The sequence below is a fragment of the Gambusia affinis genome, linkage group LG12, assembly GCF_019740435.1.
Source record: "Gambusia affinis linkage group LG12, SWU_Gaff_1.0, whole genome shotgun sequence".
In the NCBI taxonomy this organism is placed as follows: Eukaryota; Metazoa; Chordata; class Actinopteri; order Cyprinodontiformes; family Poeciliidae; genus Gambusia; species Gambusia affinis.
In genome coordinates, this window is record NC_057879.1 from 3,067,300 (window position 1) to 3,205,064 (window position 137,765).

The following is a 137,765-nucleotide window of genomic DNA, read 5'->3' on the forward strand; positions in this document are numbered from 1 at the left end:
TTCCCGGTATTTTGTCAATGAAAGTCAGCTTGAATTGCGTTTTCCAGCTCAATGGGTGTAGAGGTCGTGTGGAAGAACAAAAAGGAGACGTTTTGTACGAATTACTCCCCGTCTCAGAGGAGGCGGCTTCTCTGCGGTGACACACAAATAAAGGTGTCTTCATTGGCACACAGTGGGGGCGCTCAGGGAGAGGACACAACAAAAAACAACAAAAAAAACCACCTCCACAATAACATGGAGGAAACACAATCGCTCTCCTCACAGGCCTTTAATGCTCCTGGTTTTTGTCCTGGCTGATGGGAGGTTTTGATTCTTCTGGGTCTTTGTGGTGCTTCGAGTTTCAGACCGGTCCTTTGGGACGCGATGGGAAAATGTGAAATATCACATTTGAGTTCTTCAAAATCAAAAGTTCATGATATCAGGATTTACTCGTTAGCTCAGGCTCATTCTGTTACATTGCAGCCGCCAAATCTGATGTATTTCAGAGTGTCAGTGTTGTGTAAAACTAGCCATTTCTCAGCCTTGTTTAGCTGAAGTCGACTCCTTCTTTAATTTCCACACCTACAATACGCCATGGTAATTTTCCACCCTGTACCGGATGTACTCAAATTTCTGTGACATTCAGTCCAAGTACCTGCTTAGCTTTGTGTGTGTCGGGTCTGTGTGTTTGTTTTACTTTTTTTTTTTTTTCTTTCTGCCGTTTGAAAGGAAGAAAACAAAAACCTACCAAACAGGTTTTTGCCATTTCAACGTGCGAAACAGCCGACTGTTGGGGAAACAGGAGAAAAAGGGGAAATGGCAATCGAGACGAGAAACTCTCTTTTCAGCTGGTGGACAAAACTACAGCGATTTCTTCTCAGTCCGAATAAGAAGGCGTGTGTTCAAATGCACTTAGGAGGGAATAGTTTCTTATTTATTGAGCAGCAGATACTGACTGGTGTTAGCAGCAAAGCATGACAAGAAACAAGCCAATAAACAGGCAGTTCCACTAAACATTGCCTGTGCAAAATCATTTTGGTAATTCAGACAATAGCAGTTGAAACCTGCCCATCTCTTTCAGCCCCGCCATGCGATTAGCTAACCCTCCCTTCGTCAGACAGGTGCTGCTTCAGGTGAGAGCAGGTCCACATTCTCCCAGCAGCCCTTTTAGCCCGGGTAACTTTCCGACAGCGAAACCACCTGGGATCACATAAAAAAGAAAAACTGCGCCTCATCCTCTCACATGCACATATGCAAGCAAACGCATAAAACACACACAAACAACACAACCCCCCCTCCCACCCCCATCTATCTCCTTCCCTTAGGCCCTGCTGTGAAACAACAGGGGAATCCGCCGCAGCGACACCACGCTCCCTCTGGTACTTTTCCACAGATAACAAAGGCTGAGGAGAGTCGTGTTGCAATACTTGTTGATGTTGACTTTGCTGGTTTATGACACACATTCCATATAGGCAAGGTAGACCCACAATAAAAGTTGCTTTAGTGAAGCTGATTTGTTCTTTTACAGGAGCGGCGAGCTGGCTACTGATCAACGCCTGAAGTTTTCCACTGTCCTCTATCAAAGGCATCCATCTTCATTAACAGGCAGCAGATGCGGAGGGTTGTGAAAGGCTCCGGGAACGAAACGGAGCAACAGCAAGAATCCGATTTCAGAGATTAAAACCAGAAATGCGCCGGAGACGAGCAGAGAAAGTTAACGGTGGAAGATGTTTGACTAATTGTGTTTGCGGCTGCAGATTTTACAATGTTCCGGGGAAATTTTTATACGACTTAATGTACAGACAGCAAAAGGTCACATTTGACCACTTACAACTGAAGAAGTATGTTTTTTTTTTCCCCGCGTTTTGGATTCAACAAAGCCCTCATTCATCCATTCATTTATTCCCCCTTAAGCACATTAAATAAGGTCTGACCGCAGGAACATGAGTCCCAGTCCTCAGAAGATCCCAAAGGAACAAAATGAACCCAATAATGGGATCTATATTTGGTCAGCACAAAACTGGCCTGTTGTTTTGTTTGGACAAACTGTGCTGTGATGCATCCAAAAGGACTATGAGGTTAATTTGTAGCGATTGATGTAATTAGTTGATTCAGTCGTGGAGCGGGATTAATAGAGCGTCTATGAGAAGTGGTGGGATCGGAGATTCACATCATGGATGCAACTGTGTGATGCTATCGCTGCGATATGGAGCCAGAATTACTGAGGGTTTGTTTCAGATGCCGTGTTAAAGCTCTGCTGCGAAGAATAAAGGGAGTTCTGAACATGAGACAAGACGAAACTAAAAAAGTGGGTGAAGAGTGCAGGTTCTCCAAGTTGAAGGCCGTTATAATTTGATACTCGTTTTTGGTTTGTATCGACCAGATTTTCGATATCAATATCGGATCGGGACAACCCTGTGTGCCTTTAAACAATCATCCTCCACTGCAGAGAGAGAAGTGCCGAGCCGAACGAGGCGGCTGTTAATGTTCATTCAATATTTTTATGAATTAACATTAACAGAGACTGAACGACTTTGTTCACTTCCTCCGCTGCTTCAATTAAAACTACAATTCTAAAACAGCGCAGAGAATCGCCGTCGTCGTTCACAACTTCTGAACATCGTTCACAACTTCTGAACATCGTTCACAACTTCTCCATCTGTTCACTGATTTGTCTGGCTGAAAGTCAACCAGAGGAATCCACTTCAATGGGAGAAATCCCATATGAAGCACTGAAGGGAGATGAGAATCAGGGTAGGGCTAACACAAATGGAGTCGGTGCTAAGGTTCACCAACGGATGCATTTGTTATTAGAAATTGAGAAGTTTTGTTTCATCTGGTCAGTTTTTTCTTAGTGTGTTTAACCAACACACTAAAAAAAACTGACCAGATGAAACAAAACTTCTCAAATTTGTGGCTCACCCTGAAATATAAGCACAGGTCAAACAGTTTAGTGAGGAGGAGAAGCAGAGTGACAGAGATAAGTCAGTTATATTGTTAATATTGATTAATATTGAAAGTTGCTACAGCTCTACAGAACCACCAGAGTCACAAGGAAGGCTAAAGCTGGTCTTGTTGACCCAAACCACCCTGTCCAGCACCATTACATACAATGCAACACAACAGGATATAGATGTTCAATTATACTATTGGGATGATAAGCTCTAACAGAGACTGTTGTGATTGTATTTTGTTTTTGCTGATATTCTGGATGTTACTATTGCTGTTCTTTAAATGTGTTTTTGTGCTTCTACCTGCGATTGTGTTTAGAGACAACAAATTTTATGTTGTGTTAGCTTTCTTGAGGAACCTGTTTATTGAGTATTTGAATGCATATCGATGCATCACTGTAGCTTCTCTGAAGTTGTGACGTCACTCTCAGATCCAGCTTCTCACTTTTGGAGACAAAGTGAGCGCGGCCTAAGTGTGTGTCGTCGTGGGACTGGTTGTGTGTTCATAAGGAGGTGTTGTGTTTGCAGGTGTACAGCATTGCTGAAAGACGAAACAGTGGACCCCTGGTATTTGGTGAAGAGGGGACCCATTCAATAAATGACTGAAAAGCCCATCAGGAACTTTATCACTAAATGAATGCTTGAAAGCATTTTAATCGTGATAATTTTCCACTTACAAACAATGAAAATACAACATTTAAAATTAGAATTTTACACCAGAACATAAAAAAAACATGGAATTATTTAAGACAGAAATGTGGGCTTAATGAAAAGTATGTTTAATACTTGCTTAAAGGTTGTTACTTCCAAAAAGGAATTAACAACAAAAGTGGTTGTTATTTTATGCTCATTTGGACAAATGAGTTTAATCTGAACTCATATTTAAATTTATTAAAAATAAATTTATTAAAAAATAAAGATAGATAGACACCATCTGAAGAAATGCACCAAAAACCACAAATCAGAAACAGGAGGAGGGTCTTACCGCTGTCAATCACCCTCATGTACTCGTAGCTAAATATGCTAATGTCAGAGAGACAACTCAACCATCATTACAGAAAAACAATTAATCCATTGTCATTGGTGGCCATGCTAATTAGCTTTAGCATTCACAACAGACTGTGCTAGCTGTATCATAGCAAAGAGTAAGGAGATGGAGATTGATTGACAGCAGTAAGACCCGCCTCCTGGCTGTGATTGGTTGTTTCTAGTTAGCACTGGAATGAAGTAGAGGAGCTCAATTTTTTCAGATTATTTGTCTCACACCAAACTGTCATGACATAGTGACAGTTTCAACAAATATATATAAAAAAATATATGTTTCTGAAAAAGTTACATGCTGCAGCTTTAAGATAAGATCTGTAGAAAAACCTACGAATGGATGGATTTTGCTGCGAATAATTTGGAGCCACGTTCTGCAGGAAAATCTGTGAATACTGAATGACGAACAGGCGGGAGGCCCACTGTATATAAAGATCCACAGAGAAGATGGAGAAAACAGCAGGGTAGGAAAAATTTATGTCTTCCATGAGCCTCCAGCCGGAGTCAGATCTGGATAACCGAACACCGACTGAAAGCTTTATCGAAAAGGAAAGAATGTGTAAAAGTCTCAGCAACTGAAACGTCCCCAGATGGCTTGTGGGGTTTCGTCAGCTGATTTCTCTTTGTCCTTTGGGTAAATTACCCAGCAATAAGTTCGCAAGTGAGCTGCGTTCGAGGAGACAAACAGGAATGGAAGGAAGTTTGTTTTTTCCACACATTTGTGGAAATTCTTGTTCAAACATTGTCAGGGAATTCATAGAAAGAAATGAGGCCCAGATGCAAGAAAGACACTGCTGCTGTTCGACTGGTTGCGTGTGTGTGTGTGTGTGTGTGTGTGTGTGTGTGCAACGCATTCTCCGAGTGGGACTTTGAGCTGAGTGCAGAGTACAACAGAGACCTCCCTTTGTATGCCTGTAATATTTAGTCTCAGTGCGATAGCCTCATGCCAGCCAGTATGAACAAAAACAAGTGTATTCCAGGCACATTTGGGCATGTTCTTCACGCTTCTCAGGCTTTTGTTGAGCCAGAACAAAGTTTTGTCTTGTCACAATAAAAAGAGTGGAATTGTACAAAATGCTAGAATGTGGTGTTCTAATATCCCACATCATTACATGGCTGTTGCACTATTTTATTAGGCCTGGCAACAGCGTGGGGTAATGGTACATGGCATGACTTTGATTGTTTATTTAATATGTTACTTTATGAGAGCAGGTTGTTCTGGCCTGGCTAGAAGCGTGTTCTCCGCTCCGGCTTGCCTGGTGCTGAGCCAGCGGCCTGCAAGCCACAGATACACGAGTAACAAAGAGCAGGGTTAATGTTTGATGCTGAAAGCAGAGAACTCTGCTTCTATTTATTTTAATACGAAACCTTAACTGCGGCGGACCACATCGAAGGCAATACAGCTAGTAGTTCATCTTTTATAGCTTTGTAAATGTTTCAGGTCCAATGAGTCTGCTTAGTATCCAGTTCTGGCTGGTATAAACAACTGAGGGTGGAAAAATATCTGTCAGCACACACATATTGGATCGACTGTGTATGACAACATGTCAGCGCCATTATAGATAGAAGAAAAGACAGGAAAAAAATACAAAAAAATGAAATTTGGTCTCAGTCTTTAGATGTAATCTCAGAAAATGTCCAGGAAAAAAAAAACAAGAACATTAATGAGTTTGAGAAGTCTAAAATTTGCTAGGAAAAAACATCTTAAAATCTTAGATTAATTTCAGACATTTCTGAGGAAAAAAAACAAAAACATGAGCTTCAAAAGTTGAAGTTTTTATCTAGACAGCATATTGGCAGAAAAAAGTAAAGAATAAATTTCCATCAAAAACACTATGAAATTTCTGAGAAGAAAACAGAAATTTCTGAGTTTATAAAGTGAAAATTTGTTAGAAAATACTCCAAAGATGTGTAATTAATATCAGAATTTTTCTAGAAAAAAATTGGGAGATTTCTGAGTTTGAAAAGTCCAAAATTTTGCTACAGATAAAAACAAACTTTTCAAACTCAGAAACTTACTTTTTTTTTATTTTTATTTTTTTTTTAATTTCTGAAATATTCTTGGGAGAGATTTACTCCTCCATTTTCTTGCTATAAACAATGACCTTTATAGGCCATAGTCAATATGTCATGGTTGAACATATTGCCCTTATCAGAGCAAAGCAAAATATTCTTATAAGGGATTCCTGGGAGTCTGACTCAGTGTTGTCCGTATGTTAAAGTAACCTCAAGTTCAGTAGTTATCAGACGTAACGCCTGCGGGTTAAATATATACCTGTGAGTGAGTCGCACAGAGACTGGAAGTTCACTGTAAATGTCACATGGATCATGTAAAGAGCTTTTTATTGGCTCTCTGCAGAGCACACATTGACCGCAGCTAAAAGCAACACAAACAACGTTGAACTTTGTGTCATTCATGAATAATGGCCATCGATTCTTTTCCATTTCCACATGCTACCAAATCGGTTTGTTTTGCAAAACAACTAGCGAACATTTGCTTCAAACACAGATGACTGGATGACTTTTTCAGGAATGCACCAATACAAAAATTTGGCATGATTATCTGACATTGACACTGTGGCCAATAACCAATATTTAGCGATATAATTTACACACATACATTTCCCTACACTTTTGATGCTTTGTAAAGGTGATTCTACAACGCTTCTCTGCAAACAAAATAAAACTAAACTATTATCAATAAAACAAAACTGTTATAACCCTGAACCACACAAATCCCACCGACCAACATCCCCCTCCTGAAGCACAATCGGCAACAAGATGGAGATAAATATTGTCGTCAATATTGACCCAGCTTTACTTAGAGGACCGACATGACATCAGCAGATACTGACACTTCTCTACCTGACTGCTGCAGTTCATGAAGGTTTTCAGACACCTGGTCCTGCGTGGATCTCTTAAGTTCCAACCAGTGCTTTAACTAGGCCAGTGGTTTAGATGTTGACTAGGTCGTTGTAATCCCTTCCAGTCGTTGAGCCAATAAATAATCATTAGCAATGCAAAATAATAGATATTGGATTGATGGGAAATGGCTTCATAACCCTTCTATGGGTATTACTGATGTCTTTCAACCTTATCAAGGTGGTTGCCAGAGCAACAAACTGCTCAAGCTCCTGCTTAACGGGTGGAGGGGATTTATCTGTAAAACTTTTTGAGGTCTACAGTACAGACCAAACGTTTGGACACAACTGTGTGTCAAAAGGATTAAAAGATTCAATTAACTTCTAATTGAATTCAATTAGAAGGTGTGTCCAAACTTTTGGTCTGTGCTGTACGTCATGCTATAATGTTACTCCATCATCAGACACGCATCTGGAGTGTTCCCGTGGCAACCATTCAGCTGTGCAAAGCACCTGGTTGGACCTAGCTCTGCCTTTGAGGCGCAGCTCCTCCTCAGAGCTGCAGTTTCTATGTTTCCGCCTCACAGAGCAGTCCAACCCCACAACTCCCACATTCTGCTCCTTCAGACTAGCCAGCAGCAATTAGCAAACATTTGGTGTAACTGGTTAACTACAGAGCTCTTTATACAAGCTACTTCCCAATGAAACAATGTTAAAGGATTAATAGGGAAGTAACGATGTGATAACTTCCTGAAAGCAGAGTTTCAGAAATGGCAGGAGTTTTTAAAGGGACAGAGACCCAATTTTAAGGTGTTAAATTGGAAAGTCAATTATTTTTCAAGTCACATTTGATCCCCACAGGTCAGCAGCTAAAATTTTTATAACAACTTGAGGAAACATAGTTACTTGATTGTGCTGTAAAATGCCCGAAAACACATAATACTGTCCCTTTAACAGAGGTAATCACACCTGGAAGCAGCTATTGTTTACTTTTTTTTTCCACACAAAACTTTTCCATACTTAGAAATAATTACAGTTGTGTGTTTCTGTTCACTTGAGGTTAAATTTAACCAGAACAGATCGTTTATGTTCCCCTGACATGTTTAATAGCGGAAATTAAAACAGCGCGCACCTTCCTTTTTTTTTTTTTGTCACCATGCATACTGTTCCCCAAATTCAAGCACACGCTGTCACTTCAGCCGTCATGAACACACTCCCCCCTCTTGGTCCTCCCCCGACAACCCCTTTCCTCCTCAGAAGGGAAAAGGGGGAAGAAGGCAAAGAGTCGTATTTTACTGACACGACCTTTGGTCCTAGTCAGGCAACCATGTGCCTGGATCATGTTTTGGGAGAGGCGCTTTGCTATCCGTCTGCATCTAGCCCCCACAGGTCAGCAGAGTTCATCAGAGAGTATGTGGGGGCTGGGGGGCGACACTTGTTAACACATAGGACAGATTTATTTAACCGGCTGAGCAGGAGAGAGAAAACCGCTGCCGATTTGTCCCAGGGTCGGCTGGAAAAAAAGCAGCGAGGGCTGTTTGTTTGTGAAAGCAGCTGCATTGTTTTAATGAGCCCTGCGGACAAACAACGTCTGTCTGATGAAGGGGAAGCGCATCACATGATCTGTCAAGGCTTAGTTTGTTTCATATTGTTAACTAAGGGGAAAACGATCTCCAAGCGCACCTGGCCCAATATCTGGTTGTGTCACGATTAGAATCAAAAAACTAGCGTGGCCTATTCTTTGAATATTCAGCCATATTGAAAGGTTGTTGTTTTTTATGTAGACCTGTTTGAAGTCATATTAAAGCATCCCAGACTTTGAATAGGTTCCTTTAAAATCCTCACTTTATCTTTTGAGGCATTCAGAGGGGAACCTGCTGGGGTGGTTTTGGATCATTGTCCTGCTGCTTCATCAAAGTGTGATTGAGAATAAACTCAACCAATGTTATCCAGACATTGTCCTTCCAGATTTTCTAGTCGAGAGCAGAACTCACGATTCTATCAAGAACCACTAGTCGTCCAGGTTCTAAAGCAGCCGAGCCCTCCCAGACTATCAAAACACCACCATCATGTTTGATGCTCTTATATTAGTTTCATACCAAAGATAACAAGACAACTTTCAACTTGTTCTATGCTTAACTTCATACAGAGTGTCTGGACCCTGAGCCATTGAGAAATGGTTGAAGTTAGAATTGATTGGATCTGATTTTAGACAATCTCTAACGTTTGACTGTGACGTATGCAACACGCCGGCTAAATGAAGTTTACCAAAAATTGTGGGCGCTGTAAAAAAAACAAAAACATGGAGAATAGGGCCACAACACTTTTACTAGCAATAAAGCATCTTAAATATTTCTGTTGCTCCGACTTTAATTGTTCAATATTTGGAGGCGTGGCCAACAAGAACCTATTGGCTTCGTTACCTTCCTCTACTCCCATTGTGAAAACTATAAACACAAGCACACTACAATTCTAGCACATCACAGAAAATTGATGTCAACATTCACAACTTCTCCTTCTGTTCCGGTTGAAATTCAACTGGAGAAATTAAGCTCAATAGAAGAAATCCCAGATGGAGCACTGAAGGGAGATGAGAATCAAGTGAATAAGAAGATAATGGCCAGACTGTCAAATTGTCAAATGTGTCAATTTGTGGTTTTTCTGGTTTGTTTAGATTTTTTTTTGTTTTGTTTTTTGTTTTTTAAGTCAGAGTTGGTTTTACCTTAGGGGCCATTTTTGTCTCTTACCGTTGAATTATGCACTCTGACCTTAACTAAGGCAAGAGAGTGATTTCCCGGATGAGTTTGTAATCTGAAGTAATCTCAGTGAAGTGGGAAGGTTCCCCACTGTTCCATGGCTCTTACTGTGAGTCACTGGAGTCCTAAAGCCTTAAAAAATTCCTTTGTCACCCTTTCCAGACTCATCTCAATGACTTTATTCCACTCATTCGCTTGAAAATCATATAATTTGAGGAATCTTTTAGCCTACATCATGTAGTCAGACAGGTTCTGTTTAAGCCGACAGCAGTCAGATCCTGGCGTGACTAGAGAAACATATCGAAAGGTTTGGCAAATCACAGTTAAATCATGACTTATCTAGAGCGGTGATGAAGCTTTTTACACAGAAAACTGTTAATTGGGATAGTTTGTTTCCCTTGATTAACAAAGTTCACTTCAAAATAACTTTCTATGTTTACAAAGACTTTAGTTTGCAAATTAAAAATTTGTCCTGAAGCATTTAAGTGTGATGGAAAACAAACGCCAGAAGAAATCTGAAAGGCAGAAAATACCTTTTTTGTCTTACCCAAAACTGCAGAACACAGTTTATATGTACTTTTATATGTTTTTATATGCTTTTTTTTCTTTATTTTTGTGTGTTTACAAAAGCCATACACATTACTTTGCTAAATAATCAAAGAGTGGCATGTTTTTGAGATCCAGCTGATACCTTCTTGAGGAGATTATCTACCGCATGCAGAATTCTGTCTCTTATTTCCTATCTGCAGCGAAGTGAGAAGCCGAAGATGTCTCACTGATGCACGCGAGCAAAAGGCTGGCTAATCTGAAACCCGCGCATCCTCTCGCCTGCGAACAAAACACCAAGAACCGGACCGAGCTCTCTGCTGCACCTGACTGAGCAACTTTTGTTTTGTCTCCTGTAATTCATTGCAGAAAAGGATGTGGAGACGTCGCACCCGCAGAAACGTGGGCCACCAAAGGTAACCACAAGGGGAAAAACATCAGCGATGCAAAAACAATTCTCTATGCTGCTTTGTTGCCATAGCCACCTAAACTGCTGCAATTTAGACCTGTGGAGCTCCACGGCACGCTATCTATTCTGCAGGTTGAAAATCATGATGGCTGCAAAACCTTCATGTTTTTGCTGCTGTTTGTTTTATTTAATTTTGCATATTTGAGAAGGGAAAAAAAACTGCCATTGCTCCACATTTTCAGCGACTTGTGTGCAGCTGTAGGATGGATGTTTATCACTGTCTTTGTTGCAAGATCTCAAGTGCCAGGGAGATTTATTAGAAGCCCATTTATTATTATAATAATAATAATAATAAGAAGAAGAAGAAACCAAAGATCTTTGCACTGTAGATAGGAACATTTGGACATGATTATGATGATGCGATAAACATGATTGATGTCATTATCAAGAGCAAATGTTTTATGTTTCTGGTGAACGAGGTTCTCCAAAATGCTGGAGGTAATAAAACATTTCAAAATAGTTCTGAACTTTTTTTTACTTTTTGCATTTTTACAAAACAGTTGTCCCAAGGACGCCTGCATGGAACTGACTATTTCAATGGCTCAAACAGCAAATATGCCTTAATATGCATTTATATGCACAGTGGAAAGTGGCTCAGCACACACTTACTACAGACAAACACCAGCCAATGGCGTGCCAAGTTGCATCCAGAGATGCGTTTTATTTTAAATATTTCCAAAGAAATCAGTGAGTAAACATGACTTCTATAAGCACCTCGTCACACTAGATTTTATTCAGGGATATCAGAGTAAATTTGAATCAGTACATATGCATGCCACACTTTTCAGAGTTGTTTTTGTAAAAACAAAAAAAAAATAAAAAAACGATGCATCATTTTCACTTGTACATCTCACTTATGCATTACTTTGTGTCAAGCTATCGCTGAATATTCTAAAGAAAACAAAAAAAAAACAATACATAAAAGCTTGTGGTTGTAAGAAGGCAAGAAGTGAATGAATTACCTTCTGGCAAAACGCAGCTAGTCCTTGTATTTATGCAAGAAAAACACACTGAACATCTTTAAAAGAAACCCAGCAGAAATATGCACAATGTCGCTTACACACAAAGTAAAATTCACTTACAATTTACAGAGCAACGGCCTTGGCTTTATAATAAGTGTCAGGCGCTATGAGCCCACAGCTACTGAAAGCTTCTCTGTATCACATTCTCTGTATAGCGTTTCAATGGCCCACTTGTTTATTTGTACACCACAATTTATGTAACAGATTAAAATTCACTGTAAATTCAATAAACGATCTGCTTTTATTAAAAGGGAGACGGCAAAACAGAAGAAGATATAACGCACGAGGAGGAGATGAATCACCTGTTGTGGATTTAGGAGAGTCCAGCTAATAAGGAACCGGCCCAGACATCTAGGAATATTTCATATCTTATCTCCTTATCTATGAAGCAGCCTGTTCCCAATGACTATTGCAACATATTTATATCTGCCAAAAACAAACAACATGAAACTCATCAAGGACTTAGTCACAAAAATCCAGTTTCTTATAGATTATAAACTATATATTACTATTATCATTATTTGTAGTAGTGACTATTATTATTTTTATGTAACTATGTCATTATATTACTATTATTAATATTATTTGTAGTGGTAGTTATTATTATTATTATTATTATTATTATTATTATTATTATTATTATTATTATTATTATTATTATTAGACAAAACATTTCATGATTTGGGTGAATGGTTATTTTTCCTGGGTGTCTTTGTGTTGTGGAAGGAAACTAGTAGATAAAAGTATTTAGTTTCCCGGCATGCATTATGATGTACTCATATTTTCGGTTTGGTTAGGGCAATAAGAAATTACACACAAGTAATAGATCATTTTCCAGAACATGTCTGATGACACTCAATGCGCATAAACATATGTGAGACGTGAAAATAAGTTTTGACCCATAAACATGGTTGGTCTGAAGGGTAGAGTTTCTCTGCTCCGGCGGAGACATTAGTCCGCTTACACGTGTGAAGTTGTGACAGATGAAGCTATCGTGTCCCCCTTTGGGGAAACGAGGACATAAATGTTTCAGCTTGAATTAGCAGCGTGTGGCTGGGAAAAAGTGAAAAACAGACCAACAAATAAACACGCCGACATCACATTACTCATTTTGGGAACATAAGCGGCTGACTTTCCAACAATTTTCATAGGACCCTGGGCGAGCTTTGATAGACAACGCACAGTCCTGTTCCCCACAGTATTTATAACTTGGTCAGCTGACCTTGCACTTGGACGCAACCACTACGCGGGGAGAGTTGGAAATATTAAAAACCTATTCATTTAAGTTTATAGAGCTGCCATATCTCACAGTAAACACTATAAAACACCTCAAAGAAAGCGTGTCTGTGACATACACATGTAATGTGTGGATAAAGTGCTATTAATGCAGTTTTGGGGGATGTACGGCGAAGAGAGCCTCCCCCGCCCCGCAAATAATGGCACAGCCTTCTGTTGAAATTCCGAGAATTGAGCCGCTGTGTTTCTTAGAACTGGATTCTCAGAACTGGTGATGCTCAGAGTTTCGAGGAAACTTTTATAAGGTGACTTTTTTTCTCTCTCTTCCTATTTTCTCAGAAATGTAGGGAAGTTGCACAGGCTTGTGCAGCCACTCCAGCTGCTGTCAAGCTGGAGATTTTGATTTATTTAGTGTATTTTGTGAACATTTAAGTTGGGAGTGAACTGACATATGTGATCTGTGTTGGTTATTTTTGACAGCCGGAGTCATGTTGCGCTGTTTTAAACGGAAGCGCGGTGTTGGGACTGTGTTTTTGTTCATTAGACAGACTTATTCTGGTTCCGCTCAGTGTTTAGTAACCGCTGTGTTTAGTAAACCTGTAACGCTGGATAATTTTCTAACTTGTAGCTTAATGTTCGCAAATATTATTTAACTTTTTTTCAGTTTGTTATTTCACAAGTTTAATGTCATGTTGTGTTTAGCTGTGGCGCAACAGTACCGGTCTGTCTGGTTCAGTCACTTCCAATTTCCTTTGCGCAGTTTCTTTTTTCGACGGCGAAAGTATGTTTTTATTCGACCCACTTTTGCTAAAGCGTTGTTTTCGCCATTTGTTTTGATAGTAGAACCAGCTGTAAAACACTTAACAGGACCCTGGATACGTTCCAGGACAGCTTTAACACTTCTATTAGCAAACTTGACAGGACTTGTGCTGGCCTGCTCTCAAGCAGCCCGAAGTTACGCTGTAACAACTAAACCACTCCTTGAACTCGACAATCTTTTTCACATCGTGACGTATGGGATTCAGTGTAGCAATTTCAAGGAGTTTAGAAACACGGTGGGTGATTGGTTAGCTGGGGGGCGTGTGAGTGAATGTAAACTGGTTAAATTAGACGAGTTCCCCTGATGTGGGGGAACAGAAAACCTCTCCGTCCGCGCGCTGGCAGCTCCAATCTGAGCAGGAAGGACGGAATGTGCTCACACACAGCAGGCTGCCAGCGCGCGCTCTGCGCCAGTTTGTCTGCGAGTATTAGAGAAACATGAGAAAGGTGTCCCGTAATAATCCGGGAACATTGTAACAATCTTAAAAAAAAAATCTAAAATTAATTAGAATTCATTTTTACCCACCCTTAAAAACGAAAAATGTATTTAAAAACTATGTAGGGTGTGTAAATACAACCCTATTGATTAAGCCTGCAGGCGTTTAAAAAAAAAAAAAAAAAAAAAAAAAAAAAAAAGAAGAAGAAGAAGAAGCACATGTATGCAGTAGGTAGATATATCGTGTTTACTATCCTGTCGTTAAGACCCAGTTGACGGGAAGCAGAGTTTCACATAGTTTAGTAAACATGTTTTTTTCCGTTTACAATGGCGTCATCTGGTGTTGAAACGCAAGTACAACACCTTCTAAATTGTGTCTCCTTGTGAATGGCGGATTGTCAGTGGGAATGTGAAAGGAGTGCCACGGTGACAGCCACTCATACAAATGTGCTAGCTCCTTTTTATTACAATATTTTCCATGCATACATTTCAGAAAGCTTGGAGTTGCAGTACTTAAATTGTTGCTAAATGTATCTTTTTTTTATGTTTTCCATTTTTGTCCTACTTAGTGCCTTTTTTTAAATTTCCACCACTTACTAGCCCATTACCCCCATACATTAATACTCATAAATAATTTTATGCAATAATTTATGAGTGAAAATGACTAGCTGTAATGAGTTGCAGCATTGTTTTTAGTTTTTCTTTTATATCAATATATTTGTGTGCTTCGCAGTGCCTCTTTTAACTGACCCCACCCTCAAATATTACAACTCCCCTCACCTCCACTGCATGACTAAACTAACAAGTCTTGCATAACACACTTTTATGTTGTCCAACATGATTAATAAACATTTCATCATATCTGGATTTGTATAATTATTTCCTGGTTTCTATGACTTTTATATGTGTTGGATCTTGACCTGAATTTATTTGCAAAAAATACAAAGACCTTACATTCAGTATTCACCGAGCTCGCTTTGAATATTTTTTGTTTTTTTGCACCTCTGCACAGATTGCGACAGCATGGCCACGACTGCAGATGGCTGCATTCAATTCACACGTCATGCAGGCGACGTCCTGCTCAACTTCAACCGCCTCCGCAGCAGGAACCTCCTGACCGATGTCACGGTGCAGGTGGACGGACAGATCTTTCATGCGCACAAGGCCATCTTGGTAGCCTGCAGGTAAGTGTTGGAGATGAAAGAGAGCACTTCACACCTCGTTGCTACTATTACCTGACAACTAATTGTTTTCCATCCTCCAGCGGCTTCTTCTACTCTGTGTTCATGAAACCTGAGAACGCGAGCCTTAGTGCCATCAGCCTGGACCCCAAAGTGGACCCCAAAGGTTTCTCCCTCCTGCTGGACTTCATGTACACCTCCTTTCTGAACCTGAATGACTCTGTGGCCTTGACCACCCTGAACACAGCCATCTATCTGCAGATGGAGCACGTTGCTGACACCTGCCACAGGTTTATCAGGTCCAGGTAATGCAGACTATCAAACTCAAAAATGGCGTCCTGTTGTTTCTGTGAAAGCTGCAGGGATCAGATTTTAATTTCGATTTGCTTCTGCAGACATCAGGCACTGAATATGCAAATGGAAGAGGCACAGGACAACTCCTCGAATCTGGCAGAGGAAATCTCTGCTAAAAAGCTCGCTGAGGAGAAGGATCCAGACTTTAGAAATAACCTCTTACTGAGGTTGTCCCCTCAGGAGTGTGGGGGGTATGTCCCCAATGTTTTCAGGGGGATCAACACCACTGGTTCCTACCATGTGTACGGCGATGTGCACATCCCTGCTACAGTACTAGAAGGTTCTAATAAGATCGTCAACACCAGCATGGCCCAGCCCTCCATTATCCGACCAGCGGCGGCTCACCGTAACCTCCAGTGTCCTGCCTCTCCCGTGGAGGGCCACAACACCCAGCACCCACAGACCGACTGTCTGAGACCCACCCTAAGCTTCACCAAGGGGGTCATCTGCAGCCCACAGAGCCCCCACAGATCCGACTGCCAGCCAAACTCGCCCACCGAGTCCAGCAGCAGCATAAACGCCAGAATGAGCCTGAAGCAGGCCTGCGATTCCCCCAGAGACACCAAGGCCCGCAACTGGAAGAAGTACAAGTTCATTGTCCAGAACCAAACCCCTGACGAGAGCGGGAGGGAAACCCAGAGCAACAAAGTGGAATCCGCGACACCCTCTCTCAGCCCATCCAGTAGTGAAGCAGCTGGCGGACATGACAAGATCCAACAAGAAGAGGGAGCCAGCAATCCCAGAGAGAAAATGAGTGAACTCAGCTGCAGCAGCAGGTACAACTGGCAGAACTCATGATGAATCAGCACTAATTGGGGATCTCTTAAGGATAACTAACCGAAACGCACTCTTTGGTTTCAGATTCTCCTCCTCTAGCTGCGATAGCCCTCAGCGCATGGAGACCAGCCACCTCACTCCAGCCTCTTACAGCAGCGACGAGGCCACAAAAATGTGCTCAGATTATTCGCCCTCTAGCTGTGGTGAGAACCACACCACCAACCATCAGACTGTGATACTATTTTGCTGACTGAAAGTCATTAAATAGAAGCTGTTTTCTCTTTCTTTTTCTTTCAAATTGGCAGAAAACAACTTCTTCTGCAACGGGTGCGACTCCAAGTTCTCGGAGGAAGACTCGCTGAAAGATCACATGGGTCAGGTCCACAGCGACAAGCCATACAAGTGCGACTGCTGCCAGGCCGCCTTCCGCTACAAAGGCAACCTGGCCAGCCATAAGACAGTTCACACCGGTGAGTGCTTTTTACGGTCAGCTGTAGCTCTTTGATGCAGCCACTCTTGTTCCTCGCTCAACCTGTCCGCATGTACTTCCAGGTGCAAAGCCGTACCACTGCAACATCTGCGGGGCTCAGTTCAACCGTCCGGCCAATCTCAAGACTCACACGAGGATTCACTCTGGAGAAAAGCCATACAAGTGCGAGACGTGCGGTTCTAGGTTTGTGCAGGTGAGAAAAATCAAGAAGCGCCGACCTTTGAAATCGTTTTAAGACGGCCGCCCACGTTTCAGTCCGGTCACCGTTTCTGTTTCTTGCCTAAACAGGTCGCCCACCTCCGCGCCCACGTGTTGATCCACACGGGAGAGAAACCGTACCCCTGTGAGATCTGCGGAACGCACTTCCGCCACCTTCAGACGCTCAAGAGCCACATGCGCATCCACACGGGAGAGAAGCCTTATCATGTAAGCTTCCTGTCCCATTATCCACCACTTGTTCTCAATGACAGAACTATCAGTTCACCCTGCGTGATCCTTGAGTAGTTCTAAAAACATAAAAGAAAAAAATAAAAGCCCAACAGGAAGTCACAATTACGAGCTTTAATGTTATAATTATGGTAACTAAAGCAATAATTTTGAGAATAAAAGTAATAATTTCGAGAGTCAGTCATTATTATGGGAAAGAAAGTCATAATTTTGACATTCAAAATCAATCTTAAGATCGAAAGTCAGTCTCAATTTTGGTAGTCATTATTTCAACTTTCAGGTACTTAGGAGAGTCAAAATTATAGTTTTGACTTTCAAAGTCATGATTGTGAGAATAAAAGTCATAAATATGGGACATTGAATCTCATGATTATGACTTTGAAAGACAAAATCTTGACTATGAATCCCATAATTATAACATTATATCTCATAAGTATGACTTTAAATCTTAAAACTTTCTATTGGGCTTTTATTTTGGTTTGTTTTTTTCATGGTTAAAAGGTTCTTCCGTAGTTTAATGCACCAATGACAATGTATTTTTTTTTTATTGTGTTCTTTCTGCAGTGTGAAAAATGTGACCTCCACTTCAGACACAAGAGTCAGCTCAGGCTTCATCTCCGACAGAAACACGGCGCCGTTACAAACACCAAGGCTCAGTACCGCAGGTCTCCCGGCAACATGGGCGCCGGCCCGGTGAACTCCTCCTGAGTTAACCGCCAGCCACCTCTTATAGACTAAGTTAAATAAAAATACAGTGCGGACGCTCAAGTGTAATATTTGCCTTCTATTTTTTTCCGGGCTTACACACGTTGCACGTATCCATGTGTGAGAGACGCAAGTCTGCGCTTTTATTTTGAATGTCCCAACAACAGAATGTACGTCTTGAATGTGAATCTGAGTGGGTATTTCTCCGTTTTGCAAATACCTCGACAGAATGTCAGCCCTCTTTGTTGCTCGATTAGAGAGTCACTGTTATACTTTGGTTTTAGATGAGGTATAAACCTGCCCAGTAATTGGTCTGATGCAGTCATGATGCCGATTTTAACTTTTCTTTCATAAAGCTCTTCATGTAAATAAGATATATATATATATTATATATTTTCAGATAGCTACTATTTGCTGGCAGAGTGTGAATATATTAACATTTGGTACATTTTTTTCCTCATGGAGTGGCTTGACTGTCAGTCATGCTGTGGGCTTTTTATTTTTGCTGTGTCATAGTTTGTGGAACATGCTGTAATATTTACAGACTGTCATCTGTTTTTTTGTACATATTGAATTTTTTTTCACAGAATTTTTTTTATTTTTATTTTTTTTGGAGCTTGGTGTCTTGCACATGCCCAAGATGTCATACTATATCTGTGTTCATACATTAGCTTGATTATTTCTACTTTAAATGTTCTCAACAGCTCGTTAAGCCCTGTTCCCGGCACTTTTATATTCTTGTTTATTTTTGTAAATGTGATATTTGATATTTGGTGCTGCAGCAATCCAATTCCCCCTAAGGGATTTTTCTCCCCCTTCTTAACCGTGTGTTTCGTAAAACACTCGTCATATTTGGCAGATTTTCTGTGCCTTGCATTTACATTTTTCTGTTGGCTTTTCCCACAGACTGACAATTATTTGTATTTTAATTGTGACCATCTGAAAGCTCTGGTACTTAACTGCTTTTTTTTATGTGTTTGCCTTGGTACTCGAGCTCATTAATGCATATGCATGTTAAGGTACCGTTGGTTAGGAAGCACCTCACCTGAAAGGTGAAGCTCTTTAATGTGCAGACACCAGGCCTCAAGCTAAAACACTCAGGAATATCAGTACTATGTAAACAAATGTGTTTCTAATGGCAATTGAATATACATATGAAATATATTTATAAATATATTTATATATGACAATAAAATGTGTATTGTGAAGCATATATGTGTCACTCCTTCATTTTTGGGTGTTAAATTACCACCATGAGACTTAGTGGCATATTTATAATGTCAAAACCTGACTACATTAGAATATGACTAAATGATGAAGTAAAGATGAGTAGACTTGTAAGACAAAACAAAACACATCACAACACATTTTCAGGGATGCAGACTGCTTCAAAACGTGTTAAACAGGACGTGTTAGTTAAAAGTGAGATGGTGAGCCAACCGTTCTCGTCCAACATCAGTGTCTGACCTCACAAATATGTTTTCTGGACACCGGTCTGATATTCCCATTAAAAGCACTCCTAAACATTGTGGGATAATCATTAGCGCGTTCTTGCAAACATGCAGTATTTGATCACTTCACATCAGGAGGAATTCTGGTTCTCACAGACCTGTTAGTCTGTATTTAAGAAGCAATTCTATTCTACACTAAGGACCAGTATTTATTGCACCTGTACAGTAACATTTCTATAATTTAAAAACATGTTTTTATTTTTCTATTTTTACATAATCACAACTATTACATGTATTTTTATCCAGTTTAATGGTGTGTAAGAACAAACTTCCAACAAGGACGTTTTGAGCCCTCGGCATGTGTAAAGTTGGCATCATTAAGTTTTATAGTTTTCTTAAAATGCCCTGACATGACAGGTCACAAATACAGTTTGGTCAAGTTAATGTACATTCAAAGAAAACTTTTGGTCTCCTACAAGGTAGGCCTCTGTCTTTGTACACATGTGTGCATGTACAGATATGAATGAATGACATATAGAAAAACGTCCATACAGACCTTCTGAATGCTACATGGATGCTTCCCAGGTGGATTTCAGACTATTCATCCTGACATGGCTTGGGTTAGCTCTGCTCACTGACAGTGATAAGGCCCACAAATGAATTCAGGATTTGCTGCAGCAGGAGACCATGTCAGAAAACAGGTGAAATACATTTCAGCTTGCTGCAAATTGCTGTTTTATTAATACATATTATAACTATATGGTTAGTATTAGGATCATCAAATCATTGCTTAGTTCACGTTTTCATATGACAGCTTTAATTGACTGTATAATTAGGCCTATTGAGTGAATTTTGAACCTGGTTATGAAGTTGTGTTTTCAGTACGCCTTTGACTGAAATGACTTGTTGAACTTGTTCCTCAGAGTCTGGATTAGTTTGAGGCGTTTTCATGTTAAATGTCTGTCTTCTGATCTATCAATGACTAAAACAATGATATACATTTAAATAAAAACAATAAGATCTTAAAAAGACCTTCAGAAACAGTAAAAGTATTTTCACAAGCAACGTTTTGTCTGGTTTATGCATTGAAATATGGGATATTACGCCCCCTGCTGGTTGATGTGACGTTTGTAAAATATTGATTAAAACAGATCTTTGCTGTCAATTTGAACAAGTATTTACCCATTCCAGGTCTCTTCAGTCTGTGGTTTATTTTCCTCTCATCTAAAGGTTTCAGATCATTAAGCAAATTTTTGGATCAAACAAAGATAACGTGAAAAACAAACAAACAAATGGAACCATAAAGTCAAGTCAATTCAAAAATACTTTATTGATTCAAAAGGGAAATTAAATGTAACTCATATCACTCAAGGTCGTTATAGATGGCAATTGCTGTGGGCAGGAAGGGTCTGTTGTAACGGTTCCACTTTTTTTCCTCATCAATCCACACATCATTTTTCAGGCAACAATATCATTGCTCTAATCTATTATGACATTTCTTTAGATCGGAATGTTTGAAACAATTTGAGCACTTCATGGTTTTCTACTATTTGAGCGATTTCTTGATTCTGCAAATGGGTTTGGTTTTTTTTGTAAACATTTTCTGCATAACCATCAAGTAAAACGTCTTCTGTTCCACACGTTGAGTTCAAACATCTGTTTAAACATCTGAGTATAGAACGAGTTAAACTTCTTGGACGTCTGGAGTTCTAGAACTTTCCCCATTAAAATTGTACTGCAGGACGTCCGTTTAGCAGGAAGTACATTGGGTGAAAATTTATTTGATAAAATGTAAAACTTTGTCAATATTAACGTTTCGTCCAATGTCGAAAAAACAAAATTTTTTCGACATTGGACGAAAAAAAATTGTCCAATGTCGCTTCCATTCAAATAAAAAAGTGATTAAAATGACATAAAAAGTTTGTGATAGGTCATTAAAAAATGCTTACGGTCACCTTCGAGCTACTTCCTATCATCTTCTTCTTCGTGGTTTGCACCAGTGGCTACATACGGATGTTGATCATGTGACTCGTGACAAGATTTTTTTTTCCTTTTCAGTTTGGTGAAATAAAACAAATTTCTATAAAGCAAAAAAAAAAAAAAAAAAAAAGAAAACATCTTATCCAAGTGAAAAATGTGTTTTTAGTCTAATTTCTTTTCAACATATGCATGTTTTTATTGAGCCAATTTATTTCCAAAAAGCCAAATTGCATAAATTTGCTCAATGGAAACAGCTGTATACACATTGTGTTGGATCTCGACTCTGTTTGTGTTGATATTAACATATGTAGTAATGTGTACAGGGTGTGGCTAATGAAACAGGATTCAATGTTCACAATTTCACACAGTTCACAGTTGACTTTGAGAGGTGTTCTCAATACAATAAATTTAATAACTCGAAATTTTGATAAACAGTAAACTATATATTGGTTATGATATTTGGTTTAACCAAAAAAAAACAAACAAACTCCATATTTTGTTTTCACTTTCCATCTTTATGAATCCTCCTCAAACACATCATACAAAAAAAATAATAATTTTCATCTACATATTTACTTCAACTTGTCCCAGGTGTTATTTCTTCAAAGAAGTGCATCAAAATGTTCTGCTAAAGACACGTCTCACTCTTCCCACCTTCCCCCCCCAACCAGACGCTGGATGCTTCCACGTGGAGCAGCCGCTGTCCAAACATGACACAGATGTAGAATTGAATTCAAGGAGATGTCTGAAAGGTTATTGGCAGATCGATGGAAGAGTCTACTCGGTCCTTGTCGCCAGGTCACATGACAGTTTGGTCTGAAGCATCACAGCTCCTTCTCACGACATGATACTGTGAAGACATTAGTGCTAAATACCATGTTGATGATAGAGCTCAGCGTCTTTGATAAAATTAGAAGCGTCTCGAGAGGCGAGGCACTGAACGGGTCGATGGCAAGTAGCTATCGACCTACCGACACCCGGCCCCCCAACTCCATCACTTCTGCCACCGCGCGGCGTGTTCGCACGAACAGCGTCGCGTTTACAAAAAGACATGGAAATCAAAAGGAAAACAAACATAAAAACTAATCTGGAAAGGACATAGAAATGCATCAAAGTAGAACCGCAGTGGATAAAAAGAAACTTAAAAAGTTAAATGAATGTTGCCGACGGCTGGGAGAAACTCAAGCTTCTTTGTCCAGGATGGCTTTCACATCAGCAAACACCTGGAGGGACAGCAAACAAAAGGGCGGGGCTTAGTTTCACTCTGTGGTTCAAAAAAAAAAAAAAAAGACAAACAAACATTGTCTCCATTCACTCTCACTCAGCATTTCCACTTTTTTGTCACGTTGCAGCAGAAAACTTGGAAGATTAATGATGCGTGATTTTCAAATTTGGTTTACTGTACATGTGAAAATCTGAAAAGTGTGGCATACCTCTCAATCAGAGTGCCTCAAACGTTTCCAGGCTGAGGACCATTTAACACATTTAACAAACACTCACAGACGACCTCACTGGAAAATACCCCCACAATAACAACATCTTAATAAATACAACCTGACATTACAATTATTATTCTTTACTGTTGTCTTTGTTCATCCTAATGAAAAAGTTAATGCCGTTTAGAAGACGGCCACCACAAACCATGAACGAGTCGACTCGGGGCATTTTGAGTTATTTACAGAATCTGAATGTGTGGATTCGAAACTTTCCAATGATATCAAATCAAATCAGAACCATAACAAGACTTGAGTTGCACTGGCAGAAACAAAAGTAACAGAAGTTGTTGATGTGTGAGCAGAGCACTATCAGCAAGCAAAGTTGTAGAAAACAAAGAACAGTTCTCGTTAACCGTTCATTGCCATGAACTGTAGGACTGTTCAAAAGAGTCGAATCACTAGTGAACAAACACATCAACGCTGACAGCAGACATCATTTGGCTTCTTCTGATCATATAACTAATCCTGGTATTGTTTTCCTCCCACCGGTGTCTTCAGTTTTTCTTTTGGAGTGATACAATTTTATCCATTATCATTTTTAAAAACAGTCTTTTGTTAAGGCAACTTTCAGCTTAAAAAAAGATTAAGCTCAAATCTGAATCTTGTGCTTCCAATTTGAGCTCAAGTCACGGTAAATAAACAGTTGCTTACATGCAGTACCTTGCGGGCCAGTAGGGGGCGCCCGCGGATCACGTTTAGAGAAAGACTGTTCTGAATTAAACCCCAAAGGGCTTCAGATGCCGCATGACTGAGACGATTGTTAAAGAACCAGCATGATGGAGACAGTGGACAGGTCAGGCAGGAGTTCCTCTACCTGCTGTTCTTTCCACTACAAAATAAAATCATATCTAAAATTAGGACGAGTTTGGATAGCATTAATCAGGGAAGCAGGAGACAGGGACATGGTAACTGTGAAAGAGCTGCAGAGGAGTATTTATTTATTTGAAGGATAACCGTCTGTGATGCAACATCTCATTGCCGAGAGCGTCCTTAGAAAACATCCGAGATTTAGTCAAGAACTCCACAAATCTGGCCTTTATGAAGGTACGGAAAGAAGAAACCTGTAACAAGTTTTGCTTGATGCTCACAATATACAAAGGCATGCCGCACTTTTCAGACTTTTATTTGCGGAAAATGTTGAAAACCTTGAATCAGTTCCCTTCATGTCGTCTCCTTCCTTAAAAAATGTCCCAAGTCTTTTTTATTACTAGCAAAGTGACGGTCAAACACGACAAAACGTGGAAATGTTTCAGCGGGCTTTAAGAATGGCGAAACAGAAGAGTGACGAGCCGCATCGAGGCGCGGCGTTTCCTCACCTGGTCCACGGAGCGGGAGGCGTCGATGGTGCGCACCTTGCCATGTTTCTGGTATTGCTCGATGATTGGTCGCGTAGAGTTCAGGTAGGTTTGGATTCTGCGTAAGAAGGAGAAGAAGCAACGGAAGCTGGTAATTGGGGTCGGGCGGCACAAGGGACTCGAACGAGACGTAAATCAGGCCAGCGACACACGCAGGTATCCAGTCGGTCAGTTAAATAGGCCACAGCAATCAGACATGCTGGATTTTAGTTGGACTTCTACACACAGAAACCAATCAAACAAGCAGGCATTCAGCACCCTGCAGACGTCTCACCTTTTCTCCAGGCTCTCTCTGTTGTCATCCGTCCGTCCGCTGCTCTTCCCTCTTTCTAAACATCTGTCGATGCAAACCTGTGCACATATCACATCTTCATATTTTATGTGCTGGACTACAATAAGCCGGATGTGGGATCAGATGCCCCGTTCGGTGGCGTACCTCGTTGCTGCAGTCAAAGAAAAGCACAAACTTGACGTCTGCTTTGCCGTCCATGACCCGGTTCCAGCCCTGCAGGTTGTCCTCGTTACGAGGGAAGCCATCGATTAGGAAATAGCTCTTGGTTTGGTCTTTGGTCATCGTCTCTTCCATGGACTAAATGGGGGGATAAACCACAAAAATGGCAGCCGCTGCACATTAAAAAATGTACGCAACACTTTTGTCAACATGCCGCTAATGTCGCAGAAACACAACTTTGGGATTGTGATGTTTCCATTAAATAAGAAACATCATTAAAATCCCCAAGATAAGATTGTTCAAGCAACAAGTCATTAAAAAGACGCGCCACCATCCTCCAGCTACTTCCTGTCGTTGTCTTTTTCATGGTTTCCGCCAGTGGTAACATTTAGTTGTTGATCATGTGACTCCTGTGATATTGAAAAAGTGTTTCCGATGCAGTTTTGTGAAATAAATCCATTTCGATATGGCCAAATTTCACGTGCTTTCACTGAGCAAATTTACTTTAAATGTTAAATTGTGCAATTCTATGGTCAAAAGAGTTATAGACTTAATTTGGATAAATATTAACACATCTAGTACAGCATACAGTAATCAGGCCTGCGTCTTGGCTTTTAACATTATCACACAGGTTGGGGTTGGTTTGTGTAGCTTTTCCGAATGGAACAAATAAAATAATTTAAAAAATTGTACTATACACAGCACAATGCCTGTGGGTATCATAACTAAATACGACAAATTAAGCACATTTATTTTTGAAATGTCAAATTTTGAGATTATTTGGTGAACGCAAACGCAGCAGGTTTGTATGACTGGTACAAACAAAGTCAGAGCGACTCAGAGCAGCTGAGAAAACCTTCAACAGAACAACAGATGTTCACGAAAGAAGCAGAATAAATAACCTCTTGGCAAGCCTGGAGCAGCTGCAGGAATGTTTATTATGACACGCTGGCTTTCTTTCATTGCACTAATAAAAATAACATTTTGAAATAAACTCTGTTGAGTCATCTCCCCAACCTCCCTAAGGGCTTGAAATGTTTTGTGTTTTTTTTTCCAGATTGAGTCCGTCTGAATCAAGCCTGGGCCTGACGAAGTCGTATGGTTCTGCACATAATTCACCCAAGCTGAAGTTGTGTGCAACTCGTATGCAGAACCTGGACCTGCTGCGTACCTGTCTGAGTAAGCTGATGGTGATCTCCACCGGGACGATTTTGCCTTCTTTGATATAGTTATCGATGAGCTGTCCAAACTCGGACCCTTCTCTACCTCGCTCTGCCCTCAGCAAATCTCCAGCTGACAAATGAGTGTAGTTGTAGGCCTGAAACACACAAACACACACATAGAGAAAACATTAGAATTTTCACATGATCAACTGATCTTTGGTGTTAAAACACAACAAATGCATCCATTTCTTGCTCCATTTTTATCCAAACAAACGATGAGTGCTTTATCAGACTGTAAGCGTGCAGCTGGGAAAAAAAAGTCGGCTGTTTGTTGCCCTGAATGAAAAGAGCTTGTGTCATTCAGGTCTGACTGCTGCTCTGGCAACGTGGCAGCCGACACCCAGTCACCCTGGTTCAAAGTCTCCGTCATAAACCCTCGCTACCAAACGTCTAGCATGTGCGCCACTTGGGAATGCTTTTAGCAGGAAACCAGTTTTACAGTTTCTTTTACTACTTTGACAGGAAGAAAGATGCTAAGCTAACAGATGGAAACTGGTTTTTCTTCTATAACTGGTCTGTAAACAAAGTGCTCTTGAAGGTGATATGCTCGCGTTATTGAAAGTGGCTATGAGATATGATTCTATAGAATATTTGGCGGCTTTTTAATTCCTTTTACATTCCATTTTGAGGTTATTTTTTGGAGGAGAACAAAATGTGGATCTAAAGAATTAGGAGCTAATAAATCCCAGCAATACAACACCTGATTGGAGGACTGAACTGAATGATTGCAGAACAAGAGTGTGAAGGGGCTCATGTGAGAACATTTGGAGAGGCAAAAGCCAACGAGGTGGATGAGCAGAGCCAGCCAAAAAGTGACGCTGCCGTCCAGGAGACGCTGCTATGGATGGAATACCGTCTCTGCTTCCCAGATAATGAGCTGTTAGCATGTCAGGGCAGCTGTCACACCATTGTACAGCAACAGTCTTCAGTCAGAGGCCTCAAAAGGCTACCTTTGGAAGACTGACTGCTACAGGAAATCCTTACACAGCATCGGCAGTGATTTTTGAAGATATTTCCATGAAACGAGTTGTGACATTTGGGACGGATAAAGCATTTTCAAACTGAATTGGGATTTGTGAGAGATAAACCAATTGAGATCAATAATCTGTGAAACTGTGTTTGAATTCACTTTTCATTAATATCTAACAGGTGCCTGGTCAGCCTTTTTTGTTGTTGTTGTTGTTTCTTCTAGATAATAACCACACAGCAGCAGTAGGACATCACTGAAGCAGAAGATGCAAAATAGCCACAGAGAAAGATTTCAAAAAGGATTACCGAAGACAATTTTGACTCTAAAGCTTGCTAGTAGCTAGCCGGCCAATAAAGTAACCCCTTTACCTCGTGTGTTGATCTTATTTTTCAGATTTCAACAACTTACTGGTCATGTTTCACATTTCCATGAAAGAAAATACACTGAGAAGACGCTAAAGCTTTAAGCTCGGTACAGTGAACTCCATCTTGTCAGTAAATCAATAGATGTTTGCTCAAACATGTATTTCTGTTTGATGAAGGGGGTCCCTGTGCCCTTCAGACTGGCTCTGGTTGTTACATAACTCCAGCTGTACCGACCAGGCGGTGGAAAGGACCCAACATCCTGCCGGCTCTGTTTGCTCTACGTCATGTTCGCTTCGCTCATTCATTCACCTTTTTGCTCTGGATAAAACTGGCGATGTATAGAAAGCTCGTGTTGGTCTCATTGGCCTCATTAAACTTGTCTTTCCCGCTTCCTATATGCCAGGTTCTGGTTGTTTATAAGCGCCATAGTATCAGAGCAAAAACGAAGCTAACTAGCTAGCTAACATTTATTTTTAGAGGACAAGCGGAAGTCGACAAAAAAGACATGGTTACTGCATTGTTAATAAAAACGTAATAATAAGTCAAAGCCCTCAAAGCTTCTCGTGTCACCTAGCTACACCGTCGCAACGGAAGTCGCCAGATTTCATTGTCTTTCCTCCATCATACCTCCACTATTTTGGAGCACTGCGTCCCTTTGCCGGCGCCGGGCCCGCCCAGTACGAAGATAACCTTCGGCTTCATGATGTGCGACACCCGCTTCAACAAGCTCTGCGACGCGTTACCGAGCAAGCGGCCCAACATAAACCAGCACCGAGCGAGCGGGGAAGCGGCGCCGTGGTGACCGGTGAGTGCGTGTCAGTTGTGTCGGTCGGTGGAAGAACAGGACGGCTTCCACTTCCGCTGTTGACTTCATCCACCAATGAGGTTTCCCCACACTGTGCGTGATGCAGAGTCGTGACCACGCCCTCCCAGTGCACTTGTTATTTTTTTCAATGCAGAGGTCGGGTGACGCCCCTCCCTCCCTCCATCCCTCTCCCTCGCTCTCGCCCTCTCTCTCTCCCTTCCTCCCTCCGCTGCCTCTACAGCATCAGCACCTCCAAACCGTACAAGGCGACCCGCCGCTGGGAAGAGGATGCTCTCCCCTCCGTTATGATCCACAGCCTAGCGATGAGGCGGCTAACCGAGGGGCTGATTGTATGCTTTTATCACGTCCACTCCGCCTCGCTGCCTCCATTCATGATGCACCATTCATGGGTCTCCGCGGATGGAAGCACACTGCGAGGAAAGCTTTAAAACATCCCCCGCTGGCTCCGCCTTTACGAGCTCGCCTTTTCGCATCTTCTGTTTTCATGTAGGTCAGAGCGATGAAGACCCCGATTTTGGCTTACGAGGGCGCCGCGTGAATTTCGGGCAAATCCGAGGAAAGCCGAGCGAACAAAAGGCATCCCAGCCCTCATCCTCCTCCTCCTCCTCTGACGCACCTGGCTGCCCTGTCGCCACTTGACATGACAGCGCAGAGCCGGCAGCAGGGCAGCAGGATCAAGGGGCACCGACGTGCAGCCGGACGTGCGGACTCGACCAGGAGCGGGGGACGCTTGGCGGAGCGGAAGCAGCAGCCCAGGGGAGGCCGGATTGCAGTTTCTGGGGACGAGCGCCAAGGGCAGTGCGGCAGTCAGCAGACAGACCGGGGGGAGGAGGCTGCGGAGATCTGTGATATGCTCTCCCCCGAAACCACCCTCCACACCATCCTGGAGATATGATGGTAGATGTTTGTGTGCTTGATCTGTGGTGACTGTGGCACTCCCCGATCATCCTCTCCACTCTTCCTTCCCAACTAATCACTGGTGATGTGCAATTAAAAGCTAAGGTCTGCTCTCCAGGCACGGGTGGAGCCCTGAGGGGGGACTGATGAGCATACTGGCCAGGCATCACTTGGTCCCTCCTTCTCTGTTTTTGCTCCTTCTGCTTGTCGCCTCCACTATGGGCTGCCTTCAAAGCATCGCCTGCAAGCCCCGCATCAGGCGGGAGAACATCGTGGTGTACGAGGTGTCTGCCTCTATTGACCAGTGTCCTACAATCATAGAGGAGAACTCACCGATTGTGCTCCGTTATAAGACACCCTACTTCAGGGCCTCAGCAGGAGTTGTGATGCCGCCTGTGCCCCGCAATGAGACCTGGGTGGTGGGCTGGATCCAAGCCTGTACCCAGATGGAGTTCTACAACACCTATGGTGATATTGGCATGTGAGGAGAAGATGCCACCTGGCTCTTTATGTTGCATCTTCACTCAGGTAAAGTAAGTTTCACCTGTCTGTGTCCTGTCTTGGCGCAGGTCTAGCTGGGAGCTACCAGAGCTGCGAGAGGGCCGGGTGAAGGCCATTAGCGACTCAGATGGCGTCAGCTACCCTTGGTATGGCAACACCACGGAGACAGTGACCCTGACCGGCCCCACGTCCAAACCATCTCGGCTGACGGTCAGCATGAATGACAACTTCTACCCCAGCGTGACCTGGGCAGTCCCCATCAGCAACAGCAACACCCCGATGCTGACCCACATCACCCGGGACCAGAGCTTCATCACCTGGCTGGTGGCCATGAACTCTGTCACCAAGGTAGGAGCAGACCGCAGAGAGCCAGCCGGCTGTCTGTTCTCACATCATTTTGCTTCAGTTTCATGTGCCTCCATCAACATTTTTGTCTGAGCTGTTAATGCAGAACACTGGCTGTACATCCAGACTCTGTATTTCACAAAGACAGGCTGTGGCGGTATCAGCTCCTCTTGCACTTTTCTCTTTTGGTGTAAAGTTACAAATGACTGAATTATGGCCAATGGAAAGCCCCTGCAGTGGTCATTAAAACTCAGTCAGGCTGCAGAAGAAGATTTTAGTCAGGCATGTTTTCTGTTGTGTTGCAAGCTTGTTCAGCTTCTCTCTGGACAGATTAGCATAGTTTAAGACCTCAACTCCAGTCCTCAAGACTGCAACTTTTGGATGCATCCCTGCTCGCAGCCATTTAGTCAAAAGGCTGAATTCTTTCACCAGTTCAGCTCTGCAAAGACCTGATAACGGTGACTTCATTTGATCCAGCTGTGTTAGAGAAGGTATGCGTCTAAAAGTTGCAGGGTGTTAGCTCTCCAGGTGTGGACTTGGACACTCCTGTTCAAGACAAACAATCATGCAATAGATAATATAAAGCAACTTCAAGACCATCATAATTCCCATTATTGAAGGAGTATTACTGCCATACCGAGTACATCCTTCTTGTCTTCTCTAGGAGCGCATTGTGCTGCAGACGGTGCGATGGAGGATGCGGGTCGACATCGCCGTGGATCCGGACATGCCACTCGGATCCAGGGCCTCGCTTGTTGGTCGACCGTACCAGGAGCAGCCGCACATCCTCAACTACCAGGAGCCCATTCCTCCCAACGCTCTGGGTAGGCCGAACGCCAACGACGCCCAAGTGCTGATGTGGAGGCCGCGTAGAGGGGCACCGCTTGTGGTCATACCGCCAAAATAGGAGGGGGTGAAATCTCTGCACAGACAAAAGCACAGGTGCTCCCTTTAAGGAAAAAGGGAGGACGGAGTGGTCACAGTGCCCGCTGGTGTCCTTGCAGGTCCTAATTTCTAAAGGACTGAAGTGGACTGTTACCTTAAGCCAAAGCGAAGGTTGAATCTTGAATCTGACACAGCAGTCAGTAGAAAAACACCACAGTTTGTCCTCCAGGACCTTGAGCGACATCACGGCTGGTCTAAACCCCGCCGCCCCCCGATAAGTTTTGAACTGCATATTTATCTCTGCCTGCATTTTAGCAAAGTACAAACCCAGATTTTAGACGTACCGCAGAGGTATTAGTCAACAACAAGAACTGTATCCCGCATCCTTATGTAGACCTTATTGCATGAGAGTGAGGAGACTGAAAAAAAAGAAGAAGAAGAAGAAAAAAAATTGTTCTTATAGAAGTTTAAGAGCAGCAGTTTGTTTTGTATAACTTGATACCTGAAGACATTTTGATTGACAAGTCAGCCAAAATACGATGCGGGCTGGTTTGACCTCGTCGGTGCCAACAAAGGCCTTCAGCACACCCAGTACTGCTATTAAAGGATGTACTCAGACCAGTTCAAGGAATCTTAAGTATTATATGAGTCTTTTTAGGTTTAAGATTAAACCCATGCATCCATCAGATTGTATTGAGAGCACCCACGTGGAAGGGGAACACTACTGCTATCGTTTTCACAGGAGTCCTCTATCACTTCTGGTATATTTTCGCCTCTTTTGTGCGGCTGATATACTGTATTTCAGTGGGTGTCGGATGGCTTTAAAGATGAGCTGGATCTCTTCATGCGTTAAATAAGAAAAAAAAAAAAAAAAAAAAAAAGCAATGCCAGACAAGCTTATAAGTACAGTGTAAATGATTTGGAATACTGCCATAAGGCACACTGACACTTACTGTAGCTGGAGGTGTCCACCAACCAGCGTGGCACTAATAAAGTTATGTCACAGATAGTTACTCCAGTAATGGATCCTATATGTATTCTTAATAGTTTTCTTGGTCTGGAATTAAACCAAGACTACTTCTAAGACGTCACTCTTCTGCCCCCACCCTCCCTGGCAGTCCTGTATGCGTAATATTTTTTATGAACATGAATTTAAGAAAGGAACCTGCTTCAGAGACTTGCGACATTTATGTACTACACATAAATGCTCGTGTCAATTTTTATTTTTTTCTCTCCTCACTTCTCCACCTACAGAGGGCAAACTGTATCAGATTTTGAGAAACAAATAAATGATAAAATGATTATTTATATATGTGACAATTTAAATAAAACTTGAAATGAATACATCCATGCATATTTACTCAAGTGGGTCAATAGTTTAAATGTCAAAATGAAATTTGAATTAGTTTAATGTTTTAATCGTATGCAAACATATGCAAGTCATGCTTTATTTAATTATGTCAGCTGCCCTGCAGCAACTGTTACTGAATTGTTAAATAGACAGTGGCCTTTGATTGGTTGCCTGGAGAGCAGTGTAAGCCCCGCCCACTGACTTTGATTGGCAATTCATAAAGAGCTGCTGCATTAAAGTGCAATTATTGAATATTAATTCAACTTTTGGCCTTCCATAATTCATCCTCCTGTAATCCACAGACATAATATAACATAATATTTTAATTGGTAATCACAGTAGGATTATGCATTATTGTTTTATGTCAGAGCCAGTTACATATTGCAGAAAAACATAAAAAAAAGTTTACATTTTACTTCCAGATAAATCAAGAATCATGAATCTATGTAAAAATATAGCTACAGTGCTTTAAAGCTAAATGCACACATTATTAAATGGGCTACAAAAAGCATGTGATAATACTGAATATCCTTATTTAATACTTTTAAAGCATATCATCACAGATGTCATTATTTCAGAAATTCAAGTCAAAAAATGTTAAGATCTCATCATATAGATTCCTTTTGCAGAGTGTGATGTATTCTAAGCATTTAGTTCTGTTCATTTTCTGTGATTATGGATTACAGCTACTGAAACCTTTCGGTTTCTCATTTTACAGGCCAAAATGTTTTGTGTTGAACATATTATAGTCTACACCAATGAGAAAACCTGCTGACTAAAGGCAGCTGTCCAGCAGGAGCTCACCGAACAAGCTGACTGTTCACATGGTACTTTACTGAAGCATGTGTAATGTTTCCTGAACACCTCAGCAGAACCACAGTCTGATCGCCTCCCCTCACTCTACTGATCTACACTAGTTTGATAATTAGGATCTATTGTTATACTGTATCTTGTCTTATGTAACAACTGATTTTTGCGGCTTTTGTTCCAAGGCCGTAAGCCATTCTCATCAAAAAGAACTGAAATAAAAGTTGGAAATTAAGGGTGCACTGATAAATCGGCTGGACGAGAAATCGGCCCGATTTCCTTAATTTTGAGAGATCGCGATGGGCCGATATTTACATAAGTAATGGATCTCATCTAAGTCCGCAAAAGTCTGAAAGTCAACTTCTGTCTTCTTTTGCCCTAACATGAGAGACGACTGACTGACAGACACGCCCACTTGGATACATTTGCGCATGTGTGTTTAACAAGAGTTACCCCACTGTTGCCAACTTAGCAACCTTATTGCTACTTTTAGCAACTTTTCAGACAAATCTGTGACGACCAAAATCGGAAAGAGCAGGTCAGGTGATTTAAAGTTCTGTGATCGGCCAGCAAACTGTAACTGGTGCACCCAAGATATTAATATATAAGCAAAAAGGGTAACAGTTTATTTGATTATTTGATGGGTTGTGAATAAGACTGTCATGACACCATCATGAACATGACATAACACTTATCATGAACACGAATAACTATTCATGAATATTTATGACTGTTGTCATAAAGTGTCATTCAGTAAATCATGACACTTTTAATACAAAGCTGACATTATTTAAAATGTCTTCGTTATGACAACTTGACATTAACCAAGAAATCATGATCTGGCATAAATTTGTTATAAAAGTATTACTGATTAAACTTTGGCTTTAATAACATAAAGCTACATAATTTTTAAAGTCATGTTCATGACGATGTCATAACAGTCTTATTCACAACCCGCCAAATAAAGTGTTACCGAAAAAAGTTTGTTTTTCACACAAACACTCTAATGCAGGGAAACGTATCAATATTCTGTGGTCTTTTCAGGCAAAAGATAATCGATGATTGGCCAGAAAACTGCAATCAATTTATCCCTACTAGAAACATCACTATGCGAGAAAATTGAACTGAGAAAGTTACAGAGCAGGAACATCGGGTGTTTGTTTGCTTGTTTTATTTTTTGTTTTAACTTGGTGTTCCACCCCCAGATAACCAGCAGCTGCCCTTTACCAAACATTCTGTTGACGGCCCTGCCACCTTCACCTCTTCCTTGTTTTCCTGGTCACGGTCCGTCCATCCTGACAGTTTTCCAAGGTCCTGCCTGCCACTCCGCACACGTTGTCACATGACTCATCCTCCATCTGTGCTTCTCTCCAGGTTCACGCCTCACCTTCCTCTCCCACTGCACCTTTTCCGCTCCTCCTCGCCTTTTCTTTCCGTCACCAAACCCACAATGCAGAACACAATGAGTCCGTCGAAAACAGTCCGAGGTCGAACAGGGCGCGATGATTTGGTGTCTCTGCTTTTGTCACAGCGCCTTGGCTTACTCAGCCATCTGTTGCTATAGTGACCGGTTTGGTTTTCCAGAGTGAGGCGCAACTGGAAGGGAAGGGGAAAGAGAGTAGGAAAAAAACATTTTCAAAATATTCATGGATGCGCCTTGCTCCTCTTCTCTTTTGTGAACGCATCAGTGTGAGAGTGGACACAAGAGCACACACACACACACAGACCCCGTGTACGCTCCTTTGAAGTGAGTAAAAAAATCAATTAGAAGCATACTTTAATTCATTCATCCATAAAAGTCTTTATTTTGCATTTATAGAACGACAAAAGAAAAAAAAAATTTCAAGTAAATACCAAAGACGGTGAGCAGCAATGTCAGGTCAGTCATGCTGCTTTTCTTACATTTATCTCATCTGGTATGAAAAAAACAAAAACAAAAGCACATCCAGCATGGAGGGGTTTACATCTTGGCGGAGGTAAACCCCTCCTCTTTGCACCAACGTTTGTCCTCCTCGTCCCGCCACTTGGGGGAGCCTGCGCTCTCCCCATTTGACTAGGATGCTGTCAGATATGAGGCTCTGATTTAGGAAGACGCCGTTTCCCATTCCCGAGTCACTAAAGTTAAAAAAAATCCATTAAAACAAAAACAGCCCACGTTCCCGTAACTGCAGACTGAGCTGCTCTGTTTATTTTCACAGCATCACAGTGTGAACGACCTTATGTTTTCTGCAAAGAAATGTGATCCTCCATGATTTCAGCTGAAGTGGCTCCACGGTAACCAGATCCACTGCTCCTACTCTTCCTGCATCTTAAGCACGGGAGCACCAGAACGGTGGTTACAGTTCACAGTCCATCGATGCGGGAGGAGGAAGGAGTTGTGGAGGGGCGGACAGGTGGAGGGCTGCCATCCCATCCCATCCCATCCTATCCATCAGCTCGCTGGATCTCCATGACTACACTTTGACGGCGCTGTTGGCGGGCTTGCCGTGGTAGCCGTAAAGAAACGTGGCAGCAATCACCAGCGTCGCTCCCAGGAAAAACACCCTGGGGGAGCAGAGAGACAGAGACAGAGAGACAGAGCGGAGAGATTTATACCAATCCAATACACAAACGGCGACTCGCTACGCTTGTTTCACGCCGCCAAGGTTACCCCGTGGGATTGAAGTCATTCAGGAGGAAATACGAGATGAGGGTGGACACGATGATGGACACGGAGGTGGCGAATCCTTTGAGGATGTTGTCGGCATACTTAATCACCACGGCAACGACCAGTCCACCCATAGCCTGCAACGCAAAGTTTGAAAGTTTTTCATGTGATCCCAACAAACCAGTAAAACCGCAACTACTTTCACCTCTTAAATAACCCCGAATAGTAACAGTAATGAAAAAAAACTTTTAAATGATTTGATGTCAAAAACTGGTCCTATAGTAGGAAGAAGAAATAGAAACATAAATTATTTTTGCTTACTTTGACTTTTCGTGTCATATATGGACACCACTGACCATTTATTCTGTTGTACGATGTTTTCATGTTTTCTGAACGATTCATTGTTGAAAACAAGAATTTCTTCTCAATCAACCTACCTAGTTAAATAAAAGTGAAATGAAATAAACACAGTAAAACGTGCAGCAGAAGTATTCACACCCTGCTTGTCCAGTGACAACCATCATTTTTATTTTATTTTATAAGACAGAGTCAAATGAAAGGTTGCCAAGCTGTGCAGGAAAAGAAAAATGAAACTTAAAAAGAAAAGGCAATCTGAAGTAGCCCCAGGGCTACTACGCTGAGCAAAATCATTTTGTGGCTAAAACAAGCATTATTTTTACAACAACTTCTAAGTTATGTGAAACGTCTGTTAAAATCATTTGAAGGCTCAGAATCAGTCCAGTACCGGAACCAGTCCACATACTCAGGGGAGAAAACCTCACCTGGTATAAATTACATTTTTAGCTATTGGAGTGACGCTTAAGAGAAATGTATTTAATCAAAGAATGTAATGAATATGTGTGTAGGGCTGCATGGTTGCAGTTTTCTGGCCGATCCCTGGTTACCAATCTGTAAAAAACCTGACCAGCACATTTTGATTTTGGTTGATATGAACGTTTGTTTGTCTGAAATGTTGCTAAATATAGCAAGAAAGTTGCTGAGTTGGCAACAGTGGGGTGAATATTGTTAACTGTAAACGTTCAGACCTGACCTGGTGGGTCTGTCTGTCAGTCAAACCTCTCACTGCAGAGTAGAAGAAGACAGAGGCTGATTTTTAAACCTTTGCTGACAAAGATAAGATCAGGGGAATAAGATGGGCTTCACATGTCAGTAACAACAGATCACGATCCCCCAAAATTAAAGAAATTGGCACCCAGAAATCAACTGGCTGATACATTATATACACATACATGATGCAAACAACACTGCCAGAGATGCAATAAGTTTATAGCAGGTGTGTGGATGATCTAATGATCGGACTGCTGATTGCAGCCAGTCCACATTGTTTAGCAGAACTAAAGGGCCCCAAAAGCAAATTTCGCCTAGGGCCCCATGGAGGCTTGGGCCGGCTCTGTGTCCAGCCCTCCTTATTTTGGTACTCTGAAAAAATCTCAGTACAAATCTAAATGTGAAGGCCTCAGAGGTTCATTAGTGAACGTTGCAGAACCAAGGGAGGAGACGGGTTAAGTAAAAAATGAAATGAAAAGCTTTTCATTTTAAAAAAGAGCTTTAAAAAAACATTAATAATTCTACTTCCTTTGACCATATGCTGGTCTGAGACAAAATCCTGTTAAAATAGAGTGGTCTGTGACTGTAACGTGATAAAATGGGGGAAAAAGTTTGAGGGGTGTGAATACTGCCTGCATGGTGTTGTGTATATTTCCTACGGACTATTTAGAATAAAATAAAAGTCAAAGTCGAGTTAAGAACTGTATACTTTTTCTTCAAGTTTCAACCGTTTTTCTTATGGAAATAAAATCGGAGATACCGAACGGAATCAAAGCGAGCCAACCTGCAGGACAACAACTGTCCAGGTGATGGCGTTGTAGCCCTGAAACATCCCGGACTCTCTCACGCTCTGGCCGTCATACGCCATCATTCCTATCAAGCCCAACGGGAGGCTAAACAAACCTGGAAGGGAAAGAAAAAAAAAAAAACATGACACAAAGACCGACATCACAGCTGATGATGCAGAAGAAATACAATGCTAACGACGCTAATGCTAACCAAAATAATGACTACCACCAAAAAAATAATAATAATAGCTTGATTCTCCACAGCAGAAAATATACAAGCAAACGTCCACCTTTTGCTTTAAAACGTTTTGCCATTACCTTCGTTATTGACTGTAGACTGTGGGGTTCAGAATGTTTCACTAAAGAGAAAGAAAGAAATACCGCTCTTCTCACATGTGAGGTTTTAATTATACCCATTATCAGCTGAAAAGGAGAACATTAGTAACATTAGGAAGCAGTGACTTGCGGTCAGGAGAGGGAAAATAATATATAATGATAAAATAATATGTATTTATATTTTCACCCTGTAGTTTGTACTATAAAGCAGTGGTTCCCAACCACCGGGCCGCGGACCGGTACCGGTCCGTGGACCAATTAGTACCGGGCCATGCAAGAAATAATTAAATATAGCCGTTCTCTGTATTGAGTCTGGAGGAGGTTTTATTTTGAAAATCCTGTTGGTTACGTCTTGCGCGCTAACATGCAGCAGAATGAGTAAGAAACAACTGCATCGGTCTCGATCCTTATAACGCAGCTCCCCCTGAGTCCGCAGAAATTCAGCTTAACTAATTCTGATTATATGAATTATGAATTTTCCCATTCAAATGCTTGGAAGCCACTGAGCCTCACCTGGGATTGATCAACCTCTCGCTAACTGCACTGGCTGCCATTCTATGGGAGCACGCTCCTCCTCAAATGCAGCGATACATTTATAGTTTTCTCCTCTTACCGCAGCAATCACGTATTCATAATCGCAAAATAAATATTAAGCCTGAAACCATAGTACTGCAACAGGCTGAATGTTCTGCTTTTAGTGTGGGAAATATTGGAGTGTTTTTTGGGGTGGGGCGAAGGGGGTTTTGTGGCGTTACTGTCAGTTGCTATGGCAACGAGTCTGCGTGTAGCTGCGCTGATACAGAGAGCGAGAAAGAAGTGGTTTTGAGTTGCACTTTGAGTTAACAGAATTATTCTACGGCGGCAGCGCGGCCATGCATGACATGGAAAAGAAAAGTCTTTTTGTCCTCCAGCTTTGTCCACACGTGCGGAATTTCCTCATGTAAACAATAGCATATAAGGGGCCTATATTTGTCAATATGATTATGATTAAGTCAGTGCCTCACCAGCTCTGAAGCTCACCGAACGTCACTGTTAGGAAGGTGAAAGTGATGACAGCTCCGGGGCATGAAAAACCTGTTTCAGTGGAGCACAGAAACAGGTACTACACTGCTGCTGACTTGACTGCCGGGGGACAAAAGAGGAGCAGCTGTACAAAGGCATCCTAAGGAAACCTGACTACAATCTAAAAATGCTACCAATGAAAGCAGCTGGAGGGAAACTGGGACATGCAGAACAATGTGAAGCCTTGGCGTCTTTAAAGGTGCAGTATTATGTTTTTCAGCAACATAGTATCATTTTATAGCACAATAAAACCACTATGTTACCTTTAGTTACTGTATATCAACTATGACTTTGCAATTCATTGTCCCAGGTTTAGAAGTTTGATACACAAATAAAGCTAAAGGAATTTATGTGATATCTAGATATGTATATTAAAAAACTGTGTGTAAGTAATTCGAGATGAAGCTGAATAAGGAGCAGCTTGAGTTCCACCTACACCTTGAAATTGGGCCTCTGTCTCTTTAAAAACTCCTGCTCTTTCTGAAACTCCGCTTTCAGAAAGTCATCACAACATGGCTCCTCTTCCACCAGGTGTTTGGTAAATGCTGCTGGCTAGTCTGAAGGAGCGGAGTGGTGGAGTCGAGGGAGAGGAATGCTCTGGGAGGCGGAAACTTGGAAAATGCGGCTCTGAGGAGGAGCTTTGATTTCTCAAACATGCACGAAAAGAATCAAAGCAACACTCCCGCTATGTTTATGATGGTGGGATTCTATTATAACATGATGTAAAGCTAAAAAAAAAGAGTCTGTTTTACATAATACTGTCCCTTTGTGGCCATGATGTTAGGTTCAGAATCGTACCCAGCTGTATATTGCGGACCCACACACTCTGCTTTGTCTCCTTCAGGATCTTCTCGAAGTAAACGCCAGCAAAACCGCTGGACATGCAGGCCGTCAGCACCGCCACCAGTCCAACCAACTGTGAGCCCGCAGTCAGAACCTTCTGCTCTCCTGTAGAGTCGGTGGGCCACTGGGGAGGACGAACTCGGGTTAGATCAGATGATCAGGACACGTTGTGATCAAACTGCTAGGAAATAGGACAGTGTAGTGAAAAGAGACAGTTGAGTGTGCATTGTTGGGACCAGCTGGTGTCAACTCATGCCTTTATTTTCCTGTCTTATAGAAAGTACGCCTGGCGTAGTGCTTCTGTGAGTAGCTGTGTCTATTAAGGCTCTGGTGAAGCTATTGCTGCCGTTAGGTTTGCGTATTCTGCTCTCTTTCTTTCCCCTCAGAACGTTCAGAAGACTCAGTACTTCATCTGTTTCTTGAACTTTGACATTGGGGAAGCTATTGCTGCCCATATCTTGGATCTGATCTCCTTATCACTCCCAAAAGAGAGAATGTCTATACCTCATTGACCATAAAATTGGAAAATAAATCTTATTAACAGAAGCATGCAATCGCAAAAAAGCTCACGTTTCTTGACAAAAAAAAAAAAAAAAAAACACAAAAAAAACATTTTAGCCATAGAATGAGTTGGCTTTTCTCCCATATTGTAATTGGTGTATTTTGCAAAAACGCAATGGAAGTTGGCCTCCATGGTCAAAGGTCAGCTGGCTCCACCAGAGCTCATTGCACAGTTTATAAAAGTTTATTATACGAACGTGTTGAATCCATTATCTATAAAATCATAGACTACAATTTTCCCAAAAAACGCTTACATAGCTGCTCCCAAGTAGGCGGGGCTTGTTGCTCCAACATCTGAATAAGATACCGACCTCTCCCCTGATTGGCTGATAGATGATGAGCACTGAATTGTGAATATATCTCATGTAACTGTTTACATCCGTCGCTAACATGATTTTTGATGACTTCTTGCGTGATCAAATGTATTCACATGGAATTTTTTAATTTTATTTTTTATGCAACACACTGCAATTTAGAAATTGTGTTTTCTGGACCTCAGGTTGAGGGCGTAAGATGCCATACTTTGACTGAATTAAATTCTGGACCCATTAGCCAATGTGCAGTGAGAGCACATTGGCTGTGAACGTTCGCCATGGAAACCAACTCAGCAGAATTCAATGGACCTGACTCACCTGCACCAGCGTGACTCCAGCCATGAGGCTCAGTAAGGAGAGCCACTGGTACAGACCCAGCCTCTTTCCCATCATGGAGACGGAGAACAGAGCCGTAGTGAGGATCTTCAGCTGGTAGGTGACCTGCGTCCATCAAACATAAACAATATAAATGTACGGGCTTTTTTTTTTTGCCTTTTCAGAGCACTTGTTTTAGTCCTAACAGAATTATTTTGATAAAGAAAAGAATAATAAGTGCTTAATGTTTTTGGATGGATGTTAGTTTCATTTGTTAGGGTTAGCACAAGTTGTGAAAAAAAATTATCAAAAGTTTGTGCAGCCTTTTAGCATGAAAATGTTCTATTCAACTTGAAGTACTTACTTACATTTATGTTTTATTACATCAACCTCTTTCTTACATATTTGCAAACCTACTAGCATAATAGGGTGACCAGACGTCCTCTTTTTCCCGGACATGTCCTACTTTTCAGATCTAAAAAGATGTCCTGGGGGAATTTAAAAATCGTCCGGGATTTTGGTCAACTGCCTCAAAACACATTACATAGCTTACAGTGCATTGTGATTACACTCTGTTCCACTACTCCATTCCAGGTTTCTTTGTATGGCAAATTAGTCATGCCCTTCTCCCCAAATCCAATCACGTTGCATTATGTGTGCGAGTGTGTGTGGGAAAAGTAAAGATAGCTGAGTTGACTTGTACACCGGCTGCTAGACTAGTTAAACCTTAAGTGTGACAGGCGATAGCACATGTGTGTCCGCCGATTGTACGGCAAAAATGCCTAAACGAAAGTGTACGTTTACTGAGGAATTAAAGAAAAGATTCCCGTGCTTTCGTCAAGGTCGTGATCCCTATGAGGCGGAGTGTTTGACGGGTGAAGGCAGGAACTAATGTGTCTGTGGCAAATAAAGGTGCCAACGACCTGCAAGTGCACGTGAATTCAGCAAAGCACGCGAAAGCAGCCAGAGGCGAAAGCTCTTCGGCTAAAGTCACAGATTTCTTTGTGACAAAGTCAGACAGTGCAGCCGTCACTGCAGCAGAAGGCAGCTTTGCTTTCCGTACTGTTAAGCAGTATAAGGTCAGTAACGAGACACAGTATTTATTTATTTATTTTTTTGGGAGGGGGGGGGGGGGGTGTATGAAGTACCCCCACCCCAAACAAACAAACAAACAAAAAAAAAACATTGTCTCGTTTCAGAAACCCAAATCTGGTCACCCTATAGCATAATAAAACCAGAGAGGACGCTTCACTCAACCACATTATCACAGAGTGGTAATGTGGTCTAGTGATACAGTGCTGCCGATGGCTGTTGCTGCTTTGAATTACAAGTAATTAGAGCTGGCAACATTTACCAGTTCAACTACAGCTGATCTAATCTACACACTAATCTAAACTAAATACCACTCCCATCAGGCATCATAATGAGGCACTTTGAAGCCGGAAGGTATTTGCAGTTTTCCCAGAAAGAATGCGTCGGAGAGCCACTGAACTCCCCAACTTCTCCAAAAAAATGCTAACCCACAGTCAGCCTGACCAATCACATCCACGTGTAACCTGATAGGTGGCTGCATCCAGGTTGGACAGGGCAACATAGAGCAGATTGTTCTGCAGCGTGTAGATCCCCGCAGGCACGGCCAGCTTCATGGTCTCCACCGGCTTCTTCAGAATCTCCTCCTTCAGCTGCAGGTTCATCGCACGCAAACTGTATTCTGACAGAAACAAACAGAGTTGTTGGCTCCGTCCCATACAGTACAAGTATGACGGCATATTAGGGCCACTGTAGATGCAAAAAAAAAAAAAAAAAAAAAATGGAGGAGTAAATGTCGGCCAAAAAATCTTTTGGAATTTTAATATTAACGTCAGAATTTTTTTGTAAAAAAAAAAAAAAAAAAAGGAAAAAAAGGAACATTTTCAAAATTTTAAAATTTGCTAGAAAGAAAAAACTTTGAAATTCTTTTTAGAAAAAAACTTGGACATTTCTGAGTTTAAAAAGTTTAACATTTGCAAGAAAAACAAAGATGCTTCGAGATTAGGCTCAGAATTGTTCAAGAAAAAAAAAGATTTCTAGAAACATGGACATTTCTGAGTTTCAAAAGATGAAAATTTGATCAAATAAACCAGAAATATTTAGATTTATCTTAGAAAGGTTGGAAAAAATGAAAAAACAAGGACATTTCTGAGTTTGAAAAGTGGAAAATTTGCTAGAAAAAAAAGTAACATTTTGAGATTAATCTCTGCCATGTTGAAAACAATGACATTTTTTGCAAACTTTTTCAACTTTTGAAACTTTGAAATTTCCAAGTTTTTTCAAAAAAATTCAGAGATTTTTTGGCAGAATTTTCTCCTCCTTTTTTCCTGTCTCTTAATGGTCACAGTACGCCATCGTACTGTGGGACAGGGGAGCATTTGTGTACTGCTGCATGAGCCGCAGGAAAAAGAACCCACTCACTGTTTTCCTGGAAGACAAGGAAGGTACATGTAAAGATTTTAAGGACCTCAGCAGCCACCACTGCAGAGGAAGCCAGGTAGGGGGAGCCGTCCTCCTTCTGGGTCCGGGAATAGCGCATGGTGAGAACCAGTGATGTGGTCTGCAGCACCAGAACCCCCAGGGACAGATACTTTAATTGTGAGGAGTGGGGTGTGGACGAAACCATCATGGAGGAGTCTTTTTCCGAGCTCCTAGCTGGAATTAGAGCCTTTAGGATGTTCAAAAACCAAAGTAAGATTATTTCAGCAGAAACAAATATCTAGGCTAAGCAAATATTGTCATCTGACGAAATATGACATCTGTTTGTTTGCAAAAACCTGTTTTAAAGGGGCAGTATTACGTACTTCCAGGCACATTGTGCCATTGTATAGCACAATCAACTAACTGTTACCTTCAGTTCTTATAAGAATTCTGCATACTTACCAAATATAACTTAAAAGAGATTTGACTGTGTAATTTAATGACTTAAAACTGGGTCTCTGTCTCTTTAAATACTCCAGCTCTTTCTGGAACGCCGTCTTCAAGAAGCCATCACAACATGGCTCCTCTGTTAACCCTTTAACAACTTTTTTTTTTTTTTTTTACCAGCGTTTTACTGAGAAGTAGCTGATATAATGAGCTCAGCAGATGTGCAGTTCCACCAGGTGTTTGCTAATTCCTGCCGGCTAGTCTGAAGGAGCTGATAAGAAGCTTCACCTCCAAGGCGGAGCTAGGTCCACCAAGGCGTTTTGCGCAGCTGAACAATTGCCACAGGAAGATAAAGGATTTCTCAAACATGCATGAAAAAATCTAAGCAACATTCCATTCATGTTTTTGATGAAGGAATAATATAACATCAAATAAAGCTAAAAAAAAATTTTTTTACATATAACACTGCCCCTCTGAATACAAGCTAGCTCATGCTAGGTCAGGTAGCGACACACATACATTTGTTGGCAAACTTTGGACAACTGCACAAACAGATACAGTAATGTTCGTGTCTCACACTGGAGACACAATGGCAAAGTTAGAGAGTAAAGATGTATTACCGGCTTCACATCTGCTACATCCTGGATGTCTAAGGACAAATTTTCTTCACGCTTCGGTGTCATATTTCCTGAAACTCCTCTATGGTTTTAGCTGAACTTCCTCCTTCCCCTGTCATCTCATTGTTGTGACCCCAGATGAAGAGCTTCCCAGGCACAGAGGAAGGTGACAGAGTCTGACCATCCACACTAAACCTGAGCAGGAACCTCACTTCTAACCACAGGGAAGGTCCAACGGTGCTCTCCTGGTGGTGGGAGGAGCAGCGGTATGCCTCCTCTCTGAGGTTACTACCTCGCTCAAACTACCGTCACTGCTATACAGTATACTTTCACTCCTACACACTCCTCAAACAGAACTGACTTCCTGCTTTCCTCTAAAGAGTCTAAAAGACAAAGTCCACGCATCTGTTTTCTGAAATTGCTGGGTAATATTCTGCTGTTTCATGTTTGCACTACAAGGAGGATGTGAAACACGTCAAGCGGAGCAATAGGCGTTCTCCACAAACAGGAGGTGGGGGGCGTGTTCAACACACCAGCACACTGACGCTCTTATGTGTCAGCCGTGCAAAGCAGAGGGGAGCACGGCGGCACAGTCTTCCTCTATTTGACTGCCTGAGCGTGTGTGAGTGTGTGTATCCCTCCTCAAATCAAACACACCGACTACAGTCTTTCGGAGAATGTTTCAGACACACTCTCGACGTTCACTGCCGTCTCACATCACAGAAATGGAGGTTGTGGAAGGAGAACTGGGTTACAAACTGGAATAAACCAGGCTGGAAGGTTAGGCTTTAACACAGAATGCTGCACTGTGTATTTTCCGACAACTTGGATTGGACTCTCTTTCAAGATCACCCTATCCTTTTCTTGTCTTCTTTCTCTTGAACGCATTACAGGTAAACTTGTAGCACACTGTAAGACGCTCGAACTGTAACTCAAACCAATGGGTTTTATTCAATTTCAGCCACATGAGAACTTTATCCGCCCATCTGGAGAAACATCCATCAACCCAGTAGGTTGTTGGACGTCGCACTGCCAGGGACAAGCGTCCGACAGTCCTTCAAAAAGATCCCTATCAAGATAACGCAGCAAGCAGCAACAAGAACATTCTGGAAAACCTGACAAAAAAATGTAAAAACGTCCCGTACTAACCTGTGCGGACATATCCTGAGTCTGTGCTCACACACTCAGTACAAGCCTCAGCTGACACCACCGTCTCCCTTCAGAGCCCAAAGCCGACTGAGCAGGTTGGATGACGACAACCCGTCAGCAAAAAATACCACAGAATACCTGACTGAAACGCCCTCTGAAACTGGTTCTGAAGTGTCTATAGGTGGTGAGAAAAATAATACTCAGCAGCTTGCTAAATTACAATAAACAGACCTGTGAATTTGTTTATTGTATCAGTACAGCTAAATGATAAGGAGGAAGGAAATGATACATGGTTTTTACACAAGCTTAGTCAAACTGGATGGAGACTAAGTATTTCCAAATCTTGAAACAGATTCTCAACTAAATTTAAGCCTGAACTTGGACTAGGCCTCTCTAACTAACAAGTTAGCTTTGACATAAACCATGGCGTTACAGCTGTGATCCCGTTCTCAGGTCTTTTATTGCCATCCATCCATTTTCTGTTCACCCATGTCCATATTGGGGTCAGGAGGTTGTTGGTGCCAATCTCCAGCTATCGAGAGGCAGGAGACACCCTGGACAGATTACCAGTCTGTCACAGGTCTTTTATTGCCTCTAACAGATTTTCTTTCATATTTGCTACTTTTAGCTCCTTCCATCTGCCCTCCAAGTTTCTTTTTCCTGCTGAAGAAAAGCATCCACCTAGCCTAATGCAGCCAACTTGGAGTTACGTTTCACAGAAAAATTTTATCTGTGGCCCGCTGTATTAAGCTGCGACTGTTTAAACGGCCGAATATCTTCTTCTGTTTATTTAGCCCTACATTTGACAGTTCATAAAAATCCTTTTAAAAAAAAATCTAGATTTGAAATTCATTTGCATTTCAGACATTTTGAAAGCATATGTAAAGTAGATTCGGTCTCTGTAAACGTAACACGCAGGGCTCTGGTAGTAACATAATAGTTTGCTTCTGCCTTTGACTGCCAAACAGGTCGCTCTGTAAAAGATGAATCAGGAAATGATCAACATTCCTTTTGCAGTGTGACAAATGAATTAGAGCTCTTGTTTTGGGTCAGCTGGTGCCATGGTGACGTGGACGCGTGTAGTGGAAGCAACGTCGTTGGCAGAAGCAGGGCAGCAGCCGGAGTTGACTTGAACCAAACCTTACATTTCCTCATCGGGATGCGGATCTGCTCATGCGGGTCCAGACAGGGAGTTCCCTTCCGCTGGGACGCACGTGCTTTTAAGAGCCTGTTGTGTCGTTGCGTCAGAGTTGCGACACAAGTTTTGAATCTAGTTATTGATTCAAAACTAGATGGACACAAACAGAGAGACAGTAACGTAAACACACACACACACACACACACACACACACACATAAAAAGAAGTGTAATAAAAGTTGTCGAGAGTCTCTGCTGCCTCTGGAGGCGTGAACAAAAACTCAGTACAACAACATAGCAGCAACTCATATTAATCAAGAATCTCATTGGATCCTACTATATCATCGCCATCATGCGGGGAAATGCAGAGCAAATATAGTCTATATTCTCCCCAACAGGTATAAAGTTGTTGTTTCTGCTGCTGACAGTCCTGGAGGACTGAGTTGATCTGAGATTGTGGCTGTTAAACACACCAGAGGAGAAAAAGTCTCTGGTTATGAAGTTATGAAATAAGCAAAATTGCTGCCATTTTACTAATTAAATCCTAATAATATCTATTTAACCTCTACAACAACTTGGCTGCAGACTGATTTATAGATCCAAAAAAGCTCAAAGGGGTTAAATCTATATAATAGTTTGATGTTAAACCTCTGAGATCTAGAATTGTAAGACTGGAATATCAAGGCAAAGAAAACTCAGTAGCTGCTGGTAGGGGCCATTCAGGGGCCTCCAGACACTCAGGGGGCCTAGAAATGGTTTAACTGTAACAGCATGTGGCATCATTTATAGAGAATGACAATGTTATTAAATTTTATTTAACGCATTCAGCTGAGAAAAACAAATGTATAAGCCAACCGGCGGCGTCAAACAACCACACGCCCAGGTAACGCTGCCACCGGAACGTTAATAATAATGCAGCCCTGTATGGAAACGTCCCATCAGGCTGCCGCAGACATAACTAAGGGGGCTCTTATTAAACTTATTAAGACGATTAATTTAAAACAGTTTTCCTCCAAACCTGCGTGGGCCCAACACACACCTGGTCACACACACAGGAAATTGACACTTGGCCACCACCCTCCCAGCTTCCCTTTTATGGAGGCTCAGGCTGTGGAGGGAGCGACACCTAATGGTGCCACCTGTTACACACAGTAAGCTTCCCAGGAATATGGTGGAAAGTGAGCATGGCTTTGCTGTTGCCTGGCAACATAGCATACATGACATTATTCCACTAATGTCATCTGATGATGTCAAAGTGTTTTGATGTCATGAGTGACGAGGCCTCTGTCCATGATGATCTCATAAGAGACAGAAGCCTTGAATATCCAGCATCTGAATCAAACAGTCAGAAGTCAAGTAGCAGCTTGGAGTTTGGTGGATTTAACTTTGCATTTTTTCGTAGCTTTGGTGATACATCGGTTGGAGAGTCAAAATGTCGACAGTAACACCTCATGCATTAAACGAAGACGTAGTTAGACAATTGTCTAAAGATGAATTGGCCTTTGTAGTTCTGGACTGGCTACAAAGAATGAAAGACATTGGTGCAATGTTGAGAAGGGAGGATGAATTGGAGAAACAATTGACGGAAGCTCAGGAAGAAATCAAGCATCTGAAACAGGATGTTGTTTCTCTGACTGAAGAGCGAGACTCGGCTCTCTTTCAAAAGAAAATGTTGGAAAAACGGACAATCCCACAGTTAAACAGAGAGCTTGAGAATCAGAGAAACCACAAGAATCAGTTCAGGTCTGAGATTCAAAAGTACCACCTGAAAGTCATGGAGCTTTACACCACTTTCAAAAGCTTGGAGAGGCAGTCAAAACAGAAGGTTGAGAGTATTTTGATACAAACAGACGCAGTGGAGTCTCGCAGCACGGCAGACCAAAACACAATCGAGAAGCGTGACGACAAAGTCAAGAGACTCGAGTTTGAGCTCTCCCAAAGAGATGATGATATCTGTATTTTCAAGAAGGAGGCTTCAGACCACAAAGAACGGTGCAGACGTCTGGAAGGAAAAATAGAAGATCTACAAAAACAGCTGGAAAAGGGAGAAGAGGAGATGAAAAATATTCTAAAGAAACTCCCAAAACCTCGAAAAGAGGAACTAATTGCTAAAAGTAGGCAAGAGTTCAAAGCAACTCTACAATTATATGAGCCTATAATAACTGAAGAAAAATTGAGACGGCAGGGATTAATGAACCATCTACAGAAAAAAGAATCTGAAATAAAAGGACTCTTGAAGAAACAGGCTGAGAGCAACTCAGAGCTCTCAGCCTTACAGCGAAAGGTAGCAGCGATGAACGTAAATGAGAAGAGATGTTTTGACCGGCCAGAATCAGAGTGGAGAAAACTTCAGGGGGAAATTCAGAGCTTGAACGGTCAAGTGGGGGCACTGATTGAAAGCAGGGATCTGGACCGAGAGCGCATAAAAAAACTCAATGAACAAATTGAGAAGTGGAAAACCAAATACTACACAGAGAAGAAGAAAGAGGACGATTTGCAGAAGAAATGCAAAGATTGGCAGAAAGAATGCGAGGATTTGAAGAAATCCAAACAGAGCAAAGAGGCACAGGTCAAAAATGACATTGATGTGGAAACACCTAAAACTGAAGGCAAAGTTGAGATGAAAACTGATAGACAGGTCAAATTTTTACCACCTATTGACCGAAAGACAGTTCGACTTCAAACTTTGCCTCTCGGTGAAGGAAAGTTGGTGCCAAATTTTAAAGAGGATAAGCTCCCAACGACAGAAAAGGTAAATCAGCGAAAGCCAATGCCTCCTAGCACAAGAAAGCCAGAAATGTCATCATCATTGGCAGGCAGGAAGCGTTCCCTCCGCTGAGCAGAGAAAAGATGGCTGGCAGCTAGGCAGAACGCCATGATGAGATTTACTCATCAATAACAAGCTTGTACCAACCGGTACAAAACTAAATTCATAGGTTTTCTCCGGGTGCTCCGGTTTTCCTACCTTCGGGAAAAAAAGTGATTAGGCTAATTGGTCTTTTTTAATTTTACCTTTGTCTCTCGTTCACTAACTGTTGGAGACCTTCTTTAAATGGACACACTTCAAAATTAATCTTTAAAATAAATGCATAGGTTTTCTCCGGGTGCTCCGGTTTGTCCTACCTTCGGGAAAAAAAGTGATTAGGTTAATTGGTGTCTGTTGCACCCACAGTCAATGGACGGCCTTTTGTTTTGTAGTGCTAAGAGTTAAGCCAAAACTTACATGAGAATGCCAGACAGTCTTATTCAATTAATTAAGATATGATGGGTCTTTAATATAGCAAATATTAAAGACGCAAACATTTATTGGGTCTGGTTGGGGCAGTGAACTCTACATTTAGTTATTATTGGATCCTATAAAATGTGGCTTAAAGCTGAGATTCTGATGTTTGGATATGTATAATATATATTCTCTCTGCTAATAAATCTATATTGGTTGCTGACAGTTTTACAAACAAGAGAGAACAAAGCCAATTTCTCTTTATAATGGCCCTTAATTTAATACGAATAAATATATAAATTTAATACAAATAAATATAAATATATATATATATGTATATATATATATATATATATATATATATATATATATACATACATACATATACATATATAGATATATATATATATACATATATATATATATATATATATATATATATATATATATATATATATATATATATATATATATATATATATATATATATATATATATATATATATATACATGTATATACATATATATACGTAAATGAGAAGAGATGTTTTGACCGGCCTAATCAGTGCTGTTCCTCTGTTATTGATCATTTCATACACAAACAGCTGTACTTAGAATGCTGACTAGAAAAAAAATCTCCCTCATCGTTTTTTGCGGCCCTCTAGTGCAGCGCCCCTATGCGTTGCATACGCTGAATAGCCACCTTTTGCGCCACTGACTTTGGGCATCAGATGAATTCAGCCTTTAGTCGTGCAGATTTGAAACCTATGCTGGCCAAACGTCTACCCACGCACAGGGGGCCACGAAACCAGCTGGATTCAAATTAGTTCCATCCAAAAAACGCCAAAAAAAAAAGTTTGATTGCCTTTTGTTTTTTTCTGCTTAACAACCGCAAAATGATACACTAAAACGGCAAGGCAAGTTTATTTGAATAGCACATTTTCACTAACGTAGCGATTCAAAGTGCTTTGGTTAAATGAACAGAACAGTTTGATTTTTTAAGGTAGAGTCATTTCGTAAATGCCTAATTAAATAATTAAGTGTCAAAACAACCGAACAAGAACTGTTTCAATTTAATGTTAAAACGGTAATATAAAAACGTAGCAATTTTTCATCAATTTATTAAATAGACAGTTTAATAATAAAATGTGCATGTTCGATAAACAAGGACGTAAGCATTTATTCCAACTTTTGATTGTCTAAATGCTTCAATAATTTCTAAAATACATCACATATATAATAATCTATGTATTTATTAAAATTCTGACTTTTGGATAAATGCTTTTTTAATATATATATATATATATATATATATATATATATATATATATATATATATATATATATATATATATATATATATATATATATATATATATATATATATATATATATATATATATATATATAAAGAAGCAAAAGTGAGGCTTGCGCTTTAATAACTGAATATTTCTGGAGGGTGTGATCCGACGGAGCGCATCGTGTCGAAACTTGTCACGTCTAATCCTCGCTAGGTGGTGCTGTGCCGTGAGATTCGGCCCTCAAATCTCTCCGGAGGTTCCGAAGAAGAAGAGCACGTGTTTCCGGTTTTCCTCGGAGAGAAGTGTTTTTGAGGTAACAGAAATAAAATGGTGCGTAAATTAAAATATCACGAGCAGAAGCTGTTGAAGAAGGTAGACTTCATCAACTGGGAGGTGGACAACAACCTGCACGAGGTGAAGGTGTTACGGAAGTATCACATCGAGAAGCGCGAGGACTATACAAAGTGAGTAAAATCTGTGATGAGATGTTTGGGGTTTGACTGGACTCTGCGGCGTTCAGATTGGTCAGACGAGAAGGAGAATGGAAAAGGCCGAAAAGGTTCAAATGTGGAAAAACGAGTTATTCACGAAGACGGAAGCAAACGAAAACCAAAGTTGCAACATATGCTCATTTGCCAAAAAAAAACACAAAAAAAACAAGCAAACAAAACACCCCTAATTTGCATGCGAGTTAAATTTTACTACAAAGATGGAATATTATCGTGAAATTCATAAAAACACTTAGTTAAGGTAGTTTTCCAGGTTGAATACACTATATATAGTGTATTCCAATTAGATTCGAGTTTTTACCACAGTGCAGTAAAATTCAATTTAAACTATTAACGTTGCAGCCCTGCTTTATAGTGAAAATGCATGCGGCGACAGCGAAAAGAAATGTTTCCGTTTTTACAAGAAGAAACCAACTTGGGGGTTATAAACACAGAGGCACAAAATTCACAGGAAGACTTTCAGGGTGACTAACGTTGACAGAATTAATGGCAGCGGTAACTGTTATCATCTAGGATAAAAGCTCAACTAAATAGACAAACTACAAATAAGTACTACAACTAGTTAGTCAGTGGCAGCAGTATCTTCTTTTTCAACTTAAACCGCAAAAGACAGGGGTGAGTGTATCATCTGCTGAGAGACAGAACATGTTGACAGAAATTGTTCAACATATATCATCCTCCTGGAAAATGTCACCAAGCAGAGAAAACATAAAGGTAATGGCATCCATAACTGATGATGGCGGATAACTGGAGAGTAGCAGGAGAAAGTAGCAGAGTGAGAAGTGGTCAGAATGTCCAAGCTAAGTGCTTATATGCTCTGCAGAGTCAGAAACAAGTTACAGTTTGTGATCTTTAAAGCATCAGCACTATATGAGAAACCACCAAACACAATGTAATACATGTTTACCAAGTGAGAGTATTTTAAATGTTAAACTAGAGCTAATGGGTGTTGTCCAGATTCCCAAAAAGCAGAATCAAATCAGACTCGCTCATCATGATATCGAACGTTAAGGTGTTACTAAGGAGTAATGTGTGTTCCATCTGAATTAGGTGTGTTAGAACAGCATATAGGAAGGAAATGGTTGGTTTTATTGTAGGTTGTGTCTTTTTTTTTTTTTTTATCTTCCAGGTACAACAAGCTGAGTCGGAACATCAGAGAACTGGCGCAGAAGATCAGAGACCTGGATGAGAAGGATGGCTTCAGAGCTCAGAGCACACACCGCTTCCTGGAAAAGCTGTGAGTCACCAGAGGCCCTTGGGTCGGTTTGGGTCGGAATCGAAACAAACCAGAACCAGTAAAAAGTCACAAACGAATCCAAAATAAAGGACATTTATCAGTAAATGTAACAAAAACACAAAGAACTAAACTTTTTTTTTTTTTTTTTACATTCACATTAATGTACATATATTTATACATGTACAGTTGAAATCAGATGTTTACATATAAAGATAGATCTTTTTTCCTCACCATCCTGACAAAACGTAAGACTAAATCTTTCCTGTTTCAGGGGAGTTAGAATGACTAAAATGATCTCCAGTTGCTGTATATAATTTATGTCATTTGGAAAACCATATTCTGATTCACTTTGATTTTACCTTAGTAAAGGTTCAGGTCTGTTTACCCGATTCCTTACTTTGATCACATCTGTTGTTGCCCTCTGACCTTTCCACATGAAGCCTCAGTGACTCGTGTTAACCTGATGCGACACTGTCTGCTCCTCTGGTTGCTCAGGTACAGCATCGGCCTGATCCCCACCAGACAGAACCTGTCGCTGACAGAGAAGGTCACGGCCTCGTCCTTCTGCAGGTAAAATCTCCGCAAACACAAACCGACGCAGCGTTGCAGCTCTGTTTTATCCTGCCTGGTCGTTCACCTGCAGGAGGCGTCTGCCCAGCATCATGCTGAACCTCCGCATGGCTCAGAACCTGAAGACGGCCATTACGTTCATCCAGCAAGGACGTATCCTTCAGTCCGTGTGTCCGTCTGGTGTTTGTTATCCCAGAGAGAACGCAGGTTTCTTTGCATCCAACAATAGAGGCTGATTGGCCGTTTTCCTAAACACGCTGACAGATGTTCGTGTCGGCCCGGACATCGTCACAGATCCAGCTTTTCTCGTCACGAGGTCGGTTTCCAGCTTGGTTTATAACGTCTGATATCCCCCACAAGATGCTTTGGTGTATACAATCAGCAGCACTGTCTGAAATTATGTCTTTGTTTTAGAAATATGGAAGATTTTGTAACCTGGGTGGACTTGTCGAAGATCAAGCAGCACGTCCTGAATTATAATGATGAGGTGAGACTTTCATTCATCCATGAATGAATGGAGGAGCTGTGTTTTGTTGCTGTGTTTCCACTGACCATAACGTTCGCTTAATGGAAACACGGCAATTCCGAAAAAAACATATTTTTCTATAAAAATGTTTCTACGCTAAGATGAGGTGGTTTTTTTGGCCGTATTGAAATAGATGTATTTTTGCAAAGCTGCGATGGAGAGACTTTTTTTTCTTTTTTAAAACATCGCACGAGTCACAACCAGATGTTACTACTGGTGGAAACGACAAAGAAGACGACAGGAAGTAGTTGTAGGATGATGGCGACGCCTGATGTCTTAATGACAAACTTTTTCACGTGTGACTTTTAATTGAATTTCTGGTTTCACGGAAACTGAAATTGTGTTTTCTTGATATTAGCAGAATATCTACAAACATTTGCGCACATTTGTTATGGAAACGCAGCTTCGAGAGCCTCGGTTATCGAGTTATGAAAATCTCTGTCATGTTGTCTTAATGTAGGATCATAACTTACATTAATGTTTCTGTTGCAGAGGGACGACTTTGATCTGATGGCATGAGTGGGAATGAACTGTGCTGCAAAGACAACGGAAGAGGAGAAATGCTTTAAACTCCAACAGCACAGACTTACGGACTTGTGGGAAAACGTTGGCCATGATTTACTGTAGAGTCCTTCTGGATATGAAGGATGAATGCTGCCACATTCAGCATGAAGCGGTTTTTAAATGTAAAACTCCTGAGTCCTGGCTTTAACATTAGGACCAGTAAATGGGCCCTGATTTCCTTTAATTCGGGCCATCGGCCGATACTTGCAGAGCACCTGAATAATTTTTTTTTTTAAATTGATATCGGCCAAAATCTGAATCGGCAGATCAGGTTGACCTTATGGACCCATTGACTCACATGTAAGTGTCTTTCCTTGTGATCGTTAAGGGGTAAAAGATCTGTGATCAGCCAGAAATCCTCAATCGGTGAAGCTCTGTTTAAAATACCTCAGGATATTAATTTAATTCCAGAGATTTTTTTGAAAATATAAAAAAAAATCTGATTCTTCCAGCTAATTTCTTTGCTTCAAATCACACTATTCTAACCTGTTTGTCACCTCATGGTAAAAATCCAGGTCCTTTATTTTGGTTGTGTTTTTATTGCTTGTTCATAACAATTCAAAAATACACAATAAAGCGTTTATTGGGATCAGTAAGTAAATGTATTTTCTGAAAGATGCTGATTCAATAGCAACAAACTTTCTGACAGGAACTTTGTGAATGTGACCAACCAGGAACTGAACCGGGTTTGATTTTCAGAATAAAGTGCAGTAATAAAAAGAATGTGTTTAGGTATTGAAGTCAGTAACTGACTGGTTTCCAAATGAAAGTTACTGTTCAGGATGATTTGATGTAGTTTTTAATAAATTTATTTAAATCTAATTAAATTTTGTCCCTTAACTTATTGGATGAAAAAAAAAACACTTGTAAAAAAATAAACAATTTCTGAGCATGCAGTTAGGTCATATAGACTACATTAAGTATTCTATTAGTATCTCTAAGTAAACTAGAAAGTTATTAGAAAGATTATTCTAGTAATTCAGGTTAAAGAAGGTAAAACCTTTTTTATGGATTCACTTCACTGTGAAAAATTTCAAGTATTTGGATTATTTTTGATGTTTGAACAGCCCAAACTTCACGAGTCGTGAACCTGTTTTTGTATTTTGAGCATTTTGTACTTTTATGATTTGAGTTGTATTTTTTTTTTTTTTATTGCTTTAAAATGTGCATGCTTTTTATCATAAACAGAGACTGTAAATTATATCACCATACATGACAGTTTGTTAAATCTTTTATTTTTTCAAAACAATATAAAGTGTTTTCCTCACAGTGTCAACGTATTATCCTGAAGCTGTTCCTTCTTCTTCTGTTGTGTAACTCAGGGAAGCTCCACCTCCAATGTGCAAACATTTGCCTCTGTAAACAACCCCAACGGCCCTCTGTAGAACATTTGTCTCCGTACAAAAGAAAAGTCCAACTAAACACCGACAGCTCTGCTTTCACAGAATACAAAACCTAAAGCAACAGCAGAGAAGAAAGGTCTTCCTCCGCCACAGAGAGAGGGAAAAGTCTTTGTTTAATCATCAAAGCCACCAAAAGCGCACATAGATGATGAGCGTCACAAAGACCAAAACCACGGCAGCGACTTTAGCGTAGGTGGAGCGGGTGTTGAGGAACCTGGCGTCGCTGCGGTACTTCTCGGCCTGGCTGCGCAGGTTGCTGGCCTTGGTGTCCAAAGCTGATGAAGAGAGCAGATTCGGGGTTAGCTGGAGTCGGACAGCTGGTCAGAAGGTTGAGGTTTTACTCCAAACCGGTTACCAGAAAGAGCTTCTCCTCTCTGCAGGACTTCCTCGATATTTGCCACCATAATTCTCTGGATGTCCTGCAGCTCCGTGCTGACGCTGCTCAGGTTCCTCCGAGCCCTGCTGTCAACGTATGACTTCTTTGTTTTCTGCATGTACGTATCTAGAATATAAAAAAAGTTACTTTTTTCCCCCTGCTCTTTACATATGTGTCCTAAAATGGACCTAAAAGGGATTTAATTCTTCAATTTCAGAAAACACTCCGACGATGAAGATTAGATTTTAATCAGATATTGTGAAAATTCCGTTCCTTCAGATGTTTAGCATAAATGCTAACCTATTGCTTGTCTGCATTTTTCAAATTTAAGATTTTTTTGTACAAAAGGAAGACTAAAGTAGACTTTATCAATTGCTAAATTTAGGAAGCGTTCTTTGTGTTTCTAGCATCCCTAATAACTGCACATTTTCATATTTTGACAATAAATTTGCACAAAGGAAACGCTCCAATTTTGGAAAAAAAAAAAAGTTACGTTTTGGCGCTAGGATGAGGTGGGTGTTTTGGTCATATCAAAATTGGATTATCTCGCAAAACTGCAATGGAAAAAAAAAAAAAATTTGTATGGCACAAGTCACACAATCGACAACCAGATGTTACCACCGGCGAAAACCATGAAGAAGACGACAGGAAGTAGTTGGAGGATGATGGCGTGGCGAAATATTTCTAATGAAACTTATTCACCTGTGAGTTTAAAAGCGTTTCTGATTTAACGGAAACACTGCAATTCGACATTGTACTTTTTCCAGATTAGAAGATTTTTATTAAAGTGATGGGGATGTAGAATAAGATTGTGTGTTAACCGAAGCAGAGAAGCAATGTCAGGGGTGTGGTCGTTCTTTCACTGTGTCGAAATGGTAGCAAAATCTATATCAGTCCAAACTTTCATAGTACTCAATCTGGCACAGATACATATCTGCTATCTTTGCTCTGAAGAAAGAACAGCTTTAGTCCAGAGCTAGAGCTCATGGAAAACCAGCAACCAATCAAAATGTTTTGAGTCACAACATCTAAAGCTCAAGTTAACTCCATTTTTGAAAAGTCCCCAGATACAAAATGAAATCAAACATCTACTGGCTGAGACGACGAAGCTCCTCGTTAGTGAACAAACCAAACTGTTTTTTTTTTTTTTAAAGAACTTGCTGAAAGCACCAGCTATGGTTTAGCACTGGAACCGATCTAATGGGAAAACCCAAAGAGAACCTTACCAAACTCTATGAAGGAGTATGGCCTCGTCACTTCAGGGACTCTCTTTCCGTACTGCTCACAGAATTCATTTTGGAGGTCCTCTAGGTACCCAAAAGCCACCTTTTTAGGGAATGAGGCATCACAGAGACACAGGCAGCAAACACCCTGGGATATAAAGTAACTGGGAGGGGGGGGAAGAAAAAGTCAAACCTAAAAATAATTCAAAGGCCTTCGATTTCAGGTTGAATCTACAAATCTTAGCTGACCAGAAGTTCATGTTCCCAGCCTCCAGCATGCACCGGTCCGGGCTCTGAGCGTCGAGTTTCCGCAGCAGCTGTTTGGCCTGACTCTGGTAATGCTGGAGGTCTCTTCCTGACTGACAGAAAACAGTCAAAGCACATCCATGTTTGTTTGCTGTAGAACCAGGCAGTCAGTGAAAACAGCCTCTAATGGCGCAGGTTGTTTGAAACCTGCGCCATTGGTCACATCTCGATGTGACCAAGTTCTCTATGAGTTCTGTCACATTAAACTTGAACTCTTGAGTTATCTAATGCTGTTTCTCATTGTTTACAGATTGAATAGAAACATCTTTTACTGTCACAGTGGGGAAATTCAGATTCAACAGCTCATGTTCAACAACTCATGTAGACTCACACTAAGATAAAAGTATTAAAATATATATAAAAAACTAAATAAAAAATTATATTCTGTACCATAAGGGCAAGGGCATAACTAAAACCAAACATGAAATGTTGTGCCATTATCAAAAATAGTCAAATATCAAATAACACAGCTAACCCTGCCCCCACTTCTATAACACATACACACACAAGATAGCAATAACATTGGTTATCAATATCAAATCAATACTTGTGTGGTAAAAAAAAAAAAAAAAAAAGACTAACATCAGCGCCTATACAGTTAATGCCGATATACCGTGCACATTTAAAACATTTTAAAAATTTAAAGCAGGCGTGGTGTGAGCTTAAAAGGCCGAAACCATGAGGTGGCAGTGATCTGTTTTATACTAAATTTAGATGTTAAATCTTTCAGCAAAACAAAAAGAACACCAGCCATGAGTTATTTATATATGTATATATTTTTGTCCTTTCATGCATTCATTTAACCAACTTTTGAATGAAGCTTCGTGTGCAGCTATTGGAGCCCAATTTAGCCCTCAGTCAAACCTGTTCATCTTCCTGGATGGACGCAGCCAGCGGCAGACCGTCCGCCAGCCGAGCGATTACCGTCAGGAAGATCATGCCGACAGGCGTGGGCGCTCAGCGGCTGCTCGATCAGCCAAGACACCGAAGAAACTTCTCTCTGCTGGTTACTGCGACGGTGCACTTGGAACGCTCAGGGCGGAAATGGTTCGGTGCACCTTCGAATTAGGTCCGACTGACAACACACGGTGACGACGCAATACCAGAGGTATGCTAAGGTGGTTTACGTTTGTCGAAAGCTATATTTTTCAGGACTATACAGCTGTAATAATAATAAAAAAATTGGCTTGTGTTTGACACACTCCCTCGCGCTGTTTCGTCACTGTGACAGAGCGCGCGGCGGCGGGGTAGCAGACGGCGCCGAGTGAGCCGAGTCGAGCGGAGCTGCAGATGCTGTCTGAGCGGCAGCTCCGAGCGGACTGACAGCACAGGAAGGAGCCGCTGAGCCATGGATTCACCAGAACGGTAAAGCTGCCTTTTCATTTAGCCCCACTCTTCGTTCCGCTCTTCAGAATAACGCCTCGGTTTTTATCCGCAGCCGCCGGAATGGCGCCTCTTTCCCCAACTTACGTTATTTATTAAACCAATCTAGCATCCTGTATACACCCCCCACAAACCTCCCTTCCTCTATAGAAATGCTGTGAAATCAGCCCCACTGTTGGTTGGAATGTTTTACTCGGAGTTAGCTAGGCTCTTTTTTTTTCTTTTCTTTCTTTTTTTAAACATGTTTGCAGTTATAAATTAAGCATTTATGCTAGTAGTTGTGATCGGAACGGGGCCCCGGAAGCAGCTGAGTCCACAACTGGATTCTCCTTCACCGGCCGCTCAGGAACAACCTGCCCGCATCAACTCTGGATCAATGGATCAGATGGATCCCACCCTCCATGTTGAGGTCTGCTCTGCAGCATTAGGACGTGGGAGATGGGAGTGCGCGTGCAGTGTAATCCCCTGTGCTTCACACAGAGAGAGAGAGCGAGAGGAAAAAAAACACCATTCACTGGTAGAAATGACCCAATGAGACCCCCCTCTCCCGACCCTCACCCACCCTGAAAGGCCTGATTGTTGCGGGGCAGCGGGCTTGTCGCTGGTGCATTCCCAGTCCCATGTGTGATGGTGAATCACAGCTAGTTTTATTGTCCATTCAGGAGTAGAGTGGGGAGATTGTGTTTTTTATTATTATTTCAAGGGTGGGGCACTTCATGACTAATTGATTAGAAAAACTGAGATAAGTTTCACGCAGTTAGTTCTTAATATTATTTGTTTGGTGTTTTATTGGTGATGGCAGACAAATTTAAGAGAAACAACTTTAAATATTAAACTATCCATCATCTGATTATTGATTTTTGTTTTGAGGCTGCTGGGCCACACATTCACTGATCGGCCATGACAGACTGGATTTCTGCCTAACATTGTTCTCTGTTTTACTCTCTGAATTATGGCGGTGTATTGGGGCCATTGTAAAAAGAAAAAAATCTCAGAAATTTTCTATGAAAAAAAAAAGGGGAAACTTCTGATTTTGACTTTTCAAAATCAGAAGTTGCTGGGGGGAAAAACTCAAAAGGTTTCTTGAAAAATTGTGAAAGTTTGTAAATTTGAAAAGTGGAAATTATTAACTTTTGAAACTCAAAAATGTTCTTGTATTTTAAAAAAAATAAATAAATTCAGAAGTTTATTATAAAATTGCATATTTTTTTTCTTTCAAATTTTTAGTTTTTCATACTCAGAAAGTATTTCCAGGACTTTTCTGAGATCGATTTCAAACTTTCCAAGCTTCTTTCTAGCAAATTTTCGACTTTTCAAACTCGGACACCTCCCAGTTGTTGTTTTTTTCTCCAAAATTTCTGAGATTTATCTCAGATTTTGTCTGTTTTTCTTATGCAATTTTTTTGGTCTTTTCAGATTTCAAATATTTTTCCCTAGAAACTTTCTGAGATTAATCTCAAGAGTTTTTGAGGGTTTTTTTTTTGGGGGGAGGGGGGCAGAAATGTACTTCCTGGTGATCGGCCAGAAAACCTCAGTCTGTGCATTCCCTGGTTCCCGTCCCGTTTAACGTCTCCCTGTCATTAACACTCTTGCTGTCACTGATGAGACTTTACCTGCCTGTTATCGTCTGCAGGTGTGCCTGTAATGCTTTGGGCTGAGGAGGAGAGCCGTTCAGGAGGAGATGGGCTGCACCTCTGCCAAGCAGGTGTCTTCTGTTCCCAGCGATGAGGAGGGCCAGAGCAAATCCCACAGCAACGGGGACCTCGTCTCTGGTCAGTCTGACACTGAGGGACTTATTCTGCCTCCTAACTCTTCCTGTAGCTTTAAAACTGAGGGTACTGTTGGATGGGGATGGAGGGAACTGGACATTCTTTCCAAACGGAGAGAATGTGTTTGGACAGCTGGAGGCGGTCGTGTCGGACGGTGGCAGAGTACCTTCAGGGGTGAACGAATAGCCCCGCCCCCTCCACGAAATCCTGCCAACGGAAGAAGAGCGCCCCGCAACAGGAGGGCCGTCGTTATTGTTATGCAAGCCTAAAAAGAGGGAAGCGCTGCCAAATTCAGCTGTTATTCAGCTGTTATTCAGGCGTCTCCTCCCCAGAGCGCGGCGTCGTTGGAGCTGAAAGTAGGGCAGGAGGAAAGAAGTGAGACTTTCTGATTCGGTTCAGCTCAAAAGCACTTTGTTTATCCCAGAGGGAAATTAAATCTTGTCGTAATTCATATCGTCCCGGTATCTTCAATGACTTGGATGGTGGTGCTCCAGTAGCAATCAGACTCGCAACGAATATGAAGCATCCTCTGACTGAAGACTGTTGCTGGGTGACGGTCTGACTGCTGTCACGACATGCTAGCAGCTCAACATCAGGGCAGCAGAGACGATATTCCATCATCAGTTGTTAGCAGGCTCTGCTGATCCAGCTCCTCTGCTTTTGATGCTCCTGTTTAAATATCAACCTGAAAACGTATAAAATAAGCAAAAACGGTAGAAAGACAGTTTGAAGTTAAGATTTATTATTATTATCATTATTATTATTAAATATACTAAATATACTGATCCTGAGGAAGTTAAAACCCTCATTAAAACACTGGAGGAAGTGATGTCATTTGAGCGTTAAATGAAAACCAAAAGCCTCAGAAAAACGGGGTGGGGGGAGTCAGTATTTGGAATCGGCAGCTCAGGCTTTTAAAGATCGATGATCGGCCAGAAAACTGCGATCGATGCACTCCCTATTAACATCTATTCATCCATAAAGATCAGGTTTATGCTCCATAATTTTCTCAGGGTGGTTCCACCAGCAGCAGTTTGGAACCAGAGTCCGATCAGAGCGGCTCAACCTTTCTGCTGCAGCTGCACTCTGACCGCCTCACGGCTTCACCTTGTTGACTCTCCGCTCGCCAACTCTGACCTCCGACCAGCAGCTCATCTCTGAGTTTATTGTTTGTTTTGTTTCATTGAGCTCCAGAGGCTGCTGACGTGAAAATCCCTGGAGACCTGCAGACACCGACCAGCCCATCTGGCCCTCATAATCACATCACAGTCCGACTCGACCAAATCACTCCGCCTGACACCGAGCTGACACCGCCACCGCCGGAATATTAAAAAAAACAAAATAGAAAAGCTGTTAATACTCCAAATAAATATAGATGCAAATCTTTCAGTGTCTAGATGTTTTTAGGCTCACGATTTGATTCAGAAGCCTGTTTTTTTTCTCTTTCTGTTCATATTAGAGAATCTGCTTAAATAATGCAACTGGCACAAGAAAACGACAAATAGAGCGTTTATTTACAATATTTAGCTATTTACATCAAATTCCATCAGTTTGCATTTAAACAGAAATAGTGCATCAAATTGTGTAACTTAAATTGCCAGCATTAGGTTAGATTTAACCGTCTGGCTTTTTCTTAAATAAATAACTATTCAAAATGTCATTTCACAAAAAAAAAAAAAAAATTAAATCTATTTTTGAGTATTTTGAATCGATTCATTATTCCTAGGACTAGAAATTCTGATTCTCCATAGAATCAGAATTGAGTTGGGGGGTTTTTCTGCGCTTTTACTTCCTGATCTGAGAGCGTGTTATCGGACAGAGGGGAACCGGACCAGCAGCTCGTGTTCTGCTGCTTGCCAGCCATTGTCGGGTCGGGCCTGAGAGCCGGACGCCAGAACTCCAGCATGTAATTACTTTGAGGAGAACCGAACTGTGAGAACTGCTGACCTCAGAGGATTGTCCTGGATCGACCCGCCGCCGCTCCTGCTGTGTTAATAATAATGATGATGATAATAAAGGGGGCGGGGCTTCTCTCTGTGTCTGCTTCTCTACAGATGAGCACAAGATGAGAGGCGTGGAGAAGGACAAGCTCATCAGTGGAGAGGAGGCGGGAGACGGCGGCCATGACGGCTCGGTGCGTGATCCCGCTCCGGGTTTCGGTTCGCTGCCGAGGAGAAAATGTTTGAAGTGTTTCCGAGTTCGACTGTATTGAACGTTGTGTCATAAAAGAATAAGCAAAGTTATACACTAAGGAAATACGTTTAAACAGACACAGATGTTCTGGAATGTCAGAACTACTTTAATTATTACGACTTTATTCTGGTAATATTCGATTTTATTCTCGTAGAATTATGACTTTACTCTCATAGCTTATGGAAAAACTTTTGGATGTTAATGTTTTAAATTCAGCCTGCAGAAAAACAGCACAGATTCGACTTTCTAACTTGCAGTTAAAGAAAATTAAAGAGGTATAAATGCACCGTTTTTACGTCCCTTTTTCTATTCTTTGTATTCTTTTGATTCTAACTGAGCACAGAATCACTGCGGAGGCTGTCAAGGTCTCCCTCAGTGGATTATAAGCCTGGCGGGCCACCAGGCTTTACTTACTGCCCCAACAGGCTAAGCATTGCTTTTTTTTAAAAGTCTTTTTAAGGCGCCTGCATTTTGTAAGACTTTATAGTTGGTCTTAAACATCTTTAACTCAAAAACAACAGGCTGCTGGATGAATGGCTGCCCTAGCGCCCAGCCAACGGGCTCAGCAAGGGTTCTGGGGGGAAGCTGGGGCTGCAGTAGTGATGATGAGTGCTGTGGTTTGTCCCGCAGGAGAAGAGCGCTCTGCTTGGAGTAGAACAACATGCCAACGAATCGGGATCCAACGGGAAGATTCTGTAAGTCTCAGCGATGGTGCCGTTTGGCCGGTTTTCTCTCAGGTTGAGGCGCTAGAGTAAAGTTCTAACTGGGTGTCCTTCCCCCCTCTCTGTAAGGAGCATCCACTCGTCGGAGAGCCAGCAGGAATTCTTCCGGATGCTGGACGAGAAGATCGAGAAGGTGAGGGAGGTGGATGGGTGGCTGCGGCGTTGCTGTTCCGCCCAATGACAGGCAGGAGATTAACGCTGCAGCTGCTGTGGATCTGTATTTAGCAAGGACACGACAGATGACACAATGATGCATAACAGACTCAATCTGTCACATCCAGTGTCTGAGTAATATGGTTACAGGCGAGTCTGTCACATCTAACACAACACAGGGGGGGATGGAGAGGGATGAGTGACCGCTGATATCACAGACTCTGTGCCAGCATGCAGAACAGGTGGCTGGGGAAGAGTACGGGAATTGATAATGTAATAAAGTCCAATTCCATTTCTCCTTCTGTAGCCAGAAGGCCACATCCACATCCCTCAGCTTATGTTTTTGCTTTTTTAAATTATTTTGGAACTGCAGTATGTAAAAAAAACAATATATATATATTTCTTAAACCTATAATGACAGTGTAACATTAGACAGAATCTGTCAATCATTGTCATGTACTTGCTGCTAAGTGGGCTAATTGCAGAGAGACCACTTACTGTTACAGTAATGTTACCGTTTATCTGCCATCCCATCATCGGTGGCCATGGTAACTTAGCCTTACAATTCACAACAGGCTATGCTAGCTGCAGCATAGCAAAGATCACAGAGGGGATGTGGGGCGCTCAGACCAGGAGGGTGACTGACAACGCTAAGACCCGCCTCCTAGCTCTGATTGGTTGTTTCTAGTTATCACTGGGAGACAGTAGAGGAGCCCAATTTATTTTTTCACAGATTATCTGTCTCATACTGTTACAACATATAGATAGTTAATAGAAATGTGTTAATATATATATATATATATATATATATGTATATATATATATATATATATTACAAAAAGTTACATACTGCAGCTTTAACACATCACTCATACAGGATAACACAGTGGTGGTGGCAGCATAATGCTGTGTGGATGTTTTTCTTCAGCAGGGACAGGGATGCTGGTGGTACTCAATAGGAAGACAGATGACGCTAAATGCAGGAAATAATTTGAGACTGGGGTGGAGGTTGACCTCCCAAAAGGAAGTGATCCTTAAGCCAAAGCTCCAGCAGCATGGGTGGTTCTAAAAGGTTTAGGAGGCGTCAATACAAACGCACACCAAACTTCCATTTTAGATCTTTACTTCATTTTCCTCCCACTTCACTATTCTGCTCTACTTTGTGTTGGTGTGTCAATTCAAACTCCAATAAAATAAACTGAAATCTGCGCTTGAAGCAGGAAAAAGATGAAAGGGTGTAAATACTTTTCACTAAAACAGTCCAGTATTTTTGAAGAAAAAAAAAGTCATTGTTACTGTTCATTGGTTTCTAGTGTAAATATTACAAGCCATTACAAGTAATAATAATAATAATGCATCAAATTTTTATATTTATTTTTTGAACACTCATAGACCCATGAGAAAATAAATAATAATGTATATTTACAAATGTGAAATATTTTTATGTGGGAAAAACTTCTTTCAATAATCTGCTCATGTTGAAAAAAACAAAATTTTGCATTAATGGTTTCTTCAGAAAGGCAACTAAAATCACACGTGAATAAGTTTGTTCCCAAGATTAAAAAAATATGGCGCCCATGATCCTCCAACTACTTCCTGTCCTCTTCTTCTTTGTTGTTTTCTCCAGTGGTTATTGATGTGACTCCTGTGACGTGAAAAAGGAGTCTGCATTGGAGTTTTGCAAAAGAAACCAATTTCAATACTCACAAAACAAACACTTCCTCCTAGCTTTTTTTTTTCTTATAGAGAAACAAGAATTTTTCGAAATTCACATGTATCCATCCAGCAAATTTGTTTTCGAAGTGTCAAATTCCGCAAATATATGGAAACGCGGCTAGCGAGTGCTGATTGTGTGTGTTGTGTCCAGGGTCGGGACTACTGCTCAGAGGAAGAGGACGTGACATAGCCTCACCGTCCTGGATCCGACCGGACGGAAGACGGGGCGGACTCTGGGGCTCACGGGGCTTCATCTTGTTCTAATAAACTCTGTTTGAGCACGGCGGAGAGGGATCGGTTGGAACCCGGAACGTGGAACCCGGAACGTTCTCTCCCTCCCCTACCCGCAGCCTGAGCTTGGTCGGCTCCGCACACGATTCCAGCCGAGATCTGGAAGAGACGACCTCCGTCAGGAACGAAGCCATCACACCGACCCAGAGTCGGAAACATGAACTGAAACGTATCAGACTACCATCAGTATTCATCCACTCGTGTAGACCTGTGCTAAAGTCGCGTCATTTTCTCCCGTGACAAGTCTCTCCTCACCCCCAGCCCCCTTCCAGAGACGCAGTATGAACCTGTTCTCCCCACAGCGCCCCCGTCTGTCCAGAGGTATCTACGTCAAACAAGGCTCAGGGTTAAAGTGTTGAAGTGTAGCCGTCCCGCTCCTTCCTCTCACCGAGACACTTTCGCACCACGAAACGTACACAACACATGCACTGGCGCACCAGAGTTAGTCACGTTTCCTGCTTCAGTTTCTGTTCCGTGTGACGACGAGGTGCACGCTGCCGCAGCACACCGACGTCTGTTGCTGTATGTCAGTCATCAGTGTTAAATCTGTCTCGTTGTTACGTTTCATTGTTTTTATTTTTTAGGAAAATTAAAAAGCGTTTACAGGAATTCGACTGGTTCTGTTCTAGAGACGAGCAGAGGGACCGCGAGACACACAAGATCAAATGTTCAGATAAATATTAATATACTATTGGATATTAATATGCTATTAATATTAATTAATGGTGACATTTCTGGTGTATTTTTTGGTGGCTCTTGGCTGTTTGTCCATCTCAAACAGCATATAAGTTTTGTTTAAAAAAAATATACTTTTTTTACATATTGGCTGAAAGAATAACCATGTCATAACAGCATTTTGAGAAAGTAAATCTGTGAAAAAAGAAAGCAAAATCAAGCTACTGGTAACAACCCATCAGAGCCAGGAGGCGGGTCTTAGAGCTGTCAATCATCAAGGTGAACATCCTGCTCAGCCCTACTCCATCTCCCCTCATGCTCTCTGCTGCGTCCTCGCAATGGAAAGAAGATTGGTGGGAATGAACTAAATCATATGCGGGATAAAAAAAACTAAAATAAAACTGCTACATTTCGTCAGGAAGTCATCTTTTTATTATATTTATTCTACCTTTGGTAAAATATGCAATATTTCAGTACAAAAACTAATATTTGAAATGGATTTCCCCACTTGTCCTGAGCCCTTGTGGGGCCGCTGGACACATGAAGGGAAGTTGGAGGAGTTGAAACCTCCAAGGAAGAGGAAGCTGACGACAATGAGGGATAATTACGTCTGTCACAAAATGAAAAGTCACTATTGAACGTTTCACATGCCTCGTATCCATGCCGACACCACGATGATGCGAGGACCGCACTGCCTTGAAGTTTCAAACTGTAGAGCTGCACAAGCAGGAGAGGAGAAGCACACTGCCACAGAGCGGGATCAACGTAGCTGCTGCCGCCTCTTCCGGTGCTGCCGCCGCCCCACGTCCTCAAAGGGCCCAACAGGGGGATCAGGGGTCACCAACCCGTCTGTCATCCTCTGGTAGACCAGGGTGGAATCGGACGCCACGGCACACAGCAGCAGAGCGAAGCCCCGGTCCAGCGCCTGGCGGATGCTGCTCAGCAGAGAGGGAGAAGCTGAGTTAACAGAGCGACAAGAGGGGAGGTGAGGAGAGGCGGAGCGGTTCTGCTGCGGATCGGACCTCCTGTGGCTCAGGGATTGGTGAACTGGCAGAGGCAGGACGGTGTGGACTGGACCCCCATCCTTCTCCCGGGCCTCCAGCAGAACCGCCTGCAGGTCGGGAATTTTCACACAGGAGACCTCCTTCCACCGACGCACTGCAGAGCACCAACACACAGCCTGCTGACATTTATACGGCCGATACCAAGAGTCTGAAATAAAACGCTCAGATTTCAGGGGTTTTTTTTCAGCAGGTCTACAACTATGGGTGTACTGATAAATCGGTCCAGATCTCCTTAGTTTTGAGAGACCAGCCGATATTTACATGTGAAACAGTTCTTGTGTACCCTCAATAAAGGTCCAAAAATCAACCACTGTCCTCTCTGCTCTGCTGAGAGAGAGGTCTGACTGACAGACCCACCATGGTCATGTCTGCAAATTAATAATCAGCAGTGTTGTCAACTCAGAGACTGTCTTGCTATATTTAGCCAAATTTCAGACAAAAAAAATGAAAATCGGAATCGGAAGATCGGTAATCTGCAATCAACCAGATCTGACTTTGGTGCTGATGGCTGTTTACCTCGTCAATAAATGAGTTGTCTTTTTTGTTTCTTTCTTTAATCCAACAAGAACTAGGTGCACACTCGGAGTCTAAAAAAGTTATGAATGGATGGATACATAAGAGGAAGTGTCACAGGGTCGGATGGATAAATAAATATGAGGGTGAAAGGGAAGATCTTTTGACCTGGATGGATGGACGAACAGAAGGACGAACTTGAATTGGCAACTGTTAGACTGTGAGACAGGTAACCCTGGTGATCAAACATGGCGTCCAACTCACCCTCAGTCAGATCCATGTAGACCAGAAAAGCTGCGTGGATCTGCTCACTGTCCCCCACCTGCAGCTCTTTCATCTGCTGGAGCTAAAACAGGAAACCCCCGCTGGTCAATCAATCTGAGGGTCCGACAGAGCTCAACCAGCCCCCCGGCCAGGGTTCCTGTCACTCACCGCGGGATGCCGCAGGATCCAGTTAGCCTCCGCTCCGTCTGATGCTCCGGACATCTTACACTAAACGTGTCTGCAGGTAAAACACAGCAGGTCCCAGAGCTGTCTAGCAAGGCATGGATGGTGTTTTCAGATTTACCGGTGTTCTGCAGCAAAGTTAGTCCGGGTGGAAACACATTCGTCTTTTCTTTTCCGTATACCGGGTGAAAAAAAAAACAACAACAAAAAAGCAACTGAATGTGAAGCAGTAACTTCCTGACGGACTGAACTCAGATACCACACTGATTCAACTCTGTCTGTATGGAGCTCCTGGGATGCCATTGTTGTGACCTTCCTTTTAACAAAACAGATAAATAAATAAACGATTGGTTTGTGATAAGATAAATTACTAATCAGGAAATCAGTAGTATGTAGGGGCAAAATGGACTAAATTAAATAAAAAATCAAATGTTCCATAAAATAAACAAATGTTTAATCGAATGATTAAAGAATTTATTTAACAGACAACTAATTTACTAAATGTGTCACTTTGTATTTTTATATATTTACTCAGGCTCAGTGGTGGTTATAGAATACATTTACCAGGGGGAGAGTGGTGGGGTCAGTGTTTTGTGTGTCTGTGTTGGGAGGCGGAGGGGTGGGGGGGTTGTTTTCATGGGGGCACAAAGCTACTGAAGTGTTTAACTGCTAGAGTTTGGAAATGAATTCAGGAGCAGGATCTTGTTGAAAGCAAAACTCATTTAAAACAAGAAAATATTAACTAAGCCTAAGAGCCACTTGTAGCTCCAGAGCTCCTACTGATCTGACCTAGCAAATGGTAAGTGAGACTTTGATCATGTCTCAATATGGTTGAAGCTGAAACTGCAACACCATCATTATTAATTCATTGTTAAAGTAAAAGGTAAAATTTAAATTGATTCAATTACTTATTGTTTACGTGCCAACATAAATCATCATAAGAAGTTGATTTATTATTATCTCTTTGGTAGAAATGATGAGATCCATAGCCGCACTGCCCCCTGCAGGCCCCGTCTAGTACCGCCCGTGTTCGGATTATCTGCCTGGTATCAAAATTAGTTTGATGATCTTAAACATTTTAGTATGAGGAAAAAAAGCGAAAAACAAACAAAATTGTAAGTGTAATAATAACACACAACAGTAAGTCATTGGCATGTACTGTTACAATGAGGGGGAAAAAAGACATAAAAAGTTTTGAGTTATGCTCATTTCAGAACTGCAGACTTTCACCAGCTGTAACAATAAAACACAGTTAGTACCAGGGCCGGATTTAGGAGGATGGGGCCCTGGGCTGGAGTCAGGATGGGGGCCCCTGGGCTAGAGTCAATATATATATATATATATATATATATATATATATATATATATATATATATATATATATATATATATACCAGAATATGGACTGGAACCCCAAGATCAAAGTGGGAAACACCCCGAAGGTAGTGGAGAATGACCGAGCTAAGATCCTGTGGGACTTCCAGATCCAGACAGACAAAATGGTGAGGGCGAACCAACCAGACATAGTCGTGGTGGATAAACAACAGAGGAAAGCCGTTGTGGTGGATGTGGCAATACCAAGTGACTGCAACATCAGGAAAAAGGAGCATGAGAAACTAGAGAAATACCAGGGCCTAAGGGAGGAACTGGAGAGGGCCTGGAAGGTGAAGACCACAGTGGTGCCTGTGGTCATCGGGACCCTCGGGGCAGTCACCCCCAAACTGGAACAGTGGCTACAACAGATCCCAGGAACAACATCAGACATCTCAGTCCAGAAATGTGCAGTCCTAGGCACAGCCAAGATACATGCAGAACCCTCAAGCTCCCAGGCCTCTGGTAGAGGACCCGAGCTAAGAGGAAGAAGAATCACCACCAGTGGGTGAGAATATATATATATCTATATATATATATATATATATATATATATATATATATTTGTATGTGTTTGTTTTGTTTTAGAGGATGAACAGAAAATGACCGAACAGTAAGTTTTGACAACTTACAACTTTAATAAGCCAGTTGTCACAAACTACAAACAACTCTGAACTCTTTTCTAGAAAGACTAAACCACATGTTGGGGTTGAAACTAGAATATGATGCTTGCATCACAAAATAAAATCACTGAATAGTTATTGTTGCCTGGACTTCAACACAAACTATAAAACAGATTGAGTGCAAGAAATGCAATGCTCAAATATACTTTTACAAAGCAAAGCGAGTAAAACAATATTTATACAAATATCCCCAGCATTTACAAGTCCATATAAGTACAAGTGGAATATATCAAAACTCAAACTTTTTCATTGGTTTTAAAGTTCTTGGTAAATAGTGGAGGAAATAAATGTCAAAAAAGTGCTTCTCTGCCAGTCAGACAGAACATGGATATAAACAATATCTTCTGGAAAAAAGAGATCAGGCATACTGTAGTTTTCAGAAAATATCCTGACCCAGGTAAGTCCAAAGTGCTGCCCTCTGAAGGATTTTTTAAAGTTTAGGCATTTGCGTTCAGTTGCGTGCTTCCAGTCACTGAAACCAGTTTCAAAGTTTGACTGAGTATTAGCATTGCTGAAAATGCGGCATGCAAAACAAAATGCAGCTCCGGTGGATGGAAAGTAGAGCAGCCACGGTCTTTCGATGTACTCACCATTTAACATCTTGCGTTTAAAGTGAGATTTGGAGAAGTGACGCTTTTGATGCTTGTACACCCGTTCTGATGCTTGAAAGCCAACATTCATATTTTGACAGCTCTCCGGTCCTCGCTCAGCCCAGTAAGCTCGCGCACGGACTCGTCAATTTCCCCCAATGCGTCCGGATCGGTACTGTATGCGGATCCACAGTCGTCTTTCCATCTGCGGAAGAAGATCCCGCTTCCACCAACTCTGACTCCACAGACGCCAGTCCAGCCACCGACTCAGTCACGGTTATAGGTTCTGGCGGGATCTTAGTGCCGGTGTTAGCATAGCTAAGGGTTTGAGGAGCGGGGATAATGATGTTTCTGCTCCATCTCCGCTAACAGGTTTAAAAAAGCCTGTCAATTTAGGCATTTTGTTTGTCGCCTCTTTGGCGCGATGCTCTTTTTCTTTTCTCTTCCTTCTTTTCTGCGCTCCGCTGTCATATTTCCTGTTGTCCGCCATTGTAAAATAATATTCCCTTGACGCTCCTCCTCCCCAATGCGTAAGATGCGTCAAAAGTGGACCAATAACAAGCAAGCATTCAAGATGGACGTTTGCCAGAACAAATTGGAACATTTTTCATCGGTGCTGTCAAAATCATGGTAGTCATTGATTAAATTCTGACACTATCCATTCACAAAAATATAAAACATCTTTCGGGGCCCCCGAAATGCCGGGGCCCCGGGCTGCAGCCCCGGTAAGCCCCTGCTAAAATCCGGCCCAGGTTAGTACAGATGATGCACACAGATCTCTGTTGGTACAGACTAACACCACGAACTGCTCTTTCAGCAGCTCGTTTCCATTCAGGTGTTTTACTGGAAGCTGCTCATAAAGAAAATGGCTTATACGCAGCGCCCCTTATGGTGGGCAGCAGGAATTGCAGCCTGTTTTTGTCACAGAGGCTGATGTCACGTTGATGTCCCTGTGGTTTTTCTTCTCCTCCTTTCTAACTAAGCTCTCTCCGTATCCACGTCGAGTCTCCATAGTTCTAAAGTATTCAGGATTATTTTCTGTTCTTTTTGAATGGTGACAAGAAGCTACAACGAAGGACCCTCACTAAGTCTAACATTCTGAACGGTGCTGAACGTTTTCTAACGTACGTGTGATATCGCCATGTTTTTGTTTCTGGAAGCATTTTTTATTTCTTTTTTCGGGGTCGGGGGGAACTTTTGCTGCCGTTGTGAGTGAGCCCAGCTTCCTCTGCAACACAGACATGTTAACCATCATTATGTGGACATTAGAAGACCTGTCCCATGATGTAGCAGGGACACGAGAGGTGTATGGGGGGCCAAAAGGGTCAAAAGTAAATATACCTGTATCATGAAATAAATACATTAAATGACTCATTAAATAATCTAATATGCATTTTAAATGGTGAAATTAAATAATTTTTTATTTTTTTTTAGAAAAGAAATGTATTTAAAAAATACATAGAATTATTTGAATCTGTATGTATTTTTAAATTAATAGAGGGAAATAAGATAGTGATTGCAGGAACATAATCCCATGGTGGGAGTGTCTTGTTGTCGGGGTAATTTGATACAGGAAGGATAGGTGCGCTTCTCAGAATTGGAATGGAGAGACTGTAATGTACCATGAAATCCAAATTGCGGTGCCATACACACGAAGGACCAGATCTCTAGCAGAAGACGAATAACAACGCTTGTTTTTAAGGAACACTGAGGAGAGATTTGTCTTCTTTTTTTTTTTCCAATGGGGATAAGTCATCTCTCAGGGAAGACAAGAAGGATACGTCGATTCTGGCTTCTATTGGTTCTTCTTGTCTCTCTTCTCAGCTGTAGTGAAAACTGGACCGCCTAGTGAAACAGCACTTCTGATGGAGAGAAAATAGAATGGAAAAAGGGGGAACTAGGGGTTTGTCAAAGTTTTGTAAATGTTACAAATAACATTGATGCATCTCTCTTAATTTATTTTTTTTTATAATTACTGCAAAACTTTGGTGATTTTAAGCATTTGTTTTAGCAAAGTGAAGAGTTTTTTTAAGTCACATTTTAAGATGTAGGCTTCTGAGATAGAAGAACTAGTCATTAGAAAATTATTTAAGAAATCTTTTTTTTTTTTCTTAATTTCACACAGCATAAGAAGGTTTTCTGTGTTAATTATACGGTGCATTAACGGTCTTCATCAGCCAAAGCAAAAGGAAACACAAACAACAAGTTCTGAACGTCAGACTTTTTATTAAAAAAAAAAAAGAAAAAAGAAATAGTAAAACAAACACTGAAACAGTGTACTATTAGTACAGTCCCATATTACAAAATGAGTTATGAAAACAAACCACATAAATGATGTGTCTTTGATATGTAATAAATTAATCAGCAAAACAAAAGTAATAAAATGCTTATACATCGGTGCTGCACAGGAAAATTTTGAAACTCCAATGCTTACAATTTTAAGACACCTGAGAATATAAATATATATAAAAAAAAACAGCCGTTCGCAGCTATTATTTAATTCCACAGTTCTTCCAAATGACCTTAACTAAAGCTTTAATAAGAGAACTTTTTTCTTTTCTTTAAAAAAAAAAAAAAAAAAAAACATTGTAGAAAAATGAGCCATCATAAAACATAAAAATACAGCACATCCACTTCCTGTACAGTGTGCATAACTGAATTAGTGTGGTTGAGATATTGTTGCCCCTCAAAGCAGAAAAGAAAATAATAATAATAATAATAATAATAATAATAATAATATATAAAAAAAGAGAGATTCATCCAAACTGGATAATGTCTTCTACAAAACTGAGACTTTGTGTTCTAATCATTTCCCCTTTTAGGTCACTCCATTAACCAGCAGTTGGCTTAATCCCTTTATTAGAAAAAAAAACCCCCAAAAAACCCTGCTGTAGCCAAAGCCTAAAGGAAGTTGAAAGATTTATCTGTTTGAAAGGAATTCACCAAACTTTGGAAAACTAGAGGCTCAATGACAAGCTGGGAAAGGAAGGGTTGGAGGGAATCTGCACCGACGCTGCAAAACAAAGTAAAACTGTGAGGTATGTTCTTGTGATTTTATAGCTAGAAGAGTCAGCTGACTCCATCCACCTGCCATGAGAGACAGAAGGACATCTGAAAACAGAAGTAGATTGTGTTTGTTCCTTTTGTTTTAAACAGTCCGTGTGTTTGTAGGTTACTGCCAGCAGCAAACCTCCTTCAGAAAAAAAAAGTGTATAAAAATATCAGTGTTGCTTTGTTTTTGCTTTTTTTTTACTTCAACAGGCTCCCACTGACACGGAACCGACATTGAACTGCTGCCGTTTGTGAAAAATAGAGAGGAAGACATCTTGAATCGGAAGAGATTACGTCAGAGGATCAAGGTACAACAATCATCTACGAAAGAAATTCCACAAGAAGAAACGGCCTGGATAACCAAGTTAGACTAAAAAGAAAAACAACAACAAAAATAATAAAAAGCAACGACTACCCGGTTTGTTTATCTTGCTTTTTAAAGCAAATGGGGAAAAGGCAGTTTTATTCTCTTTTTATACAAACCATTTGTTATAAACATTAGCAAAGTTTCCACAGTGCGTGCTTGTAGAGACTCAGTCACAGTGCAAGCCATTCCACTCTTCAGCCATATGCATCTTTCGGGGGAGGGGGAGAGAAAGTGCCATCTTGCATGTTTCTGATGGAATATCCACCTTTGTGATGATGCAGCTGTAAACACGGTGAATAAGTAGTCATGACGATGCTTAAGGCTTTCAAATGTCTCCCGATAGAACTGGTCGCTGAGACAAAAGGAATGTGGAATAAACAGTGTAGGGGTCACTGACACAAGAGACAGACTGGCTTCACCTTGAGCAAAAACTCCTGAACATACGTGGCCCGGTTACTGGTACCAAAGTCCGCTTTTCAGAATGAATCCAATTTTCAGTCGCGAACATTTTTCGGTAAAAAGCCCCTTACTTGTGGTGCAACAGGAAGTGGCGCAGTGAACCTGTTGCTCCAAACTGCGCCCACTGCCCTCTTCGACAGCAACAATAAAACACCCAACCAAAGGGTGGCGCCATTCACACAAAAAAGCCAAATCTCGAGCAGAAGAAGAAGAAGAAGAAGAACAACAACAACAACGCTTGTTTTTAGGGAACGGAGTGAAGAGAGATTTGTAATTTTCCCTGTGGGGATAATTCATTTCGCAGGGAGGATACATCGAGTCTAGCTTCGTTCGCCTCCTTTTTTTTCTCTCTTCCCAGCTCTATGTCGCCCTCTTGAGGCTTTAGTTAAAACTGTGTACCTCGGAGTAAAACACCTGTTCGGATGGAGTATTAAAAAGGGGCGCGTGCTCTCCTGCTAAGGGTATGTCAAGGCATTTTAAATGTTACAAATAACATTGACGTAATTGTATTTTTCAATAATTACTACAATACTTTGGTCATTTTTAGTCTTTACTTAAAAATGTAATCCCGGCTCCTTCTTACTCCTGAGTGATTTGCTTTTCTTTCTAATGTTTTGGAAGATTTTATGCGACAAGTTTTAAATGTTTTATTTGGTACATGTTTTTGTTTGACGACAATGGTTCTGGGTTACTGTTGCTGCTTCGCCATTTTGTTCTCCGATATAACAGCCAAGAATTACAGTTCCCATCCCTCTACTTATAGTTGCAATGGGTTTACGACAATTTGTGCTTTGAGTCGGAAAAAGTAGATTAATGCAACTCAAAATGGACCATATGCTAATTAATGTGCTCAGTGCGCAAAGTAAACTAGTAGCAACTTCATGCTGGTAAATAACATGTATTGTACCCACAAAACCTGTTTTTCCCAACAAGTTAAAACTGATATCTATTGAGGAGGATAAGGGCTTCTGGGAAATAATAATGATGAATGAGAATCTGACTTTAATCCCAGAATTCCAACTTTATTCCCAGAAATCTGACTTTATGAATCCTTTTATTATTATTATTATTTTTTTGCTAGTAGCCATAACACTTTTCCACATATCAGTGAATGTCTGGCTGTAACAGCGTAGGAATGAACTGCATGTTCTTTCTTCTCCACTGAAATTTTGACTGAAGAGTGATGAAAACTGTAACTGTGGATAATGACAAAGCAGCAAAGCAAGCAGCACCAGACTGAACGTTTTAGGCTATTAAAACCTATTATTATTATTATTATTATTTAACACATCGGGTCTGACAATGTAGCAGTCAGAATTGTTGGCTGCTTTCGTTTGGTCAAGTGATGGCAGCCATGTTTTGTTTGCATCTTATTACTGACGCCAGCTCTTCTTCAGTGCCGATGATCCAAATGCCTAGCAACCATGTTTTGATTTCCACAAAAAACCCCAAAAAAAACACTGTCGCAATCAGATTATTCTTCCAGTGGGACCTGTGCGACTTGTTTGTCAGCATTGGAATAAAAAGAAGTCGGAAGAAGGAGAGGGGAAAAAAAAAAAATCCATCTGGCACACCTGATCCCACGCACTTCCACACATTCTACCATCTGGTCCGACAGAGCCAGAGGATCGAATGCTTTTAATCTGAAGGCAGCACCGAGCTAAACACACATCCATTCTCTACCCCGCCGAGAAAAGTAAAAAAAAAAAATTTAAAAAAAGTCCAACTTTTACACACGCACACACTTACAATTTCAATCACTATCCTTTCAAAATATAAAGAGAAAAAAAAAAGAAAACAAAACACACACACACCAACTCTCACTGGCAATGCCAACCTATCTAGCATAATATTACCCCTAATATAAGGACTACATGTATAATTTCTGCTGCTAGTAGCATTACCATTTATTCTACATTAAAAGCTTAAAGCTTATATACAATTGCATCAATATTAGACATAACACTGCGGCGTGTTATGTGAAGATAATGATTCTAGCCTTCAGAGTGGTGTGCAAACTGCTTGTCTACAGAGAGGTGTGTTCAGCTTCCCGACCAAACGATGCGATCGGATGGAAATATCGACAAGATATTCCACATATAGTCACTAATAATGAATAAACATGAATGGTTCATCGCTAGGACGCAAAAAAAAAGCAAAGCAACAGCAAAAATAAAAAAAAAGTTCTAGTCACCGCCCGGCTACCTAATATCACAAACTTAACGCTTAGCCCTATGGATGAACCAGGAGAAACCAGTGAAAATTTGAATGAGGAGAAGTATGAACATCATCTTTTGTCTTTTTCTTCTTTTTTTTTTTTTTTTTTTTTTTTACAGAAATGAAAGAAAATGTGAAAAATCCCTGCAACTTGCAAAAAAGTGTTCGAATCTGAGACGTTAGGATTCTGAGTTCTGTATGGCTTGGGATGCACTCCACCGTTCCGGTTGAAGCTAAAGAGAAAGCATCCGGACTGAAACTGATTGTGCTGCCGTGAACCTGCGTTAAACAATGAGGTATTCTGTGAGTTGTGGGGTTGGGTTTTTTTTTGGTTAGAAAAGGTGGTAACAGTATTAACGTTATGTTGGAGGCAAGCTTCAGGAATGTTTCTTGGTATGACTGAATTTTACAGGCGTTTTGTACCTTTAAATTTCAGAGGGGTGGCGAGGAACCAATTATGTTCTGGAGAAAATCCATCCATCTACCGTTGTGTGGTAAATCTCTAAAAGCACTTCCTCTTTTGTTCTTGCATATGTTCAGTTTCACGCAGCGCTGCGTAATTTCTACCCACCTGCAGTAAAGCTCTAACACCTCAGAAGGCTTAGTCCAATCTGCTGTTCTGTAAACTTCTATACACGCGTGTGCAACCAGGAATCGCAAGTGGAAGAGCGGTAGGTCCGAAGAGTTCATTTTTTGGGGAAGTGAGGACTGAAATGGGGAGATTTCTTAGATATTCTCCTCTTCCTTGCGTGTGTGTGCATGTGTGTTTTGGAGTACGGCCCGGTGGATTTGATTGTAGCTGGTTGACTTTGAAACGGACATCACCTAAGCGCCCTCCTAGGTGTGGGCGGGTTGGTGGGAAGACGCGGGCGTGGCCTTGCAGCGAGCCAGCAAGGAGGGCTGGAAGTCGGGGTGGCGGCGGGCGTGTTTAATCAGGTGGTCGCTGCGCATGAAGCGCTTGTCGCACAGCGGGCACAGGAAGCGCTTCTCCCCCGTGTGGGTGCGGGTGTGGCGGGCGAGCTCGTCGGAGCGGGCGAACTTCTTCTCGCACTTGGGCCAGGTGCAGGGGAAAGGCCTCTCACCTGCAGCGGGGCGGAAAGAACCATTAAGACATTGACGGTTTAGCTCCAAAGTTACAACACAGATTAACATTCACTTACACACATTCTTATTTAATCTTAAATCAAAACTATGCATGACACATGCACCAAGAAATCAGTTTGAAGCCTTTTCTTCATGTGTCCTGCCTCAACATTCCAGGCATACGATATGCTGGTCGCCTCCATTGCCCCGGCCAGTTTGGCCTACAACAGGGACATCTTAGGATGGCTTCTTCATTGGTTGAGTGATTTTATTAATCCAGATTGGGTCCTGACATCAAAGTAGACAGGTTGCAAAATGATTTATGAATCTGTTTTTGTATGAAGTACAGTCATCTGTGTTATGATAATGCAAACTTGTATGGGTGGGGTGTGATTGTGCTAATTTGTCATCTGGAACTGAGATGAGGCTAAAATATTTAGACGAGCATAAATCTTGCAGCACTCAGTACCAGCAGGGGTCCAGTGGCCTCATCTTCCCTCACCTACAGAAACCGAGTAGAGGGAACCCCGCAAAAACCCCCAATCCCTGGTCGGAGAGCAGCAATCCACAGCGTACTTAGAAAGACTGAGGAACTAAAGGGAACTGTGTTATCCCACCCCGTTGGACAGCCCCCAGGGAGAACCAGGGGCTGGGCCAGCTTCTGGGATCCAATTCAAGCCGGACCAGAATATCCTCACCAGCGTGGAGCGAGCCACTCCACCAGAGACTGTGAGGCCGTCATCACCAGCCAGAGCAAACATAAGGAAGCAACAGAGGGAGGCCATGGCACCATCCCACACCCAACATCCTCCTTTCCTCGTATGTGATATGTTTGCGTTACTGTGAGTAATGATACATATAAATATGTATAGTCTACAATACATTGAAATCAGGGCTGAAGGTGGTGTTTGGGAGACTCCACTGCTTGATGACTGTAGAGCCTTCCCCACCTCAGCTCTTTTCTCAAATGCATTAAAACTGGAGTGTAGAGTAAGGTAGAATATTTTCACTATTTGTGAAAAAAAAAGGACCTGCCTGCCACAGGACATTAATTTGGACCTTCTTTAGAGACATTGAGCTAAAACGCCACAAGAGAAATTTGGAAATGCAAAGACTGAGGTTTACAGCCAGTAATGCTAACCATGCAAACTGTGCTAACAGCCATCCAACTTGCTAAAGCAGTGGTCTCAAGTTTCACTCCTTCAGGATGGGTGTCATTTAACTTTGAGGTGTCCCTTATCTTTAAAACACTTTAATCAAATGATTAGATCATTAGCAAGACTTTGAGAGACTTACTGCCATTTCACCGAGCTGTTCTGGACAGGAAACATCTAAACAATCAGGACATAGTTCATGAGGACTTTGAGTTTGAAGCTGGGTCTTCATCAAAACAAATATCTCCGCCACATCATTAAAAAAAAAAATAATTTTGTATACACAGGATAGGTGTCAGAAAAGTTTTCATCCACCTGAGCCCTCACAAATTCACCTCTGAACATGCCAAACCCATAGGGGGCAGTGTAGCTCAAAACCAATCAGATTGCTTCAGAACAAATACGACTTCCTATTAGGAATTAAACATGGTGTCAGGAGGTTCATTTGTGTAGACAGACAGAGAAGTTGAACTACTTTTAAATATTAGGAGTATTAAAATATAAAGTTATTAAAACTTAAGTGTTTTAAATAGTTGTATGAACATTTGAGCCATTATTAAGCTGGATTCTAAAATAAAACGTAAGAATTAAGAGTTGTGCATGTGTGCAGCGTCGATTGAATGGATGATTAATAATGTGCACAATCCCAACATTAATGGGACATTATTTTACAGTGTAAATACCATTGATGCTAAGCATTAAATACATCTTAATTTAAGTAATCTGGTTTAGAGCAAAATATATTAATCCTCTCAGGGCAACAATACAGCTTTCTGTATGTCGTTTTATCACTGTACAATAAAGTATTGTATGGAGGAAAATCAGTGGAAAATCTCCTTACACTCTGAAAGCAAGCTCAGAAATAAAAAGACGACCCCCATGTGGGGTTTCTCTCCTCACGGCCAGCCTCTCCTACGCACGCTGCCATCTTTAATCTCCTGCAGACGTGAGTCAAAGCCACCGGAATCAGTCGTGATGCTCTCTGCTGCCATGTTCACAAAGCCTGACCACGTTGTTGTTGGAGAACGTCCAAGTGTGAGTTCTCTCCGCGAAGTTTCCTGCCCTTGATCCACATGTTCGGTTGCTGTTTTGTAGCTTAAGCTTGGATTTTTGCATAGAAAATATTTAAGTTGGAAAAGTAATAGGTGCAACCAATGTGGCTCACTGCCCAGGGTGGCACAGACTAAGGGGCGACGCTCAGGAAAAAAAAGGTGTTATGCCTCAAGTGTTGCACAGAAACATGGCCGTACATCACTGACGGACAGGAAATGAGCAATTCATAGCTTTTGTCTTAGCGCTAAATTAGCACTAAAGTGTTTCAGGAGTCTGGTGAGATTCTTTGTTTATTACAACTTTATTCTATTTCTGAAAACATGAAAAAAAGTTAATCTGTAAATATTTAATTAATTTTTTTTCTGTAAAAAATATACTATCAATATTAAATTTCATTTAAAAATGGATAATGTACAACTCAAACATAAATGTTTCCATTAGATCTGCTGTCCCAGATGCTAGCATAAGCTAATTACATGTGTATGTATATGTGTAGTGAAATCTGACTTTCAAAAAATGTGTTTTATGCAGCAAAAAGTAGTCATTTCCCCTCTGGGGGGCAGGGGGATGGTATTTTCTACTGTTTTTAATAATAAACCAGTCTGTAAAATACTATTTCTGTAAACAATTAAAGAAAACTCCACTAATTTGATACAAGACCACATGCTTACATAAACTTACATAATCTGGTTTTACCACAGAAATAGAGTGTGCATTTCAGTTTCAAAGTTGTACTTGTAAAAGTAAGTAATGTGTGATTCTACAGCAATTAATATGGCCGTTTTGATTGACTAAAAGGTCAAGTCAAAGGTCAAGTCAGTTAACCGTCATTTATTCTAACCAATGCAAAGGTTAGATCATCCACTGTGGTCAACCCTCAACAACCCTCTCTATTTTTTGCAAAATTTTGTGGTTTTGTTGCATAACTTTTCACATGTTTCAAGGTGAAATGGAGACACACAATTAACTGCAACTCACTTAATGGTGAACCGACATACAAGATTTTGGAGTGTGTTTGTCTTTAGTTATGTGTGAGGCTATGGGACGTGTAGGGGGGCGGGCAGAAGCAAGAAGAGGTTCACCCATGGTCCTATTTCTACCACTTGAGCTCTATTTAATGCCGAATTGCTAAAATTACTAGATTACAGGAAAAAATCACGTTTCCATATCCAGACGGGACCTCCTGCGGCTGTGCTAACTAAACTTGTATGAATAATTCGGAATTATAGAGGAGTGATAGGGAGAAAAAAGAGAGAGAGAGAGAGAGAGAGAGAGGATGGTAAAATGAAGAGTCGCCCCCATCCTGCACTTGCTGCCAGAAACGTGTCTACTTCTGAACTCCGTGTCCCCGACGTTAAGGTTTCGTCTTACGTTCATTTCATATGCAAATCCAGCGGGGAGGAAAACTTTCGTCACAGTTTTTAACGTCCAGCCCTGTTCTTTTGTTAGTTTACTTCTTTGTCACCGAGGGGAGTTCGTTTTTTTTGTTTTTTTTGTCCTCTCCCCTTCTTTGTGGGGCCACGTTTATCGAACAAACCCAACGAGGATAAAAAAAGAAAAACCCAAAACAGCGATGCTAATAAAAGTTAGGCACACGAAGCATTTCCTACGGTGTAATTAAGGTGGGCGAGAACAAAAGCAGGGTAGCTGGATAAAGCTAGCTAACACGTCCTGTAAAGTGCTGATGTAATCAAGCGGCTGTCTTGTACCTGTGTGTGTCCGGATGTGAGCCTTCAGGTGCGATGATTTCCCGTAAACTCTGTCGCATCCGTCAAAAGTGCACTGATGTCGCTTGACGGGGGACCGTGGAGGCCCGACTCCCCCGGCCCCTCGGAGGTGCTGCTGCTGGAGATGATGCTGCTGCTGTCCGGGGACGGGTGTTGCGGAGGGGGTCATGGTCGGGGTGGTGGGGTCGGACAACGTGGTGTACCCGCTCTCCCCACCGCACGAGGAGTTGCTGCTCTCCGAGTAGGCCGACATCGGGCGGAACTTGCTGTGCAGGTCGGTGAGGATCCCAGCCACCGTCATCATGTTGGTTCCCTCCAGCCTCAGCGTCTCTCGAACTTCCCTGTCCTCGCTCGACCCGTCGGGCTCCCCGGGGTGAAGGCCCACCGGGGCTGGCTGGCTGGCGGGGGCCACCGGAGTGGGTCTGTGCAGTACGGGACCGCTGGAGATCGAGACGAGACACTCCGCGGCGAAGTAATCAGACGAAGCAGGCAGCGACATTTTTTTTTATCTTGATCGGTTTCGGTTTTTTTAGTGTATGTGTCCGCGGGGGGGAAAAAGAACGAAAAGTCTCGCTAGGAGGGGCAAACTGTGACGTTGGTCTGATCCCGACCTCGTTCTCCTCAAACTCGACGTCCAACCTGCTTCCAGTCGAGAGTTGATGCGGTCATACGGTGTGTCAGCAGTTTAAGAGGAAGTTTAAAAAACAATATCAAGGCACGTCTAAAAATATTAATGTTATAAAATCATGCTAATGCCCCGGGCCCAACGCGCGTGCCCCTCTCCGTCTGACGGTTCATTGTGTCTGAGCCTCCGAGAAAGCCGGTCAACCCACGCCCACGCCCCCCCTCCTCCTCCCTTTCTAGTCCGGACTAACGGCGCGTTCACGGGTAGTCGGTGAAAACTTTTTCATCTTCAATTAAGTGTTAAAATGCTATATATTTATTCTAACGTTTACATAGTTGTCGCGTTCAAATTATTTATTTATATATATTTATATATATATTAAAAAAACGTGGGCACTGTTTGTTATGTGGTCGTTTGTCACGTCATCACTTCATTAAAAGTAACGCCACAAAAATATTTTGATCAACAAAGAAATGTTATATTTGACAGAATATAAAATGCACCTCCTACTCTTTAATATACCAAGGGTGGGGGCCGGGAGGAGGAATAGTATTTTGACCTTTTCTCAGTTGTGAAAAAAAAGGTTTGTGTTTTTTTTTCTTCGCACGAGAAGGTGGCGTGAACCAATACGCACATTATGGGCGTGGACCACGCTGCTGGCGGATGGATCGTGGAAAGTAGGTGGCACTATAGCAGCTTAATGATGGGGAAAGGAGGCTGGGATGAAGCCTGTTGGGTAATTTAGTTTCTTTTCCCCCCCTCCACATCCAGCCTTAGAGGACGTGGCTAATTTGCCGGGAGTAGATAAATCATCACTCATCACTGTTTCTGGCAAGCTTTAAAAAAATAAAAAAATTAGGTTTTTGAAACACAATATAGACTTATTCCTCCCATCTTAGTTTATATCAACATTGTAACAGGTTTGTCTTCGAGCCTCCACAAGTGATGTTGCTTTTTATTAGGTGAGCATTGATCCTCCTCACATCCAAACAAACATTACAGTTATGATTTTACAAAACGAAAGTAATTGTTCAAATGAAGGAAGATGAAACTTCAAATAAACATTAATATGTTTGACATTATGAAATGTCCGTGGGAAGCACAGCAGAAAATGCACCAACTGTTAAGCACGGTGGTGGGGGGCTGATGATTGGGCTTGTTTTGTCATCACAGAAAGCTGAGTGTGCGATTTCAGTGTCAAATGTCACCCTGGGTTGGAATGAGAGACTAATTGTGTGAAAACGTTTAGTAAAATATAACAGTTTTATGAAATATTCATGCAAAATGAATGACTTTTACTTTTCACGCCATTCTCCGTTTCTATCGCAGCCATGATTGAAAGATGGTGGTTTTGTGTCCCTTAAAAGCAGTGGAAAAACTTAACCTTGATTCAGCTAAAAAATATTCACATCCCTTTCAGAATCAGGTTCAAAGTGATCTTTTTATATTACCAATATGTTTCTTCTGGCTGGAGGTAATATTGCCATTTTGAAATCCTAAAACTGATCGAGGATATGTGGAGAAAGCTAAAGATTAGGGTGATGACAAGTAGCTCTTTCAACTTCAGCCTGATTCAACCAAGATAAATCACCCCAAAAAAGGAGTGTAATGCTGCAACATGTATAAAGATTGGTTATTAAGAAGCAATTAAATAATTTTTGACATGCTGTATTTTATTTTATTTTTTTTTTGGACATTCAATTTTCTTTTAATATAATGAAAATAAAAGTCTTAAATACTTTTTTTTTTTTTCAAAAATGTATTTGGTTTTGTTATCTGTCTCACGTCAGAAACAACCTTCAGTCAGGTTTATTTGCATCGCACATTTCGGTAACAAGGCTGTTCAAAATGCATTGCACCATAAAAACACAAAAATAAAAAGCTATAAGCCCATAATACCAATTTAGGAACCAGTAACAAACATTACACTTTGATGATTGCCGTCATCAAAACCTTCAATACATATTAAATATGTTGGTCAGAAGAAAGCAACTCTAAATGGGTGGGGGTAGGGGGGAGCAGCCTTGATTTAAAGGAACCAGCTTTTCAGCTGTTTTGCAGTTTTCTAGAAGTTTGTTCTTGAGTTGTGGTGCTTAGAAGCTAAATACTGCTTCTCACCTCATCGGCTGAAAATCTTTAAAATTTACTATAGCTGACGTGGAGTGTGCAGCAACCCGTGGGGGAGGGGCAGAGCTTAATTGCTTTATGCATCATACAGGAGGACATCCCCACACTCTGCCTTGCGTTTCAAAACGAAGTCAGACCAAAGAAACGATAAGCTGGGAAAACTTGGAGGTTTTGAAGCGATCACGATAAGAGCTGGTTACCCGGTAACCTGCCCTGGTCCAGTCAAATGTGAGACCATCTGTCCCACAGTGGAGGAGTGGTACAAATCAGGTCATGCAACACAATGACACTACAATCTACAACAAAGTGTCTGAAGAAGAAAATGGCAGGGTTAGTGTCTTGTGAAATAAAATCTTTACTTAGCTTAATGCTAACAAACCATGCTGTTGTGTGTCTTTGTTAGTTAATTGCCGATGAACAATGCACAACAGCTAGCTTAGCCTTTTTCTATTCTTGTTGCATAAAAACATAAGACTAATAAGTCTTGTGTCTGTCAATTCTAAATGTACTATTTGTTTGTTAAGTAAAGGATCAACAGCCTGCTGATCAAATATACTATCTAGTTGTTACAAAGTGTTCCTGTTACCTTATCCAACACTTATATGTAAATACAGCTTCATTAGATGTACAGCAGGGGCATACAAACTCTTTGTGGCATGGGTCAAAATTGTCAAGTCAAAAGTGATTGGAGGCCAAAAAACATGAGAGTTTTGAAAACTACAAAAATTGCAATACAACTTTTCTAATGATTTATTTATTTTTTCTCCACAAACAGACTTGGCGTGTAATGTATTGATTAAAAGAATAAGGTAGCTATAGTCTACCTTATTCTTTGTAGGAAATAGATGTGCAAATCACAAAACACAAACAGGGTTTTGCTTTGTTAAAAAAATTCAAATAAGTAGATATTTTTGAGGCCCACTGTTTTCTATTTTCTTGGCCAAGAAAATAATTTTTTGTCTATTTTAATCAATAAAAAACAGGATTCGGGTCACTCTTTTGTCAGGTTTTCCATCAGGATTGATGAGGCAGAGACTTATGGGATGTTATTTATTTCTGACTTAAACTTCTCTGCATCTTCCTCCAGTCTGCTGTGTGGTTTGGACTACATGCTGTTTGTTCTCCAATTTTCTCTAACAAAACCTGTGAGGCCAGAAACAGAAGAGTTGGATTTACTGAGTGTAATTCCACACAGGTAGAATCTATTTGCTAACTATGAAACTCAAAAGCAATTGGTTAGATTGGAATTTATTTAGTATTTCTGTGTAAAGTGGAGAAAATGTTTGCCACAAATTTTGAAAAGTCTCATTTTCCTTCCTTTTCCCAATTATCCACCATTTCCACATAAAATCCTTATAAAATACATTAAAGTTCTATAGTTGTAGCATGTCAAAATGTGGAAAAGTCTATACTAGTACTTTTACAAGCAGATGTGTGTTCCGTATACTAAACCTACATTTTCTCTACATATGTGCCTCATGTGTCCAATTTTGCCACACATCTTCATGTGTTTTGAGTCTCGAGGCCTCGCCAATGATTGGCCTGTTGAGTGTTTGTAGCTTTTAGCTCGGGATCTGCGTCTTGATTGGTCGCTTTGAGCCGGATGGGTCACAGTGGAAGTCCACACTTACAAGCCCGGTCATTGAGTTAAGCGAACAGAGCTTGGCTTTCATCCCTCATATACATGTTGGGGTTGCCGAGGCTGCCGGACCTGCGCTGACTCCGGGTTGCTATGGCCGTGTCCATAATGCTGCTTGTCCATAATGCTCCACGTGTTATTTTGATTTTTCTACTTCTTCATGGTAAGAGTTGAGATTTTTTTTAAATTTCATGTTGATGTTTGTGGAGAAATTTGAGCTCATGACATGAGACGCGAGAGCGTTTATCATCACTACTGCTTACCTTAAAGTTGAGTTGTTGTTTTTTTTTGTTTTTGTTTTTCTATTGGACGTTATGTTTAGTAGGTGATTGTCTTCTGGTGGAGCCAATCATCTGTGACACAAGTTGTCTCGGTGAGGTATTTTTTTCTTGCACAGAATAAAGTTGTTTAAAATTGTTGCATGCAAATAGGGCTAAAAAAATGGGATTAATTGATAATTGAAAGAATCGTCAAATTATTTAGTGATCGATTAATCGTTAAGTGGAGCATAGAGACTCTAGGGAAGGCCATTTGCTGAAAGAGCAACGCTGTAATTGAGCTAAAACTGTACAAAATACATATACATTTTGTAATGAAGATAAAAAAACTATTTGTATGTAAAAAATGTTCGACCCAGAACTCCTCAAGTGCCAAATATTGAGCTCTGCCTGGCTCAAAATTGTAAAAAGGCTCCAAATGATCAAGTCTTCACTAAAGGAAAGTTGTTTTATTGCATTCATGCAGCAAAATGTTTATTTTAATGTTTGAAAAATGAATTGAATTATTTGCTTATTTGCACTCTCCCGTGTATTTCTCATATTGCACAAAATAGGCTTAAACGCTGAAATGAAAAATCTGCAGAATGTGTCAAATTTTTATGCGATTAATCATCAGAAGAACTGATTAATCGTCAGAAGAATTGATAAGTCAAATAATTGCTAGCTTCAGCCTTACATGCAAACACACCAATAATGAAAAGAAGGTATATTTTCTTTTCCAAAAGTAGGAACTTATCACTTGATTTTTAAAAATTTTTTCTTTTTAATTCTACACCCCTAGGCTCTCAGAGCACTGACTTCTCCGCTCAGAAAGGTGTGAGATACACCTACAGGTACAGCGCGGCCATCAGCACCACCCTCCATGGCTCGGGTGGAGGCCGGAGCGGCCTCGCCCTGGACTGCGTGGTGGACATCGAGGTGGTCTCCGACTGCCACCTAACCATGCAGGTCGGCTCTCACTCAAAGCCGCTCTGAGCCGGCTATCTAACAGCATGTTGTGTTGTGGTTTCAAGTGTCTGCCTGTCCAACAGATAAGAAATTCCCAGATAAAGCGTATGTCCCCTCAGAGGGAACACTCTGTCCTGCATCTAAAAACTTTGAGGTAAAACCCTGTAAAGTTTTTTTTTATTATTATTTTAACTCATAATTGTGTCTGCGCTCTGTTTGCTGCAACCTAATACGCCCTTGGAATGCTTCAGCTACGAATCCTCTTATAGGGATACTCGGTTCAGATGTGCCTCTTCTATTTGTTCTCTTGTCTTGGGAGGAGGATGAGGAGGAGGAAGATGGGCTCATCTGGTGTTTTTGTTTCCCAGGGAGTCACTGGAGAGAACGCGCCTCAAGTTCTCCCTCCAGGGGGGAAAGGTCACAGCCCTCTGCCTCCAGGAGGGGGAGCAGGTGTGGGTTCTCAACATTAAACGGGCTCTACTGAGCATGCTCCAGACCTCCCCCATGGTCGCCAAATTCAGAGAAGAGACAGAGGTGAGCGGACGGAGACGACGTGAGTCTGAACTGATTCACGTTTTCACAAACATCGCCGCGGTTCACTGGGATTTGACAAATACCTATTTCTGTGGCCTTAAAACGCAAACTACTAACATATGTTTGTCTAGTTTCCAGTACAAATATCTTATTACACTTGAAAGTTACTTAGAAGTAACTTTTTAGCAAGATATAGAAGCTTGTCTCAAGTCAAATAACTCCTTAATATTGATGAAAAGGTTCTAGCTCCACTTGCTGATTGTTTCACTTATGAAATGGGAAGAATGTCTTTTGTGAATTTAGTGGAACTAGTCCTTTTTCATCTATATCAATAAAATTACTTCTGTTGCGCTGTTCATTTAAAGGACTTGCACCGATGTTTTTCCTCAGACTGATGTTCATGGAACATGCACCAGCAGATACGAGAGGCGAGGACCAACACTGCTGAAGAGCAGAGATCTGAGGCAGTGCCAGCAGTCCAGGCTGGACCACCTGTGGCCTCATTCAGTGACTCTGACAGAAGACACGGTGAGTTCCTCTGTCCGAAAGCAGAGCAGTGTATTAGGACCTCTGGAGATAGGAAAAAAGGAGCGGATATCTGCCAAAAAAACTCAAAGTTTGAGATTAATCTAGAAACTGGAAATTTCTGAGTTTGAAAAATCCAAATTTTGCTAGAAAAAACTCAGAATTTAAGATTAATCTCAGAAGTTTTCCTGAAATTTTTTTTTTGTCATTTTTGAGTTTAAAAAGTTGAAATTTTGAGATTAGTCTCGGAAATTTATACGAAAGAAATGCGGCAGCTTCTGATTTTCAAAAGTTTAAAATTTAAAATTTCTAAAATTTTTGGTAAAAAATCTTGGAGATTTTTTTCGTGGAAAATGACTTCCTTTTTTCCCCATCTACGGCGACGGTAAAACATCGTTGCACTAAACTAATTTCAACTAGTAATTTTATTTTTGCCCTTTGGGCTCAGGATGTAGAAAAACACTGAACTTTACGACAACTCCAAAGATAAAAGATTCGCTGTCACTTCAGATGTTTGTAATAGAATATGTCACGTGATTCCCTTGGTCTAGATGGTGCGGATGGAGCTACACTGTGTCCAGCGGCCTGGCCAGTCGATGGTGGAAGAAGTAAACTGTACTGAGGTTGTATCGTTGGCAGCTTCCTTGACGCCGTTGGGGCCTGTAAAGACAAAGAGTGTGTCCACGTTGCTCCTGCTCACAACCCAGCCGGGAGCGTCCACCGGAGCAGGTCAGCATGACGATTCTACTTCCACTCCTTAGTACAGGGGTGCCCAGGCTTTTTGTCACAGCAGACAAAATCATCAGGTCACATTTACTCATGGGCTAAAAGGAATAAAAACAAAAATAAAATAAGTCCAATATTTTTGTAGGAAATGGGTGATCATCATTGTTGATCTAAAGCTTGAAAAGGATTTTTTTTGTGTATTAAAAGAAAAACATCTAATTTTCAAATTCAAATTTCAAATACTTTGTGCTGTACATAATGTAGCAGTGTTATGTATATCATCAAAAACATACCTGCAGTGCTACTTTGATTCTTTCCCGCATGTTTGAGAAATCCTTTCATCTCCATGGCAACCATTCAGCTGTGCAAAACCCCCGGGTGGACCTAGCTCTGCCTTCAACGACGAAGCTCCTCTTCTGAGCTGCAGTTTGTGAGCTTCCAAGCTTTCACCTCACAGAGCGTCTCGCCTCAATCAGCTCCTTCAGACTAGCCTGCGGCAATTAGTAAACACCTGGTGGAACTGCACATCTGCTGAGTTCATTATAGGAGCTGTTTCTCAGTGATACGCTGGTAAAAATGTTGACAGGTTGACAGAGGAGAGATGTTGTAATGACTTCCTGAAGGCAGAGTTTCAGAAGGAGTCTCTTTTCTAAAGAGACAGAGGTCCAACTTGTAGTCATCAAATGAAAAAAGTCAAATTTCTTATAAGTCATGTGTAATATATACTTGATTGTATTATAAATATTACTTAATTGTCCTATAAATTGGCACGATGCGCCTGGAAAGCACATAACACTGTCCCTCCAACATTCTCCATTGTAAAACAAATTATGTCGATAATAATTTTTACCCTGATTGAAAATGAAAAGTCTCCATCTTCATCAACCACCTGTACTGGACGGGCCTAAATTTGTATGGAGCTGGGGGGCCACACAAAATAGCAGTACTTCCTGACAGACATGCAGTCAGAGCCACATATTCCTTTGCTCCATCAGAGTCCCTGAGTCCTGGTGTGTTCACTGACCTGCAGTTTGAGGATGAAGGCCCTTCGAGGCCGACAAGTCTCCAGGACGTTGGTCGGACCGTCGCGTTGCTATGCAGCGTTTCCTCGGATCCACAGCTGGTAACCTATAATCTGTTTTCATCCACCTTTATTTCTTCTGCTCCACACTGTTTGTATTTCGCAGTGAAGGCAACATTGCTAACACTCTGCCAGATCACTCAGTGCATGTTTGTATTTGTGTGTCATGGTTCCCCCCTTGGGGCTCCTGAGTCTCCTGGGAAGGTAATCATACTCAGTCTGATGGTCTTTCAGACAGTATATTCATAAGGGATGTTTTATGTTTTATGTTTTCGGAACAAACGCTTAAATATAAAGTAACATCAATCAAGTGATGGAAACAACATACATTTAACAATGTGTCTGATCTTCTTCTAGATTTCCCAGGACTTCCTGGAGCTGGTGTTCCAGCTCAAAGACATGACTCTTCTTCAACTCAAAACACTTTGGCAAGAATCTTCTTTCAAGTGCAGAAATGACTGGTCAGTAGGTCCACAAGGGCTATATTCATGCATCTTGACTGGTGCTTTAGTTTAGAATCATTTCAGTGTCAAAAATGAGACATCAGCTGAAATCTACCAGTGATTGGGAAGCCATCTTATCAGTGCAAATAAATGTCGGCTAGTTCAGTCCAAACTAATGGCATATAAAATAGAGTGTCAAATTGTGATGTGTTTATTGTATCAACTCTTATAAACTGTGATCTCACATCCAGTAAAGCTGGTCGTGGGAAACTCAGGTGAAACATAATCAAGTTGTTCTGGTGTCATTACAAACACCAGAACAACTTAAGACTTTCTGAGCGAATGGAAGGCATCAGAACAATCTACTCATATTTGCTTCAGATATCAAATATGACAGATTTCATAACTTATCAATTTCTGTGTTTTTGTCCTTCAAAAAAAAAATTAACCGTATTAGCTGTGTGCATTACAAATGCGCACAAATCTTTGTCTATTTTCTGCTAATGTCAAAAAAACAAAACTTTGCAATCACGGAGTTTCCATTAAATAAGAAATGAAATAATAATAATGGCAGCGATGGATGTAAACAATACTTATAATTCAGGATTATAAATCCTAATCTATAGGATCAGTAATCTATAAGTGATCCAATAGATTAGGATCACTTATATTTGTATGTACCCCTTTACATTTGGGAGTGGCTACATATCTGGCATTTTGGAAAAATTGTCGCCGATTTTACAGAAGAGTTATGGATTCAACACATTCCAATGACACACAACATTTTGTGAAATGTGTGATGCTGTGAGCTCTGGTGGAGGCAGAAAAAAAATCAAACTATCATCCTCCATCTACTTCCTGTCGTCTTCTTTGTCTTTTCTGCCAGTAGTAACATCTGGCTTTTGATCACACGATTCCTGTGATCCCTGTGATGGAAGAAAAAAAAAAGTATTTCCATTGCAGTTCTATGAAACACATCTACTTTGGCATGACCGAAAAACAACCTCATTCTAGCATAAAAACTTTTTATTGAAAAATGTGGTTTTGTTTTTTTAATTGCCGTGTTTGCCATAACCTAATACATTATTGTGATTGCAGTTTGCGCAATTTTTGGGTTAATGGAAATGCAGCCACTGTTTGAAGTTCACTGGTTCAAAACAGATTTTCTTACCTCAGAGGTTAAAGGTCATAAAAATGGATACTGATGTTAGCTGTTGTTGACAGGCAACCACTACTGGAGGCGTTACCAGCATGTGGATCTGAAAACTGCATTCTGCTGCTGACTGAGCTGGTGCAGAATAATGAAATGGAGGAAGGGCAGGTTAACTCTTTTCTGACCACCTTAGCCCTCATTCCTCACCCATCACCTCAGATCATTGGCTCCATCAACGTAGGACCTTTTCACCAAAGCTGCTAAACTCATTCATGCAATATTTCACTTAAAAACTGAGATATTGATTCTTTTTAAGGGTTTTTTGGCACGTCAAGAGCTACGGGCCAAAGCGATGCTGGCTGGATCATCTCTCATCTATCAGATGTGCCAAAGGTTTCAGGCTTCCTGCAGTGAAACACCTCAGGTTGAGTTTTTCATGCAGACAATTCAGGAAACCCTGAATGCAGGGTGTGGGGAAAAGGAACCTCATCAAATCAGAGAGGTACGACGTCGTCAAGCTGAAGTCAGTGCTCTTTAATGCACAAACCATGTCTTTGAAATGGATTGTGAAATATTTGGCTGCTCATTTGCAGATATAATTGTGTGTCTTCCAGCTTATTTATGCATTGAAGTCCATTGGAAACAGTGGTGTGAATTCAGCGTCCTTTATTCCTCTGTTGAGTCACTGCTTGCTGGGCCACCAAACTGAGCTGGAGCTCAAAGTCGCAGCAGTCAAAGCTTTCAGACGCTTTCCATGCTCAGCTGACGTGAGTTGATTCTTAAAACCAGTGGTGGACAGTAATAGAGTACATTTACTTTAGTATTTTTTGAGTATCTTTTCTTTACTTGAGTATTTATTTTCTTTGGGAATTTATGACTTCAGCGCCACTTTATTTAAAAAAATACAACATATCAGGGCTACTAGAAAAGAAAAGTACATTTCTGCCAAAAACTCAGAAATTTTTTGATTAATTTCTGAAATTTTCTAGAAAGACTAGACCATTTCTTACTTTCAAAATTTGAACAGTTTTGACTTTTGAAATACAGAAATTTCCTTCGATAAAATTCCTGAGATTAATCTCAAAATTTTATTCTTTTCTAAAAATAAATCACACACATATATATATATATATATATATATGTATATCTATCTATATATATATATATATATATATATATATATATATATATATATATATATATATATATATATATATATATATATATATATATATATATATATATGTATATCTATCTATATATATATATATATATATAAATTAGAACATTTCTGATTTTAATCTCAAAATGTCAGATTATTGTGCTAAAAAATGTTCGACATTTGGAGCGCAGAAATGTCAAAGTTTCTTTTGTAGAAAATTTCGGAGTTTTTTTTTTTGTTTTTTGTTTTCCTTCCGGATAAATACTCCTTTTTAAAACAAAACGCCGTCTTACTTCCTTTTGGCTCATCATTGTTTTGTAGTCCGCTGTCTTTTTTTTTTTATTTGCTGAAGCGCAATTGGCCACACGCTATGCTCCTCTCTAGACGGGGAACCAATCACAGTCGCCGCTCACTGCTAATATTTGGAATTAGGTCATCCTCGCCAAGTGTCGCGCGGTGAGCTGACGCTTTTAGCCAAACGTAACTCAGCGATGGATAGAAACTCAAGTGGACTAGATTACCAAATTTTAGCTCGTTGTTTGATGTTTGTAAGCTTCTCTGTTTAGTATGACCCTATTTATAGTTACCAATGTCGTTGTCTGAGGGGAATAATTGTTTCTCCTGTTTTTAGCCTTCTGGACGTTTTAAATATTTATTTATCCTGAAGTTTGTATAGGTTGGCTAGACGTTTTGTAGCAGAGTGGTTCTACATGTCAATACATCATAAAGTGATTTCAGACAGTTAAAAGGTTCTGTAAAAGCATTACAAAAACAATCCCAGCAATGTACTGCTATTGGAATATACAAATGATGCTTTTGATACTTAGATATTTTCAAAAGTAAGTACTTTAAGTTGAGTACGCTTTTACTTGTAGTTGAGTAACATTTAACCATAACTGTTATTACTTTTACTGCGTTACTACCATTGAGTACTTTGTCCACCACTGTCTAAAACCATAGTTAAGTCAGAACCAAGGTGTAAAAACTAGCAAACACTTTAAAATATAGTTTTTGCCCCAGTTAGATTAATTATGTATTCAATGGCTTAATAGTCTAAGTTAGAACCCAACGAAAGCAATACCCTTTAAAGAATGTTTAAATGTAGTGGTGAAGTGGTCAGATCGTAATCAGTTACTGACAGCGGTTTCCTTCTCTCAGCGGTCGGTGCTGTTGCAGCTGTACAGATGTTCCCGGGAGGATCCTGAGGTCAGGATCGCTGCATACCAGCAGCTCATGCTCTGTCCCGACCAGGAAGTGTTTGAAGTGGTGAAGACAACACTGAAGAACGAGACCTCCAGCCAAGGTCCGATCTGTGCTTGGACAGAACGCCCAGAATTTGTGGCACCAGTCTAATTAAGAAATTAGGAGTTTAATATTTACTTTAAACATATCATAAATACTTGTTTTAAGTTGAGAATTTATTCTGATTAGTTTTTAGCAGGACTGTACAGGCAAGACAATCTCCTTGGAGCTTTTTGCGTTTTATTTTATCGGAAATATGTTCCCTTTCTTCTTTTGTCTTTCCAGTGGGGTCCTTTGTGTGGAGTCATCTCACTAATATCCTGCGCAGTGAGGACCCCGTGAAGCAGACGCTAATTCAGCTTCTGCCTGATGACATTATAAGCAGAGATTTTGAGGCAGAGTTCTGGAAATATTCCTCCTATTCAGATCATACTTTTGTTTCAGGTAAAAGGAGGGAGAGCATATTTATTGTGGATGCTAATCTTAGCATCATTGCTTTTACTACGGTCCCTTTTGGTTGCTTGTGTTTGGCTTGTAACTCTATTCCAAGTGTGACGTGTTAAGAAAAACACAGAAGAGTTGCAAAAGAGAGATACACACCAGATACAAAAATCTCAGACCTCGGTGACACACTGGCCGTCGCTAAAGTAGTGATAGCAAAGTCTGAAGCAGGAGCTGGTCTGTTGGAGATCCAACATACCGGCAACCTACCCAGAGAATTAAAAGCTCTCCATAACAAACCTACTTAAAAAACAATTACAACCGAAAAAAAGAAGAGATAAAAGTATTTCAGCATCCAAGCAGACATTGTAAATTCGGGTCCATTTCTGACTGTTATTGATACTTTGATGTTCAAAGCCAAAGTTCAGCTCTTCCTTTTCTCCAATTTTTCATCAAAAATCTGAACTGGTAAATGTTGCAGTGAGAGTTAGGGTTAGGGTAACCCTACCATCAGTGACCTTCAGCCTTTTGAGCAATGTCATAAGTGGCATCAGCCTCTGTCCCATTAGCTAAATGCTATATTAGCATGTAAAATTCTGGCTCATAATACTTGGGGATATGTTAGCCAACAATCATTGCGATGTAAATATTGCACAGATGAATATGATGATGATATGGTCATAATATATTATGCAGCCTAACTCTTGTCCCATGGAGACGTTTTGTAAAACGTTGCTGTAGTGAACGGAAGTAGTTCAAAGTCTCACTTTCCACATATTTTGAGTTCATTATAAAACCTTGTTATAGAGAGAAATTCTTCATATATTATCCATGAACATCAGCAAATCATACTAACATGTGAGGCACAAAAGTAAAATGTTTGGTGAAATGACACATTTTCAAAACAGAGGGATGTTTTTCTACAGCCAACACTGATACTGACTAGTCTGGAGCCATCTGTGCCACTACACGGCATGAAATGTGTTTCGTCCTTTTCCCTCAGCTTTGGATTCCTCCTTCCATTGAAGCGGAAATTCTCAATGAACCCTCAGGTCGTGCAGAGATGCAGTTGTTTCGAATTAAAGGGGTGGAAAGTGTTTTAACAAGAATTTTGGTAAATAAGAGAAAAGTCTGGCCTCGCTAAGTTTCACAAACGAGCCCACTTTTCCTGTGTTGAAGAATTTTTGCAGAACTAAGAGTGCTTACTCTATTCTTTTCTATATTTCTCAGAACCTCACATCCATATTGCATAGTTTTTGTTAACTTTTCTGTTTAAACCATTGAGCATTTGTCTGATTTCTCACTGTGTAGGAATAAACTTTTCCTTTAAATGAAAAGCTCTTAATCAGAAAACAATGTTTAAAAATGATTTTCCTGCTTTAAATAAAGTGCAAAGCCAGTCCTGAATTCTTACTCTTAGCATTGTCATGATCTATATATTTTGTGATAGTAAAAAAAATGGTTTAGAAAAAAAAAAGTCTTAAAAATTAGCACGTGCCATTAACGGTGTAATGCCTGTTTCTTCTCCATTTCAGGTTTTGGGATAAAGAATCTAGAAACGTCCCTGATTTTCTCCCCGAAGTCCTTTCTGCCCAGATCGATCTCGGCCAACCTGACGATGTATCTGCATGGCAGAGCGCACAACCTTCTGGAGGCGAGTTTCACAAGCAGCAGATTATTAAAAATCCGTAGCGATGAAGTAAACGTGACGTTGAGTGGGCCACCTTCTCTTTCTTCCTTCAGGTGGATGTACATATGGAGAACTTTGAGCCTCTTCTGAGGAGCGCTTTTGATCAGAAGGCGGAGGGCGAGCCAACTGCTAAAAGTGAAAAACATGAGACCAGAAGGCGGAGAAGAGCAGACGACGGAAACAGAAGAGAGAAAGAGACGTGTTTGTCCGACACCGACGGTTATCTGAGCCAGGCCAGGGCTGTGGTAGGAAACAGAGCTGATAAGTTCTGACGTTTAGATAGCAGACTCTGCAGGGAGCCAAGGAGGCTTTTAAAGCAGCACCAAATCCTTACAGCAACAGATCCACTTGGTGTCCAAAACTATTCAACTGCTTGTAATATCTAACAACGACAACCTGAGTTTTGTGATGATTTCATTTTGAAATGGAAAAAGCTATCAAAACCGACCTGTGGAAAAATAATTGTTTTTGATGTTAAATTAAAAAGTAAATGGAATTTAAAATAAAAATAAAAATCTACCTTAAGAGTTTTATCACACATTCCCCCCACTCTTTGTAAAACATTAACAAGATTAGTGTGGATGACAGGTTGCATGAGATGTTGCTCTCTCAGTTAAAAAGCCTGCTTGGAAAACAGATGAAAGCAACTAATATATATTTTTTGTTAAAATAACAAGGAGTTTTCCTTAAAAAATAATAAAAATATCTCCAGTCTCCTAAACATGTAGTGTAAATATTGTGGTGCCAGTATCACAGGCTGTTCTGCAGCAGGACGGGCATGGGTGTAAATGAACGATAGATTTTGCATCATGCCAGCCAGCGAATGCTAAAGAGAAACCGTCACGACATCTGTCTGACGTTCATCTCGAGAGAAAATGGGTCAGGCAGCAAAACAATGACCCTAAGCATTACAAGTCATTCAACCAAAGAATGGCCAGAGATGAATAAAGTTAATGTTGTGGAATGGCCAAGTCAAAGACCAACGTCCTGACCTCAATCCAGCAGAAACATGGTGGAAGGACCAGAAGGGAGCTGGTCATAGGAGAACCCGTGTTAGAGTCTCTAGTTAATTCATCCGCCAAGATGACGGGTTGGGCCGACCAGCGGTGCCCAGAGAGCCAGAGGCAAAAATTCCTTTAGCAGTTTGTTTAAACAGACACTCTGCCAAAAGAAAAACGCTGAAACATTCTCTATATGTTTTAATTCAGTATTTCTATTTAGAAATTAAAAAGAGTTTAAAAATGAGTTAAAGAAACATCCAGCCATCCGTCGTCTATACCCAGTCATCCTTGTCGGGTCGGGTTGCGGCTACCGTGCAGCAGAAAAAGAAACACAAATTAGGAATTTATTTTTATTTAAGGCTTGAAATACTACTGAAATAGTCATAAACTATTAAATAATTTGTTACTATTTTCTAATTCTGTGGCATTCCAATTTATTTATTTTTTTTTTATCTCTGCCAAAACCATGAAAGAGGAGCCTATGGGTCATGAAACTTTGTTTGTTAGCTATTTTGACATTAGCATTAGCGCTGTTTCTAAACTAGCTACATCTGGAGTCAAACTTACCACATTTTTGGTCCAACATAAGAACTTATTTTTACGTGGTCCACATATTGATTCATAACACCAAATAATAAAACCCATCTAAACATATCAGCCTGTTCACAGTAAACAAACAGAACAGAATCAACTCTTCAGCGTTGAAGCTAACCAAAATGTCAAGACAGCAGTTACCAGATTTTGTTACTTTGTGTTCCCTTGAATCTGACACTTATATACATGATTTAGATTTACATTTGTGCATCAACTTGCACACTAACAACATTAAACAATAAGTTTTAAGTTGTATGACTTGACATGACTGATCATTTTGTGGGGTTGTACATTTATGTCTGAGTCTTACATTGGCCACCAAGCAGATCATATTCATGTTCCAAATGTAGTCAACCTCCAACAAAAGTATTGAACATTTCTAACTAAGAGGTTTATAAAACATTCTGCATGTTTTTGATGCGTTTATGTTTGTTTTTTTTTAATGTGTTTGCAGTTGTTTGGAAGAAGGAAAGCAGACGAGGAAAGGCCGAGGTGTCGGGTTTCTGTGAAGATCTTTGGGAACGAGCTCAGTGTGTTCACATGTGACGACGTCCGTGACCAAATCCATCAGGGCTCCCTCAGCCTGGCTGGGCTGGCTGTGAAACTGCTCAAGGTAACATCCAGCTTATAGGGATGAAAATTAAAATTTTTGCTATAGCCTTCATCAGAAATAATAATTATTTTTTTTCCAGATGAAATTGAGATAAAAAGTAAATAAAAACAAAAATGTAATACTAATACAAACCGAAGCTCTTCTATAAAGGCCAATCACTGTGTTAATGCTAACAACAATGAGATGGAAACAGTCGGAAGAAGATGCAGCCCATTAAGATTCAACGTTTAGTAACTAGTGAGACGTTATCTTTGCATAAATTGCATATCCTATTTCTGATCTTTGACTATTCAAGCTTTATTGTTTTATTTTCAAAAAACAAAACTCAATATTTGTCTGTTTATTGCAAAGATATAAATTCATATAATTTCCACTTGCCTCTACAGAGTAACTGAACCTTCTTTGTTGGCTCCTAAAGTCTTTGGCTAAACATGATAAACAACAAACTATTCTTTATTCATTTATTTATTTATTTTTTTCTAATAGGTATTACAAAAGGTGTTTTTAGCAGATTTTGCACAACAAAATGACATGGACAGTCATATTTCTTTACATCTGTTTTTCTTGTCATTATGTTAATAAATGGGATTTTTTTGCATCATTTTCCACTCACATTTGCATCCTGTCAAAGAAAAACTCAGCCATCCTCTTAGCAAAAGTTTTATGTTCTTCCTTAATTTAAAACTTATAAATAGAAATATTTTGGTGGTTAATTTGAAAATGACAAAATTCCTATACCTTATATTTTAAAAAAAAATATTAGACATTGCCTTTTTTCATGTCCTGTAATTTTTATGGCTCTAATTGAGTTTTATTTAACTGGACTCAGAGAAACAAACGTCTCTTTAGATTAGAACCTAATCTAAAGACCCTTGCCATAGAGGACAGGTTTGAAGTAAACAAAGATGCAAAAGGAACCTGAAAATTCATTCCTCTTTTACTGTTGACTTTACTCAACTAAATTTTCTGTAAACTCAGTCGACCAGTGACTACAATGCCAACAAGCTGATTGAATTGTCAGTAAAACTATTTCAGTCAAAGGCAACGACTGATACTGATACTCCGAGGTCCGTTTGCAGCCCATCACCCCCACCGTTTTTCCTTCCTTCTGCTTTTGTCCTGCAGGGTCATGAGGTTCATCTGAGCCACAGGGGTGTGCTGATGGCTGAGGAGCTGCGATTGCCCTCCCTGTCTGGCGTCCCCATCAACCTGGGCGTCAATATGACCTCTCTCCTTTCGCTGCACCTGAAAGGCAGCGTTAACTACAGGGACACTTCGCACTTCTCCCTGAACGGATACGTCCGTCCCAAGTAGCGCTGAGTTTACAGTCTTAACAGTGGCCACATGGTTAGTCTATCAGCAGAGTGTAACTGGTTGTCTTTGTTCCCAGTGCTTATGTGGGCTTGTCAGCCAGGATGGGGGTGGACGGTGCTCCGGGTCAGGCCGCGGTTGAATGGCTCGCCGAGCTCAGGAGCTCCCCCAGCCTGGATGGGAGCTTCCAACTGCAAGAGGGCCGGGAAGTCCGAGTCACCCTGAACACCCCACAGGACTTCATGGATGTTATCTCTCTCAGGTAAGCGTTGGTATTTAATGGCGGTGTAGGCTAGCTTTTCTTATTTGAGCCAACTTTATTTGGGTTTGCTTTTGTCATTAAGGTTAAAAATAAATAAATCTTAAGTTCTATGTAAGTCAAAGTGTTTATTTATCCAACTTGTCTCTTCCCCCTCGCCCCGCCCCAAAAAAAAAAAAAAATATCTGATTGGATGTTTTCTCTCACTGCTCTCTGGTTTGTTCAAAGCGCATGGCAGGAATTCAGTTTTAGTTGTGAGGTTTTATTTAGTGTTGAGCTTGTTTTCATTCTGGAAAAAGAAGTAAATTGATTAAAACTATGACTAAAAATGCTTCCTTGACAAAATGAACACTGTGCCACATTATTATTCATTTAATTTTGAGTTGATCCCCCTTTTGGCAGAAAAACAGCCCAAACACACTTAAGCACTGAGCTCACAAGACATTTGAAGTCCTGCTGTGATATCTGACACCAAGCTGTCAGTGGCAGATCCTTAGAAAATTGTATTTTGGGTCTCCAATGGTTTGAATACAGTTAGTCCCCTAGTTTATCAAACTACAATGAAGAAATTCCTAATCATTTAATGGTTAGAAAAATTACACATTTTGATTAAACCAAAATTAAAGCATTAAACCAATAAACTATAAGCGAAGGAAAACAATAATCCTCAATACATCAACAAAAAGAGATTTTGAGTGTTTATAAAAACTCCCTACTAGGATCTAAATAAACAAGTCTAGTGAGTCATTCCCATGGCAACAGATGTGACATATTCATGAAGCAAACACGTCATTCTAGTCAGCTAAATAATAATTTTGCGAGTCTAGCTAGCTGAACAAAAAATCCCTAACAAAATAAGACATCACGCCTCCACTTATCCAGCCCACAACAATATTCACCTTGATTCTTTGATCACGTTTCTTCCTCTGTTTACTTTTCCTTCTGTTTTTCCGGGCCGCTAAATTTCTTTAGATGCCATGTGTCCAGTTTACTTTTCTTGCTAACAATGGCTCGCTAGGCCACCTCGTGTATGACAGTGTAGTCCAATAATACAACCTAACACCAATGACCAAATAATGGCCTCATAATGGTAAAAAAAAAAAAAGAAAAGTCACAAGTAGTTTTTGCCATTTGTTTTATTTAAATCTTACTATTTGTTTTTCAAGCATGAAAAACAAATTTATTGACATATATTTGTTACATGTATGTAACAAATATATGAGATGGCTTCAGATAAACACAGGAGATTTTAACTTTCCCGAGATTAGGTGAACATGCAGATTTGGGGCCCCCTGCTGGGTTGGGGCCCTAAGATGTGTCAAGATGTCACAACTGTCTTCAAGCTTCTTTGTATTGTAAAACCACACTTAATGAAATATCAGAAATAAAGAGAAGCTGTTGTATGAAACATGCTGACCGTCTCATTGTAATTAGATAATCTGTGCCTCTACTGTGGCATCAGCCTTCTTCTGTTTGCGTAATCTGTTGGGAAAGCAGCATCACAAGCATCATTAAGGAAAGATTTGAAAGATAGATCTGGAATGCTAGCTTGGACACAGAGATGTGGGCAGTACTACCAGTGTGACTTGCAAGCATAAACTCTCCATAAGATAATGCTTGATGACTCAACGTCTCTCATGTACGCTCTAGCTCCTTGTAGAACATTTTTCGTTTTATGATCCACAAATGTCCGTTATTCCCTTTGATTAACTGGAAAGACCCAACAACACAAAATAGGACATTGAAATGGATCCAAAAATATAGTGTTTCCCATCTTCCTTGGGAGTAGAAATAAAATAGCAACGGCAAACTGTATTAGCCCTTACAGTTTAATGCACTGTAAGGGCCATCATGGGATCATGGAACCAGTTGTCTCAGTTGTATGCCAAGGATGCGAGATGACAAAATTCGAAACAGCAAAAGGAAAAATAAAGCAGAAAAAACTTTGAAGAACAACTCAAAACCTCTAGTATTCTTTTTTCTCACTGTCTGTGTTAAACACAGTCCTGTTGCCATAACAACTGACTGACACCAGCTCCACTAGTGCATCAGGATTCAATATGTTAAGATTGTCAAAGTCAAGCCAGGATAACTAACCTACTCCCCTTTCCTGACCTTGATATCTAGTGCTCATAGTGTTGACAATTAATCGCACACCACTGCATTGCTTTTTCCTTCATGTATCACACGTATATTTAATATTTAGCGAGTGACGCTGACAGCTAAAACCAATGGTAGACATTGTTGGCCAGCCATTTTTTGCCCTCCAGTTGCACACGTGACGTTACATTGCAACTTGTCTGTAGACAGCACTAATGTATTTGAACAGCATGTTTGACGATCGTGAAACAGAGCCTAGCCAAGAGAAAATTCCCAGCAGGTTCTGTGTTTTAAGCCACGCCCCTTTGATTCCACAATCCCAACTGCATTGTCTGCATGCTCACAGCCGTGATTATGGCCGACCACTTTGTATGACGTGAGAGGACAAAGTGGTCCTTAATGGTGGGTGTGTGGTTGTGTGGTTATTGTCTAACTGCAATGCAAAAGAGGCTACTAGTTCCAATAATTGGCCACTAAACTATTTGTTCGTGCCACATACTGGACAGTTAAAGGATAGGGCTACTAGACCTCAGAGAAATCTAAAATGGGAGCCCTATCATTTAAAACTTTAGAGTAGAACAGTCTTTATTTTCATTGCTTACACAAATAAATGGCTGAATAATCTAAAATTTAAAGGTGGCACAAACAAAGTTAGCATCACAGCTACATCGGCTGTTTTGTTTCTGAAAATTGACACGCAACCTCTGTGCTGTCCAGCTCCAGAGTGTTTCAGCTCAGCGGAGACCACAGAGAGGAGATGAAGGGACCAAAGAGTCGGATCCAGAAGACCACCTGCACGGCAAAAAGCTGTGAGTTTGTAGTCATGGCATTACCGTCTCTGCTTTCTCTGCTATTTTGCTAAAAAAATATATACTAAATGAACCATCAGTGTTTCCTTCTTTACTCTGCTGAAGAGACACTGGGTTAGTTCTGACTCAATACACACATTTTCTATCAATGGGGGGAAAACATAGAGAGAAGGCAGCAGAGTAGTCCAAAACTTGTTTTTTAAACTCAAGAAAACTGAAAAAGGTTTTTGCTGAATCCGTACCAATATCTGTCAGTTTATCAGTCAATTAATGAACTGATTATATCACCCTATTGTCATTTCATTATATAAGTTATATCATGCAAGGATAATTATTAAATTGATTTAAAAAAAAGAAATGAATAAAAAAAACGGAAGCAGCTGAATCAAAATAGACTTCATAAACGGTTTGAATCAGAAAGTTGCTGTCTCTCTCACTGTTCCACAGGTGGTAGGTTGACAAACTAAACCTTAGCAATATCTTTACTTCGCACTGTCCACACTCGCATAAAAGTAGCATTTTTTTAAATGTATTTTCCAATATTTTCCCATTCTTTTCTAACGCAGCGTTTTGTAAGTGAACTATGGTGTCCTGCAGGGTCTAAAATGATTGGCTGGCAGCTGTGCTCCAACGTGTCATACCCTTCACTTCCCTCTGGTGTCGCTCTGCCCCCCACTGGACCGACCCATCTGTCGCTCCGGCTGCTGAAGCTGGACAGAGGCCTCCACTATTATCTGCTGGAGGCTGCTTACTCATTACATTACAAGGTATGCATACACTATTACTATAGACCCATTCAATAAGCTAGGATATTATTGAAAAGCTCATTTATTTTAGGAATATTTTATCACTGACTGAAACAGTTTGAAAGACTTTGTTTCTGTCAATTATTATGATTTTCCACATGGAGCTCACAAAAGCATGACATTTGAAATTGAAATATTGCATTAGACAAAAAGAAAAACATTACTGAAAACAGAAATTTATGCTAGATCAAAAGTATGTTTAGTATCTGCTTAAATGTTTTTTTTTTTTTTTCAAAAAGTATGTTTAATAGAACAAACAATCCTCATCGGGACACATATTCAATTTTTTTTTGACATGAATCTATTAAACATGCAATTTACATGAAATTGTTTCTTTTAATATAAATATATACATCATCCTGTGATATTGCCTAAAGATGGCAACAAATTAATATTTTGATAATGTTCTTTAATGTGTTTTCTTTGGATATTTATGTAATAAACCAACACAAAGTAGCACATGTGTGTGAAGTGGAGGAAAAAGGTTCTGGTTCTTTATAATTATCTAATAAAACAAGTTTAAAAACCAGGACTGTGTGTAATTTCAGGAGAAGTGTGATTGCTCTATATTTTTCAATCCACTGCTGTAAACATTTCAAGATGTGGTTTCACTGCTAAACCAAATGGCCAGACGAGTGGAGCTTTGAAAGGAGCCAGGTGCATTGTTGTTTTGGCAGCCATTTTAGTTTTAGTCTTAGTCTTTTCTGACTTAGTCATTTCTAAATGTTAAACTCAAAAAGGTTTTGGTCAAGTCCTAGTAAAAGTAAATAAATAATTAAATGTATTATGTCTTCATAAGAAGTCAGGTCATCCCAACAGATCACAGCCAGTCCAAGGCATACAGCAAGTTACATTGTTTACTTTGTGGTTTCAATGTGTCAAACTCAATGTGTGAAACAGAGTTGTAATGTTAATGGATCAACTTCATGTGCTGCAATGGACACCCTTAGTAGAGCTACTCTGTTCATTGTCTGTCCTGTTTTAACCTAGAGGGGGACCTGGCTACCCAGAGAGGCCTCCATCCACCTCCTCCTTGCCACGCCCCAGTCCTCCATTCCCAGGGACATGTCTCTGGACCTGGCCTTCAGCTCCCACAGACTGCTGCTGAGAATCAAACACCCACTGAAAACCATCGTCTTACAGGGTCAGGTCCAGAGGAAGCATGAAACGGACTCGGAGTTTCTCAGATATCTAGCCTTTTAAGACTTGATCTTTCTATCTTTCTTTAGGACAGTTTGATCAAGAGAGGAATATAAAATCTGGGAAGCTAGAGCTTGTAATTGACAGTGTCCATTTTTATATCATGGTAAGTATTATATAAAAAGTTTGGAGGTATATTTGTTGAGAATCGACTAAATGTAACTTTTTTTTCCTTGTCTCTGCAGGGTTTGGTGGACACCACCAGCCTTCAGTATGAGCAGAGAACGCGCTACCACCTGGAAGCTAAGATGGCCGCCGATCAACGGCCTGTGATTCTGTCTGCTAATGTCACCCGCGGATTGGGCAGGAAGAGCAGCCTCTCCGCTACTCTGAAGAACGTGTTCAGAGAGACGGCTTCGCTCTCAGGTGACGCTTTGCTGCTTTCAGGCCCTAGAAACGTCCAACTGCTTTTACAGATGCCACAGAACTAGCAGTTGTCTGTTGTTTAGTGGCTCTGGAGCGGCGGCAGGACATTAGCACCAGCAGCAGCCAGTACTCTGTGGAAGCTGAGCTTTTCTTACCTGGACTGGTGGGCAGCAGGATGCTAGGACTGATGGAACAGAAGGGGGCGCTGTGGAGCTCTGTCCTTAGGGTCAAATATGGGCTGAGAGGTGAGAACAGATTACGACCAATGCGGTGTTAGCAGCAAGCTGCCATCTTGAAATGAGGGTTTCGGTTTACATGTGGAATATGAAAATTCATTTTGATTTGCATTAGTTGGTTAGTTGTCTATAATTTATGTTTTCCACGTCCTCACAGGGGACTCCAGGAACCTGCATCAGGAGTGCTACACATCCCAGAGACTGAGGAGAGGGAGGGACTCCAACCTCACGTACATCATGAGAGCTGATCATGAATTCTACTGCACCAACATGGAACCTATCAACCACAAGGTGACACTGAACACACAGCGGCACTTTATGAAAGATGTAACTTTTATGGCAACAGCATCATGTAACACTGAGAAAATACCAACTACTTGTTTAAAAAAACTGATAACGCAATTATTGGCACCCCGAGCAAGTCCTAATGTAACTAAATCTTTTTTGAATATATATGTACTTTACTTTTTAAAGGGGCCGTATTGGGGAAAAGCTACTTTTCTGAGCTTTGTATCATGCTATAATGTCCCTCATCAAAAACATACCTGAAGTGTTGGTTTGATTCTTCTATGCATGTTTACAAAATCCTTTAATCTCTTGTGGCAACTTACCATTCACCTGAGAGAAACGCCTGAGTGGACCTAGCTCCGCCTTCGAGTCACAGTTTCCAAGTTTCTCCCCCATAACGCCCCAATCAGCTCCTTCAGACTAACCAGCAGCAATTAGCAAACACCCGGTGGAACTGTGAATCAGCTCAGGTCATTATATGACCTACTTCCCAGTGTAACACTGGTACAAACATTGTTAAACGGTTATTAAAGGAGCCACGTTGTGATGACTATGAAGCTAAATTTCTTTTAAGTCATATTTCATATTCATCAATTATTTTTAGACAACTAAAGTTAACACAGTTACTTCATTATGCTATAAAGTGATATTATGTGCCTGGAAAACACATAATATTGGCCCTTTAAAGTTGATTTGAGATGTTGAGTGATCCATGACTTCCTGTTTCCTGTTTGGAGACTTCATCTGGATGTGATGTTAAAGAACTTTGTCACATTGATTTGGTGCCCTCTTTTAAAGCTAAAAGGATTCATACTAAAGACCTTCCAAAAGACAACCAAGCCAGCTAAACCTTATAATTCTTGAGTCATTCTGATAGAAATGTGTTACAATGAGAAATGATCCAGATGTCTGTGAACAGATCCACATGAAGCATGAGGAAAGTCCCAGCCACATCAAATCCGTCCTGGACCTGAGCTACGGCAAACACTGGGATGAGATTAATAACAAACACACGCTGCTCCTCAGTCAGTCCTTCAGAAACCAGTCCACACAAAACCACACCAGTTACACTTTGGAGGTAAACACTCTTTAGTTTTCTCACCGTTTTATTATTATTTTCTTTATATAAATTGTGTTCCAACAGGTGACAGGTTCTTTCCTTTCCAGTTCAACCTCCAGGTGCCTGAGAAGAACTTGAACTACAGGACTCAGCTGATGCACTCTCGCCTGCTGCAGCACGGCTCTGAGAGCAGCACTCACCTAAAAATCAACTACAACAACATGATGCCTCTGGTGGCGGGGTTACACTGGAAGAGCCCCCCCGAAAACTCCCTTCATAAAAAATGGGAAGGTGTGACGCCGTCGTGTGTACGTGGATGCGGGGAACAACTAAGCACCTCCGTCCGACCTGCTGACCATCACCTCTGTGTTTCCATCCAGGCACGTTCAACATGGACACACCTGGACAGTACATCTATGCCGCCTACAGGCTGAGCCGGCCAAATCGCCACGCCCTGCAGCTCACCTCGGAGCTGACGGCCAGCAAGTGGCTGAGCATCCGCAACCTGGTCCTGGACGGGTTCTACAGGGGTCGGGGTAGAGAGAAGGCAGCGCGCCTTGAGGTCCACACACCAGCTGCTACCTACGTCCGGGTAAAACACACATCAGCTGAACAGTAACAGCATAGAGACTTATGGTGCCTTGAAGAAATATGCATCTTTCACATTTTCCTATCTTAAATATTGGGGTCGTAGCATTTTACAAGATGGCAAGATGTTTTATAAGTATATGAAAAGTTTGGCATGCATTTGTATTCAGGCTCCTGGCATTAGTAAAATCTTACCAAGTATTTTGGGTCACTTTTTTAGTGCAAGTACCTTAGTGCACATCAAATAAGAGAAAACTATCTTGCAAGTAAGTTTTCAACATAAAATATGGACTTGTTTTAAGTCAATCATTCGTTAATATTGATGAAAAAGTATTTCTGAGTGAAATAATTTGCCAAAGGGACAAGACATTTCCCCCATATTATTAGTCTTGTTCCACTGGCAGATCATTTCACAAGTACTTTTTATTAAAATTAAAAAGAAGACATTATGTAAAACCTGCTATTTAAGCTTTGTGTGATGTTTTAATGTTATTCCCTCATCAGAAATGTACCAGGAGTGTTGCCTTGAATCTTTCATGCATGTTTGAGAAGACCTGTAGTCTCCCATGGCAACCATTCAGCTATGCAAAACGCCAGGATGGACCTAACCCCGCCTTCTAGAGAAAGATCCTCCTCAGAGCTGCAGTTTAGAAACTTCCCACCTTCTGCCTCTCAGAGCAGCCCTCCGCCACATCTCCCCCATCAGCTCCTTCAGACTAGCCAGCAGCAATTAGCAAACACCTGGTGGAGCTGTGCATCTGCTGAGCTCATTATAGGTGCTACTTCTCAGTGTAACAGTGCTGGTAAAAATGTTCTTAAAGGGTTAATAGAGAAGTCACATTGTGATGACTTCCTGATGGTGGAGTTTCATGAGCAGTTTTTAAAGAGCCAGAGGCCAAATTTCAAGTCATTAAATTAAAAAGTAAAATTTATTTTGTCATATTTGCCATGTACAGCATTTTCTAAGCAACTGGAGGTAACACAGTTACTTGCTTGAGCCACAAAATGGAGCTATGTGCCTGGACAATACATAACACTGCCCCTTCTCATGAAAAAAACGGTAGGAGGCAAAATAAATCGATTAAAGTCAGGAATCAAATTTTGGATTAAAAAAGGGGGAGTTTTATTTTGAAGCCCTACCATCCTGCCCTGCTTTGATGTCTCATAATCATTGTCTCTCTCCAGGCGGGGGTTTGGGGTGCGGTGGGGAGGCAGGCGGTGAAGGCCCACGGCTCCTTAGCTTCACTCTGGACTCCTCCTTTGAAGGCGAACGTCTCTCTGGAGAGCTCTATATCCAGCCACACTCTGCTGATGAGCGCCACATGCGGCAGGCAAAATGTCAGCTTCACTGCTGCTGTGAGCGGTGCTGATAAGGTGGGTGGAGACAGTGGGCTGGGAGAGTTGGAAGCCTCATTTATTTACAGTATAAATGTGTCAATCTGTTTGCGTCTTGTGTAACGTCCTAACAAGCCGTGTCTGTTTGTGGACGTGTTGAAGAATTTGAAGAAGAGGCAGGCGATATTAAAGATGGCCTTCACCAAGCCGAAGAGTCCGACCGTGGAAGTGGAGTTAGAGGGATGGGTGGAGGAGATGAGGAGGGACAGCAAGATGTATCAGAAAGCAGCCCAGCTCCAGTTTAGGTGTGTGTTTCAGTCTGGAGGATGAAATCCTCCTCTGAACATTGAAATTGAAGTTAGCATCTGATTGATAGCTTCTGATTCAGCACTTGAATGTTTAATCTGAGACACAATTATTTCATTTAATTTGTAAAATCTGAAAGAAGTGGATTTTCTGAGTTAGTTTTACCACTTTAGATCTGGTCCATTTTGAAAAGGACACTTAAACAGAATTTTTCTACACAAACGACAAATTGTACAAAACCGAGTAGCTGTGTTTCCAATGACCGTACAATTAAACAATTTGACAGTTTGAAAATTAATTTGGAAAAAAAAAACTTATTTTTTTCTATAAAGTTTTGCTGCTAGGATGACATAGGTCTTGTGGGCCAGATCAAAATTAATTTATGTCAGCATCATCAGCACTAAATTAGCTGCAGTTTACAAGAAAGCAGGAAGTAACAGATGCCATCTCACACAGGCAGCCCTTCCAGAACTTTCCTCAGACTCTTCTTCTGCGAGAAACCTTCACTGTGGACCTCGTTAACGGTCTCTACGTTTTGGAGTCTAAAGCCGGTTTCCACAACAACAAGGAGGTCGTCCACACATTGACTCTCGGCTACAAACCACCAAGCCCATTTGTAAGTGATTTGCTTGATATTTCATTCCCTTAAGTGAGCTGCATTCAGTGACCTTTGTGCTTAAATATGACCTGCAGGTTTGTTCTGCACTCATCCACACGTTCAGCTCTGACACTTTTCCATCAGACTCTGAGGTCTGTGTGACTGCCACCAGCAATCAGGTAAGCTCCGCCTTCTCAGAACACTAAAGGGTTTTTTTGTGTTTTTTTTCTTTTTTCCTAAAGAGACTAAAACCAGAAGTGCCCTGGATTCTAAAATAACTCCAAAACTATTTCAACATGTTATTTTCGCTTTTAAAACTGCTTTTGATATAATATTGTATAACTGACAATGCTATATGTCTAAAGATGTTGAAGTATAGAATTAACCAATCAAATATGAGTTAAATGGATAATATAAAACAGATTATTCTCGTTCTGATGCTTTTCCACAGACACACAGAGATCTACGAGGGACACTGCAGGTTAACGGGGAGGACAAACTCTGTCTCTTTGGGCAGATTCAACAGAGCCCCTCCAATTCAAACCAACAGACAATAATAATTAAAGCAAACTTCACCCATGAACTACAGGTCAGTTCCTCCACCCTCTTTCTCTTCTAGGATGTTGCATTGAATACTGAAGAACATTTTGTGTTTTGAGGTTTGTTATCGAAATTATTTTGTTGGAAAATTTTTAAACGTTCAAAAGCAACAAACCCCCCAAAGACATATCAACTTTTTAAGGGTCTTTGACTGATATATATATTTATATATATATATATATATATATATATATATATATATATATATATATATATATATATATATATATATATTTATATATTTTTCCAGATTATTATCCAAAACTGACACAACATATTGACAGCTTCAACATATATGTGAAAAAATAGTTTATTTTATAAAAGTTGTATACTGCAGCTCTAAAGAAAAATCCTTCTCTACATTATTATTATTATTTATCACCTAAAAAACCCAGCATTGAAAAAGAGGTTTTTTTCTATATCAATGTTTTGTAGTCAAAATATAATATATTATTAACCATTTATCAGATTCTCTTAGTTCTTAAGAAACTAACTACAAATTATAAGTTACATCTGAAATTGAGGATGCACCGATATAAAATTTTCTGCCGTTATCAATATCCGATATTAATATTGCAGTTATATCTGATAGCCAATTATTAACGATATTGTACAAGAGGAACAAATGCTGCAAGTCAATGACTTGAGGCATTTGTGATGCCTTAGATAGAAACCTCTTATCTAAGGAAAAAAGTTTCTAATAATTAATTGAGCATACCTCACTGTTTGATAACTAGGATCAGTTGGAATGTGTGTGTGATTGAATCAGAGTAATTTTTTTCGTAGCGTGCCTTGGGACGACGTTTGCTGTGAATTGGCGCTATATAAAAAAACTTGAAATCAAAAACACGACCACACCACTGACGTTGCTTCTCTGCTTCACGATCCTGCACTGCATTACTGTCACATGACCAAGCAAAAACCAAACCCCTGAAACACAAATGGCAACAAGATGGACATAAACATTGGTTGTTATTGGACCAAAAAGGACATGTTAAAAATAATTGACCATCTCTTTAATGTTGAAATCGATGTTAATGCAAATATGAGTGGACCAGGTCGTCATTCAGGTGTTTCTGTTCCAGCTGCAGCTGCCCTCCTCTGCTCTGATGGAGGGATACTTACACTGGATCCCTAAACACAGCCCTGACTTTGACTACCAGGCCAGAGGAAAGCTGAGACTAGAGAGACAGGAGTGCACAGTGAGTGTTAAAGATACAGCACGCATTCAGATCAATGCTTGTTAAACATCCAGCACCAGGCGGCCATGTTGGTTTTGCAGCTTTCAGTGCAGCTGAACGGAACAGCAGGAAGAGTCAGCCTCCGCTCCTCTCTCACTCATCCCTTCAAGTCGAAGATTCCCGAAGCGCTGGAGGTGTGCACTGTGAAAGCATCAAAACATTTTTTGTGGTTGTTGTCGTTACATTTTCTCATTTTCCGGTCAAACGTCATGCATTGTCCAGGTGAAAGCTGCTGTAGACGCCTCAGAGACTGGCAAAAGGAGCAGTTCATTGTGTGTGAGAGCGAATGGGAAGAGCAGGGTGACTGTGACTGGCCAGATGTTCCACCGGCTCCAGAATCCAGATAGAGCGTTGAGACTGGACCTGGATCTGTCCCAGAACCTCCTTCCGTCAGTCAGCGCCCTGCAGCTGAACATGGCAGCCAACGTGTCAGCAGACAGGTTGGTTTGCCATTGTCTGTGTGTCTGAGGAAATGTTTTATAGATCTGTAATAGTTTTTATTTCCTCGTCTGTTTGTCCTCCTCCAGCGTGGCTCTGCATGGCTCTGTCACACAGGGACGGGAGGCGCTGCTGGTCCAGGTCAAAGGGTCATGGATAAACTCCCAGGTTCTCCGGCTGGCTTTGTTGGGGAATGTTCACCACTCCCTGTCCGTATTGGAGGCTCTGCCTTCAGTCCTGGGTCTGGATGGAGTGTTAGAGCACTCTGATATTTTAACAGAAGGTGAAGCTTTTCGATCATTGGGAAAGTATTTGTCCCCTATTAGCACTTCCACATATTGTCACCATAAAACACAAACCATAAGGTATTTGTTATCCAACACAGTAACACAAAGTAGTGTAAAGAGGAAGGAAAAAGTTTTAGAAGTTGGCTCATTGATTTAATTAAAGGGACAGTATTATGTAAAATGAACTCTATTAAGTTTTACATGATGTTTTAATGTTATTCCCTCATCAAAAACATATGTGCCGTGTTGCCTTGATTCTTTTATGCATGTTTTAAAAATGCTTGAGTCTCCCATGACCACCATGTGGAGTGCCTAAACTCTTGCTCCAATAAAGTGCCGCCTATTTCCTCAAAGCTCCTCCCCTCGCTCCTCCAGACTAGCCAACAGCAATTAGCAAACTTTTGGTGCAACTGCTGAGCACATTATAGGAGCTACTTCTCAGGCCAACACTCCTAAAAAGGCTGTAAATGGCATAATGACAAGCACTGTTGTGATGGTGTAGTGTTGGAAAAAATAGGAGCTTCTTAAAGAGACAGTGGCCCAATTTCAAGGTGTCAAATTGGAAAATTTAATTGTCTCTTAAGTCATGTTTTATATATATACATACAGCATTTTTTATAACAACTAAAGGCAACATGGTAACTTGATTTTGCTATAACATGGAAAATTGCTAATACCGACTCTTTAAGGGGTATCGGTTAAATTTTCAAATAAAATACATAGAAGTTTATGGTTGGAGTGTAAAATGGGACAAAAAGTTCAAAGGGTACAACAATTCTGAACAGAACTGTATACAGTAGAATGAAACAGATTTTTGTCTTGGTGTACTACCTGATTGGGGCCATTTTTACTTGAGAACCCCGCCCACAAACCCTGTTATTTTTAGCTCTGTGCATGTTGCTGCAGGTTACCTGGGGGTTAACGTGATGGAAGCTGTACACCGCATAGAACTGAGACATCAGCTTGATGCTGCGGAAGATCTGGTCACAGGAGAAGGAACGATGGGAGGTGATTATCAGCGGACACAGGCCCGGCTCTGTGTTCGGTCCAGACTCCAGAACCTGTGTGCTAACGTTAGCCGCCACCTGAAGAAACAGGGAAACGGACAACTCTCTGTTCAGCTTTCTCACTCTTTCCACCGACTCAACACCACAGGTGAGCTCTACCGGTTTTCTTTAAGAACTGTAATAGAAGAATGTCCAGAATAGAAGATAAGTTTTTAAAATATTGTTTATTATAAAGAGACCATGCTGTGTCAGTGAGACCTGTTGCTGTAAATCAGGGTATTTATTTTAAAATTCCCCGGAGAACGCAGAGCCTCTGATCCTCCCAAAAGATACGATAGAACAGAGCAACCAACATTTAGCCTTCCTGTTCTCTCTTGATTATCTTCCACTCTCTGAGAGCCTGAATAAACTGCAGACGCATCTCTGCGTGTTGCAGAAAATGCAGTTTTCTTTTGAAAAGTTTCTTTCGGCTCCAGTGATTGGTTCCAATAATTGTTCAAGTTATCATTCAGGGAGTTTGAAATCTTCCCATTCTGATCATTAGCCAGTGCCTCCAGTTTTTTTTTGCAATTTCTTGATTGCAGAAATTCATGCAAAATCAACATAAAAATCCCCAGATTTTCTCGCACTACTGCATAATTGTGAGTTTGTTGAAGATTTTCCACAAAAAAAGCTTAAACACGTCGGGTTTAAGTGACTTCTAACTCCTACCTGCAGGTGGCAGTATTTACTACTTATGCTACACTTCTGCCTCAGTCTTCCTTTATGTCATGTTATAGACTGATCAATGTAACAAAATTGATATATTTCAGTTTTTCAAAGAATAAAATATTTCTAAAGTAGCAACACAAAATTAGTGATTTTGATTGCAAATAAACACAACAGCAAAATCCTGGAGGAACTGATTAGCTCAGTGCATCTCTAATCATAACTCAGTACATAAACACATTCATTTATGTATCTGTTAACTAACAGAGGTTGTGGTTGCAGGCGTTCCTGGTGACAGCAGTGCTGAGGTGAAGTGGACCCAGGACGAGTTTGGACTGTCTGTCCTCGTAGTGCTGCAGGCTGGAGCTGAGCATGTCAGAGCTGAGTTCCTCAGAGACAGAACAGACCAGAGGTGGAGCTACTTCTCCAGGTTCCAACATCAAGTCAGAGCCCTGCAAACCAGAGGCCTGCCAGGCTCATTCCAAGCCAGAGCACAGCACCAGGTGCAGGACAGCTGTGTACTTTGTCTTTGAGATTATTTTAACTAGAATGCATTAAGAAATCGTCTCTCTCAGGATGTTTGTACCCATGCTAACATGTCTGTTATGTTTTTTTTCTCCTCAGTTAGAAACAGGAGGATTTGACATAAGTCTGGTTCTTAGCGTGGAAGACGAGAGAACGGCAGAGATGTTTTTTAGTGTGGGGTCAAAAAATGAGACGTCTGCTTTGGTCTTGATGCTGTGGCAACACATGAAGCTACTCCAGGGTCACATCCCCAATTCTTTACAGGTGCATTTTACATTATTTAGATATGTATTAATGATTACTTTAAAAATGCTTTCTGTAGCCTGGAAGATATATTTTTTGTTATAATGACAGAGCCTTTCTACACACGGCACTTAGACCCCACCATGAAATTAAGATGCATGCCAGAAAGTAGATGGTCAACTTCAAAGAGGAGTGGCTACAATATAGCCTGACCCACAGACCAATTGCAATCTCAAAAGGATCCTGTCACAGCTCTGCCTGCAACAATAATGATTCATATGCAAAATTCTCCCCTTCAGTAACACAAAGACGTTGGTGTGCACTGTCTTCCCCTTTGAATAGAACGTCAAGGTCATAAAAGGTGTGCACACCTCCAAATTGTGCATATATTCACCTTAATAATACACACAGGGGAAACTGTCTTAGCACTAACACAGAAGCTAATAGCTAGAGTCTTCCCTATCGTCTGTCTTCAGAGAACAGACAATCAGTAGCAAGTGAAGTAAATGGTGCTCCTGGATTGGCTGCTTTGCAAACGGCAGCCAAAGGGGTTTTTTTTGTAATAATGATGTGAGGTACCTTGACAAATGCCAGAAGGAGGGATGGAAGTATTGAACTGAGCAACTGCAGTTGTTTTTCTAAATTGTTTTTGCCAGTATATCCATGGCTACTTTCTGTTTAAATTGAGTAAACTTGTCTGTGAAAGTAGCAAGTTGGAAATAGCTAGCTTAGAATCCGACCCTTACCTTCATGTTGATTTGATCAAATGAGTGACAACAGACACAAATTGGTATTGACCAAAGTTGGATGTGCCAAGTCAGGTTTCTTTAAGATATGTAATCAGCGATTGGCCAGAAAACTGCAAACAGTGCAAACCTACCAGAAAGTTGATCTCTGGCTCCATCCCTGCTGAGCATGAGAACTCCACCATCTCTTTCAGGAGCAAATTTTACAAAAAGGATGTTTTGTTTTCGCAGATGAACTGCACACGAGTCTCCACTGAAGACCGACTCTCAGCCCACTGCTTTGGAAATCTGGCAAACCGGCCCGTGGAGGTACAAGCCGTTCGCTCTGACAGACCGCACCGCGGCCTCTGCTATGGCCTGTCGCTTATCCATGTTAGTCTATGGCTCCAAGCCAAAGGTTGCTACCATTCCGGTGGGCAGAAGGAACTTAGAGCCAACCTGAGTCATTCTTCTCTGCGTTTCTTGACATATTTAGGGCTGCCCAGCAAATCTGCTGTTAGGCTCCTCCTTCGGCCTGGCCCCCAGAGGTGGGTTTTGGGGTGGTGGCTGGGCCTTGGAGAGCAGATCTAAGAGCAGGACTCAGGGTGGAGTCTCTAAGGCTGTATGCTTGGGATGGACTACTTCAATATGGGACTCATAGTGATACACAAAAAGCTGAAGTGACAGGCCGTGTGAAGATGAAACGACTGTGTGACGTTAGAGCAGAAGCGAGTGTTTCCTGGAACTCTGCTACTTCCTACCTGTTGGCTGCTGTACGATGCACAGAGGTGGGGAGAGTGGTCCGGGTGAAGGTTGGGAATATTCTGTGTCCCTTACAAAACAAAACGTCTTTAGTCTTTCATGGAGAAACAGGGAGCAATGGTCTGAAGGGATTCCTGACCTATGAGGACCAGCAAGGTTTCCTCAAATCAGTTCTGTCAATGCTAGCAAAGGAGCACAAAGTTGAAGTAGGATGGAACCTCAGAGGCACTCTCATCCCAAACAAAGTGGATTCCCAAGGATCGGGTCAGCTCCACCATTCTTCCTTCTCTGGAAGAGCAAAATTGCTCATTGAAGGATCTGCTCAGATTAACCCCACCGCCACTTGGAAACTCTTCACGTCTTTCTCAGCTAGCTTTCTGCAGATGCTAAAGCCACAATGGCTCCTCGCCATGACTGCGTCCGCCACACCGAGTCAAGCCCAGGTTGAGATGGAGAGTGATGCTTGCCAACTGCTTCTCTTGGCAAACAGACACCAGGAAGAAGAAAAGGAGAGCAAGTGGAGGCTTTTTGCCCATCAGAGATGTTTCTTTCTGAAGGTTAGCGAGGAAACAAGGGACCAGAGAACTTGTTTCCTTTCAAAGAGAAAGCAAATAAACGATCTTCCCTGAAAGATGATTCCTGCCTTTCTGACCTTTACTTTATGTTATGGATAACGGAAACGATGCTGCATTGCCTGTTTTCTCTTCAATAACGTGGACCTTAAAATAGCCCACAGTCGTGGTCGTAACAGCTTGCAGCAGGTCAGAGGTTTACATCCACTTATCAGGCTCCTGAGCTGCTGAGCCCCTAAGAACAGGTGTAAACGGCATCATGGAGAAACACTGATGTGATGACGTGCTATTTAAAAATCTGCTCTTGTGTGGATTAAAAAAAATCCACAGTAAATTCCAACTTATTCACCTCATTCTTACTGCAAAGGTTTTTTTGTATCTCCCTTCAACCTTGGAGAAAGAAACACATGATAAGAAAGCTTAAACTTCATACACCATTCATGCTGATGAGGAAACTCTGACAGGCACTTTCAGCGTTTCAGCAGACATGGCGGATTGTTTACTCCAGCAGTTTAAATTTGTACAGGAAAATGAATTTAAGAAACTCACAGCAAAAACATTTTCTATTAGCTAATGTGGTGTCATTTCATTTTCCTCCTGCAGACTCTCATTGGTCCACAGGCCTCAGCCAACTTCTCCATCTCCCATTCAGGATGTGACACAAACCTCAGAGCAGTTCTCCATGCTGCAGGGGAGCAGAAAGGTTCTGTCAGGCTGTCTGTAACCTGCAATCCTCATCGCAGTCTGCGTGCATCTCTTCTGCACTTCATCAGTGCGGTAAAAAGGCTCAGGTTTCCCACCGGTGCAGCGCGACCTCTGAATGTGTCAGGTGGACGTCTGCCTCAGGTGGATGCTAGCCTGGAGCTGGGACGGTGCTTCCTCAGGGGGAGCGTGGGTGACTCCACCGCTCCGCAGGCAGCAGCAGACGGCCCCCAGTCGCTCACTGTGAATGTGAGAAGCCACTGTCCTCTGCTTCAGGTAACAGCATGGACGAAACAAATCGCTGTTAAAGCATTACTGTATATTAGAGCCATTGGAGATGAAGAAAGAACATTTCTGCCGAAAGAGTTAATATCTGATACATTTTAGAAAAGACAAGGACATTTCAGAGTTTCATAAGTTGAAAATTTGCTAGAAAAACAACAAAAAAATTTGGATTAATCTAAGAAATTTTCTAGATTTTTTTTCTTTGACATTTCTGAATTTCAAAAGTCAAGTTTCTGAGTTTTAGAAATGTTGACTGTCAAAGGTTGAAAGGTTTTGACAGTAAAATTTGAATCATGTACTTAAAATATCTAATTTGTTGGTGGAAACATGAAAAAATGAAGGACAATTAAATTCTAAAACGCAAGGTAAAGTTATCATTTCTAAAAATAGTTGGACGTGTTTTAAGTGTGTAAGTGTTACCTTTATTTATTGAGCCATTTTTATATCTTTGCTTTTATTTTTAACTGTGCCAGTTTTGGTCCTCTGTGACAGTCACTCGTCATCATATCTCCTCTCAGTCAAACTATTCCTTCTGATTGCTAAACTTTTCTTCAGCAGCTTTTAACAAATAACAATTTTCCCCCCCAATCTTACAAGTGTGCAAAGCTATCAGCAGACAGACTGCCTCTAACAGCCCACAGCATTATGCTTCTCTCACTGTTTATGGTGTAGGGGTGGGTCCTCCCTCAGGCTCTGGCCCTTCGGGGCCTCTTGTCGGTGGCCCCCTGCCAGCTGTCCGTGTCGTCCTCTCTAAGCGTGGACGATGAGGATGCGTCTTTAGAGCTAAGTTGGTCCTGTGTGACTCAGTATTTCTTCGTGAGCGTCAATCAGTCATTCTCTGGGCTAAAGAGCCGAGGTCTGCCACAGACGATCACCGTGAAGGCTTCGGCTCTGGAGGGTTCGGACCAGGGTGGAGCCGTGACTGTTGAGGTTGGGACATGTAGGATTAGAGCCAGGAGAATCGCTCAGGACAGAGGAACGGGACGCCGGCTTTGGGCCTGGGAGACAGACTGCCCTGGGCTACAGGTACGACTTTGTTCCACGTTTCATCCAGCTGGACATCTCGTTTTTACTCTGTCATGTTTATATGAACAGCTAAAGGCAAAGACCGGAGAAGAGAGGAATCTATAAGGCAGTGGTGTCCAAAGTGTGGGCACGGGGCCATTTGTAGCCCCTGGAATCGTTTGATTCAGCCCCTGAATCATTACTCCCCCTTCCTCCCCTGCAGGTGGTTGAAGCAGATGGAGATTTTTTTTGAATTAGAACAAATTTATGACCCACAAATTAAAATCTTGTCACAAAAATGTTAGATGAAACAAAAAAAATTTCATCTTTTAAAGGAGCAGTATTATGTGAAAATTACTTTTTTTGAGCTTTACATCGTGTTATGATGTTATTCTCTCATCAAAAACATACATGGAGTGTTGCTTTGATTCTTTCATGCATGTTTGAGAAATCATTTAATCTCCCATGGTAACCATTCAGCTGTGCAAAAAGCCTGGTTGGACCTAGGTCCGCCTCCGAGACAAAGCTCCTCCTCAGAGCTGCAGCTAACAAACGTCTGCCTCACAGAGCCCTCCTCCGGGACTCCCCCACTCAGCTCCTTCAGACTAGTCAGTGGCAATTAGCAAACACCTGGTGGAGCTGGGCAACTGCTGAGTTCATTGTATGAGCTTCTTCTCAATGAAAAGCTGGTAAGAACTTTGCTGAAAGGTTAAAAGAAGAGCGGCGCAATGACTGCCTGAAGGCTTGAATTTCAGTCTTAGTTTTTGAAAAGATGTTTTCTTTCTTGGCATGTTAGTTCTCTTGAATTGACAATTTTGGCCCATGAAGCAAACAGTTTGGACACCCCTGCTGTAAGGAATCCAGATATCCTGAGTTTAGCATGTTTAGTTCAGCACCAGTTTGGGTCACAGTGACAGCTGGATGTGTGACCCAACAGGTTCGTGTGAACAGCTCAGTGTGGGAGCACCCTGGGGGTGTGTGGACGGCTGTGATGGAGACTGATCTGAAGGGCAGGAGAGCGTTCCTCAGGCTGGATGCTGAACCCGGGCCGGAGCTGAGAGTTGAGGGCGTGTTGGACCATGACAGTTCCCCCCTCACCACTCTGCCTGACAGCAGTACACTGAGATTCAGCAGCTCTGGATTACATGCTGCAGAAGTTCTTGTTCAGACAGAGGAATGCCGCCTCAGAGCTGGAGGAGACATAATGTCACATCCTGGCCTGCAGGTGTCACTGCTATACCACAATAACTGCTCTATAATTCAAGTATGGGTAACGTACAATAGATTCTTCACACAGAACGCATCACTTCAGCACGATCACTTCATTAACTGATGTTTTCCTGCTTCTAAAGGAGTGGTTCAGTCCAAACGTCATGCAGGCTTCAGGCTCTCTGCTGATCTCACCAGCTTCTGTTTCCTCCCACATCTTCATGGTGGTAGATGGCAAAGAGTTGCACACTGTGCTGTCTGCAGGACAAACTGAGGTTTTGAAAACAGAACCGAACGGACGTTTCAAATCGACTCGTTTGACGCAAAGTCGTCTTATTGTGCGTTTCTTCTTCTGCAGGTTCACAGGGAAGCATTTCTACATCTGAACCATTCCGTCCCCCTGCTGAAGAAACTGGGCCTGCCCGTGAATGTGTCCCTGGCAGTAAACTGTGAGAGTCACAACAATGGTTCTCGCTCTTTTACGGCCAACGGCAGAGCTGAAAATCAGCGGGTAAGGACAGCAATCAGATAAACTCTGACGTAACGTCTTCCTTCATTCAACCAGACCTCTGTCCAGATCCGGAACTGAAACATACTCAGCATGTATATGAAGTGATGGTGGACATTTATCATATCGTGATGCATTTCTTATAGGATTTTTGATTTATTGTCGTCTTGAGGAATTCCAATTAATGATGTTAATAATCCCTTAAAACTGTACATATTGTCACCATTTCTCCACAGTTTTTTCAATAAAGGTAATTTTATTTATGTGGCACATTTTCAGCAACAAGGCAGTTCAAAGTGCTTTATGTGAATCAGAAGGAAATACAACAAAACAACAAACCAAAGGAAAGAGGAAAAGAAAAAAAAAAGTATAAAACTACATAGTCTGGTCAATGTCAATCAAATTTAAATGAGACCTTCAGAAAGCTCTGATGAATCAAATACCTGCAAACCCCGATAAACTGAAGGAACGGGATTAATTGGGTAAAGAAGTGTTGGTTAAAATTTCTCCTCAATGATGTGAGAGACCTGAAAATGCCTTTGAGAAAACTACTTTTTAGAGTTATTATTATTGGTGTGTTGTTTTTTCCATTGTGTTTTTTTCCCTGTAAACATGTTTTCCCTTTATCATTGCCAAATAAGAATCTGTTGTCCATTTCTGTCCGTTTTGATATAAAATATTTATTTTTAGAACCTGTTAAAGAGAAAACTATTTCTACCGTCACAATGCATAAAACCCAGACTTGAAATGGACGTAATTTCTTTTTTGATATGAGTTTACATGAATTTATTTTTTTTTTTTCAGTTTTCTCAAGAGCTGAAAATGGAAAAGACACCCGAGACTGTGAGGGTGCAGAGTGAGCTAAAACATGCAGTGAATTATCTGGACAAGCTGGGAGTCCCTGGAAGCAACAGCGTCCAGGTTGGCCTGGTTTTCACACCGTAAAAACAACGGGTTGGCTCAGGGAGCAGGGTCACTGAGGTCTGGCTGTATGTTCCAGGTAGAACTTGGTTCTGCTGAAGGACGGATCCTAAGCCTGGAGTCTCAGTGTGGAGCTCAACAGTCAGGACTCAGACTGCAGCTGAAGACGTTTCCTGAACTCAAAGAAGTGAGGGGAACCCTGTGGCACGGATCGTCATGGCTTCACCACCGAGGCCTGCCCCTGAGAATATCAGTACGCATTGTGTTGACCTGCTTTTATTGCTAATTATTATTAATAGACAGTGGCGGCTGGTGGTGATATTTGAAAGGTGGGATAATATATAGCTCATATATATATATATATATATATATATATATATATATATATATATATATATATATATATATATATATATATATATATATATATATACCATAAAAAAACAATCATGGAAACATACCACAGACCAATAGCATGGAGCCTCTGCAGTTGTCCAAATTAATTCCCCAACACTGGACACTATCGCACTGATAAAATGAAACAGGATACAATATATTTTTAAATGAGGCTACCTTATTTAACGAGAAACTCACTCCATCGACTTTTCTGGGACGCAAAAAAGCTAAATAATCCACCTCGTTTATGCTAATATTGCTCGCCATCGCTCCTTCTCAGTCTACGCCAAACCACAGCCACACACTCGAGCCCGAGGAAAGTCCATCCTGATTGGATGAATCCTGTGGCCGCGGTTCTGGCCCTGGGCTGATTAAAATTAGCTCCAATGAGCCACAAACCGAGGGGGCGTGGCTAGACGCCTGACGATCATTCTGACAGCCACAGACAGTGATGCTGAATGGGGCTGTCAGAAGTTAGTCCTTCGGAAAGACCCAGGGATTTTCCCCAGGCGGTTTGACACCAGGTTTGTTGAAAATTTAACTAAATGTGAAACATTATTTCTAAAATGTATTTATTTTTAAGTTGTTTATTTTAACAACTTTATTGCAAATGTCAGGGAGGGCTCAGCCCTACTTGCCCACTTATACCAGCCGTCCCTGTTCATAGTGAAAAGCAGCAGAGGTGTCGGTATTGAGAGGTATTTGTGTTTTCTCTCCCAGGGCCTTTGCTCCATAAAGGGAGCGTTGTCTGAGCTCCGGTCCAGGGCTGAGCTCAGTGTGGACGGACGCAAGCTGCTCACGTCCGGGCTGAATGTCAGCAGAGCTGCCGGTCGCCTTGCTGGGCTCCTCTCATTCTCTCCTGCTGCTCTCAATCAGACACGGACACAACACAAGCTGGACACTGTCCTGACTGTGCAGTTCAAAGGTCGAGACATCGTGTCATTTCACCTCTTCAAATTTGACTCAGTTTAGAAATTAGTTGCATTTATGTTTTCTCTGAGAGCAAAGGATGCAGGCAACCAAAAGTATTATTAACCAGAACTGGAGGCAGTTCTCACAGGGTCATAGGTCACCTCAGGAAATTCGCTCACTCCCTTTGTCCCGTACCCCCTGCTTGCATCCCAGGAAATGTTTGGCATGTTGACTGAATGGGTCACAGTGTAGTAATATATATCTGCCCCACAGAAAAACATTTTCTGTGCTCGGAAGGTGTTTTGTACGGCAGCATATTAGAGCCATCATAGTTAAAAAAGGGAGTATATTTCAGCCAAAAATCTAAAAAATTTCTAGATTAATCTCAAGAATTTTCTAGAAAAAAAACAGTGGAAATTTCTGAGTTTCAAAAGTCGAACATTTTCAGCTTTTGGAAATTTTCGGAGTTTCATCTTGATGCTTCATGTGACCTTAAATGAAAATGACTTTGATCCCCCCTATTTTAATGTATGAATTTGCGTTTTTCTTGCTTTATTAACTCTACCTGCAAAATACAATAATATAGTTTGACCAGCAGATGTCACTGTTGTCCTTTCATTTGTATTGCTAATTTTGACTGCTCTTTCCGAGCTAAAAACCAGCGATAATCTGTATTGTAGTTTTCATAAATTCAGTGCCATAAAATCCCAAGATGCATTGCACTAACTAGCCTTCTCTTCTGCAACTGTGTTCAGGTCCTTTAAGAAGTGCGTCATTAGACGTTCACCGCCAGGACTGGATATTCCGGGTGGCGGGGGAGGCCGGGGACTGGGGGACGCGTGGCGGTACCAAGGAGGCCCGGTTCACACTGAGGCGCACCGAGCGAGGAGAAGCTAGCCCTGCCTTCCAGGTGTAATGAGGTCAGCATGTAGAAGGAGGTTCCCACAGCGCTGCTCCTCCCTACTAACGACCTCTGACTGGTTTCAGGTGGAGGGCTGGGGGAGACTGACGGAGTCCCTGCTGAGGGCCTCCATGGCCGTCAACCCTGAGCTCAGCTCTTCATTCGCACTCATTGTCCAAGGACACACCTCCACTCCCAGGTACTGAGAGTGCTCAAAGGTTTTATACCTGATTTCCAATCGCCAGCCCTGATTTCTCTTTAAAAACTGTAAATAAATAACTAAATACTTTTTTCCTTTGGCTATTTTTTATTTCTTAAAACAAATGCCCTAAAATTAGAGTTTAGATTAGGCCTAAAAAAGTCCATCCTGATCCGGACAATCCTATAGGCACTGTGTCGGATCTGACTTTAATTATGTAAGATGAGATAATACTTTATGGATCCCTGAAGTGTGGGGCCGGGGGACTTGTTTTACCCAGCATAGCACACAACAACAATTTAAAATAAGTAAATAATAGTAATATGCATACAACAATAAATATCAATTGGCAGTGATAGTCCTAAAGTCACACGTATATCACTCAGTATATTGCTAAAGATATATTCTGTATTTAAAACTCTAGAGGGCGCCCCATAGTAAGGCACGCCCAGATCTGAAGTAAATATTATCTTAATGAAAATTTTACTCCTTTAAATTGTAGAGTATAATTTGGGCAAGCGTCTGCAGTTTTTAGCTCTTATTTAACATCTTCAAGCTTCGTTTTGTTGCTTGTTGTAACCGCAGGGTGAGTCAGGTGCAAATTATGTGGGATGTGCCATTGTGCTTCTTCTGACTTAAATAAACCACAAAGCAGCTCACCGATCCTGACGACAGCTACCCGAGTCTTCTTCACTCACTAAAAACCTCCACACTGAAGAGGATTGTCGTCAGCATGACCTGGCAGCACTGTTTTGTGGTGCAGTTACCGATCAGATTTTTCCAGACATTCGCAGATCACAGCGTTACAAACGTAAAATTGTCTGATTCTGATCATAGCTGATATTTTGGTTAATACACAATAAACAAATAAACTATCCGACATAGGCATTTCATCATTTCCCATAAATTTCCCATTTCCCATAAATCCTTCTATTTTCAAGTTTTGCCAAAGTTAAACAAAGTTTAAAACAAGAATTTTGCAGCAGTTTTCTTCTTCTGCCATTTTTAGTCCCTTTTTATCTGAGGATATGTTTTAAATTACACAGCTACAGGAAGATGTTGTTTTTTTATGTTCGTTTCATTATCCTTTGCGTAATTGACAGGGGCCCCACCCCCTTTTTTAAAATAAATTGTGGAGACTATGTTACAAATTAATAACATAGTCTCTGTGTTCTCAGCAGCCATTAGGGGGCGCCAACTCTCCACTGACTCCATATACATGAAACCAATAGAAAGTTGTATTTTATCTGGTGTTTGTGTGTTCATCTATTTCTAATCCTGCCCTGGGTGACTGCCCATATGACCCACAGTCTTTAAACATGCTCTTCTGTTATTATATTGAGTTCATTAAAGTGACACTGGTAGCTTTATTGAATTTGAAAGTCTTGCAAAAAATACAAATTAATAAGATATAACATTTATAATATAAATGAAACTGGGCCAAATTTTATACAGTTTGCATAAACATTTAACATTCAAATTTATCCAAAAATAAAAATAAAATAGAAAAAATGCCATGTGATCTATATGTAATGTGAAATACTAATAATAAGAATACCCATAGCTGACCTTTTTTTGTGATATCTAGCAAGGAACTGATGGTGAATGTGGTCCACAGCGCCCCCCAGCTGCTGCCATACCTGCCCCCCCAGCTCCACCTCCGTTCTCAGGTGGGTTCTCTCCATTTCAGCCAGGCGGAGGGTCCGGCTTCCACATCTTTACATTTGAAGTAGAGTTGCCTGCCCCTTAAGATTCTCATTCCCTTCCCAGTTGAACCAGTCCCAGTCCAACATGGCAGCGCTGGTGGAGGTGTTGTCAGGAAGGAGGAAGCTGTGGGCTCTGGGGGAGCTGGCAGCCATGGAGGCCGGCTACAGGCAGACTGTGGAGGTCAGGCACTCCTTCCCACAGGTACCACTAAGATAAACTATCAGTTCACTCTGTGGAAATCTTTCTATCTTCAGATTGCATTGTCCTATCAGTTTATAAGTTTGTCCATCAAAATGATTTGAATTGTGTTGACTAGCTCCTCCTACAGAACATGTGAGTGTGTTTGTGTGTTAGCTGCAGCCTGTGCCCAGGCTTGTCGCCGTTAGTACGACGTATGAGGCCAGAAGGTGGCGCCACCTGATCCAGCAGGCCACCATGTGGGGCAGCCACCAGTTCAGCTTGTCTGCTCTGCACTCGGCTGCTCCAGGTCTGGACTTGGAGCTGGGCAACCGCTCTCTGAAGGGTAAACACCAACACACACACTTTACATAACCTCACACACTGTAAATAATATGTTTAACATAACATGTTAAGGGTGCACCGTAAACATGTCCATAGACCTTTTTTGTTTTTGTTTTTCTGAAGCTACAACAGCAAATGTAGCAAAATATTTGAATTTTTAATTATCAACAAACAAAAAGTACTAAATGATTGTTAGTGATGCATATATTTTCAATACAATCTGTATTTAGCCCTCCTGAGTCAAAGCCTTTGATGGTATTTGTTTTGGAGTATGATTTTGCCCTTTGATTTGTCTTTGTTTTTTTTAGCTTATTTGCAGTATATGGAGAAAGTACAGGTGCATGCATGTTAATAAATTTTTTTTTTTTTTTTGTCACTCATTTCAGAAACTGAAACTCACATTAAATAGACAACACACAAATTATTTCAAATCTTTATTTCTTGTAATTGTGACAGTTATGGTTTACGGATGGCAAAAACCCCCCGAAAATTCAGTGTCACAGGAAATTATGCTTTTTCCTTCCACTCAGCTTTCTATAAATATTCTTGGAGATACAACTCTGTAAACAGACAGCTTCTTTAAGATTTGACAGTATTTTAGTGAAGTGTTTTTAACTGTCTCGTGGACGCCTGTCCTACTGGTCAACAGTGAGAGACCGTTTGGAGGCTCAGGAGTAAAGTAGCTGTTCAGACAACATTAGTTTGCAATTTTTATTAATTTTTTTATTTTTGTATTTTCTGAGATGCTGAATTTTGCTTTTCTGTTATCTGTAAGCCATAATCACCAAGAAAGAAACTAAGGCTTCAGATATTTCCCATCTATATAATACACGAGTTTCCCTTTCTGAAGACTGTTGAAGACTTTATTTTGGTTTCATTCAACAATATTCTGACACTTCTCTATAAAGTGTTGGGGTTTTTTTTATTGTTTTTTTATTATTCTTCAGTAATACTGCTATTCAGATGCTTCTTATTGTCTGATCACACTCCGCTGGCAGCTCAGACGTCTGTGAGCCTTTCTGGAAACGATTGTCTTGTTTTTGGCTCACCCTCCGTTCTCCAGTTTTGGGTGTGGAGAGTCGGCGCACGCGTCAACGTCTCTGCCGAGTTTCTCAGAGGTTCTTTCATCTCCATTCTGGCCCGGCGCTGGACGCTGTCTAAATGTCTGCTCTTGTGCTTTCTTGGCAGTAATGCGTAAAATTGTTCTTAAGAAGAACAATTGCTGTGTACTCCCAAAGAACTGCTCTGCTCTTTGTCTCTGTTCTGTTTAGTGTCCTGTTCCTAATCCTGGTCCTAACCGTACTCGCATACAGATAATCTCTGCACGCTTCGCTAGAGGGATGCAGCTGGATGCAGATTTTTAGTTTCTTTGTTGTTCTTCCCATCAGTCCAGGTCAGCGGCCTCCCCCGTTTGAGCAGTGTGGAGTTGGTGCATGAGAGCTCCTCCCACAGCCGCCTGGACAGCGTTTTACTGGGCTGGAAGAGGCAGGGACATCTGGAACAGGTGAGAAAGAACAAAGTGTCTCAACCCCGGTGGAAAGAAAAACACACCTTAAGACAAAAGCGTCTCTTTCAGGAATGAATCTGTAAAGAAAATAATAAACAGAAAGCATATATTTTTAGGCAACAATGCGTCCGTATGGAAAGCAGTGTTGTAGTACTCGACTCGGACTCGACCGCATTTGGTCTTGTCTCGGTCTCGGGCGCTGTGGAAATATCACTAAACTTACAGCATACTGTCCAGTTTATTTAACACGTTTGTTTTCACTGGATGCAAAACGCACCGATTAAAATCCAAGCGGAAACGTGACTTATCAATTACATGTATCTGTTTTTCCCCCTGGGCTGCACAGTGGCACAGTTGGTAGAGCTGTTGCCTTGCAGCAAGAAGGTCCTGGGTTCAATTCCCGCCCCGGGGTCTTTCTGCATGGAGTTTGCATGTTCTCCTTGTGCATGTGTGGGTTCTCTCCGGGTTCTCCGGCTTCCTCCCACAGTCCAAAAACATGACTGTCAGGTTAATTGGTCTCTCTAAATTCTCCCTAGGTGTGAGTGTGTGTGTGAATGGTTGTGTGTCCTGTATGTCTCTGTGTTTCCCTGCGACAGACTCGTGACCTGTCCAGGGTGAACCCCGCCTCTCGCCCGGAACGTAGCTGGAGAGGAACCAGCAACCCTCCTGACCCCATTAGGGACAAGGGTGAACAGAAAATGGATGGCTGGATGTTATTCTCCCTCTCCCTCCCCACCTTTCACTCACACGCTGCGCTCCAAGACATGCGCAGTGGTTTTCTTTGAGTGCCAGAAGATGTCTGTCTGATTGTCAGTAATAGATATAAATCATAAGAAATCCGATGGCGACTGCTAATTCAGCAGCGCTTCACTTTCACAGACGGTGGGGACGACGTTTAACTTTTTTCGTCACTTAGAAAAGAAGCTCAAAGAAAGGTAAGCTCCGTTGATGTGATGTTAGCAAAGCCAGCTGTAGAGAGACACATAAGCATTTGTGATGAAAACAAAAGTCATTCACTGCACTGAATTATTGTGCAGAGGTGTTTACTAATGTGTCACCTATATGGGAGAACACTGTGTCCAAAAGTCTGCAATATAGTGATGTGACATTCACAAACAATCCGAGTTTTCTGAACGTCTCTTTACTACGATAGGACCGGAGCCTCACTGAGAGCCGTTCTTTGTTCTTGTAATGCTCTGCGTTCACTTCAGTAGCTATCATTATTTCATTTAATTATATACATTGATATTTATTTAATTAGCCAATAAATAAAACACAAGAACAAAAGAGCACACAGAGCATGCACATTGCATTGATTGCTTGTTTTCATTCAAAGTGTCATTTTGCTGCCAGGCTTCATGCAGTGGGACAGAAGAACAGTCATGGTGAGCGCCTTGTGCTTGTTGCTCTTTGGTCAGTGTTCATAGTTGAGCGTTGTTTACTGTCAGGGCATTGCTTCAATTGCTGTGTTTAATGGTGCTGACAGTGGTGATTTCTGACATGAATGACTTGGGCAAATGCCCAGGGCGTTATCTTTTTAGATAAGCAGAACAAAGAGTTTGTTCTGCTTATAATATTGGTTAAATTTATTTCAGCTCTAGGTATTTAATATCTAGGTGTTTTTATGGGAATGTGAATCTTTCAGATCAATTGGATTAGCAACTTTGATCATATTTCACATTTTATTGTGTCATGTAGCGCGGGGCGCCGGTCTGTCTCGGACCCTAAACGTCTTGGTCTTGTCTTGGTCTCGGGTTACAACACTGATGGAAAGCATATAATTTTCTTCCAGTTTCAGTCTGGATGCAGAGGTGGAGAATTGTTTCAACTTCATTAGACCCGAGCAGCCAAGCGCTGCGAAGGCCCACTGTAATCATACTGTTTATTTTCTTTTTCTATCTCTTCCAGAACATCACAAAGAGTTTAAAGGTCATTGTTTTATTTTATTTTTTTATTATGTTTTTTGTGCAGGTGCGTGTTCTCAGGTCGTGGAATCTCACCGAGGAGACAAACGAGACGAAGCTGGAGCTGAAGCATCCCTTCTGCTCGGCGCTGAGCCAGCTGTCTCTGCACACTCTGTCACTCCGCTCACCCAGGAAGAGCAGCAGCAGGCTGCAGGTTCACATCCAGCTCCACACACTGCACTCACAACACTTTGCCTTTTGTTGCTCCATTAGATTCCATCCATTTAGAAGTGATACTCTAAACCAGGGGTGTCCAAAGTGTGGCCCCGGGTCCATTTTCCAGCCCTTGAAATCATTCTGTGTCCAAAATATAATAATAACACACATTCATTTGACCAGACTGTTAGTGACGATGCGCTTAAAATGAACTGAAGTCAAATTCAAATTCTAAAAACTGCTCCGAATTAAAATAGGTAGACTCGGCTCTGTTGGAGACCAAAACTGCAGCATTTGTTATATTTCCGGCTTTCTTGGACATTTTTGGCTTTGGAACTTAGAAGGCAACGAAGGCAATTTTTGAGATTAATCTCAAAATTTCAGATTTTTTTCTAGCAAATTTTTCAGTTTTCAAACTCAGAAAGGTTCTTGTGGTTTTCTAGAAAATTTCACATTTTTTTTGACAGACATTTACATTTTTTCCCTATCTGCAATGGCCGTAACACGCTGTCATAGTGAAGAGATGGAAAAAGTCTGATTCAACCTCTAGTGTGTGTAAGACAGCCATCCAGGTAATAATTGTGTGTGTGTGTGCGTGGGCGTGTGTGTGTGCGTTAATGTGTGTCCTGCAGACCCATTTGTCCTGGGACGGTGCCGTTCCAGTCAACATTTCTCTCACCCTGAACAAACTCAGCTCCAGCGTGGGCCGGGCGTGCGTTCGGCTTTCAGCCAGGCAGGTCTGTGGATTTCTGCGGGGTCAAAGGTCAGGGCAGGAGGGGATGCAGCTTTTTAGGAGCATGAAGTGCATGTCTATTCTTGCAGATGGCCGTGTCTTCTGGAAAGGGCTGCGTATCGATGGGTTACCGCGGAAACCTGTATTCACAGACTGCAGAGCTGACGTGGCACAACAAGAGTTTCAGGCAGGGCATGACGTACCAGGTACTACTCTGCTTCTCCATTATGGCTTAAGCTCAGGGTCCTTTTAAATAAACAATTTTAAATTGTTTCTCTGTCTTCCTCCAGAAAAGTCTTGAGGGATTGCACGGCCTCCAGCTGTACGTGGATCTAGACCGAGTGTCCCCTGCACCCTGTCACTCACACATGCTACTGGCCAAAGTCCAGACCAACCTCAGGGACCTCCTGGAGCACAGAGTGGAGCTGGGAGTTTGTCCCGAGCAGCCTGTGAGTCCTCACACTGGTAACCATGGAAACTAGAAGAGGAAGTGATCTTCTTACTGAAATGATTCGGCAGTATCTGAAGATGTCCACATACCCTGTGTGTGTGCGTGTGTGTGTCAGACTCTCTGGTGGTCCGGGTCCCACAGAGTGAACTCAGGAGAGGAGCTGTTCTACAGTCAGTGTAACGTTTCGGTGACGGGTCAGCCGCTGCGGTCCCGCTTCACGCTCGCCCTCACCAACTCCTCCACTGCCCAGGGGAGCAACATCTCTCTCTATACTGAGGTAAAGATACTGCTGAATATTCAGGAGTATCATGTCACCTCTACAGTCTGTGACAAAGAAATTCTAAAAAGGATCGTGTCCACTGGATTCAGCTCCCTTTACTCTGATGGCCCTCAATAAAATCCTGTGCAGCCAAATGCTTTCAGAGTATGGAGTGTGGTTTCTAAAGTTACTGTCAAAAATCAGCAGCAATAGGAGGTAAAAATGGTAGCCCATTTTTATGTCAAGCTAAATATTTTGCTCCAAATGAAACATTTAGTTTGTAAACTAAATATTTAACTTGCTAAGCTGAAAGCTAAATATTTAGCTTATTTGACTTGCTATATAAAAATCAATTTGGACGTATAGCTAAATATTTAGCATATAAACAAAATATTTACCTTGCTAATTAAAACTTTAGCGCATTTAGTTTGCTAGCTAAACATTTAGTTTGAAACGGTGACACGTCATGGTGAAAATAGGACTTTGAGAAATGAACTACTGGAGCTGGTGTCCAGGCTGCACCAAGCCTCCTGGTATTAGGAGTTCTGTTAATACTCAGCAGAAGCCCTCCCAGCGGTTCTGGAGAGTGTTTGTGTCACCTTGTAAATCTGTGAGACCTGCCGTCTCACTGGAACCAGAGTCCCTCCAATAAAAGCGAGCAGCTAAGGCCGGGGTGTCAAACTCCAGACCTCGAGGTCCTGCAGTGTTTAGATGTGTCTCTGCTGCACCACCTGAATGAAATAATTAGCTCATTAGCAAGACTCTGGAGAACTGATCTACACAAGAAGGAGGTAATAAAGCCATTTCATTCCAGTGTTTTGTACCTGTGGCACATCTAAAAACTGCAGAATAGCGGTTTGACACCTGTGATCTAAGGAAACATTGACTGATTAAAACAAACAAAAAAAAACAAAGATTATCCACCCAGATGAAGTGGAGGACAACAAAATGAAGCCGTTGTACGGACTTCAGACCCGGTGTCTCGGGTCGGAGTTCTCAGATCAGATCAGACTCATGTCTGAACAATTAAAACACATTTTACCTAAACTACACACTAATGTTTAAACGAGTGCAATGAAATTAATATTTCAGATTCATTCAATGGAGAAGTTAACACAGAAAGTCCAACAGTTTGTGCAAATGTCCAAATGTGTTTGACATGAATTGGAATCGGCAAACACGTTCAATCATTTAGAATGTTATTGAAAAGTCCATTTATTTCAATAACTCCATCACCATTTAAAACACATTGCACAGATGAATGAGACAAAGACTGATGTTTCAACAGCGATTTTTAACATTTAATGATAAAAGGACATTTAAAATTTAAATATTACATCAGACCAAAAAAAAAAATAATAATGTAAATCACTTATGCTTAATACCTGTTTAAAGGTTTAGTGACTTTTGCTGTACGACACACTGAACAATCATTTTCTGCAACGTTGAAGTGTCACAGCTTCTAGAGTCATCAAAGCGTTAGAGGAAAGTTTCCAGACTGATGCTAGACTATCTGGAAACGTTAAATTGAAATGAGCATAAGGTGAAATAAACTAAAGTGTAAATGATAAACTGAAAGCTGAATAATATAATAAGATAATAGGTAACAGAAGGTTAATATAAATACGACATTGCAATGAGTAAAATATGTGATTACAAAATAAAATTTTCCCAACAGATTATTGGCTTTTTTTTTTTCCTTGAGAAATGAATATATGTATTTTTAGAAACTAGCATTTTGTATTTTCTGAAGCGTCTTTGTCTGACATGAATTTGTTTAATAATCCAAATCATGTACATGCTGTGAAAAATGACTTCTACAAATTGTCTGTTTTGTGCATTTATTTCCACACCTAAATTGTTCAGATCATTAAGCAAAATGCAAAAACCTTCATGTTTAGTTAAACTAAAAACTTAATTATTATTTTTATTCTTTGTTTTCTTCTTATGATGGTGATTTTTTTTTTTTTTTTTTTTACTTTCCAGTCAGTGGTGGGTAACTGGAGCTTGTTGCTAGGTAGCAGTGGCCTGTCGGGGCCCCACGGGGCCAGCCTCCAGGTTCACGCCACGCTGGGCCGCAGACACCAGGTCTGGGTCAACGGGACGCTGGGGGGCCGCTGCCTCCGGACCGCTGCGGGCTACATGAACGGTGAACAGAGGATCACCGCTTACCGAGTCCAGAAAACTAAAAAGAGTAAATATGAACATGTGTGTGTGTGTGCGTGCGTGTGTGTGTGTGTGTGTGTGTGTGTGTGTGTGGGCGTGTGTTTTGCAGGTCCAGGCCTCTGTGAGGACATCAGTGCAGCAGTGTGTGCAGGAATGAACCACAGCTTTAAGGCCGAGGTGCAGAGAAGAGAACGCTGCAGAGAGACTGAGACTCTGGGAAGCTGGTCATTACAAACAGCCAATCAGAGGCTGATGATGTCAGCCAGTGGCTGCTTGGAGAGATTAACCGCAGTAGAGGTAACGCCAACGTCTTCAGATGTGATTCAGCATGGAGCTGCTTCACTCTGTTTGCTCCTCTTCATCGTTTCACAGGAGCGATTTCACTTCCTGAGTTCTGAGATCCAGAAGGAACTCCTGGAGAGGAGGAAGGAATTACAGCATCTTCTTACAGAAACCACTGAACAGGTCTGCTGCCGTAAAGCTGCACTATGTCACTTTAAAACAGAGAAAAGCTGTGAGCAGCATGTACATAAGTATGATTGACAGTGCTAAGACCCTCCTCCTTGACTCTGATTGGTTGTCTCTAACCAGAAGGTGATTTTTTTTTTTTTGAAGATGGCCACAGGGAGAATCCAGAGGAGCTTGATTTTTTTTTTTTCTCAGATTATTTTGAGACATAGTGATAATACTAACGGGACAGAATTATGTAAAATTGACCTTTTTGATCTTTACATTATGTTATAATGTTATTCCCTCATCAAAAACATACCTAGAGTGTTGCTTTGATTCTTACATTTGTGTTTGAGAAATACTTGAATCTCCATGGCAACCATTCATAAGTTCAAAACTCCTGGGTGGACCTAGCTCCGCCTTTGAGACACAGTTCCTCCTTGGAGCTCTAGCTTTAAAGCTATCCAGAGCCTCACAGAGCACACGTCCCCTGAAACTCCCCATTCTGCTCCTTCAGACTAGCTAGCAGCAATTAGCAAACTACACAGCTACTGAAATCTTTATAGGAGCTACTTCTCAATGCAACCCTGGTAAAAACCTTGTTAAAGATAAAAAAATAAAGTAAAAATAAATGGAGCTTTTAAAGAAACAGAGTCCCAATTTCAAGTTCTCAAACTATGACCTTAAATTTCCTTTCAGCCATATTTCATACATGCATATTTTTTTTATAATAACTGAAGGTAGCATAGTTACTTAATTGTGGTATAAATTGACACAATGTGCCTGGAAATCATACTACCTCTTTAACAAATATGTATAAAACACATTATTTCGTTCTAAAAGTTACGTAGTACAGTTTTAATTTGTTCCCAGTAACGTCATGTTGGACCTGCAGGTGTTGGTGATTAACTCTGTGCTTCCTGTCCCCCAGCCTGCAGACACGCGGCTGCTGCAGGACTGGATCTCCGTCCCTCTCCTCGTCTCCCAGCATGCCGAGGGCCTGCTGGGCCGGGGCTCCACAGGGCTGCTGTCCCTGTGGCTCAGCAGCTCCCTGCGCCGCGCGCTGACCAGCAGCGTGCCTGACCTGCTGCGTCGGCTCCAGCAGGCCTCACTGCAGGGGCAGCAGGAGCTGCGGAGTGAGTGTCTCCCGTGTCGGAGTTCTTCCTCTTACTGACAGGAAGACGTCATCAGTGCAGTGTCTGAACTTCCTGTCCAGGGCCTCTGGCGACCCTGGCTGGAGTGTACCAGGACGTGAAGGGCCAGAGGCTGGAGGCAGCATGGAGGGAGGCCGTTGGGATGTTGACCGGCAGGCTGCTGGACGTCCTTCCTGCCGAGCTGGAGAACCCTCACCTCAGAGCCCTGGCAGCAGCAGGAGCCTCCGCCCTCACAGCTGCTCTGGACGTGGTGAGGAAACTACAAGCTCTGGTTATTTTTACTGTCGGTCTTGTGTGTTTGAAAGCAGAAACATGTTTGCCTCCTAAAGTTTGGAGTTTACAGGTTTCCTCATTACCCGGCCCTGTCTTTGTGTTTTTGGGTCGTTGCAGGAATCAATCAATTAATCTGAATTAAAATGAGCTTGGTAGTTTACATTCTGATATTTGTAGGACGGCAATTTTGTTTCCAGCGGCGTCATAATCCATTTTGTTTATGGTTTTGGCTGTGTGGGGTTTTTTTTTTTATTATTTTTAATTTCATTTATTGTTTTTGGTTGCTGGGTTTTATTTTGGATATTTAAAATGTCTTCCAGCTCCACACTTAAAAAACACAAAATCTTACCAAGTAATTTTGGTCTAGCAGAAAATATTTTAATACACTTGAAATAAGACAAACTAACTTAAAAGTCACTTTGTAGCAAGATATAGGCGCTTATTGTAACTAAATATCTCCCTAATATTGATGAGAAAATTCACTTATGAAAAGGGAAAAATGTCTAATCTGCAGAACTTTCTCATAAATATTAAGAAATTATTTACGTAAAACAAGCGCCTACGCTTTGCAGCCAAGTTACTTTTAAGTTAGTTTTGTCTTATTTCAAGTGTGCTAAGATATGTGAACTAGAAACTAGAGCAAAACTACTCGGTAAGAGTTTGTGTTTTGCAGTGCAGTGGTGTGCTCTGTACAAAATTAAAGTTTATTAGTGTTGGTGTTCTTGTTTGTGCTATAAAACAGCACGACCTTAATGTTTGCTCATTTACTGTATTTTTCTGGCACATATCTTTTGACATTTTTACTTATTTCAAGTTGTAAAATCGTGCTACAACAGAGCAGACTCATAGAAATCCTAAAAGTCAATGAAAGCATGTAAATACCAGGTGTACTGTGCAGTAACTGTGTGTGTTTGGTTCAGGCGGGCCAGCAGAGCTCCCACTGGGCCGAGGCCAGGCTGGCCACGGCTCTGTCTGGACTCAGGAAACGGCTGGCTTCTCTCTACACATTCAGCCGCAGGTACTGCATAACTCAAGCTCGCCTTAAACCTCCTGATTTTAGGAAACTGTGTGACCGTGCAAGAGGTGGACTGCATCCCTCCTTTTTTACGCAGAATAAGTCCTGGCTGTCCTCAGTCGGTTGAAATGTGGGGCCAAATAAAGACGACATGCTGACGGCTTCAACCCAGGGAGCCGCTCACAAGGCCGCTTGGTCAGATGTCTGTCGTTTCTTTCAGAGACTGTGTAGTCGCCTTGTCGGTGCCGCTGCCGAGTCTTGACCTGTCGAGGGCCGCAGAGGGTGAGCTGTTGGAAACCGTGCTGGAGGAGTGGCTCCTGGGGCCCCTGAGGGCCCTCGTCTCCATCAGACCTGCAGCTGAGCTTTATCGCTTCAAGAGGAGAATCATGGACAGCCCGTTCAGACGTAAGTCGCTCCAGGGTTGAGATTCATCATGTCCATATCAGTCCTATTGTAAGGCTATGTTTACATGAAACCAGACGAGTTTCTGATTTAATTGATTGATTTATTTATTTCAAACAGGTTTTTAAAAACATGGGGGGGGGAAATGCATA

At 41.2% G+C, this 137,765-nt stretch overlaps 11 protein-coding genes across 14 annotated transcripts in view; 6 read left to right on the top strand and 5 right to left on the bottom strand.

Moving 5' to 3' along the window:
* Nucleotides 1-13,107: 13,107 nt before the first annotated feature.
* Nucleotides 13,108-18,652, top strand: bcl6ab (BCL6A transcription repressor b). 2 transcript variants are annotated; one of them, XM_044133105.1, is made up of 9 exons: nucleotides 13,108-13,166; nucleotides 15,129-15,300; nucleotides 15,381-15,602; nucleotides 15,693-16,427; nucleotides 16,513-16,631; nucleotides 16,734-16,898; nucleotides 16,981-17,111; nucleotides 17,207-17,344; nucleotides 17,930-18,652. In XM_044133105.1, the coding sequence occupies exons 2-9, from the start codon at nucleotides 15,140-15,142 to the stop codon at nucleotides 18,071-18,073; spliced, it is 1,815 nt and encodes a 604-aa protein (XP_043989040.1). In that variant the 5' UTR covers nucleotides 13,108-13,166; nucleotides 15,129-15,139; the 3' UTR covers nucleotides 18,074-18,652. The 2 variants fall into 2 exon arrangements, with proteins under 2 accessions (XP_043989040.1, XP_043989039.1); XM_044133104.1 differs by lacking the exon at nucleotides 13,108-13,166 and having other exon boundaries at nucleotides 13,190-15,300.
* Nucleotides 18,653-21,995: 3,343 nt separating this feature from the next.
* cmpk (cytidylate kinase) lies at nucleotides 21,996-28,358 on the bottom strand. The gene is made up of 6 exons (XM_044133107.1): nucleotides 27,989-28,358; nucleotides 25,975-26,121; nucleotides 24,789-24,941; nucleotides 24,627-24,703; nucleotides 24,314-24,410; nucleotides 21,996-22,724 (listed from the first exon to the last, which is right to left on the bottom strand). The coding sequence occupies exons 1-6, from the start codon at nucleotides 28,121-28,123 to the stop codon at nucleotides 22,683-22,685; spliced, it is 651 nt and encodes a 216-aa protein (XP_043989042.1). The 5' UTR covers nucleotides 28,124-28,358; the 3' UTR covers nucleotides 21,996-22,682.
* Nucleotides 28,359-28,403: 45 nt separating this feature from the next.
* On the top strand, nucleotides 28,404-31,755 carry fam78ba (family with sequence similarity 78 member Ba). The gene is made up of 3 exons (XM_044133106.1): nucleotides 28,404-29,565; nucleotides 29,654-29,933; nucleotides 30,595-31,755. Exons 1-3 carry the CDS (start codon nucleotides 29,231-29,233, stop codon nucleotides 30,835-30,837), a joined length of 858 nt encoding a protein of 285 aa, XP_043989041.1. The 5' UTR covers nucleotides 28,404-29,230; the 3' UTR covers nucleotides 30,838-31,755.
* Nucleotides 31,756-34,749: 2,994 nt separating this feature from the next.
* On the bottom strand, nucleotides 34,750-45,665 carry slc35a3b (solute carrier family 35 member A3b). 2 transcript variants are annotated; one of them, XM_044133109.1, is made up of 8 exons: nucleotides 45,572-45,665; nucleotides 43,359-43,605; nucleotides 42,464-42,618; nucleotides 40,911-41,033; nucleotides 39,673-39,841; nucleotides 37,473-37,591; nucleotides 35,624-35,757; nucleotides 34,750-35,517 (listed from the first exon to the last, which is right to left on the bottom strand). In XM_044133109.1, exons 1-8 carry the CDS (start codon nucleotides 45,581-45,583, stop codon nucleotides 35,427-35,429), a joined length of 1,050 nt encoding a protein of 349 aa, XP_043989044.1. In that variant the 5' UTR covers nucleotides 45,584-45,665; the 3' UTR covers nucleotides 34,750-35,426. The 2 variants fall into 2 exon arrangements, with proteins under 2 accessions (XP_043989044.1, XP_043989043.1); XM_044133108.1 differs by lacking the exon at nucleotides 45,572-45,665 and adding an exon at nucleotides 44,426-45,501.
* A 2,129-nt stretch (nucleotides 45,666-47,794) lies between these two features.
* Nucleotides 47,795-51,541, top strand: LOC122840591 (early endosome antigen 1-like). The gene is made up of 2 exons (XM_044133110.1): nucleotides 47,795-49,460; nucleotides 51,443-51,541. Exons 1-2 carry the CDS (start codon nucleotides 48,141-48,143, stop codon nucleotides 51,539-51,541), a joined length of 1,419 nt encoding a protein of 472 aa, XP_043989045.1. The 5' UTR covers nucleotides 47,795-48,140.
* On the top strand, nucleotides 51,426-55,201 carry imp3 (IMP U3 small nucleolar ribonucleoprotein 3). Its single transcript, XM_044133112.1, has 7 exons — nucleotides 51,426-51,693; nucleotides 52,868-52,975; nucleotides 53,471-53,545; nucleotides 53,619-53,698; nucleotides 53,810-53,861; nucleotides 53,960-54,032; nucleotides 54,564-55,201. Exons 1-7 carry the CDS (start codon nucleotides 51,557-51,559, stop codon nucleotides 54,588-54,590), a joined length of 552 nt encoding a protein of 183 aa, XP_043989047.1. The 5' UTR covers nucleotides 51,426-51,556; the 3' UTR covers nucleotides 54,591-55,201.
* A 652-nt stretch (nucleotides 55,202-55,853) lies between these two features.
* sec22ba (SEC22 homolog B, vesicle trafficking protein a) lies at nucleotides 55,854-58,986 on the bottom strand. The gene is made up of 5 exons (XM_044133111.1): nucleotides 58,808-58,986; nucleotides 57,887-57,996; nucleotides 57,641-57,801; nucleotides 56,394-56,540; nucleotides 55,854-56,313 (listed from the first exon to the last, which is right to left on the bottom strand). Exons 1-5 carry the CDS (start codon nucleotides 58,880-58,882, stop codon nucleotides 56,159-56,161), a joined length of 648 nt encoding a protein of 215 aa, XP_043989046.1. The 5' UTR covers nucleotides 58,883-58,986; the 3' UTR covers nucleotides 55,854-56,158.
* A 188-nt stretch (nucleotides 58,987-59,174) lies between these two features.
* On the top strand, nucleotides 59,175-66,779 carry zgc:55943 (uncharacterized protein LOC406337 homolog). The gene is made up of 6 exons (XM_044133115.1): nucleotides 59,175-59,308; nucleotides 60,960-61,098; nucleotides 63,150-63,229; nucleotides 63,919-63,983; nucleotides 64,080-64,143; nucleotides 66,031-66,779. Exons 2-6 carry the CDS (start codon nucleotides 61,008-61,010, stop codon nucleotides 66,067-66,069), a joined length of 339 nt encoding a protein of 112 aa, XP_043989050.1. The 5' UTR covers nucleotides 59,175-59,308; nucleotides 60,960-61,007; the 3' UTR covers nucleotides 66,070-66,779.
* Nucleotides 66,780-67,254: 475 nt separating this feature from the next.
* tsen15 (TSEN15 tRNA splicing endonuclease subunit) lies at nucleotides 67,255-69,140 on the bottom strand. 2 transcript variants are annotated; one of them, XM_044133114.1, is made up of 5 exons: nucleotides 68,991-69,140; nucleotides 68,855-68,924; nucleotides 68,687-68,768; nucleotides 67,868-68,003; nucleotides 67,255-67,780 (listed from the first exon to the last, which is right to left on the bottom strand). In XM_044133114.1, the coding sequence occupies exons 2-5, from the start codon at nucleotides 68,906-68,908 to the stop codon at nucleotides 67,606-67,608; spliced, it is 447 nt and encodes a 148-aa protein (XP_043989049.1). In that variant the 5' UTR covers nucleotides 68,909-68,924; nucleotides 68,991-69,140; the 3' UTR covers nucleotides 67,255-67,605. The 2 variants fall into 2 exon arrangements, with proteins under 2 accessions (XP_043989049.1, XP_043989048.1); XM_044133113.1 differs by having other exon boundaries at nucleotides 68,855-69,138.
* A 3,917-nt stretch (nucleotides 69,141-73,057) lies between these two features.
* On the bottom strand, nucleotides 73,058-83,471 carry zgc:153115 (uncharacterized protein LOC768186 homolog). The gene is made up of 2 exons (XM_044133116.1): nucleotides 82,607-83,471; nucleotides 73,058-78,689 (listed from the first exon to the last, which is right to left on the bottom strand). Exons 1-2 carry the CDS (start codon nucleotides 83,121-83,123, stop codon nucleotides 78,445-78,447), a joined length of 762 nt encoding a protein of 253 aa, XP_043989051.1. The 5' UTR covers nucleotides 83,124-83,471; the 3' UTR covers nucleotides 73,058-78,444.
* Nucleotides 83,472-87,108: 3,637 nt separating this feature from the next.
* Nucleotides 87,109-137,765, top strand: part of LOC122841337 — a 56,468-nt gene continuing 5,811 nt past the window's right edge. Inside the window, exons 1-69 of the mRNA XM_044134589.1 lie at nucleotides 87,109-87,178; nucleotides 87,338-87,388; nucleotides 88,075-88,241; nucleotides 88,325-88,395; nucleotides 88,610-88,775; nucleotides 89,166-89,303; nucleotides 89,852-90,029; nucleotides 91,022-91,149; nucleotides 91,465-91,568; nucleotides 92,775-92,940; nucleotides 93,020-93,205; nucleotides 93,318-93,470; nucleotides 95,024-95,168; nucleotides 95,393-95,551; nucleotides 97,084-97,202; nucleotides 97,292-97,483; nucleotides 99,288-99,446; nucleotides 100,572-100,756; nucleotides 100,837-101,019; nucleotides 103,834-103,925; nucleotides 104,523-104,692; nucleotides 105,722-105,875; nucleotides 105,961-106,037; nucleotides 106,117-106,297; nucleotides 106,381-106,542; nucleotides 106,691-106,824; nucleotides 107,741-107,899; nucleotides 107,989-108,172; nucleotides 108,262-108,473; nucleotides 108,974-109,054; nucleotides 109,655-109,843; nucleotides 109,967-110,109; nucleotides 110,567-110,726; nucleotides 110,804-110,887; nucleotides 111,160-111,297; nucleotides 112,394-112,510; nucleotides 112,591-112,683; nucleotides 112,772-112,989; nucleotides 113,077-113,270; nucleotides 114,181-114,429; nucleotides 115,272-115,492; nucleotides 115,614-115,778; nucleotides 116,735-116,812; nucleotides 118,420-118,794; nucleotides 119,476-119,829; nucleotides 120,746-121,072; nucleotides 121,161-121,292; nucleotides 121,376-121,528; nucleotides 122,330-122,446; nucleotides 122,526-122,699; nucleotides 123,563-123,767; nucleotides 124,510-124,664; nucleotides 124,742-124,854; nucleotides 126,443-126,524; nucleotides 126,625-126,762; nucleotides 126,916-127,084; nucleotides 128,472-128,587; nucleotides 130,562-130,708; nucleotides 131,343-131,447; nucleotides 131,533-131,649; nucleotides 131,734-131,892; nucleotides 132,010-132,171; nucleotides 134,140-134,302; nucleotides 134,429-134,616; nucleotides 134,692-134,784; nucleotides 135,701-135,905; nucleotides 135,986-136,173; nucleotides 137,117-137,214; nucleotides 137,432-137,616. Coding sequence (XP_043990524.1) covers nucleotides 87,109-87,178; nucleotides 87,338-87,388; nucleotides 88,075-88,241; nucleotides 88,325-88,395; nucleotides 88,610-88,775; nucleotides 89,166-89,303; nucleotides 89,852-90,029; nucleotides 91,022-91,149; nucleotides 91,465-91,568; nucleotides 92,775-92,940; nucleotides 93,020-93,205; nucleotides 93,318-93,470; nucleotides 95,024-95,168; nucleotides 95,393-95,551; nucleotides 97,084-97,202; nucleotides 97,292-97,483; nucleotides 99,288-99,446; nucleotides 100,572-100,756; nucleotides 100,837-101,019; nucleotides 103,834-103,925; nucleotides 104,523-104,692; nucleotides 105,722-105,875; nucleotides 105,961-106,037; nucleotides 106,117-106,297; nucleotides 106,381-106,542; nucleotides 106,691-106,824; nucleotides 107,741-107,899; nucleotides 107,989-108,172; nucleotides 108,262-108,473; nucleotides 108,974-109,054; nucleotides 109,655-109,843; nucleotides 109,967-110,109; nucleotides 110,567-110,726; nucleotides 110,804-110,887; nucleotides 111,160-111,297; nucleotides 112,394-112,510; nucleotides 112,591-112,683; nucleotides 112,772-112,989; nucleotides 113,077-113,270; nucleotides 114,181-114,429; nucleotides 115,272-115,492; nucleotides 115,614-115,778; nucleotides 116,735-116,812; nucleotides 118,420-118,794; nucleotides 119,476-119,829; nucleotides 120,746-121,072; nucleotides 121,161-121,292; nucleotides 121,376-121,528; nucleotides 122,330-122,446; nucleotides 122,526-122,699; nucleotides 123,563-123,767; nucleotides 124,510-124,664; nucleotides 124,742-124,854; nucleotides 126,443-126,524; nucleotides 126,625-126,762; nucleotides 126,916-127,084; nucleotides 128,472-128,587; nucleotides 130,562-130,708; nucleotides 131,343-131,447; nucleotides 131,533-131,649; nucleotides 131,734-131,892; nucleotides 132,010-132,171; nucleotides 134,140-134,302; nucleotides 134,429-134,616; nucleotides 134,692-134,784; nucleotides 135,701-135,905; nucleotides 135,986-136,173; nucleotides 137,117-137,214; nucleotides 137,432-137,616 — 10,795 coding nt within the window. The remainder of the gene's footprint in view (nucleotides 87,179-87,337; nucleotides 87,389-88,074; nucleotides 88,242-88,324; nucleotides 88,396-88,609; nucleotides 88,776-89,165; nucleotides 89,304-89,851; nucleotides 90,030-91,021; nucleotides 91,150-91,464; nucleotides 91,569-92,774; nucleotides 92,941-93,019; nucleotides 93,206-93,317; nucleotides 93,471-95,023; nucleotides 95,169-95,392; nucleotides 95,552-97,083; nucleotides 97,203-97,291; nucleotides 97,484-99,287; nucleotides 99,447-100,571; nucleotides 100,757-100,836; nucleotides 101,020-103,833; nucleotides 103,926-104,522; nucleotides 104,693-105,721; nucleotides 105,876-105,960; nucleotides 106,038-106,116; nucleotides 106,298-106,380; nucleotides 106,543-106,690; nucleotides 106,825-107,740; nucleotides 107,900-107,988; nucleotides 108,173-108,261; nucleotides 108,474-108,973; nucleotides 109,055-109,654; nucleotides 109,844-109,966; nucleotides 110,110-110,566; nucleotides 110,727-110,803; nucleotides 110,888-111,159; nucleotides 111,298-112,393; nucleotides 112,511-112,590; nucleotides 112,684-112,771; nucleotides 112,990-113,076; nucleotides 113,271-114,180; nucleotides 114,430-115,271; nucleotides 115,493-115,613; nucleotides 115,779-116,734; nucleotides 116,813-118,419; nucleotides 118,795-119,475; nucleotides 119,830-120,745; nucleotides 121,073-121,160; nucleotides 121,293-121,375; nucleotides 121,529-122,329; nucleotides 122,447-122,525; nucleotides 122,700-123,562; nucleotides 123,768-124,509; nucleotides 124,665-124,741; nucleotides 124,855-126,442; nucleotides 126,525-126,624; nucleotides 126,763-126,915; nucleotides 127,085-128,471; nucleotides 128,588-130,561; nucleotides 130,709-131,342; nucleotides 131,448-131,532; nucleotides 131,650-131,733; nucleotides 131,893-132,009; nucleotides 132,172-134,139; nucleotides 134,303-134,428; nucleotides 134,617-134,691; nucleotides 134,785-135,700; nucleotides 135,906-135,985; nucleotides 136,174-137,116; nucleotides 137,215-137,431; nucleotides 137,617-137,765) is intronic.

Excerpts from the sequence above, each read along its gene's own strand:
- slc35a3b (XM_044133108.1), bottom strand. The coding sequence starts at position 44,488 with ATGACACCGAAGCGTGAAGAAAATTTGTCCTTAGACATCCAGGATGTA. Across the intron at positions 39,842-40,910 it reads CTGGAGTCACGCTGGTGCAG|TGGCCCACCGACTCTACAGG; the intron begins GTGAGTCAGGTC and ends CGTCCTCCCCAG. Across the intron at positions 35,758-37,472 it reads GGACAGTTGTTGTCCTGCAG|GCTATGGGTGGACTGGTCGT; the intron begins GTTGGCTCGCTT and ends TTTGCGTTGCAG.
- zgc:153115 (XM_044133116.1), bottom strand. The coding sequence starts at position 83,123 with ATGTCGCTGCCTGCTTCGTCTGATTACTTCGCCGCGGAGTGTCTCGTC. Across the intron at positions 78,690-82,606 it reads TCACATCCGGACACACACAG|GTGAGAGGCCTTTCCCCTGC; the intron begins GTACAAGACAGC and ends GCCCCGCTGCAG.
- sec22ba (XM_044133111.1), bottom strand. The coding sequence starts at position 58,882 with ATGATCTTCCTGACGGTAATCGCTCGGCTGGCGGACGGTCTGCCGCTG. Across the intron at positions 57,802-57,886 it reads GCTGGGAACATGAACTTCTG|TTACTTTATATCCCAGGGTG; the intron begins GTCAGCTAAGAT and ends CCCCCCTCCCAG. Across the intron at positions 56,541-57,640 it reads ATACTCCTTCATAGAGTTTG|ATACGTACATGCAGAAAACA; the intron begins GTAAGGTTCTCT and ends TTTATATTCTAG.
- tsen15 (XM_044133114.1), bottom strand. The coding sequence starts at position 68,908 with ATGTCCGGAGCATCAGACGGAGCGGAGGCTAACTGGATCCTGCGGCAT. Across the intron at positions 68,769-68,854 it reads GGATCCTGCGGCATCCCGCG|CTCCAGCAGATGAAAGAGCT; the intron begins GTGAGTGACAGG and ends TTCCTGTTTTAG. Across the intron at positions 68,004-68,686 it reads CTACATGGATCTGACTGAGG|TGCGTCGGTGGAAGGAGGTC; the intron begins GTGAGTTGGACG and ends GGTGCTCTGCAG.
- imp3 (XM_044133112.1), top strand. The coding sequence starts at position 51,557 with ATGGTGCGTAAATTAAAATATCACGAGCAGAAGCTGTTGAAGAAGGTA. Across the intron at positions 51,694-52,867 it reads AAGCGCGAGGACTATACAAA|GTACAACAAGCTGAGTCGGA; the intron begins GTGAGTAAAATC and ends TTTATCTTCCAG. Across the intron at positions 54,033-54,563 it reads TCCTGAATTATAATGATGAG|AGGGACGACTTTGATCTGAT; the intron begins GTGAGACTTTCA and ends TTTCTGTTGCAG.
- cmpk (XM_044133107.1), bottom strand. The coding sequence starts at position 28,123 with ATGTTGGGCCGCTTGCTCGGTAACGCGTCGCAGAGCTTGTTGAAGCGG. Across the intron at positions 24,942-25,974 it reads CCATCAGCTTACTCAGACAG|TCCATGGAAGAGACGATGAC; the intron begins GTACGCAGCAGG and ends CCCCCCATTTAG. Across the intron at positions 24,704-24,788 it reads TCTTTGACTGCAGCAACGAG|GTTTGCATCGACAGATGTTT; the intron begins GTACGCCACCGA and ends ATATGTGCACAG.
- fam78ba (XM_044133106.1), top strand. The coding sequence starts at position 29,231 with ATGAGCATACTGGCCAGGCATCACTTGGTCCCTCCTTCTCTGTTTTTG. Across the intron at positions 29,566-29,653 it reads ACCTATGGTGATATTGGCAT|GTCTAGCTGGGAGCTACCAG; the intron begins GTGAGGAGAAGA and ends GTCTTGGCGCAG. Across the intron at positions 29,934-30,594 it reads CCATGAACTCTGTCACCAAG|GAGCGCATTGTGCTGCAGAC; the intron begins GTAGGAGCAGAC and ends TGTCTTCTCTAG.
- bcl6ab (XM_044133105.1), top strand. The coding sequence starts at position 15,140 with ATGGCCACGACTGCAGATGGCTGCATTCAATTCACACGTCATGCAGGC. Across the intron at positions 17,112-17,206 it reads GCGGTTCTAGGTTTGTGCAG|GTCGCCCACCTCCGCGCCCA; the intron begins GTGAGAAAAATC and ends TTGCCTAAACAG. Across the intron at positions 17,345-17,929 it reads CGGGAGAGAAGCCTTATCAT|TGTGAAAAATGTGACCTCCA; the intron begins GTAAGCTTCCTG and ends TTCTTTCTGCAG.
- LOC122840591 (XM_044133110.1), top strand. The coding sequence starts at position 48,141 with ATGTCGACAGTAACACCTCATGCATTAAACGAAGACGTAGTTAGACAA. Across the intron at positions 49,461-51,442 it reads AGCTCCCAACGACAGAAAAG|GTGGTGCTGTGCCGTGAGAT; the intron begins GTAAATCAGCGA and ends AATCCTCGCTAG.
- zgc:55943 (XM_044133115.1), top strand. The coding sequence starts at position 61,008 with ATGGGCTGCACCTCTGCCAAGCAGGTGTCTTCTGTTCCCAGCGATGAG. Across the intron at positions 61,099-63,149 it reads CAACGGGGACCTCGTCTCTG|ATGAGCACAAGATGAGAGGC; the intron begins GTCAGTCTGACA and ends GCTTCTCTACAG. Across the intron at positions 63,230-63,918 it reads ACGGCGGCCATGACGGCTCG|GAGAAGAGCGCTCTGCTTGG; the intron begins GTGCGTGATCCC and ends TTTGTCCCGCAG.